This window comes from Manihot esculenta, chromosome 12 (genome assembly GCF_001659605.2).
Source record: "Manihot esculenta cultivar AM560-2 chromosome 12, M.esculenta_v8, whole genome shotgun sequence".
NCBI lineage: Eukaryota > Viridiplantae > Streptophyta > Magnoliopsida > Malpighiales > Euphorbiaceae > Manihot > Manihot esculenta.
In genome coordinates this window covers 2,748,931-2,860,732 of record NC_035172.2, presented here as the reverse complement: position 1 = coordinate 2,860,732, position 111,802 = coordinate 2,748,931, and the positions used below count along the sequence as shown (strand labels likewise).

Sequence of the window (111,802 nt, the reverse complement as noted above, 5' to 3'; positions counted from 1 at the left end):
TTATAACTCCTTATCTACCTAGACGATCCTACTATGTGTTTATAAGGGCTAAGATCTTAATTAAGATTGATACTTGATTTTGTGAACTTATTAGTGAGTGTTAATATGTTTGCATCTCTTACATGCACTAAGCTGTGGTAATTTATTATAAATAGAAAATGTGCAATAACGGAAAAAGAAGATGTTTTTATTCCGATTATCTGTATACGTGAACTTGTTTGCTCTATTTTGTTATTTGTTTGCTATCACCCACTGAGCATTAGCTCAGCGTGTTGGTTTTTACCTCACGCAGGTTGTAGATAAAATAGGGCAACAGAAGTTATCAGAGATCTACATCAGATATCAAGGCCATCATCATAGCTGGTTGTTTTGAGTCTCGGAGTCATAGTACAGTTTTATTTTAGCATGTACATATTAAATAGAGTGAGTTGTGAAGGTTATGTAAATCAAAGAATAGTAAGATATCAAGTGACAGTTGTTAGTGTTATTATAAGTGTGATGTTCATATGTATTACAGGTTAAAGTGCTAATAAAACAGAGAAAACTCTGCCGAAAATTTTGGTTTAAAAATCTCACGCTTATTTTAATCTTGATGAAAGTTACATGCATTACCTAAAAACTTGGTATTTACAGATAAAAGAAATTATTTAGTCCTGATATATCTAAAAAGGTATAGTTTGTGACATTCCTTGCTCTATCTACTCTTTGATAGGGTAAGGGGTGTTACATTGACAATACTTGTTAGGATTCCTCTGATCTGCTTCCGACTTCAAAGGTTTGGGCCACTGGAGAAACTCCTTATCCTGGACAGCCATGAGCACCTCGGCTCTGGACGCATTTAATGGAGTCGGTTTCTCCGGGACCCAAGGAGGGAGCACTCTTGGTTCGAGAACCCGAGGAGGAGGAGGCCTTTGATCCCTTCTTTCCCAGGCCTGCTTGTACGGCTCAGGCCTCTTTCCACGCTTCTTCTCGTGTTTCTCCGACCTCCCTTCCTCCGGGGCTTTCTCTTTTCCTTCCACCCCTTTGGCAAATCTACTTGTTACTAAGGCGTCATCCTGCCTTATATACTTTTCCGCCCTCTTCATCAACTCGGCTAGTGAGGTCGGAGGTTTCCTGCTCAGAGAACCAAAGAACTCGGCAGAGGTTGTTCCCTTTTGCATGGCCTCTACCGCCCTTCCTTCGTCAAGCTCGGGAATCTGCAGGGCCTCCGTATTGAAACGGGCGACATACTCTCTGAGGGATTCACCAGCTTTTTGTCTCACTGTTTCCAGATAGCTTGTCTTCCTATCTGCTGGCACCCCGGCTACGAACCGGCTAATGAAGCGGGTGGCCAGATCTCCGAAACTTTGAATGCTTCCGGCCTCCAGGCTGTTGAACCATGCCCTCGCTGGTCCCGAGAGCGTTGTTGGGAACACCTTGCACATCAGAGCATCTGACAGAGTTTGCAACTCCATGAAGGTCTTATAGTTCATGACATGCTCTCTCGGGTTACCAGCCCCATTATAGGCCGCCATCGGCGGCATCATAAACTTTTTGGGAACGGTCTCCTGCTGCATTAACTTTGAGAAGGGAGAAGAAGTAGGCAAGGAGGTTTGACTCTGATCTTTCTTACCTAGCTCGGCTAGGAGCTGCTCCTTCAACCTTTTCATCTTTTGGTTCATTTTCTCGTCTTCCGGGCTGGATCTTTTGCCCAAACTACATTCTTCCTCCTCTGTTTCAGTTCCCGTTTCCCTGGTTGTTTCAGCAGAATAGTCGTTCACCTCTTCATTTTCTATCAACTCTCTTGCCCTTCTCCCATGAATTCGGGCCTCCGGTTCTTCGTCTTCTCTGGCATAGTGGTTGTTAGTTTGGAGGCGGGCAGAGGTAGGTTGGGGTTCATCGGTTCTGGGTTCCTCCACTACTGGGAGTGTGTTTACTGGGGTGCTAAGTCCCCTTTGTTGCATTATCTGCCCCAACCAGTGAGCAGTGGTTTGTAGCTGGAGAGTCATGGTTTGTGATGATCTGAGATCCAATAGAATAGGGTTTTACAAGGGTTTTTCTATTACAGAATAAGGCTTAAGCTTTCTGAGGAGGGGACTCCTCTTTTATACATTGTCTTGCTTGCTGGTGACGTGTAAAGGTCTCTCCAGGATTGGGCCACGCGTCTCTGCCATGCGGATTCGGAGGTACTGGGGTATCAGCCGCCTGCTCCATGCATAACGGCCTCTGATTCTCCCCGTGCGTACGTTCGAGCGGATCTGCCAGGTTGTCTGGTGAATATTATTCCGGATCCTGGGCTGGGCTGAGAGTTGGGCCGGATGCTAAGCCTGAGTGGAGAGGGCCTGCTCCGTGCGGGCCGGGCCGGCTTGAGTGAGGAAGATGGGTCGAGCCCGGCCTTGAAGGTTGGATGAGCCAGGCTTGTTATGTATATCAGGTGTGTGGGCCTCTACGTCATGGGCCTTGGGCTGTGGTCAAGCCCCTGGTCCGGGGTGAAGGAATCCAGCGGTCATCAATTGCCCCTTCACCTTCTCGGCAGTTATTGCTCCAACTGCCGAGGGGGTGAATACCAAGAACTATTATGATCGCGTCTGTTCGGGTTCAGGTGCCTAAAAACATCCTTTCATATTTCAGTCGTTGCGCAGTTTCTGAATTCTATCTGCTCTTTCTGTAATACCCGGCTAGAATCCGGCACCGGAATTCCTATTGCCTGATGGAATCCGGGGTGTTGGGATTCTATATAAGGGTAGGAGTTACGCTTTCTCAGTAGTATGAGGTGTTTTATGGTTTTATAGTTCTTTAGTTTTGAGTTTTGAGTTGAAATGAACCAAGGCAGAGGAGCCAAGTTCGGCCGCCGAAGATAAGTTCGGCCGCCGAAAGTGCCCAATGTTCGGCTTCCGAAGTTCAGGTTCGGCCCCCGAATGTTGCATGGTTTTGCATGCGATTCGGCAGCCGAAGCTGTGTTGGTCAGCCAGCTTTTGAGCCATCCTTAGTCAGCATTGTGGACAGGTGTTATGTCCAACTTGTTGCCAGACGTTGGCCACGTCTCCCTTGGTTTATTTGCTGAGTTTGAGCAGCTCATGCAGGAGTTTGCTCGTTTACCAAGTTTTGAAGGTTGTGAAGCAAAAAGTGAGGTTGAGAGAGTTTGAGAGTGTGAGAGGAGGTGATCCATTTTCCCTTGTTCAGAGTGTGTAGCTTCTTACTACAGGAGGTAAGTGATGTTCTTGAATATGTTTTCTGAAGGTTTTAGGGGGATTTGTGGAAGGAGATGCATGTTTAGGTTCTTAATGATAGTTTTGATGAGTTATGCATGTATACATGTTTATGTGTTATGTTTGATTTGTTGTTTGGGGTTATTAGATAGTTTTGGACCCCTGTGATCATATACTTATGTATATGTGTGTTGAGGAGTTGGTATATGCGTGAATGGAGAGCTTGAAGGGAAGGAGGAGATGGTTTGCCGTTGAAGCTGAGTTCTGAATGAACTCAGGTTCGGTAGCCGAAGGATCATTCGGCCGCCGAACCTCTTGCATGGTAGCTTAGGCTGCCACAGCTTGCCCCCGCGAGTTGTGCATGTTCGGCTCTGTTTGGGGGATTCGGCCGCCGAAGGTGCCGCCGAAGGTGCTTGAGTTTCGTCTCTGGAGAGGACTTTCGGCCGCCGAACCTGCCGTCGAAAGTTTTCTGTCCAGCTTTCCTTTGCATGCTTTGCATGGATATTAGAGTGAGTGTTAGGGGATTCTTGGGAAGTTTAATAGAGTTGGTCATAAGCTTGTTTGGTCCCTCATTTGAGTCTTTATGTGCTTATACAGACCAGAGGAACCAGAGAGAGCAGCAGTGAGTACTGCTCCAGAGGTTCAGAACCTGCAGAGTCAGTCAGTCCAGACAGCCAGAGGTGAGTGGAACTAAAACTTAAGACTGATGATTTTTAATTGAACCACAAGCTGCTTTTAGCATATCTCATGCATCATGTTTATGCCATAGGTTGATTGCATTAGTATTCACGAATATGTTGCATTGCATTGTTATTTGGTGATGTGAGTGAATGCTGAATGATCCAATAGTCTCAGACAGGAAGTCCAGGAGCCTTTGACTACGCCCTGGCAATGATAGCAAAGTCCAGGAGCCTTTGACTACGCCCTGGCAGGTATAGCAAAGTCCAGGAGCCTTTGACTACGCCCTGGCAATGGTAAGTACAATGGTGTTATATACACATATACATATATGACAGGAAGTCCAGGAGCCTTTGACTATGCCCTGGCACAGAGTTACTGGGACTATGTGGTGACAGGTTTACTCTTGATGTGGCTTGTCTGTGATATGGTGCATTCCATGAGATCATATTTTACTGAGATGTTTTACTGTTCTACTCACTGGGCTATAGAGCTCATCCCACTCCCTTAACCCCAGTTTTGCAGGTTCAGTGTACAGTGTACAGGGATAGTCCAGCAGAGTACAGGAAAAGTGAAGAGATCTGTAATAGCTTAGAGTGGACATGTAATATTAAAGAGATGTAATAGTTGTTGCTTGACCTAGACCTAGTGATGTATGTTGTGTACATGATCTGTATATGTATATATGTTTTCCTGTATGTGAAAACCAGGCTTAACAGGTATGAGTTAACCCATCTAGAGCAAGCTCTAGCCAGGGATACAGAGTACAGAGTACATGAGTACAGAGTACAGAGATAGTGCATGCACAGGTTGAGCCTTGGTTCAGAAAAGAGTTTTATTTTCACAGAAAATGTATGATCATGTATGAGGTTTACAGGTACATAGAGAGTATAGCAGGCTTGCTACGGGTTCTGGCGGCCTTAAGCCGACCTGAATCCTAGCGCCGGTGACGGTCCATTTTGGGGTCGTTACAGATTGGTATCAGAGCCTTAGGTTCACATGATCGGACCTATAGAGACAGTGTTGGGCTCAGACAGGTTAGAAGTGGTCAAGCACAATAGGAAATCATGTCCACTAGGATAGGGTCTCGAGTCCTATCTGCTATGATATGCCATGAGTGTATGATTGCTATGTGATGTTTATGTGCTAAAATGGTATGTTATATGTTGTGTTTCCAGAGAGTAAAGATGCGAGGAACTCGTCGATCAGCTCGATTGACTGGAGTCTCACCAGAGAATGAGAGACCAGCTGCTCGTCCTCCTGCATTGCCAAGGGCAAGGTCTCAGAGATCTAGCAGGGAAGGTACGTCAATAGACCCTAGAAGGTCTGTAGACGAGAGCAGAAGAGGAGTAGTTAGAGGAGGAAGATCAGAGGAAGAGAGGGAGGCTATGGAGACTGATCCGTCTATGGATGAAGGTATGGGCGATTCCGAGGGAGGCGTTCAGGCCTCAGGTTATGGCTATCCATCCTTGTTTCAGGAGCCAGAGTATCTGATGGAGGGTATGTCGGAATACTCTCGTTTTGACCCATATCCTACATACATGCCATATATGCCATATCCTCACTACTATCCACCATATCCTATGTATCCATCTTCCCCTACCCGTCCAAGTGCAGCACACCTAGAGCTAAATGACCCAGTATTACCACCAGAACCAGTAGCCCCTGTTGTTGATAGACATGAACCTAGCTCATCTGGAGGTAAAGTCCAAATGACGGAGTACTTGAAATTGGATGCTCCTAAATACAACACGGGAGATGATCCATTTGATTACCTCAGAGCAGTTAGGATGATCACCAGTGAATTGGGAGCAAATGATAGGAGAGCCATTGAGATGGCAGGTTTCACATTAAAGTGCAGGAAAGCCAGAGAATGGTTTAAGCTTTATGTGGAGCCTAGAATGGACAGCATGTCATGGGGAGAGTTCGCTAATGAGTTTGCAGGGTGGGCTTTTCCTGATAGTTCGAGGGAGATGAAGATAATTGAGTTTGAACAGTTGAGACAAACAGATGAGATGAGTGTTGATGAATTCACAGATAAGTTCCTAGATCTGCTTCAGTACGTGGGTCAGGCCTATGATACTGATCAGAAGAAGGCGAGGAGATATACCATGAGACTTCATCCCAGGTATTCTTCTTTGATCCTTCCAGCAGAAAAGGAGAGTTTTCACTCTATTATAGATGCAGCCAGAAAAATGGAAGCTAGTGCCAATATTCAGAAACAGTCACAGGCACAGGCTTCGGGTGCTAAGGCCCCCAGTTCAGGTTCAACAGGCGGTAAGAGATGGGATAGAGCAAGAGGAACAAAGAGTAAGTTCTGGAATAAAGTCAAGTCAGGTCTGGGAATAGGTAGTGGCTCAAGCTCTGGCACAGCTCCAGTCTGCAGACGATGCGGAAAACCACATGGAGGAGTTTGTCGGTTGGGATCTACAGCTTGTTTTCGATGTGGACAAGAAGGGCATATTGCTCGGGATTGTCCGCATATGACTTTTGTACCATCCCAGCAGATGAGTTCAGGCAGTGTGGTACAGCCAGTTGTACGGCCAGCAGCTCCAGTCATGCCTCAGACTAGTGGCAGAGGTAGAGGGAGAGGGGTAGCCTCTACTTCAGCAGCAGGTTCCCGAGGTGGAAATCCGGTAGCCCCAGCACGGATTTTCACAGTGACACAGGAGGAGGCTAACACGTCGAACACAGTGGTGTCAGGTAATCTCATCATTGGGTGTTCAGATGTGTATGCTTTGATAGACCCCGGTGCTTCTCATTCCTTTATTACTTCGAGAGCCATAGAGAGGTTGGGTTTGATCAGTTCTGAGTTAGAGTATCCTCTCTGGGTCAGTGGACCTAGATGTGACCCATCAGTGGCAGTGTCAGTCTGTCGTTTCAGTCCAGTGTTTATAGAGGGTAGATGCCTTCCAGCTGACCTTGTGGTTCTAGATTTGACAGATTTTGATGTCATTCTAGGGATGGATTGGCTATCTGCATATAGTGCTACGTTGGACTGTCAAGAAAAGCTAGTGAGTCTCAGAGACCAGGATGGGTCAGAGTGTGTCTTCAGAGGAGACAGGAGAGGTACACCCAGAGGTATGATTTCAGCCCTTCAGGCTCGTCGTTTGCTTAGGAGGGGTTGTCAGGGGTTTCTAGCTCATGTGAGAGAGCTAGACAGTCAGGTGAGGGAACCAGCCACAGTACCAGTAGTCCGAGAGTTTCTCGATGTGTTCCCAGACGATTTGCCAGGACTACCACCTGATAGGGAGATAGGGTTTGACATTGAATTATTGCCAGGTACCAGACCTATCTCTATACCTCCCTACAGGATGGCGCCAGTTGAGTTAACAGAGTTGAAAGAACAGTTGCAGGACTTGGTAGATAAGGGTTTCATCCGCCCTAGTACCTCACCTTGGGGTGCTCCAGTGCTCTTTGTCAGAAAGAAGGATGGATCCCTCAGACTTTGTATCGACTACAGACAGTTGAACAAGGTCACTATCAAGAATAGGTATCCCTTACCTCGGATTGATGATCTATTTGACCAGCTAGCTGGAGCAGGTTGTTTCTCGAAAATAGATCTGAGATCTGGGTATCATCAGTTGAGAGTCAGAGAGGCAGATGTGCCTAAGACAGCTTTCCGGACCAGATATGGGCATTATGAGTTCTTAGTGATGCTGTTCGGGTTGACTAACGCCCCTGCAGCATTTATGGATCTCATGAACAGGGTATTCAGTGAGTTTCTGGATCACTTTGTCATTGTGTTTATCGATGATATCTTAGTGTATTCCAGAGATGCAGAGGAGCATGCCCAGCATCTGAGGATTGTTCTGCAGACACTGAGAGAGCATGGTTTATATGCCAAGTTCTCAAAGTGTGAGTTTTGGTTACGGAGCATTGCCTTCTTGGGACATGTGGTATCAGCAGAGGGTATTGAGGTAGACCCCAAGAAGATAGAGGCTGTAGCTAACTGGCCCAGACCCACGATAGTGACTGAGATTAAAAGCTTTTTGGGACTGGCAGGTTACTACAGGAGGTTCGTTCAGAACTTCTCAAAGATAGCAGCTCCTATGACCAAATTGACTCAGAAGAACCAGAAGTTTATCTGGTCAGACCAGTGTGAAGAGAGCTTTGAGGAGCTCAAGAGGCAATTGACAACAGCACCAGTGTTAGCTCTGCCTGTCAGTAATGAAGAGTTCACAGTGTTCTGTGATGCATCTCGAGTGGGATTGGGTTGTGTGTTGATGCAGAATGATAGAGTAATAGCTTATGCTTCTAGACAGTTGAAGAAGCACGAGTTGAATTACCCTACCCATGACCTAGAAATGGCAGCAGTTATCTTTGCACTTAAGATGTGGCGGCATTACCTCTATGGGGTTAAATGCGAGATCTTCACTGATCACAAGAGTTTACAGTACATCTTAAGTCAGAGAGAGCTGAATTTGCGGCAAAGAAGATGGGTTGAATTGCTCAGTGATTATGATTGTAAAATCCAGTATCATCCGGGTAAGGCGAATGTTGTCGCAGACGCCCTAAGCCGGAAGTCACTAGGCAGTTTGTCCCATATAGCAGCAGAGCGGAGACCAGTTGTGATGGAGCTTTATAAGCTCTTTGACGAGGGATTACAGCTAGAGTTGTCTGGTACAGGTGCGTTGATAGCACAGATGAGAGTGACACCTGTGTTTCTGGAGCAGATAGCTCAGAGACAGCATGAGGACCCTGAGTTGATGAAAATTGCCAGGACTGTTCAGTCAGGCAACAATGCAGAGTTCAGATTTGACAGCAAAGGGATCCTTCGCTATGGGAGTCGACTTTGTGTACCAGATAGGGGCAGTGTGAAGGAAGACATTATGAGGGAAGCTCATAATGCGAGGTACAGTGTTCACCCAGGAGCTACCAAGATGTATCAGGATCTGAAAAGGGTCTATTGGTGGCCAGCCATGAAAAAGGAAGTGGCGCAGTTCGTGACAGCCTGTGAGGTTTGTCAGAGGGTGAAATTAGAGCATCAGAAACCAGCCGGAATGCTTAACCCATTACCGATTCCAGAGTGGAAATGGGAGAACATAGCCATGGATTTTGTAGTGGGTTTACCAGTAGCGTCCAACAGGATAGACTCGATATGGGTGATTGTGGACAGACTCACGAAATCTGCTCATTTTCTTCCAGTACGGAGTAACTATTCTGTGGATAAGTTGGCACAGGTTTATCTGGATGAGATAGTAAGATTACATGGAGTTCCAGTGTCTATAGTTTCAGACAGAGGACCTCAGTTTACCTCTCGCTTTTGGCGGAGTCTGCAAAGTGCAATGGGCACGAGATTGGATTTTAGTACTGCTTTCCACCCACAGACTGATGGACAGTCAGAAAGGACCATCCAGACCATAGAGGATATGCTTCGACTATGTGTGTTAGACTTTGGCGGTTCTTGGAGGCAGCATCTACCTTTGGTGGAGTTTGCCTACAATAACAGTCATCATGCTAGCATTGGGATGGCTCCTTATGAAGCTTTGTATGGGAGGAAGTGCAGATCCCCTGTTTGCTGGGAAGAGGTAGGAGAGAAGGCTCTTGCAGGGCCAGAATTAGTAGACATTACCAGTAGAATGGTGCCCATGATCAGAGAGAGAATTAGAACAGCTCAGAGTAGACAGAAAAGTTATGCAGACGTTCGCAGAAAACAGTTAGAGTTTCAGGAGGGTAATTGGGTATTGCTGAAAGTGTCTCCAATGAAAGGAGTGGTTCGTTTTGGAAAGAAAGGTAAATTGGCTCCACGGTACATTGGACCCTTTGAGGTATTGCAGAGGATCGGAAATGTGTCGTATAAGCTAGATTTACCTGCTTCTATGGAGAGAATTCACCCGGTATTTCATGTTTCTATGCTACGACAGTTTGTGTCAGATCCGAATCAGGTTCTGAGTGAGCCTGAGGTGGAGATTCATACAGATCTCACCTATATAGAGCAGCCAGTGCGGATTCTGGACACGCAGATCAGACAGCTAAGGAACAAGGAGATTCCGATGGTGAAAGTGTTGTGGAACCACCATAACCTAGAAGAGTGCACGTGGGAGACGCGGGAGTCTATGCTTCAGCAGTATCCATATTTGTTTTGAGGTTAGTTTTCTCCGTTTCATGTGTTCATTGTGTGTTTTAGGAACATCCGAGGACGAATGTTCTTAAGGAGGGGAGAATGTAATACCCGGCTAGAATCCGGCACCGGAATTCCTATTGTCTGATGGAATCCGGGGTGTTGGAATTCTATATAAGGGTAGGAGTTACGCTTTCTCAGTAGTATGAGGTGTTTTATGGTTTTATAGTTCTTTAGTTTTGAGTTTTGAGTTGAAATGAACCAAGGCAGAGGAGCCAAGTTCGGCCGCCGAAGATAAGTTCAGCCGCCGAAAGTGCCCAATGTTCGGCTTCCGAAGTTCAGGTTCGGCCCCCGAATGTTGCATGGTTTTGCATGCGATTCGGCAGCCGAAGCTGTGTTGGTCAGCCAGCTTTTGAGCCATCCTTAGTCAGCATTGTGGACAGGTGTTATGTCCAACTTGTTGCCAGACGTTGGCCACGTCTCCCTTGGTTTATTTGCTGAGTTTGAGCAGCTCATGCAGGAGTTTGCTCGTTTACCAAGTTTTGAAGGTTGTGAAGCAAAAAGTGAGGTTGAGAGAGTTTGAGAGTGTGAGAGGAGGTGATCCATTTTCCCTTGTTCAGAGTGTGTAGCTTCTTACTACAGGAGGTAAGTGATGTTCTTGAATATGTTTTCTGAAGGTTTTAGGGGGATTTGTGGAAGGAGATGCATGTTTAGGTTCTTAATGATAGTTTTGATGAGTTATGCATGTATACATGTTTATGTGTTATGTTTGATTTGTTGTTTGGGGTTATTAGATAGTTTTGGACCCCTGTGATCATATACTTATGTATATGTGTGTTGAGGAGTTGGTATATGCGTGAATGGAGAGCTTGAAGGGAAGGAGGAGATGGTTTGCCGTTGAAGCTGAGTTCTGAATGAACTCAGGTTCGGCAGCCGAAGGATCATTCGGCCGCCGAACCTCTTGCATGGTAGCTTAGGCTGCCACAGCTTGCCCCCGCGAGTTGTGCATGTTCGGCTCTGTTTGGGGGATTCGGCCGCCGAAGGTGCCGCCGAAGGTGCTTGAGTTTCGTCTCTGGAGAGGACTTTCGGCCGCCGAACCTGCCGCCGAAAGTGTTCTGTCCAGCTTTCCTTTGCATGCTTTGCATGGATATTAGAGTGAGTGTTAGGGGATTCTTGGGAAGTTTAATAGAGTTGGTCATAAGCTTGTTTGGTCCCTCATTTGAGTCTTTATGTGCTTATACAGACCAGAGGAACCAGAGAGAGCAGCAGTGAGTACTGCTCCAGAGGTTCAGAACCTGCAGAGTCAGTCAGTCCAGACAGCCAGAGGTGAGTGGAACTAAAACTTAAGACTGATGATTTTTAATTGAACCACAAGCTGCTTTTAGCATATCTCATGCATCATGTTTATGCCATAGGTTGATTGCATTAGTATTCACGAATATGTTGCATTGCATTGTTATTTGGTGATGTGAGTGAATGCTGAATGATCCAATAGTCTCAGACAGGAAGTCCAGGAGCCTTTGACTACGCCCTGGCAATGATAGCAAAGTCCAGGAGCCTTTGACTACGCCCTGGCAGGTATAGCAAAGTCCAGGAGCCTTTGACTACGCCCTGGCAATGGTAAGTACAATGGTGTTATATACACATATACATATATGACAGGAAGTCCAGGAGCCTTTGACTACGCCCTGGCACAGAGTTACTGGGACTATGTGGTGACAGGTTTACTCTTGATGTGGCTTGTCTGTGATATGGTGCATTCCATGAGATCATATTTTACTGAGATGTTTTACTGTTCTACTCACTGGGCTATAGAGCTCATCCCACTCCCTTAACCCCAGTTTTGCAGGTTCAGTGTACAGTGTACAGGGACAGTCCAGCAGAGTACAGGAAAAGTGAAGAGATCTGTAATAGCTTAGAGTGGACATGTAATATTAAAGAGATGTAATAGTTGTTGCTTGACCTAGACCTAGTGATGTATGTTGTGTACATGATCTGTATATGTATATATATTTTCCTGTATGTGAAAACCAGGCTTAACAGGTATGAGTTAACCCATCTAGAGCAAGCTCTAGCCAGGGATACAGAGTACAGAGTACATGAGTACAGAGTACAGAGATAGTGCATGCACAGGTTGAGCCTTGGTTCAGAAAAGAGTTTTATTTTCACAGAAAATGTATGATCATGTATGAGGTTTACAGGTACATAGAGAGTATAGCAGGCTTGCTACGGGTTCTGGCGGCCTTAAGCCGACCTGAATCCTAGCGCCGGTGACGGTCCATTTTGGGGTCGTTACAGATTGGTATCAGAGCCCTAGGTTCACATGATCGGACCTATAGAGACAGTGTTGGGCTCAGACAGGTTAGAAGTGGTCAAGCACAATAGGAAATCATGTCCACTAGGATAGGGTCTCGAGTCCTATCTGCTATGATATGCCATGAGTGTATGATTGCTATGTGATGTTTATGTGCTAAAATGGTATGTTATATGTTGTGTTTCCAGAGAGTAAAGATGCGAGGAACTCGTCGATCAGCTCGATTGACTGGCAGTCGAAGGGTGGGACCATTCGGCAAGCTGCTGAAACTGCTTTACCCAGGTCGTCTGGCCGGCCTCCTCCTCTGCTTGTTGTCCGGACTCCAGAGAAGTTTTGGGCTGTTGAGGGGTTCGCTCTAACTTCGCCTTTTTCCGCAGAGAAACAAGGAATTTCCACGATGCCCCTGTTGTCCTCTTTTGATATAAATGGGAGTGGCGCCGGCGCTCAGCTTGTTGTTCTTTTTGATGTGAAGTACCAGTATTATTATTCCCTTTGGTGTGAAGTACCAGTATTACGTGAGACTGGGATCTGCTGCACTCAGTCAGGTCTCCAGCGATTTCTTCGAATGTGTACTTCGCGATCTCTTCGGGGCCGTAGCCTCGAAGACTTATGTTTTTCATGTGTGGTGCACGGCCGGCATACAATATCTGAGCTTGTTCGAATGTACCGTGCATCACACTCGGGTAACCGAACGTTTGCCCAGGGGGACAGTGAGAAATGCTTATGGGAATCAACTTGTTCAGTTCCCCTATAATAGCGGGACAGATCTTGGCCTTTTCTGCCAAACTCACATTCCGAGCTGTGAGAATTCCTCCGGGCTGAAGACCAGAGTAGTAGGATAGGTGATAACGATGTAATCGTAGATGATGATGTATGTGGTTATGTAAATCCTTTAAGGATAGTCTTTCATCCCGTAGTGTAGGCCTTTGTAACGTGTTGTAATGTACTTTTCTTTTAATGAAGTTCTTGTTCTGCTCTCATGCTTAAGCTGTTCTTCTTTTATCATGTGTGAAATACTTTAGATTGCTCGCCTTATAATTTTAACCAACTGAGCTCTGTCCTGCTTTTTCCCGAGCTGATCTAACCTATCTGCGAGCTCTGATGAGTTGAACTCCGGATCCACTTAGCCAACTGGGCTTTCAAGTTTCCGAACTGGACTGTCTGACCGACCTGTGAGCTCGGTCTTTACTTCGATGAATTGAGCTTTGAGTCTCCTTCATCCGACCGGGCTCTCAGGTCATGTTGTCCGAGCTGGACTGACCGACCCGAGAGTTCTGTCTTTGCTTAGTGAAATGAGCTCTGAGTTTCCTTTAGCTGGCCGAGCTCCCAAGTCATGCTGTCCGAGCTGGACTAATCCGACCTCTGAGCTCGGTTTCTGATGAGTTAAACTCTAAGCTCTCAGCTCAGTATGGATCCGAGGTATCCTTGTCGTCTCTTTCCGATCTCGTAACCCTTGTTTTAACAACAAGTCAAATCTTATATGTATTCTACGTGATGAGTAGGTCTAACCTTTATCTTGTTTTCATCTGCTTGCATCTTTGAGTTTTTCCTTCTATTTCCTTGATACTTACCACGGATGTGGTGAAGTGATGAATCTTGTGGGTTAAGTTGTCTTGGCTGGAAATCAGGTCCGAACAAGTTGGACTTGCCTGGCCTTTTAAGTGATGGGCTATCATTGTGGACCTGGCCCTTGATAGATGTAGACAAGCCCAGCGATCATCCTTTTGCCCCTTTACCTTCTCTCCAGTTATTACTTAACCGTTGAGAGGGTAAACTTCGAGAGCAATTAATGATCGCGCTGCTCCAAGACAAAACTGTTCAGATCAACGTTCCGTCTCATCATTGCCTTTCATTTCGAATTCTTTCTGTCTTCCGAAGAAATTAGCTCTCTTCTGCTCTCTGTCTCCCTGCAACTCCTTCTGCTTTTCTCACCTTATTGCATTTTCAAGTACGCTTCCTTGTTCTTCCATGGCAAGTTTAAAGCTTCCTGATGTTTTTGACCTTGAGTCGCATATTACACCTTCCAACATAACTAATCACATTTCCCGGAGGCTTTTAGATACTCCGTTGTATCTTATTCGAGCACCTCTTCCAAATGAGAGGATAGTTCTTCCTTACCCTCGCCCTCCTGGTTTGGTGGATCCCCAAGAGGTTCGTAGCATAGTGTTTTTCTTGAAGCAGAGAGAATTTGGTCTACCGTTGCCTTTTACCCCTTTCTTTGTTGAGGTCTTTGAATACTTTGGGGTAACTCCTCGAATGTTATCCCCAAATTCCATTTTATTCATGTCCTGTTTCGAGTCTATCTGTCTAGGTTGGGGTTTCGCACCTACGGCCTGTCTGTTTGTCACTTTTTTCCGCCTGGTTAGGGCGAAGCAAAACTTCTATTACTTTTCCCCCCATAATGGGCTGTCTCTTCTTACGGGCTACAAGGATTCTATAAAGGGATGGGTAGAGAATTTCCTTGTGGCCGAGTTAAAACTAGGGTCCTGCCGATCGTGGGATGTGGACCTAAGGTGGGGGGAGATCTATCCGGGCTGCAATGATCTGCCCGAATTGAGTCTTATTGAGCAGGTCGGGCTGCTTCGGCTGACTTCCGTTGAGAGGAAGTATGATGTCGAGAAGTGTATGTTTGCGTCCAACCTTAGGGATATCCGGGACACGGGTATAGTGCTTTGTCCGGCTATTTTGTTTTTTCTTTGCTCATAACATCAGGAAGTATGCTGACTCTTTATAACTTCGTGTTTCTTGTAGCTTCTGAGGTTAGAATGGATGGCATCAAATTCCCCAAGAATTTTGACCTGTCTCGGGAGAACATGCATGCAATTTTTGACGCCTTTGGGGATGGGCGTTCTGTAACTGAGATTGCTGCAGAGCTGGCTCAGGCCGCTTCCTCTAAGAAGGTCAGCCGACCTCCCGTCAAAGCTTCTTCTCGAACTTCCAAGCCGAGTTCTCGCAGCATCAAATCAGCTCGGCCATCTAGCCATGGTGGGTCGAGCTCAACCTCGACGCCTGCTGAAGGATCTAGATCCATTCCAGCCTCCTCAGAGGTCGTGGGGGGAACTTCCCTAGCTATTGTGGAGCAGACCCAAGCTACTGAACAAGTGGGGCAGGGTGCCGTCCATTCTACTGAGGGGGTGTTAGGGGGGAAATTTAAGTCCCCTGTTGAAGACAAGGAGACCTCTGGGACAGGGATGGAGATCATCCTCCTAGAGGACCAAAGCCCAGAGGTTTCTGGTGAAGGTGCCCCTGCCCCTGTGAGGACTGAGCCTGAGGGATCTGAGGGTGTCCCCTGAAAGACCGGGGGCAAGCGTCCGACCCCTTCTGGAACGCCTGTCCCATCTCCTGCTCGGAAGAAATCCAAGACTGCTGCGGGTCCTTCCCCACCTCTTTCTACCATTGGGAAAGGGAAGGGTGTTTCTTCTGTTCCTTCGTCGTCCCCTACTGACAACATTCTGGACCTGTCAGGCATTTCCTCTGAGTCTCCGGCCTCTGCTGTTGCCGCACTTCTCCGGGAGCGGATGTTCGGCGGGATAACAGAGGCTTCGGATCCTCGTCTTCTGGCCCTGACTGGTCACTTGGCCAGTTCTACCAAGGAGCAGGTGTCCTTCCAATCTCGCTCTCGTGAGGAGCTCGGATCTACGATTGGAGAAATGCTTCTGATGGTAAGTTATTTTGTCTTGCCACTTCTCTTTGAGTTTGCTTTGTTTCTTTTCTTGACAATTGTTCTTCCGTACTAGATGTTAGGCCTGGTTATGGAGGTGGATGCCCGTGACCTCTCTCTCCGGGAGTCCGTGGACCGCCGGATCGAAGAAGCGCGTCGCGATGAAAACCTGACTGCCACCAGCGACGCGAGGGGCCACCTGGCAGCCGCCCGGGAGCAGATCCAATCTCTCCAGGTGGAGTTACATTCTGCGCTGGAAGCCTCTAAAAGAGCTGAGGACAGAGCGGTTGAGGCGGCAGAGCATAGCAAATCCTTGGAATCAGAGCTGTCTCGTACTCGCAGGGTTCTCCAGGAGTCTGATGAGAGGGCAGCTGAAGTGGAAGCTCGTTGTGTAGAGGTTGTAAAACAGCTGTCCTCTATGACAACGGCCCTTCAGGAGAGGGATGAGGCTGTTGGCCAAAAAGCCGAGGTCCAGCGCCAACATGAGGCCTTAAAGGCTGATTTTGAGGGGCTTCAAGCGCACCTGAATGAGGTGAAGGCTCAGAGGGAAAGTGCCCTAGCCCGGGTGGAGGTCCTTGAGCAGGAATTGGGCACAAGTTCTGAACGTATCAAAGATCTGTCTTCATCGGCTGAAGAATTCAACCTTCGCCAACAACAGCTAAAAAATGAAGTCAGGGCTTTGGAACGTAAATGTTTAGCCCTGCTCGAGGTGGTAAAGTGTGCCGAAGGGAAGGCTCAGCTAAAGCGTGAACAGTATATAGCGGAGTATCAGGAGTCTGATGAGCTGAAGGTTAAAATTGATCAGGCCTGTGAAGCTCATCTTCAGGACTACAAAGACTCTTCTGAGTTTGAGGAATTTGTAGCCGAGGCTTGTGAAGAACATCTTGATGAGTATAAAGCTTCTAGTGAGATGAAACAGGCTATCATTGATAAGGCCTACCGCATGTATGTAACTGGCTACAATCGCGGTTTAAGAGAAGCTAGACAGGCTCCTGATATTCCTTTGGCCAAACTTCGTAGGCGCGAAGTGGACTCAGATGGCGAGTCAGTGCTATACGGGGAGGATGATTTCCCTTTGCCCCGAGGAGATTCTCGGAGGAACATAGACCGGCCAGCTGAGTCTTCTTCAGGGGAATCCGAGCTAGGGTCGGAGGAAGATGATCCTGATTCTGAGAAAGAAGGTCTCCTCCCTGGGTCAGAAGTGGCCCCTACCATTAATGTTGAGAGCTCTGGCCGAAGGGACATCGGGCTTCCTTCGGAGGTGACTGTAAATAGAGATAATGCAGGCGAGGGTGTTCTTACTGATGTAAGTCCTTTAAGGACTATTTATCCTCCCACCTCGCCGGAAAGATAATTTGTAACAGTCATTAATGAAATATCAGTTTCCTCTTTTTTTTCATATTTCTTGAAATTTATCTTTTGTATTTGCGATGTAAACTACATATTTTCATTCATAAGCTCTGAATTAATCTGATAGTCTGAGAGATCAAATCTTGTACCTTTTTAATGGCAACTATCATGTCAGTTTTTGGCTTTTAGTCCTTCTTTCTTGGTTGTGACTTCGTATATTTGTTTCAGATAAACTGATTTAGGCTTTGATTATAGCCTTTTTATCCTCCTAAGGATTTCTTCATTTATGAGTCCTTCTATGGAGGGAGCTCGGCCTTTCTCTTTGGCCTTCGTATCTTGATCCTTTAAGGATATGAGTCTATCCGAGCTGAGAGTTCGGTCTTGGGCCTTTGTGAATATCGGTCCGAGCTGGGAGCTCGACCTTGAGTTTTGTAAGAATATAAGTCTATCCGTGCTGGGAGCTCGACCTTTTTTTTTTTTTTTTATAAGTTGTTCCTGTGGAGAAATTTTTCATTTCGGGAGGCTCTTAAGTCCTTCACCGACCTATTTTTGATCCTAGGAGATCTTACGGGATCCTGGTTTTCTTTGGATTTCCGGGACGACCTCGGGGCCTCGCCGGTTGTTTTTGACTTCAGGAGATCTTACGGGATCCTGTTTTTCTTTGGATTTCCGGGACGACCTCGGGGCCTCGCCGGTTGTTTTTGATTTCAAGAGATCTTATGGGATCCTGTTTTTCTTTGAATTTCCGGGACGACCTCGGGGACTCACCGGTTGTTTTTTTGTTTCCAGGAGATCTTACGGGATCCTGTTTTTCTTTGGATTTTCGGGACGACCTCGGGGCCTCGCCGGTTGTTTTTTTGTTTCCAGGAGATCTTACGGGATCCTGTTTTTCTTTGGATTTCCGGGACGACCTCGGGACCTCGCTGGTTGTTTTTTGTTTCCAGGAGATCTTACGGGATCCTGTTTTTCTTTGAATTTCCGGGACGACCTCGGGGCCTCGCCTGTTGTTTTTGACTTCAGGAGATCTTACGGGATCCTGTTTTTCTTTGAATTTCCGGGACGACCTCGGGGCCTCGCCGGTTGTTTTGTTTCCAGGAGATCTTACGGGATCCTGTTTTTCTTTGAATTTCCGGGACGACCTCGGGGCCTCGCCGGTTGTTTTTTGTTTCCAGGAGATCTTACGGGATCCTATTTTTCTTTGAATTTCCGGGACGACCTCGGGGCCTCGCCGGTTGTTTGTACAAAATTCAGGCTCATTGGCCTTACTGTCGCTTCGTCATCTCAGCTGGTTTTGTGCCTAGCTGAGGCCTTGTTTCATGTAGAACGTTATTCATAAAGATAATCACATTGTATAAACAATTTTTATTTTCTCATGTCTGTCAAAATACAACGTTTTTCTTTACGAATATTTCAAGGAAAATACCTTTTTAGGTGCTGGATGTTCCAAGCGTGGGGCTCGGGGTTTCCTTGCATATCTTTGATTCGGTATACCCCGGGCTTAACCACTTTTGTCACCTTGAATGGACCTTCCCAGGTCGGTGCTAGCTTGCCTGCGGCTGCTCTTTTTCCTGTAGCTTCCAGGTTTCTTAAAGTCAGGTCTCCCACCTTCAAGCTTCTTTCTCTGACCTTTTGATTGTAATATCTTGCCGCTCGTTGTTGATAAGCAGCAGTTCGGACTTGGGCTTCTTCCCTAACTTCCTCAAGAGCGTCTAGGTTGCTCCTTAATTTGTCCCCATTAGCGTTCTCACTAACGAATTGAACTCGATGAGTGGAGATCTGCAACTCAACTGGGACTACAGCCTCTGTGCCATAAGCAAGTGCAAACGGGGTTTCTTGAGTGGGCGCTCTGGGAGTAGTTCGGAGTGCCCATAGAGTGCTATTGAGTTCTTCTGCCCAATTCTCCTTTGCGCCATCCAGCCGTTTCTTTAATCCTTGAAGGATAGCTCTATTAGTGACTTCCGTTTGGCCATTAGTCTGAGGGTGAGCCACGGAGGAGAACTTATGCCATATGCCCATGTTCGTCGTAAAGGCTCTGAAAGTGCTGCAGTCAAATTGTCTGCCGTTGTCTGAGATAAGTACTCTTGGTATGCCAAATCTGCAGATGATATGTCCCCATACGAAATCTATCATCTTGCGAGCTGTGATTGTGGCTATTGCTTCTGCCTCTGGCCATTTCGAGAAATATTCCACAGCTACCACTACGAATTTCCTTTGCCCCGTAGTCTTGGGGAAAGGTCCCAGGATGTCAATTCCCCATTGTGAGAAAGGCCATGGACTGGATATGCTTGCTTGAGGAGTGGCAGGGGTCCTGATGGCATTAGCAAATCTCTGACATACGTCACACCTCCGGACAAACTCCTCTGCTTCTTTTTTAACAGTGGGCTAGTAGTATCCTTGCCTGAATATTTTGTTAGCTAATGTCCCTGCTCCCTCGTGAGCCCCACATAGGCCTCTATGTATTTCCTCCATTACCTTTGCAGCTTCTTCCGGACTCACACACCGGAGCCATGGGCTGGACTTCCCTTTTCTGTATAAAGTTCCCCTTATTACTTGGTAATTGGCAGCTCGAGCTGCTATCTTTTTGGCTTCAACTGTATCTTCGGGGAGTTCGCCCTTTTCCAAGTATCTCAGGTATGGAGTCATCCAAGTTGGGCTCTGCTCCACCTGCAGTACTGTGTTTGTCTTCTTGAAAGCAGGTGTGCTGACATGCTGTATGTATACTTCATCAGGGAGCTGCTCTAACTCTTCTTTGGTCAGTCGACTAAGCAGGTCTGCCTCCTCATTTTCATCTCGAGGTATCCTCTGAAATCTCGTAATAACTCCTCGGCTCGTGAGGTCACCAGAACCTTCTTCACCCGAAAATTATGAATGACTGCTTCAATGACAAGCGCGTCATCATGGGGCATCTGAATGCCCTGTGCATCCTCCGAAGAGAAAGCGATGGTCATGGGAGAGTGTTCAACGATCTGCATAACCTCGCCATTGCTGGTCTCCCCTTCCCGGTTTCTCTTCTTTCCTCGACGGTTCATCCGTCCTCCAGTTCCTCCAACAATCATATTAATAGTCCCACTGGACCCATCATTCACTGGTCCAGCTCCAGTTCTCCTGGGCATCTGGGCTGCCGGACCGGGTTGAGGCCTCTGCCCCTCCGGTTTCTTCACAAAATTTTTGAGATGCCCCCTTTTTATCAATCTTTCAATCTCCGCGATTAACTGAAAACAGTTATTTGTATCGTGGCCATGCGTCCGGTGGTATTGACAATACTTGTCAGGATTCCTCTGATCTGCTTCCGACTTCAAAGGTTTGGGCCACTGGAGAAACTCCTTATCCTGGACAGCCATGAGCACCTCGGCTCTGGACGCATTTAATGGAGTCGGTTTCTCCGGGACCCAAGGAGGGAGCACTCTTAGTTCGAGAACCCGAGGAGGAGGAGGCCTTTGATCCCTTCTTTCCCAGGCCTGCTTGTACGGCTCAGGCCTCTTTCCACGCTTCTTCTCGTGTTTCTCCGACCTCCCTTCCTCCGGGGCTTTCTCTTTTCCTTCCACCCCTTTGGCAAATCTACTCGTTACTAAGGCGTCATCCTGCCTTATATACTTTTCCGCCCTCTTCATCAACTCGGCCAGTGAGGTCGGAGGTTTCCTGCTCAGAGAACCAAAGAACTCGGCAGAGGTTGTTCCCTTTTGCATGGCCTCTACCGCCCTTCCTTCGTCAAGCTCGGGAATCTGCAGGGCCTCCGTATTGAAACGGGCGACATACTCTCTGAGGGATTCACCAACTTTTTGTCTCACTGTTTCCAGATAGCTCGTCTTCCTATCTGCTGGCACCCCAGCTACGAACCGGCTAATGAAGCGGGTGGCCAGATCTCCGAAACTTTGAATGCTTCCGGCCTCCAGGCTGTTGAACCATGCCCTCGCTGGTCCCGAGAGCGTTGTTGGGAACACCTTGCACATCAAAGCATCTGACAGAGTTTGCAACTCCATGAAGGTCTTATAGTTCATGACATGCTCTCTCGGGTTACCAGCCCCATTATAGGCCGCCATCGGCGGCATCATAAACTTTTTGGGAACGGTCTCCTGCTGCATTAACTTTGAGAAGGGAGAAGAAGTAGGCAAGGAGGTTTGACTCTGATCTTTCTTACCTAGCTCGGTTAGGAGCTGCTCCTTCAACCTTTTCAGCTTTTGGTTCATTTTCTCGTCTTCCGGGCTGGATCTTTTGCCCAAACTACATTCTTCCTCCTCTGTTTCAGTTCCCGTTTCCCTGGTTGTTTCAGCAGAATAGCCGTTCACCTCTTCATTTTCTATCAACTCTCTTGCCCTTCTCCCATGAATTCGGGCCTTCGGTTCTTCGTCTTCTCTGGCATCGTGGTTGTTAGTTTGGAGGCGGGCAGAGGTAGGTTGGGGTTCATCGGTTCTGGGTTCCTCCACTACTGGGAGTGTGTTTACTGGGGTGCTAAGTCCCCTTTGTTGCATTATCTGCCCCAACCAGTGAGCAGTGGTTTGTAGCTGGAGAGCCATGGTTTGAATGTCTTGGTTAGACAGGATCATGGTGGGAGTATTCCCCGCCAGGCTTGGCGAGGGATTAAGAGAAATAGGTGTTTGGTTATTCAACGTTGTAGGGCTAGAAAAGGAGAACTGCTGCCCATCTTGGGCAGAGCTCAGGTCATTTGGAATATTAAGGTTACTTTCTTGGTGGTTTGCCATCGTGGATCTCAGTGGGTTTTGAAAGTGAAAACTCCGGTGATGAAAAGATCTCCTTCGTTTCCCACAGACGGCGCCAATTGATGATCTGAGATCCAATAGAATAGGGTTTTACAAGGGTTTTTCTATTACAGAATAAGGCTTAAGCTTTCTGAGGAGGGGACTCCTCTTTTATACATTGTCTTGCTTGCTGGTGACGTGTAAAGGTCTCTCCAGAATTGGGCCACGCGTCTCTGCCATGCGGATTCGGAGGTACTGGGGTATCAGCCGCCTGCTCCATGCGTAACGGCCTCTGATTCTCCCCGTGCGTACGTTCGAGCGGATCTGCCAGGTTGTCTGGTGAATATTATTCCGGATCCTGGGCTGGGCTGAGAGTTGGGCCGGATGCTAAGCCTGAGTGGAGAGGGCCTGCTCTGTGCGGGCCGGGTCGGCTTGAGTGAGGAAGATGGGTCGAGCCCGGCCTTGAAGGTTGGATGAGTCAGGCTTGTTATGTATATCAGGTGTGTGGGCCTCTACGTCATGGGCCTTGGGCTGTGGTCAAACCCCTGGTCCGGGGTGAAGGAATCCAGCGGTCATCAACTAGAAATAATTTTTTTTTTTAATTTTTAAATTAATAAATAAAAATTTTCAACGCATGGAGAGAGATCAGCTTAGTTTATTTGCAATGAAAGAATGACTCAAATGAATTTGAAAGCTTAACCCCTTGTAATAAAGATATTTATTATCCAAGAATTCAGGATAATATATTATTTATCATTTATCTCTAATTATAATTATTGATCCTTTCCCTGCTTTCAAAAAAAAAAAATTATTGATACTTTCCGACCAAGCTATTACAATAAAAAAACATAAATTTTATTACAATAAAAGAACAGAAATTTATTAATTAATAGTTGCCGATCTGGCGGTAATAAATTCTAAGTAAAGACGAGATTCAACGATGGAGGATCGGGAGTGCGCATAGCACAAACGAAGCAGATAAGGGAGTGGGCATAGCATAACTGTAATAATTGTTACCTAAAATGAAAAATGAAATAAAATAAATTGTAAAAAAAAACAGCTGCTCCGTTACATTCGGTCCGCTCTCTGTAGTCTCAAGTTCAACTCTCTGCTCCCTCTTAAAACACACACTACTCAAGATTCATCACAAAAAAAAGAAAAAAAAAACTCCCGCTAATTCGCTCACCCAGCAAAACCACTCTTTTGCACTGCAACCAGCGAAGAAATCAACTGTTCTACTCTGTCAAACCCTAGCTTCTTCATCCTTTTTGAATCTTCCCTCCAAAACATTTCGAACTCAAAACCCTAGCTCTCCATCTCTCTCTCCAAAATCATGCCCTCAATGATCTCCTCCGGCAAGATCCTCCAATTAGAGATGGAGAATTTCAAGTCTTACAAGGGTCTCCAAACAATTGGTCCTTTTAAGGACTTCACTGCCATAATTGGCCCCAATGGCGCTGGCAAGTCTAACTTAATGGATGCTATCAGCTTTGTCCTTGGTGTCCGTACGGGACAGCTCCGTGGGGCCCAGCTCAAGGACCTCATCTATGCTTATGACGACCGCGAGAAGGAGCAGAAAGGTCGAAGGGCTTTTGTGCGTTTGGTTTACTTGTTGGCTAATGGGTCGGAGCTTCACTTCACTCGCACCATTACTAGCTCCGGTGGTAGTGAGTACCGGATTGATGGGAAGGTTGTTAATTGGGATGAGTATAATGCGAGGTTAAGGTCTCTGGGGATTCTCGTTAAGGCCAGAAATTTTTTGGTCTTCCAGGTCATTTATTTTGAATGTCTTTGAACTCTTTACTGTTTTTAATTTTAGATAAAGTGTTATTATGGTGCTTTAAGTTGTGGCGGTTTTGACCAAGTTGATTTGGTTCTATACTCGCGGCGCTCTGCTTTCTTGCTCTTTTTTAATTTAATTTTATTTAGTCTTCTTAGTTCTGGGTTCGTCACATTAAATTTGCTATGTTTACTTGATCCTTAATTAGTTAGTGTCTTTTAAGCGGCTTTCTAGACTGCTGTCTTTCGAATGCCACTTCAGTTGATCACCAACTTCCTGTTCATTTTACGTGGGCTTTTTTTTTTTCTTCGTCTTATTCTTCTTCTCTTTTTATTCCTAACATAGTTTGCAGGCACTCTTGAAGTTGCTGTTGTTAATTTTTATTTGGGTACTCTTTGTGAGTATATCCTTTGCTCTTTGCAAATTGGGAGTTTCTTACGCTTTCCCCTATATTAGCGTTTTCAGCCAACTAATTTGTCAATGCAGAATGCTTTTGAGACTCGAATACTATGATCGTTGTCTTACATCTCTTTTCCACTAAAGTAAAAGAATTTAGCTGGTCTTATAACTTGGCCTGACAGAAGCAGTTGTTAAAATATTCATCTGGTAAAATTCAGTAGGTTGTTAACTTGATTTCAAGGTATACCTGAAGTCCTTTATTTAGGCAGGTTGGAGGCTACAATAGTCTAGTTTTCTCAAGTTGGAGCATACATCTGATGAGTACTTAAAATTTATGTAGGGCGATGTGGAGTCCATTGCATCTAAAAACCCCAAAGAATTAACTGCACTGCTTGAGCAGATCTCTGGGTCGGAGGAGCTCAAGAGAGAATATGAGGATCTGGAAGAGAAGAAAGCCAGTGCTGAGGAAAAATCAGCACTGGTTTATCAGAACAAGAGAACAGTAGTTATGGAGAGGAAACAGAAGAAAGAGCAGAAGGAAGAAGCGGAAAAACATCTTCGCTTGCAAGATCAGCTGGTATCCAATATGGAAATTTTCATTTCTTTGAGATCAGATGTCAACATGTCACTGTGAATTATGTTAATACTTAATAGCTTATTGGTCTTCTCATGGAAGTAATTGCTTTCATTTTCCTTGTTTTCTTTTTGTCCACAGAAAGCTTTGAAGAAAGAACACTTCTTATGGCAATTATTTATTATAGATAAGGACATTAAAAAGACAACTGATGACCTTGAAGCTGAAAGGAGAAACAGAGAAGGTGTCATGCAAGAACTAGAGAAGTTTGAACTTGAAGCAAGCAAGAAGAAGAAAGAACAAGTGAAATACTTGAAAGAGATAGCACAATGTGAAAAGAAGATTGCAGAGAAAAGTTCTAAACTTGACAAGAATGTGAGTTTTTCTGCCATTTTGTTGTCTCATAGTCAAGATTTGTTGTTTTTGAATTTCTCTAATGGTTAGGTCTTTAGAGCTTCACACATAGATTTTTCATTTCTGGGGCATGAAATGGACGGTCTTAATCAGGTTGGAAGTCACTTTTATATGAAACACGTGTACTAATTGTCCATGTTTAGACTTCATAAGTATGGAGATTCTCTTGAATGAAGTGGAATGGAGGTAGCTTAACCCAAGTGGGATTAGATTGTAGCTTTATTGAGTTGAATTGGGATTAACAAAAGTGGACTAATATTTGTGTTACCACAGACACAGAGATGAGGCACACACTGTCACATTGTGACAGTATATATATATATATATTTATTTATGTGGTTTGGCTGTAAGATTTATATGCACGAGCAAGACACAATATAAAGGTACCACTATGATGAAAATAGCAAGACATAATTACACAGAAATCTTAAATCCTAATCCCCAGTATGTTTTCCGAATTTTTCACAGTAATGTCGCAATATGCAGAAAATATAGTACTTATATTGGTCTCGGCCTATCAGCCCATGCCCTTTGCTACCACCACAGGCATTAGAAAATATTCCATTCAGGTCACAAAGCAGGACTTTTCTGGCTGAGTCACAATTCAGGTCCATGAAAATATATCCAACTTCAAGCCATCTAAAATAACATTTTTTTTATGGAATGTGAAAAATGATAAGTTTTACACTTGTGAATGTCCCCCAGCACCCAAGCTTTTGGCACTGATTTACTTATGAGTTATGATCGTTAACCCCTAAGAAAGAGGTTTGTCTGGAAGTTGTGGAGATTAGATATCTTGTTATGGAAGAGATTTGGATTACAAGAAACTTTGGGGCATATTTTTATGGAGCTGTTACTTCATCGGTTTTCTCACGTACATAATGGATTATTAAGGATATTTGTTTCTGATTGCTGAAGTTCTTGTTATTGTAATTCTAATCTCGTTACATCATTAATAGATTTGTTATTTAAAATGTCTGCAAGGGTCTAAATGTAATTTATAAAAAAACGTTGTATATATATCCAATATGATAGTCATGTCGTGAATATGGGTTTCTGAATTTGTAATAAATTTCAATGTATTTGTGAATTCTTTTGGGTATTCATATGACCATTATTATTTCTGAACTGTGATTCTCTAGTTCTATTCATTGATTATTTTGAGCCAATAAAAGCTAGTGGTTGGTTTACTTGTTCTGTTATTTTCCTCTTTACAGCAACCTGAACTTGTGAAACTAAATGGGGAAACGTCTCGTATAAATTCAAAAATTAAGAGCAGCCGTAAGGAGCTTGACAAGAAAAGAGAAGAAAGGAGGAAACATTCTGATGAGATAGATGAGCTGCAGAAGGGTATACAGGATCTGGCTGCAAAACTAGAAGATTTGCATGAAAAAAGCCGAGATGGTGGTGAAAAACTCCCCCTAGCTGACAGTCAACTAACTGAATATTTTCGGATGTAAATTTCTTTTAGTTTTAACTCAATGGCCAATGCTTTAACTCTCTGCATACATGTTGCTGGCATATGTTTTTTTCTTTCCTGCCCTTGCTGATCTTTCTCAAATTTGAGTTTTAAGGATTTGCAGACTGCCCTGGCTATTCCTTTGTTATGGAATTTGTGACGTATGGAATTAACATTAACTTGTGTATTAGGGGTAACTAAGAAGTAGCCATGTCTGATTATGTTTGTAAATGCTGTTGGAAGGATTATGTAATATGTATTTGATGCAGTCTGGCAGATTTTTAATGTAGGATTATGTTGATTTAGTTTTTCATTGTAAAATTAAGAAGTTTAGAGTTCTATTATTTATTATTTAGGAATATATCAAGAGTTCTGTTTGATTTAGTATTTTTCCTAGTTAGTGCTGGTTTATATTCTTAATCAGTGTGTTTTTACTTATTTTGGTATTCCAATTTCCAAATTTTACTACTACTAGAAGACTTGGGAAGGGGCCAGTTCTGAACCAGATTGATCCAACCTGGAACTGAATACTGAATCCAGTCAAAACTGGCCTTGAACTGGTCCACTGTATTGGAACCATCTGGTTTGGTTCAAAACTGGATTTTTCCACTTGCAGAACTTAAAAATTAAAAATATTCAATTGTTGGATAGCGTCTTGGCTTCTTGCCCTGTGAAACTTGCTTTTGCATCATAGTTTCCTCTGACCTCCTTCATCATTGGAATTCTAATGCTGCAGTAAGGAGGATGCTGGGATGAAAACTATCAAGCTAAGGGATGAAAAGGAGGTGCTGGACAGGCAACAGCATGCCGATATGGAAGCTCAAAAGAATTTGGAAGAAAACCTCCAACAGTTGATAAATCGAGAACATGAACTGGATGCCCAGGAGGCACAAATGCGAACAAGACAAAAAAAGATTCAAGATACTTCCACAAAGAACAAGAAGGAGCTGGCAGATCTGAAAAAGGAATTGCGAGAGATGCAAGATAAACATCGAGATTCTAGGTATGTAAATTATTTGTTTACTTTGAATGAGTTCATCTCATCTATGTTTGTGTATTGTCTTAGGCTTAGATGCATGTGCTTGTTTGCCATTTAGTTCTCATGTCTTCATCTGGTTAGATATATTTTATGAAACATTTCATTGCTTTTAATACATAAAATGAAAATGACCAGAAATTATTTATGTTATCAGGAATAAATATGAAAATCTGAAGTCTAGAATTGGTGAAGTTGAGATCCAACTACGTGAAGTGAAAGCAGATAGACATGAGAATGAGAGAGATGCTAAGTTGTCTCAAGCAGTTGAGACTCTCAAGCGCTTATTTCCAGGGGTTCATGGTCGGATGACTGGTCTTTGCAGACCTACCCAGAAGAAGTACAATCTTGCTGTTACTGTAGCTATGGGTAAATTCATGGATGCCGTAGTGGTTGAAGATGAAAATACAGGAAAAGAGTGCATTAAGGTAGCGTTTATCGGCTGTTAAATTGCTGCTTATGTTTTAGCATGGTTGTCAAACTTGAGTTAGTCATATCATGCACTTTATTGGTCAAGTTCTGCCATTGTTTTCCCAATTTGTAGCCATAATTTGACTTTTGTTTGTTATAAGGTTACAGCTTCATTGAGGGTATTACCACCATTAATCAAATTGTTTTCTGCAGTATTTGAAAGAGCAAAGGCTTCCTCCTCAGACATTTATACCCCTTCAGTCAGTTCGTGTAAAGCCAATTGTTGAACGTTTGCGTACATTAGGTGGTACTGCAAAGTTGGTGTTTGATGTGATCCAATATCCTTTATAAAATTTGGTTATGTTCATCTTTTAGTGTTGTTAAAATTTAAGTTACTGTGCTTATGCTGTATTATGGAATACTTTGTGCCAAAGTTTGTTTCTGGTGTTTCCTTTAATCTGATTCTCTGTTGTCTTAGTTTGATTAGATCTGAATATCCATCATGATGGTTTTAGATTAAACTTTAGCTCAGCTGGAAGCCTGGAACTACTGTAAGAACAAGTCTGATGTTGGTTCCCTATACCAATCTTAAAATTTTATGAATTTGCCTACAATATAAATTTTGGAAGGGGAAAGGGGAGAGGTTAGGGATTGAACTTCTAACTTTATGCACTATGAGATAGGCACGAGACCTTTGGGCTACTTACCCAGTGGCTGAATCTGCTTGCAGCAGTTGATAACTTGGCATGTGATAATATTGTTTTTTAGATAATTATTTCTAGCCATATATGTGGTCCTGTTGCAATCTTTTGATATGTAATTATCATTTTCTTAGGAAGTTGAAAAGCTAAAAAGTACACCCTCTCAGCTACGCCATAAAAAGTTAAGGAATTTCTTTTTTCCCCTCGCTTGTTCTGGGGAGGGAGTTCTTGTGCTTGAACCCATGAGCTGAGCTCCATATAGAATTACCTCTGGGAGTACCTATTGAATTGATTCCATTTGGTTATGAAACATAAATTTTATGATTTATGCTTCCTTGATACATGGTTGGTTTCTATTAATGGCGTCTACTGTATTTGTAACTTGTGCTTCATTTTTTGTTACAATGGCAAATACCCAAGCAAAGTAGCACTAGCAAAGGTACTTTACACAAAATTCTCTCTTAGTTTAGTCAATTTTGAAACTCATCCAAGTTGATAGGTTTTGATCTAAAAGTTGATAGACTTTAAGCTAAAAGGGATATTGAGATTTAAAACATCTTCTGATTCATATTGTCTTTGATATTGGAAGCATGTTCTCTGTTTTATTGGAGATGGACCAATTCATAGTTCTTTTGTTAATTGCCTAAGTCACACCAAACGAGAAGTTTGCACTCTGACATAATCTGCTTCATTGTTTCTGAGGATAAATTTGTCAATTGTCTTGGTTGGATTTCTGTTGCTCGTCTTTAGGTAAATTTGTTAATTGTCTTGGTTGGATTTGCTGTTGCTAGTCTGAGGTGGATACTATCTGTGAGACTTTGTAGTATATTCTGTTTGCCATGAACCTGTTATCGCTGCAAGGACCCAACTTGATAAGCTTTAAAAATGACCGTAGTTTTTGGTTGATTATGTATTGTTCTGGAAGCTGATATTCATTACTTAATGACTAGAACTATGAAGAAAGTCGAAATTTACATATAAAGTGAATGAAAAGAGGAATTGAAGTGAGAAATAAAAATCCTGCAATTTGTAGACTTAACAATTGCACATTTGATCCTGTCCTGGAGAAAGCAATTCTCTTTGCCGTTGGAAATACTCTAGTTTGCGACGACCTAGATGAAGCGAAGGTTCTTAGCTGGAGTGGGGAAAGGTTCAAAGGTAATTACTATGCTCCAGCTATAATTTGTCTTTTGATCTTGTAATGATTAAATGATATTGAGTTTTTCTATATTATTCTAGTTGTAACTGTTGATGGGATCCTACTCTCAAAGTCTGGCACTATGACTGGTGGTACAAGTGGTGGAATGGAAGCAAGGTCAAAACAATGGGATGATAAAAAGATTGAAGAATCTATTCTGAGTAAACTCTGCAACCTCTCTCTCTCTCTCTCAATCACTAGATTGCAATACTAATTGTTATTTCTCTTTAGAGCTAAAGAAGAAGAAAGAACAGCTTGAAAAAGAATTAGAAGAGCTTGGGTCAATTAGAGAGATGCATCTGAAAGAGTCTGAAGCATCAGGGAAAATTAGTGGACTTGAAAAGAAGATTCAGTATGCTGAGATTGAGAAGGTAGTTATTTTCTTGGTTCGTGTATTGATAACATTTTTCTTCTTCATACAGATAAACTGGTCTCAATCTTCTGGGCTGTTTAAATTGGTTTTAAAAATATACTTACTAAGCATCATTCCTTTTATGTAATCTAGGTTGCTTATTTATGCTTTTGATGATTTTGTTGCAGCGAAGCATTGAGGACAAACTTGAAAACCTGAAAAGGGAAAAGCATATTATTAAAGAGGAAATTGATCGATTGAAACCTGAACTTCAGAAGGTAATGATGGATCATAATTATGTGTCTCATCTTCTTTATTGTGCTGGACCTGCTAATACAACCTTTGATCCTGCTTGCAGGTAAAAGATGCTGTTGATAAGAGGGCCACTGTAATTAGTAAGCTGGAGAAGAGAATTAATGAGATTGTTGACCGAATATACAAAGATTTTAGTAAGACTGTTGGGGTAGCTAATATCCGTGAGTATGAAGAAAACCACGTCAAGGCTGCCCAACATATGGCTGAAGAAAGGCTTAGCTTGAGCAATCAGTTGGCAAAGTTGAAGTACCAGTATGTTCTTTCTTGTTGCCATACTTCATCTATAACCCTTGCAGATGCAGAGACTGTATTTTCTTAGCATGCATGATTATTCTATTATTCTAATAGCTCTTTTATATATATATATACAGACACACACACACACACATATACCGAGTCTACATTTTTGCATGTGTAATCTAGTTGTTTTTCCTTGGCTTATTGTCTCACTCTATACTTTTAGTATCCCAGCTGCCACCCTTAAAGAGTGTAAATGTCTTAATGATTCATCCATATAAAACTGCAGATCCACCATTCAGTTGACACTGATCTCCAAGCTCCCAATGCATCTTAGGGTGTCAATATTTTGACCTAGTTAACCCAATACTATATTTCCTGCCTTTTCTCTCTATCCATCTTAGAGTTGCAATTACCGTTGCTTATAAACTTGATAAATATGATCATGCATTGTATGTGAAATGATTTGCTTAGTTTTAAGCTGCTCTGGGATTTGTATCCATGCGTCATCTATTTATCTCTGTCCTATGAAGGGTAAGGTTCTAAGATTCAGATCAGGTCATGGATAAAGGTGTTTTTGGTTTCTTTCATGAACTGGAGCGAAATCTTGGAATTGCAGATGCCATCTTAAGATTTTAGGGATCCCCACTTATACACGTTGAGATTAAACTAGTTGTGCACCCAGTTGTCTTCTGTTAGTTTCTTCTTGGAGATATTTTCTTTTGGGCATTTGTCAGCAAATATGATGGTTTAGATGAGGCAGATTGTGTGTTATGAGCTAAGCTCTTCTTATCTGATTAAAAATGTATTAGATAAAACCATTTGCTTATGCATTTGTTCCTTGGTGTACACTATGAGCACTGTAACTATGAAGACGGGCAATGAAATGTTAACATCTATTCACACGTTTTAATTTACTTCTAGTGTTTCAGATATTACTTGTTTAGTGAAAATTACCTACAGACACACACATTGGAACATAAGCAAGAGAAAAGAAGCAAACACAAGAATTTATGTGGTTTTGCTAGTGTGACTGCAACCATGGTCCACCAATAACCATCTGCTTTTTCAAATCTGAGGAGAAATTATACAGTGCTATTTATAATAACCTAATTCTTGCGCTCTCAGGATTTCTAATACAAATGGGGTTTACATAATCAACCCCCATAATAAAAAAACCAAAGACTACCAACATTCTTAGGTGCTCCTCTCTTTTGCGGGTTCAGTGAACCAAAAATTTATATAACAAATATGAGCTATAATTCAATAGCACACAACTAACATAAAGTTTGGTTTAATTCCATTCTTCGTGATTATGTGGAATTCAATTAAATTCTAAATATAATTCATTTGAAATAAATTCCATCATTTGGTATGCTACAACTTAAAATGCAGAATTCAATTGAATTCCACCTAAGTCATGTTTGGTATAATTTTATAATTGAAATTCATTTTATTTTATTTCCTGAAGTACCCACAAGGTTAACATTAAAAATTTTAATAATCTACCATATCAAAAAGTTTTATATGTAATAAATTTATAACAATTAACAAACATATATACTTATTAACAATATATTAATAAATTTACAGGTCTTGGAGATTTATTCATAAAATAAATAGTGTTATTACTAAGAGCATAATAAGCTTAAATATTATGAATTAGGAGAAAGTAAAATATTTTATATAGTGGTCTAGATAATAGTATAAATAGAAAGCTAAATTATGGTTTTCATCTTCTTTAACCTATAGAGTTTAATTGAATATAAGAAGATGGATGATGCCATGATGGTGAGGAAATTGTCTGATATGCGCATTTTAGTCCAAACAATATTGTTATGTAAGTTTTGCAGAATTCATTTCAAATTCCATAAAAATTTGATAGGATTTGGTTTTAATTATAACTAGTTCCATGGAATTGAATTCCTAGAATTAAATTCTAATTTCTATTCAAACTAAACACAAAAAACATGGTAGTCAATTGAATTCTACAAAATTGTAAGAACTGAAATTGAACCAAATATAATGACAACACCTATTAAATTATGTAGCCTGTGGGAAATGGATCTTATCCTCTTAATCCCATTTCTGTGATCTTACTTCTTTTGGACATGTTCTTTCTAAATGCTACAAGTTGTTCTTCCAGCAGCTTTTACTGCTGCTTATGTGTTCATTTCAGTTACTATGTGCAAGCACTGGAGCATGATATGTATATTTTAGAATCTAAGGGTGCATAGTTCTCTTTTTCAAGTCTTAATTTCTTGTGCTTAAAGTGGAGGCTCTACACTGTTCTTGTTCTCATACCATATACCAATATGTCACATGATTCTTCAGGAAATTTTACTGGATTAACCGAATGTATGAGGACATTTCTCTTAACATTTTTTTTTTGCCATGTGATATTGGTAAAATGATGCTGAAAACTTGATGCATTATTCTACCTTTGAGATTGACCCTATCTTATTTATAGAACTTGAAAGAATGCCTTCATGCTACTTTACCATTTGTTCTGTATATAATGGTTCTTTCCACCTCCTTTTCTTTTATTTTCAGGTTGGAGTACGAGCAAAAGCGAGACATGGACTCACGAATTAAGAAATTGGAAAGCTCTATCGGTGCTTTAGAAAATGAACTAAAACAAATTCAAAATAAAGACGCTGAAGTCAAGTTAGCAACAGAGAAAGCTGCCGGTGACATAAATAAATGGAAGGAAGAAGTGCGAGGTACGATTTGGTGCTTCGTTTTTTTTTAACTTCCTGGTCTGTGGCTAACATTCAGGCCCATTTTGAAATTTTAAATGAATTTCGATAATTTGCATAAATTAGTTATTCTGATTAAGCAATGCACACTCTGCATTGGACATAGAACAATGAGCTAAAAAGTTCACCCTGTGTGCTCTATGGTTGTATGATAAATGTCTGTAATAATTTAATGGCATCAACATTATACATTTGGATTCCTCAGTTGACTAGAGTTTGTGTACCAAGTTGTTCTTTAGAATGCACAAGGATCAAGACTAGGAAAGAATTTTAGAAAATTATGGTTTGTAACTTGTATAGATATTCACAATAATTTCTGCATGATTTGGAATCAATAAGCATAGTATTAGCATGTCAAAATAAAAAATATGCATTAAATGCTCAAGGAGACAAGGGAGAATTCATTACAAGCAGTCGGAAGCAACAGAAAACAAATTCTCTATTGTTACATAAAAGATGCATAATATTTTTTTAAAAAATGCATCACTAGTCATGACCAATACCGTGATTTTTCCAAATGCATTTTTAAATGTGAAACAAAAGGGCCCCTAACATTGTTCTATATATTTTTATGAGTATCTTAGATATCCTTTCATTTCTTTTAGTTTTCCCTAATCATAAGCTATTTCTAAGAAACATTGGTGAATATACAAGCTAAATTAATGGTAAAAGTGTAAAATTTTTTGTCCAGTTTTAGCTAGAAGGGCATGTGGAAAATAGAAAGAAGAAAAAGGATTATCTACCCAACTGCAACTTCTTTGAAATTGTGTTAGAAACTTGATTCGTTTTACTTAAAGACAACTTTTGGAAATTTAAAAGAAGAAACATCTATTCTGAAAAGAACCCATGGGTGTTAAATAAGAAATTTGATTGTCCTTTCCCTCTCTCTCTCATTTTTTCTTTTGGGTTTCAGCATAGGTTTATTCAATCAAATCAGAGTAATTTGATTGTACATGATAGCTTCTGATTGAGTCTTGTGATAAATGAGAATCATGTAAAATTATTCCCAGATCAGTGAGAGACTGAGATTTCGCACTGGTATCTTGGGATGTCTCAGAATGTTCAATGTTATTTTTGTTCATTTTTTTCCTCGTATTTAAGTAGATAACTTTTCCTTCTATAGAGTGGAAATCCAAGTCAGAGGAGTGCGAGAAGGAGATGCTTGAATGGAAGAAGCAAGCTTCTGCAGCTGCAACAAGCATATCAAAACTTAACCGTCAAATAAACTCTAAGGTCTCAAAGTGGTTTCTTTCTTTTCTGAAATCTCCTTAGTGCAAGTTTCTACATGGGTGGCAAGGAAGAAAAGACAACTAAATTATAACCTACTGAATTAATGCTGACACTTTTTTTCCTTTGTTTTACAGGAGGGACAGATTGAGCAACTATTGTCTCGGAAGCAGGATATTGTGGAGAAGTGTGAATTAGAACACATAAGCCTTCCTACTATTTCAGACCCAATGGAAATTGACTCTGAGATCCCTGGCCCATATTTTGATTTTAGTGAGCTGAATAGATCTCTTATTCAGGACAGGAGACCTTCTGACCGAGAAAAAATCGAGGCAGATTTTAAGCAAAAAATGGATGCTATAATGTCAGAAATTGAAAAAACAGCGCCAAATTTGAAGGCTCTGGATCAGTATGAGGCTTTGCTAGAGAAGGAAAGAGCAGTGACCGAAGAATTTGAAGCAGCCAGAAAGGAGGAGAAGCAAGTAGCTGATGCTTACAATTCAGTTAAGCAGAGAAGGTACTAGTTAATATCATTCTGTTCTGCAACAAGTTACTGGATAAATATTAATGAAGGAAAATATTATTAAAAAAAAATGCAACTATTTTTCTGATTGACTAATTTTTGGGGAGTAAGATGTACATAACACTTGCCTCCTCCTCCCCCTCTCCCCCTCCACCCCAACCTAATAGCATCCATGAATCCTCATTGCTATCCATTTGGCACCATTGATGCTGTTTCTTTTTAAGGAGCTATTTTGTTCTCCTAGTAAATGAAAGATATCACTTACAAGTCGGAAAATATACCACTGTGTGCTTGTGTATTTTGATCTTTTCAGCACAAAAACAAAAGCATAACTGTGTTTCAACATTATGGAATTGGTGAATTATATGGGTCATCATGTGCTTTTTGTCTCTCTCTCACTCTCTATCTCTGTCTCTTTCCCCATTGTCGTGACCATCTGTATTGTTATTATTGTTGTCACCATGGGCCAGATATCTTTCGGTGCATTTACTGCAGGGAGTAGAGAGGAGTTTATTGATCTTGTTCTTGTTTTTCTTGCCCAGAAAGTTCTCTCTCTCTCTCTCCTATTGGGGTGATTCGTGGCCCAAAAGAAAATTGTCTAGGTAACTTGATGAAACGAGTACTTTGCTGGGATAAATACCTTCTTTATTGTGATCGGGCTAAAACTCCTTGGAATAGTTCAAATGCTTGTGGAGAATGTAGAAAGTGTTAAGTTTAAGAAGCCCTGGGATGCAATCCCTTTGGCTAATTCTTGGCCAATTAGTTAGGAGAGTGAGATTTAGGGCTTTTGAGAATGTAGAAACTCGGTCAATGGATGTAAGCAAAGAGAATTGGCTAACGGGCATAGAATCTTCATTTAGATAATCAAGAAATCTTTAGTAGAACATTTGGTTCTCACGTGCTTGATTCGTGTACTTCACTAAGAAGACAAGTATACACCTGTAACATTTAATTTAGATGCATGTCACACTTTCTGATGTATTAATATGCATGTATACATATTATATATGTATATTTTGCCACTGCATCCACCTGTTTGTGCATATTTATCTTTGTTCATTGTCTTGTTGGTCAGAATAACAAAATCAACTGGTAATGTTGTTTTATCATTGATGCTATGACTCATTTTGGTTTTTGCAGATACGAGTTGTTTATGGAAGCTTTTAACCACATATCAAATAACATTGACAAGATATATAAACAACTGACAAAGAGTAACACACATCCACTTGGTGGTACGGCATATCTGAACTTAGAAAATGAGGATGACCCCTTCTTACATGGCATCAAATACACTGCTATGCCCCCAACAAAGCGTTTCCGTGATATGGAACAGCTGTCTGGTGGGGAGAAGACTGTTGCAGCACTGGCATTGCTCTTTTCTATCCACAGGTATGTCCTCATGAGTAGAAGAACTGCTTGTTTAATGAGTTATGAGTTCTTCTAGGAAGCAGAACAAGGTTGTGCTAGATTTTGGCCCATCATGGAAATGTCAGTACCAGCTTTATATATTAGAGTCCGTGGGAACCATTTTGGAGAGATCATGGATTGAGGCCTAAATGAGGTCAATGTGCAAACTTCCTGGTAGCTAAAGCTGCAATGGGATTCACATACAAATGCACCATGGTCTCAAATATGAGACATTCAAATCAAGCAACACTTCCCTTTTAATGAAAACGTTTAATGATCCAAAGTCAATATTTAAACCCTATGCTCTAAACCGTACATGTCCACACTGTCATGTGGAGTCCTAGCTATGGGGTTACCACTATGTAATGCATCGGAGCTCAGCAGCTGCGACTTTTATATATTTTTAATAACCAGGATTTTATAATGACAGTTCATGTTCTTTTTTGTACTGCCTTTATTGCAAATGGTGATGGATTCTTTTTTATGCTTGTCATCATTTGGCCTCTTTCTAGTAATTAAAATTATATGCTACCACCATATTGTATTTGCAGGCAACAGTGTTCTTTGAACTCGTATATTACCTTCACAACCAACTTAATTTGATATATTCTCCTCGTTGCAAAGTCTAATTTTGTTTCTCCTGCTTTTTCTTGGCTTCAATTGCCACATGAGTTTTCTTCCACTGAGCTTAGTAGTCTTTGCCTGATCAAATGCACTTTGGTTTATATATGCATCCGTGTATTGCTAATATTTCTTAAATTAGATAATTTGAGACGCAGTCAATCTAGTTTGGGATCAGGAAGGATGGAAGTTTTTATTTGGAGGAAAAAAATTGTAGCGATTTTGATTTCCACTAATTGTTGCATTTTGTGAGTGGTTTCAGTTATAGACCGTCGCCGTTTTTCATCCTGGATGAAGTTGATGCTGCATTGGATAATTTAAATGTTGCAAAGGTTGCTGGATTTATTCGCTCAAAATCTTGTGATGGAGGCCGAAGTATTCAGGATGCTGAAGGTGGCAGCGGTTTTCAGAGCATTGTGATCTCTCTGAAGGACAGCTTCTACGACAAGGCTGAAGCTCTGGTTGGGGTTTACAGGGACTCCGAGCGGAGGTGAATAAATATTTTTCTCATATAATTCTTTTATTGCGTTTGGACATGCAGTTATATTATGCTGTCTTTTACAATATCAATATATGATAATTAATATTTCTTTTGCAGCTGCTCAAGAACTCTGACATTTGATTTGACTGGATACCGAGCATCTTGAGACTCTAATTGCAGATGACAGCTAGTTAATTTCTTTGTTCTGTGAATATCTTAGTGGCTAACATCCCTGCAATTAGAGCATGTAAATACGAAACGATTGTTGTATAAAGCATGTTACATGACTTTCTAGGCAGTCTGATAATTGTATTAGATAAACATATTCTCTCTCTCACTCTCTCTCTTACTTTGAACCCTGATTTCTTTTTTTTTTTTTGTTTTTTAATTTAGCTCAGATTGAGACTCAATATTGATACCTTATAATCGAACTAAAAGCTCGTGGGCGATGCGCTCTTTAATTATTGTGTATTGTCACAGCAGGATAAACAAATGCCACTGCTGCTAATTTCAATGGGTGAAAATTTGTCTATTGGGTTTCATTGGCCTGTACATACAGATTGGAAATTGTTGATGTATATGTAAATTAAAGTAGTAAATGATTAGGTAGGAGAATCCCAAGGTGAATCCGCGAAGGTCTCTCTTCTTTTTGTGCTGTGCCAGCAATAGAAAATTCTCAGATACAAGCAGCAAGTTGTCAGAAAGCAACTTAATTAATTAAGAGAAAAAACCTTAAACCAAAATAGGGTAATTACATTATTTCATTGCTTATTCAGAAAAGATTACATTTTTCTTTTTATTCCCACACGTAAGAGACTCAACTTCTCCTTGTAATCTCATTCTCTCGGACCTCTCATATTTTTCTTAAAACTACGTACTCGCCAAAAAAGGCTTCTGCCTGCCTCCTTACCCATTATTTTAGACTTTGTTTTTACTTATATTATGCCTTATGCATCAGCCCACCTTCCAGGTCGAGGCCTTACGCTTTTCAGGGTCGTCTCATGGGTCGCAAACTTGAGCCTCCGTGCGTCCTCCAGCGATAATCTGTATGCTGTGGCGATCACCTCCACTGGCAGTGCACTCATGGTCGATGCACGCCCTGCAAGGTCATTTGTCATGGCATTGTCGTTGGTCTTGAACGCTACATATTCGAATACATCCCTGTCCGTCCTTTTCACCACTGCAAAGTTCTGTGGCACCGTCAGTACCTGCCCCTCCCGGACGTTTCCGTCGAAGACAGCATTGCCGTTTTCATCCACCACCTGAACCTGCGCTTGACCTCTCACCGCGTATAGTAAGCTGTGGGCGTTCATGTGCAAGTGTGGTAACCTCACCGAATTCTGCCACCAATAATATATTTATCAAATTAATCATATATATTATTTGCCACCTGATACGTACTTAAGCTTTGTTGATCGGAAAATTCTTACATCGCGGAGAACCACATGGGAAGCGCTGAGTTGCATCCTCTCAAGAATAGGGAGGTTGTGGCTGTTTACTGTTCTTACATGACCAGCTTCTGGGACGAAGACATCGGCTCGTGTGGGATCACCGATGTTCTCTATAATTCTGGCGCTGCAGTAGGTCTCCTCCAGGCCATTGGGGCGTCTTCCAAATCCTCTCTCTCGCTGTAATTGCTCTTGTCTCTCTTGCTGTGTTCTTGGTGGCCTCACTAGCTGAAGGTTACCTTCCACTCTCACAATGTTGCCTCTGACGTCGTTCTCGTTCCTAAGCTTCCTAGCCAGTTGTTCATTGACGTTGAAAGCTTCGGCCAGGAACCTTGTGTCCATTCCACAGAAAAGATTGTTGCATTCACGCTGTGTTGGCTCCATGAACGGGCGGCGGGTTTCTCGTGGGCCTCGAGGATCACGGGTTTCATCGAATCGTTGCCGGAACATATCTTCTGGGTTACCAGCTACATAGAAGTGCTATGACACCCAATAAAACGTTATATATTAGCTATCCAACGACCTTAAATTTAGTGGGTATTTCGTATATAGAGAGAGGAATTTGATCATCTCTTACTCTAGGGTTCATGTCAAGCTGGTTGGCTCCGTTGTGGACGTCCAAGACAGAAACTGCAACAACGGGTTCATTGCCGTCGTTGTAGCACCAGTGAGGTACGCCGGCGGGAATAGCAATGATATCTCCCTGGCGGAAACGTCGAATCTTCTGGTGTTTGTCTTGGACTCTAGTGCTGACTCCTGGTTGTTGAGACTCCTGGAATGTTTCAGGGCATCCAGCGAAAGAGATCCCAGTCACACCTCTACCTGCATGAACGCAAAATCAATTCAATAATCTCATTACTCTCTGAAACATGAAGACACCAGCTTGAAGATAATTTAGAAAGTGAAATTAACCTCGGACAATGTAAACAAGTTGAGGAGCATTGCTGTAAGATGGCAGTAGAAGGCCTCTGGGCTCAATTGTCCACCTGACAACAGCGACTCCAGCACACTGGAACTGATCTTCATTTGGATTCCAAGAATCAATTACTCCGGCTTCGCATTCAACACGGTTATCTGGTTCAAGGGCATTGATCCTATCCACCTGGCACTCATCTCGCGGCTGCCGGAGAGAGAAGGAGCCATGAAAGAGAAGCAGTAGGGAAAGAGAAAGGATGAAAAAGCAATGAGGCGTAGCCATGTGTTTTAGAGGAGGGGGGCTTGCGTTGTATGGTTTGAAGTGAGAGTGGTATAGCTACAGAGGAGGCATGGTATTTAAGGAAGAAGGAGGATGGCAGGTGGTGACACATAACAGACGGCGGAAATGGTTTGTTTAGCCACTCTTCGCCTCTGCATGGCTACTTGGCCTTGATGTTTCACACCTCATTATGAGGTAGGCAGGTGTCTCATTGCTTCAGAGAAGAATCCAATTACCTTCTCTGGGGAGAAGAGAAAGACGATCTCTGTGTACTTGCATTGTACTTTCTTTTTATTAATTAGGTTTCTTTATAGTGTTTTATTTATTTATTTATCTTCCACCATTTCAAACCAACAAAAAAACAATGAATCTTCAAATTTTCGCTAAAAGCGTAGTCTGTAAACTGAGAATATCTTTGATTATATAAAAAAAAACCATGAATCTCATTTCTCCTCATTTATATATATAAAAACAATTGTAGTTGTAATTTTAGTATTTCATAGGGCTGAGTAGAATCCGGTTCAAACCGAAAAAACCGACCGAACCGAACCGATTTGAAAATTTGGTTCGGTTTTTTATACATTTCGGTTCGGTTCGGTTTTAAATTTCAGAAATTTCGGTTATTTCGGTTCGGTTCGGTTTTGATCAGAAAAAAACCGAAAAAACCAAACCGAACCGATTAGGGATAATAATATATTTTTTTCAATAATAATATAGAGAAATTAAATTATATTAAAATTAAAATATTTTAATTAAATTTTAAAATACTAAAAATAAAGAGTAAAAAATTAAAAAAATATTAAAAATCGAAACCGATCAAACCGAACCGAACCGAACCGAATCAGACCGATTTGGTTCGATTCGGTTTCTGACCAAAATCGATTCGGTTCGGTTTTCATAAAAACTAAAATTTCGGTTTTCGGTTTATTCGGTTCGGTTCGGTTTTGAACCGAACCGACCGAATGCTCACCCCTAATATTTCATGCATCTTAAATAAACCGTCGTTATAAATTTTTTTAGGGAAAATTACTTTTTAGTCCCTGAAGTTTAACGTAATTAACACTTCTATCCCTCTATTTTGGCGACCCAACACTTAAGTCCCTCACTTTCACTTCCATCCAAATTCGTAATCCTTCCGTCCAAAATAACCGTTTGGACACGTGAATTGACAAAATTAACCCTCTTCCTTCTTTGTGGACCACTCGAGGCGAAAATGAGTGCCGATCGCTAGCGGATGCATGACTGATCTGTCTGCAGCATGCTCGCCCGGTGATACTTGCCTGACTGCAACGGCCGCGACATGGACATGGAGCACGTCAGTCCCCACGTTCGTAGAGGTCGAGATCGAGATGGTCTCGGTTTGGGCTTTCGTCGTGAGCTGTCATCAACAAGGTGAGGTCCGAGTTGGCTCAGCGCCGACAGAGGCGCAATCGTTGCTCGATCCGCCGGTTTAGGGGCTGTCGACCGACATTGCACGGACGGCATACACAGTGGTAGCAGGATGAACCTAGCAGCCTCGACGTCGCCAGGGAGGAAGTTGCTGTGTGAATCGGCGATTTGAGGAAGACCGAAGCAACCTCTCGTGATCTATCGACGATGAAGGCAGCCAGAGATGGTTCGTAGCGCCGACGGTGGAGCAATCGTTGCACGAACTGCTGGAACTCGGGCTGGCGGCAGCATTTGGCGATCATCGGGCGTACGGCGTGAGAGGGGCAACGGCGAGAGCATCTTCTCAAGGTAGAAGATGGAGTCGCTAGCCAAATTTAATTTTATAATTTATTGTTAAAATTATTTTTTTAATATGATTAGAAATTTAAATAAAATTATTTTATTTATAAATTATTTTCATTTACACTTCTTCTTTCTTCTTCTTCCTTTTCCTTTTCTTCTTCTTCTGCAACTTTCTTCTTATTCTGCAACTGGAGAAATGCAATTGGAAAAAACATGAAAGAGAAAAACAAAAAGAAATTTCAGATTTAAGAGAAGGGTATTTCTGGAAAAAATTATCATCTCTCGCTTTTGACTCTTTGACCAAACGGATTAAATGGACGGAAGGACTACGAATTTGGACGGAAGAGAAAGTGAGGGACTTAAGTGTTGGGTCGCCAAAATAGAGGGACAGAAGTGTTAATTACGTTAAACCTCAGGGACTAAAAAGTAATTTTTCCATTTTTTTATAATAGACGTTATATTTTGAAATTTAAAAAATAAAATTTATAATAATTGTATAAGTTTAGATAGAGAAAGACATTCCTCCCTTTTATTTCTTTTTTTGGTCCGTTACTAATGTCTAATCATCTCTATGTTATAATACTACCTGTTATCTATTTCTGTCATTCAGATCTCTATCATTCAGATCTCTATCATTCAGATCTGTATGTACGAATGTGTCAAACACTATGCGGATGTGTCAGGTGCAAAGTGACCGAACCTATTCTCCTTCCTCTTTCTTTGATCATATCATCATGTTGGACTTCCTTCGAAAGGGCCTGCGTGCGAGGAGGTTGGTCCGGTCTAATTCTCTGACTGAACTGAGACACACAATGTAAATTAGTTCAAAATAAATGTGGTGGGCTTTGAGTCTGCTTTTTCATTAGAATATGGTCTTACTCAAATATAGAAAGTCTGACGATCATAAGAGTTAATTATATTTAAGAGAAATATTATATTTTAATTAATAAGAATGTTGAACAGGTAAAAATAACTGTGGCTAGCATTTATCTTATATTGTTGAAATGAAGACACAGAAATCCGAAGCTGCCATAAATTAACATGTTCTTCCAAAAAAAAAATCGTTTTGCTGTAGAAAGGAAAAAATGAAACTGTGTTTTTTTGTTATTTTGTTTTTACTTTTATTATTAGTTTTTGTGTGTGTGTGAGATAGCCTATTTCACATGTGAGAAGTGGGAGTATGTCAATGTGGCGGACGAACAGACGCTGTGCACGACTAGTTAGATTACTAGTAGATTTGTGCCCGGCTTCGATCGAATCAAATTAATTTTAAAATTTAATTTAATTTTTTATTAAATTTAATTTGATTTAATTTTTAATTTTAAAAATTTCAATTTGATTCAATTTTAATTAAAAAAATTAAAAAAATTAAATCAAACCGATTAATAATAATAATATATTATTTTTAATAATATAGAGAAATTAAATTATATTAAGATTAAAATATTTTAATATTTTAATTAAATTTTAAAATATTAAAAATAAAGTATAAAAAATAAAAATTTATTAAAAATTAAAACCGATCAAATCGATTCGATTCGATTTGATTTCTAATCAAAATCGGTTCGGTTCGATTTTTATAAATACTAAAATTTTAATTTTCAGTTTATTCAGTTTGATTTGATTTTGAATTAAACCGATCGAATGCCCACCCGGCAGAATTTTATTACATTTTTTTTAATTTAATAATTTTATATCTATCAATTATTTCTATACTCATTTAATACTTTATAAATAATACAGTACTTTATTATTTTAAACAATGTGTATTTTGTCATTTTTAGTGGTATATAATTTCCTGTTAAATATGGAAATATAATTATATATTTTCGCAGCTAATACTTTCTATCTTTTATCTTTTTCTGAGAGAGAGAATTTTTATTTTAATAGTTTAATGGTTTTGAAACTCTGACTGATATTTTTATAGATTAAACCTCAGGAGGAGTGAATAAGATTCTGGTGAAGCTCATTACCTTTACATATCACAATCTTTTTTTTTTTTAATATGAACTTGTCTTCAAATGACGTTTAGTTTTATTGATCTTTAAAGATTTTTATGTTAAAGATCTACTTTTCTTACCAGCATGATGCATGAGGTTTAAAGCCTTTTGCCTTCTATATGATAAAATGAGTGTGTTTGATGTTGGTGTCTACGACCAGTGCCTCTAGGTCGGCCTCCATGGTTTCTTGGTATCAAGGTGCTGAAGACAAGGATTTGTGCATTGAGTCAGCTTCTTGGGTCATGTAGCCCTTCAAGTAGGGTTTTAGTGGGTTTAGTTTCTTTTTCTTATTAGGCTTCTCCCATAATCTGATTGCTTCTGGGCCTAAAACCATTCATACATTGTCCATGCATTCTAATGAAATATTATTTTTGGTAAAAAAAATATAGGAATACAAATACAATTGAAATAAAATTATACATGTTTTCAGTAAATTTTTAATTAATTTATTTATGAATATAAGAACCGGAAATCAAATAAAAAATAATCAAAAGCTATTGTCAAGAAATATGGATTATTATTAAAATAATAAATTTATTAGGCGAATTGATTTTGGTGATTTTAATTTAGTTTCTTCTTAATCATACTAAATCTACTATTATTTCCAAGTGTATTCCCAATTCCCTTGAGGAGGATAATCATTAAAATTGTAAGAAGTGGAAGGAACTTCTCGTTGCTGCACTACTTCTTCGTCGGTACTGTGGCCGTGGATGTAAATATGACCTGAATTAGAGTTCAAGTTTGAATCAGATGATAAATGCAAACGCAAATCTTCAATCTCCTCATCCTCTTTGTTTTTGCCTTTATTATGAGTGCTATCTTCCCTAGAATGCAAAATCAATGTCGATGAGGACGAGATTTTAGATTTGTGCTTCGATTTTCGTCTCAAATGGTAATATCAAAGCAGAGACCCAGGAGACGAAGTAGCGGTCACGAGCTCCTTCATCAATAAATCTCTGAATTGCCTCACCAACATCCTTCGGCAAGTGAAAATACAAGACGTGAACAGCAGTAAGAGCATAGCGATGGTCAAATGCTGCCCTGATAAGTTATTTTCGCTCTCCGCAACGAGTTACCAACGAGAAATCATTCATCTTGGATTCTTCACAGTCCATATCATAATCGTAAAGGAATCAAACAAGAAGAAGTCCAAAAGAGTCGATGGAAAGAAAAAAGGTGTAGTTTTCACTGTGATGATATTGATTTGAACGTTTGAAAATACAAATTGAAAGGAAGAATAAAATTAAATAATTATATAAATATAATTTATAAATAAATCAATTATAAAAAAATGTAATTAGTTAATTAATTTTTTTATAAAAATAATAATTATTTTTATATAAATATTTATATTTTATTAACTTGGTATTTTACCATGTAACCGTTATAGATATATAAAACCACTTGCTTTATAATTTTTACATTCTGAGGCCCAACATATCAGACCCATTAGACATGCAAAGCGATTAACGATTATGGCAAAACCTTATCTCGCCATCTCTCAATCATGCGTCACGCACTTGCTTAGCTCTCCTTCATTTTCTTTATAAACCAACATCTTCCACTATCGATCTGCAAGCATTTTCACCTTGATGGCTAAGCTTCTCCTCATTTCTCTTTCTCTCTGCTTTCTTCTTCTCTTCCATGGCTCCCTCGCTCGCCAGCGGCAAGACCTGTGCCGACTTGATAGACTGCGGGCACTCGAACCTGATCAACGTATTCCCTGCGAAGCTGGCATGATCGAAACATGTAATCCCGATCATGAGCAGTTCCGATGCGCCGGGGTGGCCGTCGTTAAGCCCACTATTAGATCCTCTGGCCTTTTGTTGCCATTCTACACCAATGCTCCCCAACTCGTGTACATTGTCAAAGGTGTAAGAACATGGACCAGCAGCAGAAGCAGCAGGTAACTAGTTATCGTCGGGGCGATATCATTGCTTTGCCTGGCGGAGTACCCCATTGGCACTATAACAACGGCAATGAAGAGATTGTTGCCATTTCCGTCATTGGTACCGCAGACAATATTGTCAACCAACTTGACAACAACCCTAGGGTAAGAAACAAAAATTCTCCATTTTTAAAAAGTGAGTTTAGCCTAGGGTTGGCAAAATAATAGTGCATAATTTCTTGACTTGTTTACGTGTCACAGAACTTCTATCTAGCCGGTAACCCAGTGAATAAGTTCGCGAACCAATATGAACGCTTATTCGAGCATGGACAACAACAATATTTCCTTCGCACCCTTGGCCAGCAAGGCTCTTGCAATAACGTTTTCTGTGGAATGGGTGTGAATTTAACCTCTGAAGTTTTCAATATTGACCCCGAGTTGGCTAGTAAGCTTATTGCAGAGGATGATGAAAGGGGTCACATTGTGAGGGTGAATGGTAAGTTTGACATAGTCACTCCGATGTCCAATAGTCAAGGAGAGAATGAGCAATACCCGATAGGAGGAGACGAAAGCTTCTGCACATTAAAAATGAAAGCGAACATAGCTGATCCCTCAAGCACCGACGTGTATTACCCAGGAGTTGGCGGTGTAAGCAACGTGAACAGCCACAATCTACCTATTCTTGAGTTGCTCCAGCTCAGCGCTAGCCGTGTAGTTCTCCACAAAGTAAGTCAAACGAATGGAAACAAATTGTCCTTACAATATCCAATACTATTAATTTGTTATTATTAATGTTACTACTAGGATACTATGATGCTGCCCATCTGGAACACGAACGCCGACAGCATAATCTACGTGGAAAAGGGCGACGGACGGGTTCAGATAGTTGATCATGAAGGCAGAAGTGTGTTCGACAGCAAGGTGACGGAGGGGCAGGTACTGACAGTGCCACGAAGCTATGTAGCAAGTAGCCGGGCGCAGAGTGACATTCTCGAATATGTAGTCTTCAAAACCAACGGCAATGCCATTACCTACTCTCTCGCTGGCCGCACGTCGGTTTTCCGGGCATTGCCGGTGGATGTGATCACCAACGCATTCCAAATCTCGGAAAAGGATGCAAGGACGTTTAAGTTTAATAGGGTTGAACATTTGCTTATTAAAAAAAATGATTGATTAAGCTATCACACACATGGATTTAAATTACATAGAATTAAAAAAAAAATTAAAAAGTCTATGGACATATATATCCAAATTTGTTTTCTTTGGGTTAATTTGTGTTATAAAAATTTCTTATTTATTTTGATTTTGTCATTATATTTTTAATTTGGAAGAACTCAAATTTGATTTCTTTCAATAAAAATATGAATCTATATATTTATAAGAAATTCATTGTTGGTTGAAGAAGAGCAATACAAATACAAAATTAATAAAAGTTCCAAATATTTTTTTCGTCATCATCAGATCTTTCCGCTTTCTGTATGTTAAGCTAGCATTTTGTTTGGCCCCACCACTGCATCTCCTCCACAACCACCGACTGATATCCTAGCAGCCTGATTACTGCTAATCTGAGATAGATCAACAGCCATGAGAGATGAAATAGAAGCTGATGTGGTTGATGATAAGGAAGATGATGACAATAATAGATATTGATAATGAGATGGAGATTGGGGTCCAGTTGAAGACAAGCTTGGTGATGGAGGATAGTTGCTCTTTATAAGTTTCTTATTTAAAATAAAAAAATTACATTATTTTTTAAAAAAAATCATTTTAAGAAAAGTTAAAATCTTACATAATTTTAAAAATAATTTAATTTTAATTATTAAAATATTTATATTTATATTGAATCTTATTGAAACCGAAATTTAAATAATTTTTTAAGCATAATGTATTTAATCAAATATTTATCATATAATTTCACCACCACATTAATCAATTCTACTGGTATCAAAGGGGGTATTGTTTTGAAGATAACTTATGAACTCACGTTTTATTGCCGTATATGAACAAGAAATCGCATGGAGATATTACGATGGTTCTTTTAGTTGAGTAAAGCATTTTATTTAATGTCCTTGCTTTGGGCTAAGAGTTGGCGATTTCTCGTCACACAAGAAACGTGGGAATCTCACTGTCATATGTCAGCATCCAAACACACCAATAATTTGATGTACACTCGACTTCCATATCTTTTTTTATTAATGTTTTATAGTTTATTACAATAATAACGTTGAAATATAAAGTATAATTAGCTTGATCATAATATAATTTTTTAAAATTAAAACAAAAATTAATATTTTAATCGGAATTTCAAAAGATTGAATATTTGATAAAAATAAAAGTAATAAAAATTCACAATGTTAATAATTAAATTTTATCGATACTACTATATCGTTTTAAAAAAACTACGGTTTAATTGCATAGTTATTTTATATCACAAAAATTATTTTGCCACTATTAATTAAATATAATACTTTTTATAAAAAAATGATTTCTACTAATTTACTGATAAAGAGGAAAATTACAAATTCATTAGAGTTTTATTATCTTCCTAAAGATTTAATTTATTTAAAATTGTTAAAAAATAATTTTCCTTTCCATTTCTACTGGGAAATTAGTAGCACCAAATTTGAAATTTTCATACCATTCTAAGGAAATGTTAAGGGTAATATTGTCCAAAATGGTTCTATAAAAAAACAATTGTTTTCAAAACACGATGGCTCTTCTCCCAAAAAAGCACCTCCTTCCTAGTTCCTCCGCTTCTCTCTCTCTCTCTCTCTCTCTCTCTCTCTCTCTCTCTCTCTCTCTCCTGACATTTATGCCAACCTAGCAAGAAACCGAAGCAAACATCTCCATCTCTGGAGGAAGAAAAGTTTTTAAAATAAAATTCAAGATCCCAAATCCAAACCGCAAAAGGGAATGGAAGATTGATTACACTCGGAAACAAGCTACAAGATAGATGGAGAGTTCTTTTCTGTTGAGTCGACTACTCCTCATCACTCTCTTTCTTGCAGCTGCAACAGCAGCAGCAGCTTCAAGACCTGGGTTTCTCTTCACAAGAGCCAGAGGAAGATGCACTTCACAGTAAGATCTCTCACTCTTCCTATCAATATATATACATAAAAAATGCTGGGTTGAATCTGAGTTAACTCAGGAGGTATTAAAATGTGTTGATTTGTGTGTGTGATACAGGTACTGGAGCAGCAGGAGAGAGGCATGGCCGAAAATGGTTCCACAGACTTCGACGGTATCGAACGTGTTTGGTTCGAGAACATTTGAACGATACAGATCTGGATTGACGATGTTAGAATCAACGAGTAGGAACGATGACGAGAATGCGTTCGCTGGATTGTTAAAGCAGGGGAGTACAGCTCTTCTCAACTCTTATGCTAGAAAGGGGTTTCCTTATGCCGCTTGGGAAGTGAAGACTCTGTTTATAGAAGCATTGGTCTCGGAGGAAGCTGCAGCCAGACAAGCCAAGTTCTTCTCTATTGCTAATGAGGCTTGTAATTAATTAGCTTCTGGCTAGAAATCGACAATACAAATTCTAGTTTTGGGTTTTTCTGGGAAATTTATTTTCTACACATTTTCTATAACTCTGCATATGAGTTTGGCTATTGGCTGTTGCCATGGATTTCTATATATGAATTCTTCCAATCTTGCGTCAGGATGGGTAGGAGACTGGGAGTAGCTGGTTGATTTTGCTTTTCCCATTTTTGAATAGAAAAAGACTTGCGAGATAGACGAAAGGGCTTGGCCTGACGAAGAAGCTTAAATGGCCTGCGAAGCTCAAGCCCATTGAAACAAAAATTTGGCAGCTTGGAAATAGAAGTTAATAACCTGTAACGTCTCACGACGCTGAATCTGCCCTCGGCTCCCTGCGAAACAAAACTCTTTTTACCCGGCTGCGTAGCCCTAGGACCCATTTGGTTATGCATTAATCTCTAACCTGGATCAAAAATTGAATATTGCTAACCTGGGTTGGATCAGCCGACTCCTTAATTTAATTTGACTCTTCCTTTTTTTTTTTGGGTCTGAATAATATATTATTTATTTTTTAACCCCAAATAATTTACTCAATTATTTTTATAACTTCATAATTAATTATTATTCAATTTTTTGAAATTAATGAATTGCATATAGTTTATATTAATCTAAATTTATATTCCACTAAAACTCTTCAAAACTAAAACTAATTATTAGTTTGATGATTTTTAACGATATATAAATTTAAATAAATTAATAAATCAAATGTAATTCAACAGTTTAAAAAATTAACTAGCCATTTATAATTAAACACTAAAAATATTTTTATTAATCATATTATACTTGGTTATCTTGCCCACCACTATATGCAAGGCTTAGATGGTAGAAATTTTAAAATTGAAATTAAATTAATATTGATTTTAAATTCAGTTGGAATTATTTAATTGTAAGTCTCGTTTTGTTAATTTTTAAAAAAATTATAATTATGAAATTTAGTCAAATCAAAATTAAATCAATCGGAATAAAAGGAAATATAGAATTCTGATTTCCATTCCCTAAATTTTAAGTTATAATCGTCAATTTCGTACTTATCCATGAGGTTACAGGCTCCATGTATCCTTTATTATCCAGCACACAGTTATATACTTACATGCGACTGCGGATTTCCAAATCCCTATTCACGCATAAGCTTATCTAGCTAGCCAAACAAGACGCCTCGCTGATAGCTGCCTTCACTTTCAGGCTCTAGGTATGTATGCTAGGGCAATTAGTTCCCTATCTCTTGTTTGTTTGACACGAAAACTACACATTCTTCTTCCTTCTCTTGGAGGAAAATCTATGATATAATATAGCTACCAGATAAACACCTCCATTTCTCGGGAAAGTTTTGCTTTCTAATGGCGAGTAGGAAGCTGGTTCGAGATTTGTTCCTATATAGGCAGCCCCTTTTTCATCACCTAACGTCTCAGCAGGTTCTTCACTTAATCTCAACTGAGCAATAGAGGAAACTTGTCATTTTGTTATTATTATGACTATTAAAGTGCTTTCATTTCTTGGGTTTGTGTTTGCTGCGTTAGGGTTTAAGTACGAGATTACGGTTGCCACCAACAAATGGATACTCGGGTTGTCGTCAATTTGGTGTATTCAATGAATTTTCCAAGAAAATAAAAGGAGAGGCCAGTAGGTAATCTTCCTTTTAGGCTTTGGTTCTTTCTATGGATATATGCATATGTAGCTGGTATTTGTTATATTTGTGAACTTTAGGTCTTTGATTTTGGACCGGGGATAATGGTGTTTTTGTGCCTCCTAATGCTGAGCACGCTGCATTTTCTCGATTTAACTTATAGAGCAGTAGTTTATGTTAAACGAGCGTTCATTATCTGTTCTCTGGATATTTCCTGTCCCAAGCATACTGGTAAAAATCTGCACATGCTTCCTGTGATGCCAGCAAGAGGTATACAATTTTTTTGGTACTTACTAGGGGGATAAATTATATGTTTTCAGCTTCCTGCTGGTGGGAATGCTGGTTGAGCTTTTAAAAAGGATTTTCTTAACTTATATAAGCTTTACTCCCAAATTTATTGGGGGAGGTTATATTGATCCTTTTCCACCACACTTCAACTTAAAGCTTTATCCTTAGACACCTCAACATTATACATTTTTTTCAATTCATATCGTGGTTTATGATTAAGTTTGATGTTGATTCACATATCATAATCCTCCTTGCTGGTTTGGGAATGGCTTCATGATATCTAACTAAAGCTGTGCCCTTACCTGACTGAGCTGGATTTTGAAGAAAGGGGGAAAGAGAAAAAATAATAGTTGAAGTTGGAGATAATTTGTTCTGATATTGAGTTTCATTATGATTTCTTTTGTGTTTTGAGTTTCATTTTCTATTCCTTTGTTTAAGGGAAGTCTGGTTTTGAGATACAAGGCTTTTATGGCAGTAGCTTGAGTGAGCAAGTCTCCTTTAAGAATCCAAGTTCAATTTTCATGGCTTTGTTAAACTGGGTCCATTCCCCAGTACATTTATGTGTTTTTTTTTCCTTTGCTGTTTTCACTACTCTATTTGGTATTTCCTTCTCTATATTTACCTACAGAATTAATATGTTTGCTATTTTGTTGGATGCAGAAATCAAGAATTTCAAGAGTCAGTCAAGGAGCTGAAGGAGAAAGCAGAAGAACTGAAAGGGGTGAAAGATGACCTGAAAGTCAGGTAATTTATGGAAATATTATTTTCATGGCTTATGTAATTTTAGCTTTTATTAGTTAATAGGCTGAGACATACTTTTGTATGTCAAGGGAGGGCCTGAGATGGTGAAATGGCGAATGCAGAACAAAGCAGACAACTGAGGAGCTGTACAAGCGTGTGGATGGTGTTTGGACAGAGGCTGAAGCTACAGCAAAAAAGGTGTTTTTCAAATTGATCTTCAGATATTATATATTTTTCCATTGAGTTTTGATTAATTCATATTCATGTTTTATTTATTTTTTTCATTGAACATCAGGGAATGCGTTTCTTCTGTTTATCTTCAATATGCTCTTTTGTAGTATCCTAAATTATGGAACACAAAATTTAGACTAAAATGTTCAGAAAACAAATGCATTTTACCTGTATTTATGTTGATATGAATCATATGTGATATAAAAGATAGCACTTTAACAACTGCTTCTGCCAGCTGTCCTAATACTGTACTATAGCATGCTTGCCAATGTAATTTGTCATCTGGATTATTCTTGTTTCTATCATTAGTCATTGAAATTGCAAGTCTGTGATGCTGGTTTAGATTAAAGGCCAGGTAATTTTAGACTATGGTTCTTTTGTTAACTATTTATCATCCACATCCTGTTAAGGGCCTTTTCTTATCATTAAATAGCATATCCATTAGGAGAATATATTTATTGATATTTGTGGTGTTTGCAGGTTTCTGCCAATGTTAAAGAGAAGATTTCAGCTGCAAAAGACGAGGTTTGCTTGCTGTTTAGATTGATAGTCCTTTTAGGGATTTTCTGCTCCATGCTTTTAACTAATTTCCAGCATTAATTATTTATTGCACTGTTTGATTCAGGTCAAAGGTACTTTTAAAATTGGGAAGGAAGAATCTTCTGAGTCCACTGGCGCTTCAGATAAAGATGGTGCAGATGTAAAAGATGATAGCAAGGTCACATCTGATCAAGAGACAGACAAACAAACTGGGACTAGAGATAATGCTGAGACTATTTTTGGAAATTTTAAGTCAAGCATACCTTCCTCAAAGGTATCTTTGGCTTTCCAGAAATTGAAGGAAGCAAAGGTCACCGACTTTGTGAAGAAGGGGTATGATGTTGTGAAAGATGAATTATATGGTAATCCTAGCAAGAGAAAACACCTGGAGCGTACTCCTCCTCCTTCCTTCAAAGGTGAAACAAGCACAAGAACTGACATTGTTGTTCTACCCACAAAGCAGTCTCGGTGGAGTAAAAAGTGGGAGGCATTTAGAGGAAAGGCAAGTTTGTGTTTGATTGTTTATATGGCACTTGGTGTCATGAAAATTAATTATGAAAAGAAAAAAATATTTATTGTAATCATCTTGCTTCTTATAATGAATTTCTTCTTCTAAACCAGATGCAAGGTCATCCTTTATTCAAGCGTTTTGCTGGCTTTAGTGAGCCTGTTGTAACAAAGAGTCAAGAGGTGTGAATTATGATCCTCTCTCTCTATATATCTATACACACACACAGACACACATGTATATATGTGTATTTTCTTTCATTTGAGAGCATTCTCTGTGATAATGCATTAGTTCTTTCATTTGGCTGGTATTCATAGATTGCAGAGGACATGCGGGAAAGATGGGAGACCAGTGATAATCCTATAGTTCACAAAATTCAGGAGTATGTCTCTCTCTCTCTCTCTCTCTCTCTTTCTCATGTCACATGAATTCTCTAGAGTGTTGCACAGTTTGACATTTTCTTTTCATGACAGTGTTAGTGATACTATCTTTCAAGAAACAGATGCTGCTGCATCATTGAAGGAAATACGTCGTCGAGATCCGTATGTTTATATGACCTTTTCTGTTTTATTTTAGAATTTTAACAACCTATTAATGCTCTCTTGTTCTTCTTTTCCTCTTTTCTATTCATTTATCTGTTTGCATCAGATCATTCTCTTTGATGGATTTTGTGGCTGAAGTTCAGGAGGCTGTTAGACCTGTCCTTAATGCCTACATGAAGGTGAGTGCTTAGCTTATTTGTGATTGCCATGTTCTTCTTCTTCCTTTTTTCTCTTTTTTTTTCCATGCCTTTTCTTACTTAATACATGTTTTAATTTTTGTCATGGGGATATCATTCTGAGTGGTGCCGATCTGTGTTATTAACATTGTCTATTTGGGATATAAATGTTTTGTATATAGGGAGACTTGGAAACTTTGAAGAAGTACTGCAGCCCTGAAGTCATCACTCGGTGTGAGGCAGAGCACAAAGCTTTTCAGAGCCACGGTATATTTTTTGATAACAAGGTAAGAACTTTGCTTTACTTGTCCTTTGTGTTTGAGAAGATTCCAGTGCTCTAGCTATGTTATTATCGCAGTTGATCACTATTTCACAATCATTTGGGTATTCACTTAGTATCGATGAAATAAATGTTTGTTTTCTACCCTTTGTGATGGCTGCTAAATCAGTTAACATCAAAAGCATCTTCTACTTTTCCAGACAAAAGAAGTCTTTTATGTGTAGTTGAGGTTACATGTCATACAGGTCATAATCAACTTGTCTATGTTATTATATAATGAGAGCTATCCGTCTTGAAATTTCCTAATTATCCTAAAATCTGGAGGTATATGGGTTGATCCTTACTGCTAACAGATGTTTTGTCTTGGTGCAGATTCTACATATATCAGAGGTGGAAGTACGAGAGACCAAAATGATGGGAACCTCCCCGATAATTATTGTAGCTGTATGCATTCTATGTTTCTTCTCATTTGCTTTTTCTGATTACTTGATCGAAGGCATCAAAAAACTGTGGTAATTGATTTCTCGTTTCCTGGGATAATTACAGTTCCAGACTCAGCAAGTCCACTGTGTACGTGATCGTAATGGTGCAATAACAGAGGGAGGCAAGGTATAACCTTTTGAACCATCTCCTGAACAATTTCAACGCCTAACAATCACCATCTGCATAATTTCCAGGTGTAGAATTGAGTAGGTTAAATAGCTTCAGGAAAAATCTGCATGGCTATCATCTTAGCTTGCAGTGTTTTAACTCATCTTTGGGTAAATCTTACAAGATGGATAAACGGTTCACTAGATGGTATTTCTAACAATTTCACACGGGATTTTCCAGAATTGATTGCAAAATACAATTTAAGTTCTAATCTCTTATACAGTCGAGTGAACAGCAAGTGATACCTTGAAAAATCCCTTTTTTCCCTAGTAAGCCATTATTACTCGACTAGAGACCAATTAACTGAATAACCTTGTGCTGTAATTACCTTGTTACTTTGTAGGATGAATGTTAGTTTCTTATAGTGGCTTAAAATCTTGGTTTCATGCTTGCTCCTTTATTAATTCCATATGGGTTTTCAATAGGTTCTGAAAATTTTGTGTTTTGTAGGATACAATCCACACTGTTTACTATGCATGGGCTATGCAACAAGTTGATCCAGAAGAACTTGGAGAAGGTGCTATCTACCCAATATGGAAGCTAAGAGAGATGCAGCAACTTGGTATCCAAGCCCTCATCTAGACTTCGCTCTTACAATCTACTGATACATCATGTACGATTAGAAAATCCTCTTGCTATTTTCCTCCCTTATGATCTATCATTTCTTTTGTACTGCTGCTCTGGATTTTGTGGTTCCAGGGAAAGCTTTGGGCGATATTTCTTTTTAATTTTGATCAAATAAAGAAATTGGATACTTTGCCAATTTATATAGGGTTGATATTTGATTTTGCTTGCTAAATTGATGAATGCTTAAAGAGCTGCCTGCAAAAATTGTTTTTCTTAAAATCGGAGTATATGGGTCAAAGAAAATTATGCATGCACATGAAGGTATACCTCAGTCATTGCTGGAGCTTTGAAGATCTTGTTTATATATTTATATTCTCATTATCTTTCACGAGAGCAAGAAAAAACTGGGTGCAACAGTATCCCTAATGGCGGCAAACCTGGTCCTTCATCGGATCCTAAACCTACTTCGTGCCCCCCTCCGAAAAGGTTGTGGTTGTGGTGATTCCATTAGCTGGCATTGTGTTTTGGATAGGAAAAGGCATGAGAGATTGAGAGTTGTGTTTGATGTGGGAGAGGTGGAAATGTCTTCTGTGGTATAAACGCCAGTGTTTTGTGGCAAAGAAATGGGAATGGAAGAGGTGGGGAAGTGAAAGGGAAAGATGTCTGTGAGAAGAAACATGGCGAGAAACTGAAATTTGTCTAGTTTGATGATCAGGGAAAATATATCCTTTAGTGCTAGGCTTATATCTAAGAAAAATTACGTGCTCGAGGGTCAAATTTCAAAGGATGGGCAATGAGGTTGGAAACAAGCATAATGAACCAAACGCTTTCAGATTAAAGTGTTTTAAAATGGGATTGACAAAGAAAATATTTATAAATTCTATTCCATATTGTAAAAATTATCAATTCCTGAACCCTCACATTTGAGGAAAAATGAAATATTATATTGCTAATTGACACACTACATAACCATGTCATGAGCCTCATTCAACTCCTAAACTAATTCCTTCACTTTTATTTCCAAAAATAACTCTATATCACTTTTATAAAATATTAAATATTGATTGAAGAGTGAATTAAGAATTAAAATTTAAAAATTATTTTAAGAATTAATTGAGGCTAATATGATAGGATAGGGGTTATCTACCCAAAATTTTGTAAGTTTTAAACATTTGCAATTCTAACCTACAATATAAATTATAATTGAGACCTAAAGTTTTTAAGTCTCATCAATTTTAATTGTTATTTCGCTAATAAAGACACAATATTAAGTGTCACATAGTTATGTTATATCATATTCCCAACCAACTCCTAAAATAATTTTTTGAAGTTACATTTTCTAAAATGACCTCTAATTAATTTATCAACCAATATTCGAAATTTTATATAAGTGATTTAAAAATAATTTTTTTAAAAAAATAAAAAATTAATTTAAGAATTAACTAAAACTCATGTCATATAGTTATATGTTGTGACAATTAACTACGTAATGGTCTTCTTAGAAGTATGATAAAATTAATAGAGTTGAAAATTTTATGGTTTAATAGTCAATTTTTATAGTTAAAAATAGAATTAAGTGTTTTTTTATTACTATTATTCCTTTAAAATATAACTTTCTTCCCTCTATTTATAACAAGGGAAAGTAAATGTTACTTCTTTCATCCTTTAATTTTATATTCTTTTTTCAAGAAGAAACAATCATTTTCTCTCCATATTTTCCCGAATTTATCTTTTCCTCAACTTATTTTCCCTACATTCAAACAAATGGTAAGCATCAGGATTCTAGTCACTCAACAAAATTGTTTCGGTAGGAAAAATAAAAAGAGGAAAATTAGAGCGAGGAAAATGAGAAAAAGAAAAGCTAGGGATATAACATTGTATAATGCTAATTGATTCTCTATCTTTTCTCCTTGATTTTTTATGATTAATTTCTTCAAATTTAAGGATTTATTTGAAGTTAGTGTTTAATGTTTTAATTCAAATTTATTAAATATTTAGCCTGTTGACATGATAAAGAAACTATCTAGAGTAATTAACTAAATGAATTATAAAATTTTATTTTTTAATATTTAATTAATATTTTCTCCATCCCATAATATTTTTTTATTAACATTTATTTTTTTATTAATGTTGTAATTAAATCTATTTTAAAAATATTAAATTTTATTAAATATTAAAAAATATTTTTAATACTCATTTAAAAAAATTAACAATTAATAGTAAATTATTTAAAATTAAATAAAATTATAATAATCAATTTCTTTATTAAAGCTTGCTACAGTTTCATATTAATTACTCACAAATAACCCTATTACTTAAACTACGTATTTGAACTCGAGGAAGGGGATGCCCATTGTCATCTTAACAGTATGTTAGTTTAAACTTGCTGATTGGGAAGCAAAGGTAAAAGCAATTTTTTTAGTCGATGGTGATAATAAGAAACCCCACCGAGCTTGCAAATTTAAGACCTAACCATAGAGCTCCGAAGTTAATATATAATAAGAAGCGAACACATTTGCAGACATTCACATAGGAAAGTGAAAAGAACAATAAAAAAACATATTTACAAGACAATTCCTACTTTTGATACACACATTTAAAAAACATTCAGCATTTTTTCAGTTCTTGAACTCTTCGCTTAAAAGGGCAGACTGATCTTGATGCACTTGCAATAATATCTGGACTTCGATCGTTAGGGAGGTTTCTAGTTTATACATATGGAAGCTGGACAGCATAACTATCACGTAACTCTTTCCTGGGAGATATCACAAAGAATTAGTTCACAATAACCAGGCAGCGTTGCCTGAATAGACAAACATTCAAATCAACTCAAACAGACACACAGCTAGCTGTGCAAGGAACTAGAGCACAGCTAATTGTGCAAGTTGACAGAGTTATTCTACGTGGCACATACATCCAAACTTAGTGGAGGAAGTTCTTCATTGGATCATCGTGATGTATTTTTGTCATCCTATATGCCTCCATATCTTCGGGGGTAACCTGCAATTATTAAATATTTAAGTGAAAATGTCCTGTATAAATGCAATAGCCTTGAATTATGATATATCTAAAGATGGAGGCAAATAATAGTACCTCATCATTCCATGTAACATTGTACTTCCTTTTCCTTTCGTCTTTCTCTTCTTTCTTTCTCTCATTCTCCTGCAAAAAAGAAACATAACCATGCATTACTCGATGACATCAAATATGTAACGCAATTGAAACCTAAACATAATTTGGATCACTAATTCACTACTCTATCACATATCCCAGAATCAATCTCATGCACTATTTGTACAGAAAATACATAAATATATCATGAAAGTTCAGGGGGTAAATGGATCTAAACTGTAAACGCCATTCCTAGAGGATACTTCGTTCCAATTAACCAGGGGAAAAAGGTACAAAAGAAAACTTCAGGAAAAAGAAATTAGAACAAAGACCGTAGAAAAGGTTGTATCCAACTGTCACCTTTCTAAGAGCTTCAACAAGCAATTTCTCATCCAAAACCAAATCATCTGGAACCTCAGTTCCCCAGGTAGCAAGCCTTTTCTCCTCCACTGGTGCAGGCAACTCTGGTGCAGGTTTAAAATACACACAAGGACAACATATTATAAACGGTAATTATTTGAAAAAAAAAAGTCAGAAATCCTCATTTTATACAAGAAAAACAACTTGAGCAAAATATTGCTTCCACAGAATATGTATCTCTTAACTATTTCGCAAAAATAATTAGTCAAGAACATAAACCTTCAGTGGTCTCTTTGCGAGCAATATTAGCCTTCATGAGATCAGTTGCAGCCTCAGCAGCTTTAATTCCAGCAGCACCTGTACAATAGCTGTTCCGAATTGTCTGCTTGCAGCACTTGTAGCCCCATTGATGATCCTTCCACCATGAACCCCACACACTTGTGTGGTTGTTTATGTAAACATCTTCTTCATACTTGCTTTTTGGAAGCACAGTCTCCTATAGTGGTATTAAGAAGAGCAATTACACAACTGGGTACTCAAAAAGTTGGTATATAAAAATCTCTCTAACAACTCTTCATGTTTATGGCCTAAATCATAACTCGAACAAATCCAAAGGAACACACATACAAAGCCAACTATAACCAAATTATATCAAATTCCTAAACTGAATTTTGCAAGTTCATTTTATAGTTTGTGGAAATTTTTTCCAAAGAATGTATCATCACATAGAAACACTGGTTATACTATTGTAAATAACCGGTGAAGCAAATCTACCTGCCCCTTTATGATCCGTCCAGCACGATCATATTCAACTTGTCTTTCACTTTGTCCTAGCAAAAGCTCTCTTGGGAGTTCTTCTTCACTGGCAGCATTTCCATACTTCTCCATGATCATGTCCTTGGTTTGGGTCTTCAGTTTCTCCTTTATAACCTTATAGTTCTTATATAGTAACTCTGCTTGAGATGGAGCTGCTTGCATGTGGATATCTTGTCCCTTTTCAAATGCCTCCCAAGAGTGGATGTTCAGCTGCTTGAACTCCATCGCTTGACCACTATTTCTGTATTGGTTATCTCCCTGAAGAACATTATGAACAAAGTACTGTTAACCATAAGATATAAAATGAAGTTGAAGCACCAATGACATTGTATACTTTTAACTGTACTGACCCCATAGAACTTCTCATTTGGATCTGCATCTGGAAGAGGATCCTCACGCATTGACCGGGTTTTAGGGTCATAATGGGCAGAGTTAACATCAAGATTTAGAAGATATTTTGCTGTATCCTCCCGAATACGCAAATTCCTGCAACAAGGTTTTGCAATTTTAGCAAATATCCAAAGTGGAACTGAGAATATATGCAAAAGCAGCAACCAGATACATATTCTGAAAAGTTGCATGTCTTGAGAAATCATACAAACTCTGATGACAAATATTGTAGATTGTCCTAACCTGACAGTCCCTGTGCTCCCACCACCAGTTGTTCGTACACGCTTCTCTACCTTTGCAAAATCCATTTGTTTGCTCTCATCAACCTTGGCTTCATCCACCCGCAACTCATCTTCATAGTTCTCCTCATCACTAGCCACAGCCTCATCATTTTGTTTGCCATTTTTCTCTTCCAATTTCTTAAGCTGTTGTTCCTTCAGGAACTTACTTCGAGCTGCATCTCGGGCTTCATATCTCTCAACAACACGGGCATAATTTGATGTATCATATCCATTCCATCGGTCACGCTTGCCATCATAATCAAGCTCAAATGATTCTATTTTTTCATCTGGAGCAATGTGTTTATGAGTCCATTTTGCCCCCACTTTCCGAGGTCTTTCCATGCATGACTTTGCATCATGTGTCATGGCTCCACAGCTGTAGCAAACATGCAAGTGTAAATAACTGTATTCCTAATGGTACAAGTTAAAATAAATATCATAGACAATGAACGCAGAGTTGTAAATCCACAGGAGTTATTCAATGATAACAATTCAGCAATGGTAATAAAACAACAACTACTAATTCTTAATCTCAAGCTATTTGGGGTTCGACTACATGGATCCTTTTTTGCCATTCATCTCCATTTAGGAATTCAATAACAGTAATGTGAGGTATATATATTATGTGGTCCTCGAGATGCACGCACAAAAAAAATAATAATAAGGGATAACTCACTTTTCGCATGCACCCTTCCTGTATTTTTCAGCTTGATAAACCTTTGCACCTCTGTCATACCATGATTTTGAATAATTTGGATCTGACTTCCACTTCCTTTGATGTCTCAAGCTCTAAACAGACAATTAGTAAAAAAGAAAAAAAAGGAAAATGAGAAGTTAAGATTTAACCTTCATATGGAAGGTTGTGACTCGTGAGGGTTCAAAACACTGAGGGAAAATCAAAACGGAACTTACAGGTTTCTGAGAATTATCAAGATACCAAGGAGCAGAAGACATATACTGGGGAATATGAGGATTAATCTCCTTTCCATCCTCATCCACCTCAGCAGGCGCAAGCCCTGCTTTACGAGCTTCTTCCAATTCAATTTGCTTCCTATGATCCTCCCTAGACTTAAATGCAACTGCAAAGCAGCAATAAAGGCAGCAACTAGTTAGCTTTCCATACCTTGTCAACTCCGGGCAGATAAAACATAAATCACATTACTAACGGAAAAAAAAAAAAAAAGAAAAGGGAACATTGAGTTGAGCATGCTTTATGTCTTGTAGAAGTAACCAATAGTTTCCTGTAGGTACTACCATTTTTTCAAATCCCAACCCCCCACCCACAAAAAAAAAAAAAAAAAAAAAAACAAAAAAGGGGAAAAAAAGGAAGATAAATATAGTTGTTTCCCCTTTCTGATAATTTGAAAATCAGAAACATCACTGAAATAACGCCAAATAGATTGAAAACAATATGAAGGGGACAACAAAGTCTAAAAAGATGCCCAAGTTACATTCCCTGAATCATTTAAAAAAGAATTGACGCATTATCCGATCAAAACATAGCTAAAAGTGTGACCCAACAATGAGAACAAAAGTCCATCAAAACAAGTACTTCCTCTCTCACAATTACCACCACTTAATAATGAAAAACTCAAACGATATATGAATTCTGAAACCTACACGAACAATGTTTAAAGCTAAAAATAATCAGCCGATTGCAGAAACATATAATCCAAAAAATTCCAGTATACATTAAACAAAAAGCTGAATTGTACTCCGAGTCGCCAAACAGAAAAAGTAAATGCAAGATGTTGAAGAAGAAACTAAAAAAAACATACCTGATGCTGTTGCCATGTTGATCCTGTAGATGCGAGAGACTCAAACTCTATAGTTCCAGCAATAATAAGATAAATTGAAACTAATTACCGAGATGGAACCCTAGATTAAGAAACTCTGTAATGAAATTGAAGCCCCAGTGGGAGAGGAGAATCCTTAAAGCGATTGAAAAGAAAAAAATATATACGGGGGAGGATCGAATGCCGATTGTGCTTATCGCGGCTAAGTAAACGACCGCGTTTTGAGCAGACATTTTCCCGGGTGGATTGGTCCAACCCGGTTTCAGCCCATGGACCTTAAATTAGTTCAACAATAATTATTATTATTATATTTTTAAATAAAAATTAAAAATCAGAAAAGTATAATTTGAGATTTTTTAAATTTATTTAGATATATTTATTTTTAGATCCATTAAATTAAACAGTTATTATTATTATTATTATTATTATTATTTCAAATTTTATACACATCCATCGATGATGGGAACGCGATAAGGAAATTGCGGAGGTCCATACGTTTTTCCTTTTGAAAAAATTATCACATAATTTCTATATTAAAATTTTTTATTAATTGATGTTTTGATTTTTAAAAATATATTCAAATATTTTTAAAATTTTATTAATTAATTTTTTTAAATAATTATAACAGTTAAGTAATATATAAAAATTTAAAAAATCTTTAATACAAAAAAAAATTAAATAGTAAATATTTTTATAAAATAAAAAATTAATAAAAATTTTTTTATATTATAAAATTTAAAAAATAAAATATTTAATAATTAAATATTAATAAAATAATTAATTATTATATTTTTTAAAATTTAAAAATATTTTAATGTAATTTTTAAATCAATTAATAAATTTTTCCAACCCATTTCTCTTTGACCTTTAATAGTAAATAAAAAAAATTATATATAAATAAAACCCTTACATTATAGGAATTTTATATTATCTCTATCATTATATATAAAAATTATGAGTTTCAATAAAATTTAAATAAATATATAAAATTATGTATCTTCAAAATAAAATAAACCTTGAAAAACTAAATATTTTTTTTAAATAATTACATTTTAGTACATTTTAAATTTCTATAAATTTATCATTTAATAACATAAAATGCGCATTGATCAAAACGCTGGAAGACATGTGAAATAATAAAAAAACGCCAAGTTCAGAAATAAAAAACACGTGCTTTAATTTGGAAGGGTGGGTTTTCAAATTGATGTGACTCAATTTTAATTTCAACCCTAAAAACTCAATAGTTTTCGGACTTTGGAACCCATAAATCATCAAGTTCAATGAATTTTAGACGTCGTTTCTGTCGACCTGATTTTCGGGACCAGTGTTGATTTATTTATAAATTATAGGTAAAATATCAATTTTAACTTAAATTTATAATATATATAATTATGTGAAAGGAAAGATAACATTATAAAATTATTTAAATGTTTTTATTATAATTTAATTTAAATTTTATTATATAAAATAATTTTAGGATTCACTTAATTTTAAAGTTTTTAATTTTATTTATATTTATATTTTACTATAAATTTAAATAAATTTTATAGCAGAAAAAATGTAAAAATTATTTAGCATTTATTATTTTTATAGAATGTAATAAATATTTTTAATTTTATCTCTTATATTTAAAATATTTGTTCTATCTTATAAAACAATTAAAATAAATTTTAAAAAAATAATTTATAATTTTTAACATTTGAAAAAGAAATATAGATTTTATATATAAATAAATGAATTTCATTTAATTCTTATATAAAATTTATTATATTATTATATACTGAATTATATATATCTAATATTAGTTATAAAGCAATAAAATATAATATGAGATAAAATTGAATTAAAAGTGAAAGCTTACTTTTATTTTTGAATTTTGTTTTTTTAAATTCATGATTGAAAATTGAGGAGTAGAATCTAAGATCTCTCATATTTATTCAGATATATTTATTAACAGTTAACGAGTGCTTTATTTTTTAAAATTTAAAAGTTTTATTTAATTTTTCTTACAATTTAAAGTGTTTATCAAATATTGGCTTACGGTTTAATTTGTTCTTCAATTTTGAAAGGTCGACAAATTGGAGGCACTAATTCATAATTAATAATATCTAATATGGAGTGGGGAAAAAAAGTAAATCCAACCATGTTATTCAAATTTCTGGTAATTCTGGTGATTCCCCAGCTTTTGTGAAAAGGTTATACCAAAAATCCATGCTATCATAGCCATATTGGACTGCAGGTTCCATGGCATTTCCTACTGTAGAAAATGGAATTTGAAATTGTGCCGCCGCCGGAAAATTACTTCCCGAGCTTGAGTTGTCGCTCGACAATACCTCCGACCAGAAATTCTCATCCATTTCTGGAAAATCATCCGACTCTTCCACCTTCATGGAAGACATATTATTATGACTGGCATCATCACCTGTGATCACCGATGAGATTTCACTGGAAGAGCACTGCTGCGGCGAAATGGATCTATATTCTACGCCCTCAGGCGACTCAGGTCCTGGAAGATTTGATAAGGTTACCAACTCAGATTCTTGCTTGGATTCTTGAGCAACTCTGGAGATCATAGCAATGGAGGTTGTTTTTATTTCTGGGGTACCAGGATTTTGTTTCAGTCTTTTCTTCAGATGAGTGTGCCATACATTTTTTATTTCATTATCTGTCCGTCCCGGTAATCTCGCTGCAATCGCCGACCATCTGAAAAAAAAAAAAAGAATAAAAACGCTCATGTCAGCATATTCTTCACTAATCTTGGTGTTCACAATAAAAATAGCACATGGATGGTCACGACCAAGAATCTTTTCCAGTGTCGCCGAGATCAAGAAATAATAAAAATGGGGAGTTGATTGTGCATGATAATGTGTAGATTTGGCTCAGAATTCCATCATTTTTGGTTTTTTTAATGCTATTTCAGGCAATGTCTGTTGAAAACATTACCTGTTTCCTAGCATTTCATGCAATTTGATGATTGTATCCTCTTCTTCTCTGGTGAAATTTCCTCGTTTAATATCTGGTCTGAGGTAATTTATCCATCGGAGTCTGCAGCTCTTTCCACACCTCAATAAACCTGAAAGAAAATAAAAGATGTAAAACCAAGACAATCTCATCTGTTTTGTCAGTAGGAGTTAAAAGATAGATATATAAATACCAGCTTGTTTGGGAAGAGCCCTCCAGTTGCCATGGCCATATTGTTGAATGTAATTAACAAGGATCTGATCTTCTTCAGCAGTCCATGGACCTTTCTTCAGTCCCATCTTCTCACAGCAAGGAGCTCTCACCATTTTTTGTTATAGAACTCACTAAACCTAAAAAAGCCAACCTCAATACGAGTGCTCTCCTGTTCCGATTTCTTTAAAACCTTGTTTAGCACAGCAGAAACAGTTACGGATCTGCTCTTGCGCGGATAGAGTACCCTTTTAAGGTGGATTGGATTGGATTTTCCTCTGAGATGAGAGATGGGATGAAGAGTGAAAATGCGGGGAGGGGAGTGTTATATATATAGCCATAGAAAGGTAGAAATTTTGGCTTGGTATATGCATATAGGTCCAAAAAAATATGGCCATCCATAATTGTTATTATAATAACTATTCTTTGAAAAAAGTATATCCGTCCCGCAACCACGAGTCACAGCTGTTTCCTCTTCTTCGTGGCCCGTGGGGGGCAGTGATGTGATTACTTGGCTGGATTGCCAAATATAACGTTTAAAAAAAGGTTAAATTCTCTCTTGCTAAGTGTATGAACATGTTGTGGATAAGCATATGCATTGTGAACTTTACAGAAAAACGAATAAATGAATGAATCTCTATTTGAATTGACAAATCCTTTTCTCTCGTTTTCTTTATAATAATTAAAATGAAGACAAGAATTTTCTTGGTCAAAACTGAACGTATATATTTGAGTTATACAGAGAAATTAATATTAACAATGAATTTAATTATATATGAATTCATAGCTAAATTAAGTAATTATAAGATAAAAGAATATTATTTTTTTTATCAAATTATATTCAAAATTAATTAAGTCTAAGTTTGAATAAAGTTCATATGTCGCCATCCCAAGTTGGAAACTGATGCATGGAGGCTGGAAAATTTCAAATCAGTACAAACTTGAAGTTGAAAACAATCATATATACTGTACTGTACCACTAAAACACATTAAAAATTCAAAAATTAGAATAATGAAAAGGATAAGTAATTAAAATAAATATATTTGAATTTAATATATATTTCTTTTAAAAAATTGAAAAGTATTTGGCAAGCAGAGAGCAAATTCAAGTGTGATAAGAGTCAAAGAAAGAGGCTAGTAGTGCTTTAAAAGCAATCAGCAAAGAACAAAAACAGACCAATCAAGCAGAACCACGTCACTTGGTAAAATTGTAATCATTGGTTTTAATTGGTAATTAAGGTTCAGTTAGTCAACGCCATGGACAGACAAGTCAAAACTAACTGACTTTGCTATTCTTTTTCTTTAAAAAAAAAAAAACTTGTCACAGTTGTCGCGGAGTCGACATTGGACACTGACATCAATGTACACGTGATTTATTGTTTCGTAATTGGATTCTTTTTTTTTTTTAATTATAATTAAAATAACAATATGTAATTTTTTTTCCAGTTAATTAAATTCTGAAAATAATTAGATTTAATTAAAATAATTATTAATTAGAAATATGATTATTAATATATTGGTCAGTCAAAATGAAGGATGTTTTAGTTAAAACACGTAAATAGATAATATTATTATATATACAAATGTCAAATATTGTAGGAGGAATAATTTGATATGAATTGGCAAGTTGTTTAAAAAAAAAATTATTTGAAAAATACCTAAACTCCACTCATAGAGATTTTACCCAAAAGAAAATCATTATTACCAGATTTTTTTTATGTCAACATGGGAAATAAAGAAAATAAAATATGCTGAACTGTGAGGGAGAGACAGCTCTATACTCTTCTATGCACAAAATTTTAGCAATTTACATATATATAATTTTTTAAATAAATATATTTTATATTAGGTAAAAGATTTATTTTAGCCTTAAAATATTAGTTAAAATTTTCAGATTTTTATTATTTTTCTTAATTTAAATGGGTCATTTAAACGTTTTAATTTTTTTTAAATAAAGCAAAATATGCTTTAAAGAGAGATATATACTATTCAAATTTTTGTATAATAGTCGAAAATTAAATTATATTTATATTAATCAGTTCATTAAGACGCAAATATGAGTAATTTATTTTATATTTTCTTTAAAATTATTCAATTAAAATATTTTTAAATTATTTATATTGTTTAATTTTTATAATTTTAATTATATATTTTATAACTTTAAATACCATACTATTTAGTCTCTTTAGTTAAAACTATTAAAGTTATTTATATTATTTAGTTTATATAATTTTAATTATATATATTATTTAATCTTTAAAATTTTAAATACAATTTTATTTAATTTCTTTGACCAAAACAATAATTAATTAACAAAAATATTTGAAAGTTTAACTTTATAAAATATAAAAATATTTTAAGTAAATTATTTTAAAATAAAAATAAATTTAGAGATTTGATAACACTTTACCATTTAAATTAGTGGAAGATGACATCCTGTCAACCTAGCTTGATATTAAATGGATGAATCATGTTTTCGATAAAAAAAAAAGAAAAAGTAAATCACGTGCATATAAATCCATTCCTATTGGTTTTCCTCATTTTGTTATTTGATGGACTTTTGTAGTTGATGATGCTAAGTTAAGATTTTTTTAGCCCACTTTTATTAACTGTTATAGCTTTTACTTTGTGACAATCTGGAAAATACATAATAGATTAGATTTTGAAAATATATTTCTAGATTATGTAACTATGATTCGTTCTATTTCACTAGATTTTCCCCATTTGTATCAGTCGAGTATTTTTTAATGATTCTTCAAATTCGAGGCAATACTCATTATTTAGTTCTAGTGGCTCCACCTTCATATATTATTAAATTTAATTGTAATATTGCTTAAAAAGATCAGTTTTCTCCTGTTGTTGTTATTATTATTACGTGTCTAATGATGGCTCTCTTATTCATGGACTTGCCAAATAGGTGTGGTCATCTTCGGTTGTGACTAGTGAAGCTAAAGCCCTATAGAGGGTCTCAAATGGGCATTCTCCCTTAGTTTCCAGCATTTTAGTTCATACTGTTCATCAACCTTCTCAATTTTTACTATGGGATATTTCTGCGTATGTGACATCCATTCTTCATATAAATTTATGATTTTAAAAATTTTTGCTCAGAGTTATTTTTCGTTGGGTGAATATGTGTACTAATACAATGACTAAACTAACACTTAAAAACCAGTTATCGTCACAATAGATGACATAATTTTTACCTATGCTACTTAGACTTTTATAATCTGTTATTTTATTAATAAACTTATATTGTATCTTTATGTTGCTAAAAAAATTGTTAGAAATATTTGTTTATTGTCTTTATGATTTACACGCTTTTAATGTGTATAATAAATTCATATTATCTTTTTATTATTTTTCTTTTTTAAAAAAAAAACAAGTGGGATACAATCCCAATCATCAACCCCTCAATTTCCTTGTTGATTTTAAGTAGTTAGGTAAAAAGTAGCACGCAATTTGTCCCAACAAATGTCCTTTTTTTTTTCAAGCCATTCCCCATTTCGTCATATTTTCAACAATATTGACTCAATGAATAAGCACTTTTTTTTTTTCCCTTCTTGTTGTTCACCAAACTAGTGCAATGCTTTGTGTTAATGTCTCTTGTGAATTGTCTCAACCAATTACCTATGTGCTGACTCAATTACTCACTATTTATATCTTATCAAAATTTATAATAGTTGAATTTAAAATGAAAAAGAATATGTGAAATAGATTATAGACTATGGAAAGCAAGCTTTTATTATAAAAAAATTAAAAAATATAAATGAAAATATTATTTAAAGTTAAATTGATTTATATATATATATATTATTTTATTATTAAGTTGTTAATTTTTTGTCAGTGTGACCTAAACAATGTTGATCGAGTTAAAGTGTTTTTTTTTTTTTTATGTAAGTTTTATAATAGAATTTAGTCAAATATGTAATCCACAGCCTACCGACATTAGATATGCCTCGTCTGAAAGGAATATAATTAATTAATTAATTATAAATTTCCAAAGAGAAGATAGCAAATTTGTACTGAATTGGAGCATCATTAAATGTGATGAGCTGCGATTCAACAAGTTAGAATTAGGGCACGTGTGTGAGCTCCTCTTTGTTTTTTCTTTTCATATCTCTTCTTTTTCAATTTTTTAATAACGTATTATTTTTTTTTTTGAAATGAGGGATGGAGGATTCGAACATGAGATCTATCAGGTTTAACCGGATGCACTTACCATTAGGTTAAGTCTGGGAGTGCATTTAATAACGTATTATTATTATTATTATTATACAGAGTCATTCATATTTATTTATAAAAGTATTTTTTTTTATTTGATAACTATTTAATTCTTTTATGCATTTGTATAGGATTGATTTTGAATGTATAGAGATTTATAATCTGACCTATCAAATCGGATAAATAAATTTTTAATTTTTATTATATTAGATCATATTTATTAGTTTGAGATTCGAACCGCATTCAGAAAAATGAACCGGTATATACATAAAAAGATTCCCTCCCATAAACTTAGTAAATATCGGAATGTTTAATACTCAACTATATGTTTCAATAGTCCCGGATAATTTTATATATGATTAAATTATTAGATAATTCGAGATTACGAAGTACCTTCGCCTTTTACCGTGTATATTAAAAATTTCTTTTGCATGATTCACTTGATAAGAAAAAATGAATGTAAAATCATTAAAAAAGTCCATCCATTTCACATATTATCAATTACACTATACTTTTTTATTTAATCAATTAAATTTCATATTTTAATTTTTTATTAAAAACTAATAAAATTATAACATTATTTGATAGGTCATCCTTATATCATTTTATCATATCAGTTAAATTTAAAATATAATTAATTAAAATTTAAAATTTTTGAATTTAATTAAAATTTTTAAAAAAAATTAAAGTGTAACTATAATTTTTTTTAAAATTCGTTATTTTTTATCATTTATTTTAAAATTAAAATTTATAATATTAAAAAATAATTATATTATTATTATTATAAGTATTTTTAATTTTATCAATCCTATAATATACAAATTTATCTTAATTTAATTTTGAATTAATCTATTTTTAAAATTATTTTTTTAAAATCTATTAGTTATTATTGTAGTTTAAAATGTATGCGATCAATCATATATATAGATTATATTTCATAATTTGATATATAAAATTAATTTAAAATTATATTTTACATAAGAATCTAAAATAATAAAATTGTTTTAATTATTTTTTAAATATATTTTTGAAATAGCATTTTCAACCATATCATTCATTATGCACTTTTTTAAACTACAATAGCATGGATTTCATGAAAAATAATTTAAGAGGTGGATTAATGCATAATTAAATTAAAACAAATTAGTGTATTAAATTATTGATAAAACTAAAAAATTTATAATAATAATAATATAAATTATTTTTAATATTATAAATTTTAATTTTAAGAGAAATGACTAAAAAATTTACTTTTAAAAATTTACTATTACATCACTAACTTTAAAAATTCACCGATTAAATATTTAATTTTAATGGTTAAGTATTATAAAATAATTTAAAATGCACTTATATAAAATAATTAATTAATATATTTTTAGAGATTAATTAATAAATTTTTTTAAATTACAGAAATTAAATAATAAAAATAGTTAAAATTAATAAAAAAATAATTAATAAGTTTTTTAAAATATTAAAGATATTTTAATATATTTTTAAAAATTAAGAAATTAATTAATAAATTTTTCTGAAATTAAATAATCATTTTTTATAAATAATACTAAATTTAATTGGATTCACATATATGTATAATTTTCATTAATTTGTTATATACATATTGACTGGTGTTACCGTTATATTGATTGACCCACATCAGCCATGAGGATGATCTGCAGTTGATTTCCATGAGAAGTAATGAACACGTTGAATTCAATTTAACCTGGCTGCTAAATTCTGTTCTGTGCAATCTAAGAGTGGAGGAGGCAACTTTTTAAAGGCTGCTATATATCCAATTTCACTTTTTGCTATGACTTCCAGGAGAAGGTAATTAAAATAATCATTACAGGTAAGTTGAAAATTCCACTTCTTAATAATATAATAACAAAATAATTATCAAAATGGGAAACTTTTGTACCATTTTGTTCAGATCACAGTAACATTAATTAATTTAATTTGTTTGTTCAAGTCCAACAATGAACCTTCCATAATTGGCCTGTTTGAATTTGGTTGGAGTTTGATCTAACCCTTGTTATTTTCTCTCCACTCACTTGATAATTGATATCATGCGCTGGAGGAAAAGGGTTAGGAGGAGCCTAATTCCTGTCTGTTGACCTCACCCTTCATTGCCTTCAACGTTTCAATTGAGTGCGTACACGTAACACATCTCTCTCAGAAAATTGAACCCTAGGATAATTTTAATATGATCATTATAGGATTCAACGTTTCAATTGAGTGAATACATATCTCTCTCAGAAAATTGAACCCTAGGATAATTTTATCATTATATGATTCAACGTCGTCGTCTGGCGGAGCCTCATAATTTATCAGGAAGAAAAGAGTTCAACACTGGTCCAGTGCAAGATTTAGTCTATTCCGTCAATTTTCAACTCATGGGATTGCTCATCCTGTCGTTGTGTGGTTTAAGCGTGGATATTAATCCTCTTAACAGTAACACTTGGTTACATAACGACAATATTTGAAAAAATGCATAACATCAAAACTTTCACCTCCAACGTCAAGTACATATGCAAATGCAAAGGCAATTCGCCAAATTTTCATTATTATTTTACGCTAGGGATTCATATAATCCGATTTAGGCCTATTTCTTCCCAGTACATGCATATAGATTTGGAGCCCAATCTCAGACGATAATTGAAACATATTATCCATGTAAAATTTGAATGATTAATCCAGATATATAAAATTACATTGCAATTTCCAAGTAAACAACTGAATCCAATAATGCTGGTGTTCCACAAGTAATTTGGTCAGGCTCCTGGCTTCTTCCTTTCAGATTTACAATTACAAAAGCCCGAGCAGCAGTCAATAACTCATATGCAAAAGCCGGTTAGGACAATCATGAATTGACAAGGGTATGGAAAATAGTTCAACATAGTTGCACAATTCTACTTCCTGAATGAAAGGCAATTCTTTGGTGTAACCATCTTAACCTGCTGCCCTACTCATTTTTTTTTTAAACAAAGAACCTTCCTATCTTGAAGGAGTCGACTGACTATCATTCAAATCTAGAAAATGTTACCATGCAAAACGGCTACCTGTTCCATCCAAAAAGCGATCAGTATGCCACCCTTTGGCTTGCAGTTCAGACAAGAATGAATCAAATGAGCTATTCATTTTCAAGTAAGCATCTTGCAGGACAGCAGTGCTAGACCCATGAGAAGACTTATCCATGCTTGCAGCATATGCAGCAACCAACCATCCCCTCAATGCATCTTCGCCTGAAGCATTTTGCTCTAGAACCATATCAGTCCATTTATTTCCAACGTTCAAAAGAAACTTCTCTTCCTGGAATATATCTTTTACTTCACGAAGTTTTGAAGGCGTAAAAACTTTATGCAAAGCCCGTCCCACTTTCACATTGCCAGCATCTTCTATAAGTCTCCCAGGAAATAGGAGATCTTCATGGTATCTTAGATCAGCAGGACTTGATATCTTTCCACTCTGGATTGAATTGCAACTGTAAAAATTAAGCATGCGGAAGTAAAAAAGCATGTACAAACATACTATTGAGGGTTTAAAATAAACCTTCACAAAATCAGCCACAACCATTGCTGTCCTCTGAGGATTTAGTGTATTGACAGGGGTAGCTCGCATTTCTTCAATGACACTACAAACATGTACAATAGAAAGAAGAGGTCCAACAATCATCTGCAAGAAAATATTTACAACTAGAAGGTCAAAATTGATTAGAATTTTAATTAAATCAGGACATACATATTGTAAGCCCAAAATAAAAGATTATTCTTCCGTCCCTTTGCAGAAAACAAGCAAACAATTGACCAAATCTCATGGTATATACTAGTTAATCAAAATGAATTTTAACCTCCATTCAAATACGCCAGTTGAAGAGAGCATACAAGGTAAAACTAACGTCTCCTACACAAAAGAAACCATAGCTCTCTCAAAACCAAGTGCGACTTCATACCTTCCCCTGTATTGATGAACAAATCGTAGATGCTAATTGAATCCCTGCTCCCATTCCAACAACATTAAAAAGGGTTGAAATGGCCTCCCCTTTTGCAAAAAGATCACTTAGATTGCCTTCTTTAGCAAATGAAGAATATATAGGTAGCCTTGTTGCTCTTGCTGCAACTACTGCCATCCCCTATAAAATTTAAGGAAAGCAAAATCAAAATAGAGGAAAGGGTAAAAGGAAGGAGTACAGAGACATTGGAGAACGGAAAGCACATTCTCAGCAACCATGGAAGGATTAATCGCAGATATGAAGAATAAAAATAAGAACAAGAACAAGAAACCCAACAAATTCCTAAAAGCTAACCTAGCATTCTGATTTTAATCCAGATAAAGTCGTTAAAAGCCAAAAACAGACCTTTGCAAAATTACCGAGTCCAGCCACCTCAAGGAAAAGATGAGGACACAATGGAGAAAGCACTTCTAAGCCAGTTCCCAAGTCATAAAGCACATCAGCTGGAATAGAGACAACTCCATATAGTTAAAGACCTCATAAAATTAATACGTGACTTAAAAGGCCACTCCAGCTCACATTCAATAAAATGTGAAACTATAGCATAATATCAAGAGAAAGAGGGGGAGAGGGGAGTCCCCAACAACAAGAAACCTAGTATTCTCCAACGTTTTGGTTCTGAATCCATTCTAGCACCCAAATTGCTACATATTAGCTTTCCTACGTGCTGCATCCCATCCTTCAGTACCTGCTCATCAATATAAACAGAAAAAATCTCTAAAGAAATGCAATTAGGCTAAACATTTGTTGATCACTTGACCGATACAAAACTTACCCAGCTTACAGCTGTTGCTTGTGCAGGCGTAGGACGCAAGCCTGCAGCAAATAGCAGCGACTGCAAAGCAGTAAGAACATACAGAAATGATTCCCACAATGTATTTGTCACTTCTTTCGGAATATATATATGTAAACCTTGCTACATCTACATCTAAGAGACTAGAGACTGTGAAAAGGCAACTTATGAACAATTAATCAAGATGTTGGTATTCATAAAATGTATCTAGAGGAATAACTAATCTTGACAACTTCATCCAAAATATGGCAAAACACATCTCAAGTCCCCAAACTTTTCTTTTGTTCTTTTTTTTTTTTTTTTCATTCAAGTCCTTTACATTTGATCCTTCTTAAGGGAAGTTAGGAGAATGTAGCACAAGCGCTACTTAAGGCACACAAGGCAAGAAAATTACAATTAAAAAGTTAAAGGTCCTCTCTCTGACTCTCTCTGTCTATCTATTTGTTGAGATTGTTGGATCCTTTTCTTGCTAATTTTCAGTCGATAATGAAATGAAAATGCTGAAGCCTTGATGCAAAAAATGCAAAATTATAACTGTTGCTTTGTTAATTAATTAATTAATTTATTTATTAGTATTATTATTATCTTGCTTCAATTTGCTTGGTTCATTTTTGGGTCTCTTAACGTGGTTTATTGTTTCAGTTCGTTGCTTAGAGAGAGTGAGAGAGAGAGAATTTAAAGGAGGGGAAATTTTGTAGGAAATAAAATGGAGGGATTCCGGTTAGTAGAAGATACTGAGGTTTGCAGAGAAAGAAGTAGGACGAATATATATTTACACCCCTATATTAATTGAGATTAACCTATTGGACACCTTAACTAAAAATCATAACAATTAAACACAAATTAATTATATTATTGATAATTTATTAAAAAAAAAAGTAAAAGTTGATCACATATGTTGCTGACTGTACTTTAAATTTTGTTAACTATGCTATGAATTTTTATAAATTGAAAAAATTAGACTATGAAAATTTAAAGTCCAATCAACAAAATTTTGAGTACATTTAGCAATAAATTTAAAAAGAGAGAATCCCTTATATATATATAATTTTCAAAGGGTGCTAAGTCAATTTTTTTTTCTCTATTATATCCATTAGAAAAGAATACAATGTAAAAAAGGATATAAGTCTAGGAACTGATGGAAAAAAGAAATCCAAGAATGCAAATTGACCAAAAATAACTATGGGGACTCCATAATAAAAAGCGAGAGAGAAGAAAACTTTAGGGACTTGAAGATGCTTATTGCACTTTATTTTTCTCTATTTATTTAACAGTGTTAAGCCAATTTACAAATATTTTTTTAAAATACATTAGGAAGAAAAAGGAAACAATGTGCAAAACCATAAAATGTCAAAGGTCTAAGGATGCAAAGTGGCCAAATAAAACTATGGAGACTCAATAAAAATAAAAGTTCAGAGACCTAAAACTGTGGTTTGCCTATCATAAAAATGGAGTCTGGCTAAAATGATTTAGAATAGTATTCTGGTGATCTGTAGATGCTTTATAGATATTGGAATAAGACCTGAGTTGAAAGGACAGACAATGCTGCACTGGAGAAGTGCTGGAGCGCCCGAAATTGTGTGTATCTAAGGTATCCCTCATTCACGCTGCATTAGTTAAAAAACAGAAACTAAAGCTATCAAGCTTTTTGTGTTGCCAGGCTGCTGGCAAGCTTCTGCTTCCGGAGATTTAAAAAAAATAACTCACCTGTATGGATATCCAGAGGGAAAAAATTTATTCTGAAAGGAATCAATAATCCGATGAAGTATTGATCTTGAATCATCAACTACCTTCATCTATTATCACCACAGTTCCAACATGGAAGGGGTCAGAGAGAGAGAGATAGTGACTACGCATACAAACAAGTTAAGAAAGCATATTCAAAATTCAATGACAAACTTCTAGAAATATTGTAAAGTTTAAGCAGAGTATCAATTGAAAGATAATTGTGTAGTCAATTTTTGCAATCTATTATTAATTTGGGCTACCCATTCCATAAAAATATATGAGTAGCATTGAAACCTATCCCATTAAGGGTACAACATCACAAATTTGATAACCAAATATGGACAACTAGAAAATGGTTATGGCATCAGACAAGCATTAGAGACCACACAACTGGTGCTGACCACCTCTAGCCTAAAACTCAAAGGAGAGAATTAGGTAAAAATAAATTCCTGTCAAAAGAAAAGCAATAGATGGGCCATATTTATTCTCAGTTCATTACTTGCCTACTAAATGCTATATAATAAGTACATGAGCTAGGCTATAAAATAAAAATTCTCTTACTAATAAGATGATTCCTTGTCACTCATCTATCTTTGGGTTTCTTTAATCTCCTCTCAGAAGCAAAAATTCTTCCTTCGAGCATTCCTTACTTTCCCAATCAATTACTCACAGCCAACTAGTTCAAAAGTACAATCAAGAAGACCAAGCATAACCGAGCTAAGCAAATTAGAAGCAAACGCGACTTCCAAAAAAGCGAAGACCGACTCGACAATGCGATTATTTTTAAGTAAAAATTGGAGTAATTAACAATTTTATGTGTGTAACTATCAGGCATGCCACATGTTCGCAAAATTGTCAATGGAAAGAGATGATTTAAACAAGTAAAAGACTCACAGACAGTCGACCATCGGGCTGAAATGAGAAGTGGCGGGAGACAGAATCGGAGGCTTCAATCCAGTACACTGGCACTTCAGGCGGTGCCTTGTTTGGCTCCTCCTTCTGCATCTTAATTTTGTTCTAGTTTTGAATAGAAAGGGAGCAGGTTAAGCAGAAAGAAGCAAAAAGGAGTGGAAAGAAATTGCCATAATGGTGCATAAGATATACAAACCAATAAGTTCATGACAGCGAAAATGGAAGCAGCTGCAAGTAGAGAGCCAAAAGGGGATCTCGGAGGAAACAACGTCGCGTAAGGGCAATATAGAGAGATGAACGTCGTTTGGTTTGAACAGTCTCGTTCTTCGGCTGAAACTCAATCGAGTTTTGCGAGAAAGGGTAACCGCAACCATTTTAAATCGATTTTCAACGCTCTAAATTCGGTTAAGTAACAAGATTACATGGTTGAATTTGCTATTTAATTTTTATAATAGGAAAAATTTATTAATTAATTATTTAATTTTAAAAAATATATTGAAATTTTAAAAAATTTATTAATTAATTTTTTTATAATATAAAAAAAATTTATTATTTAACTCCTTAATTTTATAAAAATATCTTATTAATTAATTTTTCAGCATTTTAAATTTTTTATTATATTTAATAGTTAAATTAATTAATAAATTTTTAAAATTTCACGTGCATTTTTATATATTTTTTAAAATTAAATAATTAATTAATACATTTTTCTATATTTAGTAATTGTTTTCCTGGACATCAATTGTTTATTTATTTTACTTCAATTCTTCTGGACAAGGGTATTTTTGTCCAACCAATTACTCTGCAATAAAAAAGACTTGTACTGCACATCCCTCAATCGCGTACATCACTCAACATGATCACATAGAGTGCTATTTCTTGCAAGTTCACAGACAATATTGTTCTTGCTTAATCGTTTATGACATAGCATAGATGAGGCTGTGAAATTTTGTCATCCTTTACATTAAAAAATAATAAATAAATAAGAGAAAAGAAACAGTTGTAACAAAGAGGAGCAACTGATCCTTCCTCATGTAGCATTAACATCTAGCAGCATTGATAGAAGCTCTGTTTGCTTGAACCTCTTGATCATACAAAGGTCCGCCACCATAGCGTCCGGTCAGGGTGATTTCAGAATGTCAAATCAGGATCATCATCATAGTCAAAATCTGGATCAACTGAGGCTCTGATTCTCTTGGCTTCTCTTAGTCCACCTCTTCCCTTCTTTGGTTTTCCTCTGACGATAAATTAGACATATGTATGATTTATATTCTAGATAGTATGCTGATTACTTTTAAATTATGATATACTTACTGCCCATTTGCGTATATTCCTCCACCCTTAGGACGACCAACACCACAATCTGATCTCCCATCTACAATTTAAGCACAAAAGCAAATAAACATTAGAAAGAACTCCTATTGATGAAGAAAGTAGTCTATGCATCCTCATTTACAGACTTACCATCTCGTCCAGTTGCTAGCTCTTCGGCCTGACAAGGGGAAAAGAAGAGTGCAAGAGAATTGTGAATAACACATTAGACAACTTCGTAGCGGATCAAAATTTGGGAAGAAAAGTTGAATAAAATTTTCAGCACTCCTTTATGTAATATATAGATGTTACTATGATTGTGGTCGAGCATAAAAACAGGTTACCAACATAATGCCTCTGGTTACAAGAGACATTGATATAGCTATGCACCAGAAATTGAATAAAAATGAGACTAATTTGAAGACAATGTTATTTGGCATGAACTGATAGACAAATCCAGCAGGTTCTTTTCTTTTCTCTCATCTCAGTTATAAAAAAATTAAATGCTCATATAACCATTTGTTCCCTTAACTATACCAGAATTGAAGATGAAAGGAGAAGAGGGAAAACAAAAACACTGGAAGTGCTACTAGTGCAACATTTAAGATACAGAGTACATACTGCAGGCGAGGAGACGGAAGATAATGAAAAGAGCCTATCTTCAGGCTGGAACTTCCTAGACCGCTTCAAGCTGCAGTTTTTGAAGAAACTCATGTCAGCTGTAGAGAATAACACCATAATCCAACTGAATCCAACACTGAGAATTTTGTATCACATTCTTACTCTATCACATACATAACATCCTGTATAGCTGAAATTAATTATTTCAATTGAAATATGCCATCTACCCTATAATTCGTTTAACATCTATGATCCACCAGTCTATAAGTGATTTGCACGTAAAAGCTTTAGTATTTGCACACGTAACCAAGATGTTTCCTTTCAAGCAATAGGTGACTAATTAATATACATAGGTTCTTTTGTCTTCCCTAGATTCAACATGAACAAATGTAAGGAAGAATAACTTAACCACAGATTTGACAGATGGAATTATCCCCTTTCTCAAGCCAAACAACAAATAATTCAAAGGAAAATGTTCCGTCATGACTAATAATAAACTTGAACATAGGAACTCTCTAATAGATTCTTTTTTTTTCACTAAAACTAAGACGGATTAAAAACCTACATAAGCTTATTTAATTACATGGCATGGGAGAAATAATGGTACTAACTCCAATTTTCATGACATATTCCTGTATTGAAATGCAAAGGAACATGCAATGAGTTGATTTAATTATTGAAGGAAGATCTACAACCTAAGATGATGCCCTCGGCAGGGGAAGAAAACCTATATTCTATGATGCTAAAATTTTATAATGCAGAACATTTTAGCAGAATATCAATGTGTTAAACCACACAACATGAAAGAGTAAATGCTTTGTAGAAACCAGACTTTTGGTCCCTCTCCAGATAAGAATACTACATAGTGGAAGCAATACCACTAACCTATAAAGTTAAACACAGAAATGCAGAACATGGGGATTTTAGTGTAAGAAGATATTTGTCAAGCAATAACTGATAAAGCACTCAATAACCTAAGTTTGCAAATCATGTATTTTATAGCTAGATAAAATTCTTAGCATAAATTCCTATTTCAGTATACCAATTTATGGAATAAGGCAAGTCTGATTATAATTCAACACAGACAAATAATAAACCACCAATTCCCATCAAAGAGGGTAAATATTTAAATAGCCGCTCCATACAGTGCAGTATTCTTAGATGAAGATAGGAACCCTTCAAAACCTTTCAATACATTGCCACACTGGCTTGGATCCTGTAAATAATTTGTCTCCATATCATAGACCTGAAATTAAGAGGAAAAAAAATTAGCCACTTGTGGAGCAAGGAAGAGAATGGAGATGGGAAGGAGCATGCCATCTTGTTTACAAGTACACAAAAAAGTAGAATACATACTTTAGCTATTAAATTATTGTAATCTCAAGTTTGTTCAGTCACTACAAATAATTTTTCAGACAGTTTTACATCTACCAAATGGAAAAGAGCATAATACTTAGCTAATGTCCACCAGGTTTCAATCAATTAGCAAGAAGCCAAACAAAAAGTCCATGATTAAACAACAAAAAACTAAGGTACACAACATGTCTCTTCTTGAAAGTTGACCATTGACATCCTAATCCCCAGGTTCCTAAATCTCCAGCCGGGTAAAACTTCGATTCTTAGCAGCATTCCTTAGGTCAAATTGTGTCCCAAATGATAATTCGAGTTTAAAAAGAAAATCAAGATGAAATTTTATACATATAACTGAAAGAACAAAAAAAATTTAGCCATGATGGCTAAAACTTCAAAGTGATTAAAGTAGTTCACAAGGATGGATACAAAATCTCCAACACCCATAAACGTAACAGAAAAGTATACACACATTCAAACATAAAAGTAGCTAACGATCATATAAAGGAAAAAGGCTATATTGAGCCAAAAAAAATCGCAACCGGAACAATGGCAATTAGGATCTCAGCAACCCCTAATAAAGCAAAAAAACCTGTTTTTCAATCTTTCGAAGCTCCTTTTGAAGCTTGGCTCTCTTGCTAAGGAGAGAAGTGAGCATTGCAGAGGGGTTTGAAGAACCTCGTTGCCCTATTATTGATCAAATAAAAAAGAAAGTGCTTATGACAAGAGAAAAAAAAAAAAAAGAAGGGAGAGAGAGAGAGAGAGAGAGTGGAAAATTTTACCTTCATGATCCATTTTTCGCGCGAAAATTTGAAGAAGTTGTGATTGAAGAGCTATTCAAACCCTAAAATCCCAAACTAGATTAAAGTGAAACCAGCCAATTAAATTTAATCTCACCCTGCTTAACTTCCTAGATCCTCAACTCTCAAATATTCATGAAGTTAAACCTTTCATCTAATATAAATTAAAAATTGGTCATTCCTAACAAAAGTTAATTCTTTTAAAACATTCATGATATAAAATTTTAGCCCTCTTATTTGCAATATTCAAACAAAATCTACTCGCAATTAAAATCCATTTAAAAAGAATTTAGTGAAACGAGATGACTATGGAGCTTACAAAAAGAATAAATACTAATAAAAAAGAATTTTAAAAGATAATAAAAAGATGGAAAAATTTAAAAAAAATTTAAATTTATTTAAATATATTTACTATTAAATTAAATATCTAATTGAAATCTTAAAATATTATTAGCAGCATTTTATCGACAAATTGACGTGACGCTATATTTTTAAAAATGGCACTGAGTGGTGTTCTCTGAAATATCCACTCAATGACAATACTCTCTGAAAACGTAATTCAGAGTGGTATTTACAGTATTATAGAGCGGCACAAAATAAATTTTATAGGTTATTTCTTATAAATTTTTTTAACGATATATTTTAATATTTATTTAAAAAAATTAATTATTATTGCTCTTTTATTTAATAATTGAATATAAATACTATGTTTATTTTCATAAATAATGATAATAATTATAATATAAATAAATTAATATCATTATCGTATCATGCATATTGTCTGAAATATGTAGCTTAAATACTTAAATTTCGAACATTCTCTTACAAGATCAAATTCTTATTATTTTTTGTAATTCCACTTTTATTGTATTTATGAAATACATTATAATCATAATATTATTTTAAAAATTAATTTTTTTTATATAATTTTTTTACTTAATTTTTTATATAAAAATTATTTTTTTTTTTAAAATGGAAAGTAGGAGATTCAAACCTGATTTCTCATACTTACTCGGATGCACTTATCCACAGCACGAATATAAAAATTTTAAAACACTAATCATGTTTATACGCATGTAAATGTTTAAATTGCCAAAAAAATAATTGAGCGGCAATAAATGTGTTTATGTTATATCTATCATTCACACCATTGAATATTCTCTTGCTAATGAATATTCTCTTGCTAATTTAAAAAAAAAAAAGGAATATTTTCTTACTCTTTTGCTTCAAAGAATATACTCTTACAGGTTATCGGTGTATGTATATGACTTTTTTTTATTATTATTATTTGCTCTTATTTAGTGCTCTTTAAGCCTAATAGAGTTATTATTTCATCTTTGAAATATAAAAATTTAATTTAATTTAATTATTTTTTTGTCAATATTCTTATTTAAAATAAAAGAATTCATTTATTATTTAATTTATAAAATTTTTAATTATCCAACAATTTGGAATTTTTTTTAATTAATTAAATTCTATTTTTAAATAATTAACTTGCAAAAGATTCTCTATTCATTTGAAAAATGAACACAAGATTGTGAACTTGCACATTGCACCAAATGATGAACAAGCCACGGTGAATAACACTTACAACAATTCCACCAGAAAATTACTACACTAGATACAATTTAAGGAAAGAGTTGGGAAGAAACTGCTACTACATAAGAAAAATCAAGAAGCCCTGTAGAGGATTATTCCGACAGAATTTGGCTTCTAAACTGGAACTGTCCTGTCATTATAAGAACTCTGCTCTTCAGGTTGATCATCTTCCTCGTTCTCACCAGACAACTCTTCCAATGATTTTCCCTTCGATTCAGGGACTAAGAAAGTAAATATCATTCCTAAGAAATTTATTACACCCAACACAAGGAGTGAATTTCTCACGCCAATGCCTGCAGGGTACCCTGCATCAGCCTTGGCCTTGTCCTTGTTCTGAGCCAAGTACAAGAACCCAAATGCACCAACTATAGCACCAAGCTTTCCAGACGCAGCAGATATGCCATGGCAAGTAGACCTTAACCTTGCCGGGAAAATCTCGGCTGGCACGACGAATGTGGTGGCATTAGGTCCAAAGTTTGCAAAAAAGAAGGTTAATGAGTACATCGCCACGAATCCGATTCGGTTTTCTTTATGTGTCCAGTGATTGTAAGGAATTGCTAATGCAAACATGAATACTGTCATGAAGAAGAATCCCATCAATTGGATGGCAAATCTTCCCATTCTGTCAATGAAAGCCACTGTGAACCAGTAACCTGGAACTGTACTGCACAATGCAATAAGCGTTTGTGCTCTTGCAATTTTGTAAACTTCCTCAAGAGCATTCATAGTCTTGGCAGGAGGAATCCACCCAATTGCGCTAAAGATATCTTTTTGGAATAGATTTTGGCTGTAGAATGCAATGTCAAGCAAGAACCAAGTGGTGGTTGTTCCAAGCAAGTGAAGTCCATGGCGACGAAGAAATTCTTTAGATAACAAACCAAATGAGTTGGTTTCATCCTGAGCTAGCTGCTGAACCTTTTGCTCCTCAGCTTCAATATCAACTTGCAGAACTTTGGACATATCAGAAGCAGCCTGTTTCGCGTTCTTGGCGACGAGGGCTGTGTAACGAGCAGTTTCAGGCATCTTCATCCTCCAATAATATGTAAGAGCAGCAGGAAGTGCACCAACCATTAGAATTATTCGCCAGACGAAGTCTGCCTGTGGGACGGTTGAGGCAAGTGCATCAACTTCATAAGCTGGAGCACTAAACCTGTCCCGAAATGCAGATGATATAATTATGGCAAATATACCTCCTGCTAAAATTCCAAAACCTTGCATAGCAAATACAGCAGCAATGAAGGCTCCTCGAGTCTTCTTGTTAGCATATTCAGACATGATCGTCGCGGAAAGTGGGTAGTCGCCACCAATGCCAAAACCAAGCCAGAACCGAAAGAAGCAAAGAGTTGACATCACAGCTTTAGCATTGTGACCAAAAGAGAGACCTGAGGCAACTGAGCATATCACCATGAGCATAAGAGTCATGCCATAGACTTTTTTTCGCCCCATCTTGTCACCGAGCCAACCGAAAAAGAGTTGCCCCGCAAGAGTTCCACAAAATGCTACACCATTAACAGCAGCTGATACATTAGGAGGCAAAGTTCCAGGCTTCTCTGCACCATCAACATGGTAGTATATGCGGCCGAGCAGTTTCGTGACGAGAGAGATGCAGAAGAGATCATAAGCATCTGTGAAAAAGCCCATTCCAGCAATGATAATTGCAGTGAAATGGTACCATTGTGTTTTAGCCACATCAAGAGCATTAAGAACTTGTAAGTCCTTAGCCATGGCTAGTTCAAGCAGAAGCTCTTCTTTCTTTTTTTTATTTTATCTGCGAAAATTAAAGAAAAATAACTATAATGAATAAATTCTTACTAAAAACAATCAAGAAAATAATCCTAATATTTGTTTTCTAAATGATACACTTGGCCAAATTTAGAGAGTGAACACAACATTAGTTCTCTACACGGCTTTGCAGAAAGAGCTGAAAATGGTAGGTCCAACGGCTCCACTATTTTCTCTATCACTTTTGAAAATCTATGAGGCTACTTAGCTTCCTAATCTGCTATGAGGAGACTTATGAGCAAACTGGTTGAAACAAAAAAAGAAATCTAAAAATTATAATCTTGTTTTCATATGAAAATAGCTTAAAGTAGCTGCACCAAAAAGAAAAATTGGATGGAAACAGCAACCTTTATGAAATTTCTCAGTCGCAGACAAATTTCTCAGTAAGAATAAAAAGTTGAGATAATCTTCTAGAAAAGCGAATCCTGAAAATTGGAGTAAAAGACACAGGAAATATCCTAGAAACGACCCACATTAACAGACAACAATGGTACCTACTTTCTTTGACCTTGATAACTGTAAGAGTAAAAGGGCGTAAAAAAAAATCATTAACTTAGACAAGTTCATGCACAGAAAGCCAGCCATACTCTTCACAACTCAGTGATACTGCTAATTCAAAATCCAAATTACAAGATCATTTGAACATGATAAGGATGAAAATTTTCTTTTTTTAAGAAGAAAATTAGAAGAAGGTTATTTGTACGAAGTAATTCTATTTTAGTTGGTTTGGATTATTAATGGTGGTAAAGAAAATGGGAAAAAAATCTCTTAAATTATCCTCCATAAATATTTACCAAATAAAGGTTGAAATAAATGGAGAAATGGGTTTATTTCTTTTTTCTTTTTTTCCAATGGCAAGTCTGCCTAATGCGAAATAGCTTTACTAGTTACTATAGCAAGAAAGAAAATTTCAGGACTCAAGAGAGAAAAGCAGAGAAGGGTGCAGAAATATCTATTTATGAGAGATGAAACATTGAAAAACCATAAAAATGGATTCAGATATTTATTGGGTAACCAAGTATTGATTTTATTTTAATAGAAAATTTATTTGGATAGAGATTAGAATGAACAGAAATGAGATCCTAGAATCAGGGGGAGAGTTCTATATTTTTTCTGAAATGAAGAAATTCAAGACAAGATCGCTGATGATGGCATTCTTTACGGGTGAGGATCTACAGACTACATGTGAACTTTGATTTCCATTATTCAATCTTCATTAAGAAACTATGACCTTTATCAACAAACAGCCAAATTAAATCATTAAAAAAAATATATAAGAACTTTTTTAACTAAAAGAAAGAAAGAAAATTTCCCATTTCTTTAATAGTAAATTCAAAACTGTCAGCTTCGGAGTCTACAAAGAGTTAAAAAAGCGAAAAGAAGCACGAAATAAAGAAGAAACCCATTAAAAAAATTGTGTTTATTGTCTTGTTTTGCATGAAAGAAGGAACTTATAAACAAGAACGATCAAATCAGAACAGAAAATGTACTATACAAACAGAGAAGTTTCTGACACTAACCTCTTGTTTTTTTCTCGTCGTTACGGAGAAACAGAGAAAGAGAAAGAAGGGAGAAATCCAGAAGGAAAGAGGAGAAATCCAGAAGGAAAGGAAACGAGGGAGAGCTTGTGAGATTTAGAACATGGTGGGAGGACTTGTTTGTTTGGGTATTTATATGCAGCGACTTCACAGTTCACACCAACTATCAAAAATATTTGTGGACCCTTAAAAAAAAAAAAGAACACGAGTAATGGAAAATATTCCACCGGTATATTCCCCCTCCTCATTCGCTTTCCCTCCGTAACGTTCCTTCCCTCTAACTTCCCAGGTCCCATTACCGCCCGCTTTTTTTCTTCCGCCCTAAGACTACTAGAATTTATTTAAATTAAATTAATTTAGGAATGATTAAAAAAAAATTATATAATTTATTTTTAAATACTTTCACGCATTAAACTGATGTTTTTCTTTTAATAATGTTAAATATTAATGATAAATTATAATTTATTTTTTAATATTTAGTAAAAATTATATTTTAATTTTTATATTTTTAATTAAAATTAATGATTATATTTTTACAAATTAATCTCTAAATATTATAATTTAGTTATTCATAGTGACAATTTATAATTAATAATAAATAAATGTATATTAAATATATTTAAAATTTTAACAAATATAATATTAATTCTACAATTTAAAGCTTTTTAAAACGTTCTTAATAATTTAAAAATGTTTTAAATATTTATTAAACAAAACATGTCAAAATAAACTTAAATTTGTATAAAAATGGATTTGATAACAATTAGATTAAATATTTTATATATAAATTATATATTTATTATAAATTTAATTAATTATACACATATTTTAATATAGATCTGATATTCAGAAAATAAAATTTTATAATAAATTCTGTAAAAATTGAAAAAAGTCTCCCCTAGAGAAGAATATTTCTCCTTTTATATGTTTCCTTAGTAATGTGTAACAGAACGTGTGTCGTTGGGTCACCTGTTTCTGCCATGTTGATACGGATGTACGAGAGAATCAGATCTCTGCCCCATGCGTAACGGCCCCTGATTCTTCCCGGACGCGCATGCGGATGATCTCACAAGGCGAATGGGCTGAATTTCTTCATGATTCTGAACTGAGCCAGAAAATAAAATTAAGACTAGGCATAAAGAGAATCTATTCATTGGGCCGGAAGAGTTAGGTCGGCCTGTTTGAAAAAATTGATTGGAGACCGGTCTTTAAACTGAGTGGGCTAGACCTGGTTCTTGAAGAGGGCTTAGAAGCCTTAAGATTATGAACTGTCCTAATGGCCTGACCTTAGACCGAGACGAAAAAACTTAACGATCATCACTAATTATTAAATTTATTTTTATATACGTTTCAATATATATTAAATTTATTTTTTAATATTTAATAAAATTTAGTTTTTTAAAAATAAGTATAATTAAAAAATTAATAAAAAATTATTTTTATCAATATATATAAAAAATAAAATGGACAGAGATAAGTATAATTGTTTTGCTAATTATATGCAGACCAGGGCCCACGCGATACAACTGTCAAAGTCGTGGACGGTTGGTGTCATGAGTTATGTATAGTAAATGAAGTCCAAGTGTGAAACTATAAGCCCAATTTTCCATACTAACCATTTTTTATTCCTGTTGGGGTTTCCTTTCCCAAGGTTCGGTCAACGCCCCTTACCCGCATTATTTGTGATTAAGATTTATTTTTTGGGTAATTTACGATTTAGTTCCTGAATATTATCATTATTAACAAGTCAATCCCTGTATTTTCAGAAACCTATTAAAACGTCCTTATGTTTTCTCTCCGTCAACGAAATAGTCCTTCTATCTATTTTTGCCGTTAAAAATATAGTAAAAGACTAAATTACCCCCAATTATTTTTCTCCTCCTCCTCCTTCATTTTCTTCTTCATCAATTCTTCTTCCTTTTGCTTCTTCTTCTTCAGCTTCTTCTTCTTCTTCTGTTTTTTCTCCTTCTTCTTCTGCTTCTTCTCCTTTTTCTTCTTTTGCTTCTTTTTCTTCTTTTTCTTCTTTATCTTCTTCTTCTTCTTCTCATTCTTCTCCTTCTTCTTCTTCTTTTTCTTCTTTTTCTTCTTTCTCTCCTCCTTCTTCTTCTTCTTCTTCTCCTTCTTCTTCTTTTTCTTCTTTTTCTTCTTCTTCTTCTTCTTCTTCTTCTTCTTCTTCTTCTTTTTCGGAGGAGGAGGAGGAGGAGAGGAGGAGGAAAGAAAATATAGGGACTATTTTGTTGATAAAAAGAAACAATAAGGATATTTTAATAGATCTGAGAAAAGATAGAGATTATTTTGTTGATAAAAAGAAACAATAAGGACGTTTTAATATATTTCTAAAAATATAGGGAGAGACGATTTCGTTGACAGAAAGAAACGATGAGGAGGGACTATTTCGTTGACTTAAATAAACGATGAGGATGTTTTAATAGATGTGATAAAAGATAGAGATTATTTCATTGATGGAAAAAAATAATAAGAACGTATTAATAGATATGAAAAAAGATAAAAATATTTTAATAGATTTTTAAAAATGTAAGGACTAACTTGTTAATAATTACAATATATAAGGACTAAATAAATGGTTTTATTTGAGGGTAAAATTAGATTTTAAAAATTTTCTCTCTCCTCCTTTATCTAATTTTAACGGAAAATAGGACGGAAGGACTATTTCGTTGATGAAAATAAAACATAAGGACATTTTAATAGATTTCTAAAAATACAGGGACTGACTTGTTAATAATGGCAATATTCAGGGACTAAATCGTAAATTACCCTTGATTTTTTTAAAAACAATTTATGGAAGTACCATACGCGAAAAAATTTTAAAAATATTTTAAAAATATTACATATATCTATAAATTCTCATTTATAAATTTAATTTAATAATAAATATATTTAATTAAATATGATATTAATTTATAAATTTAATTTAATAATAAATATATCTGACTAAATAGAAAAGATTTTAATTTTATTATTTTGATTTTTAATTTTTAAATTAAAAAAATATATGTATAAATATAAAATTATTTTTAAAATATAAATAATGTATTTTATATATACACAAATAATTTATTATAATATTTAATTAAACACTATTAAATAATTATTTATTATTAAAATAACTCGAGTTTTATGATTTTAATTTTTAAAAGAAAGTAAAAATAGTATTTATTTAATTATGAATAATTTTATTGAAAAATAAATGCAGTGACACGTATAAAACGTCATCATATGATAAGCTTAATTTATGAATTGAAAGAAGCATTTGTGATAGAATTGGGCTGAAAGGATAAGAAAGAGATGAGAGGTGAGACCAAAAAACCATTTTGTCAAAGTAAGTGAGCTTCCTTAATTGACGAACGACCATTCCCTATTCATGAGACGCATGATTAATAATAATAAGGACGAAGTGGTCCCTTGCCTTGCATCCTTAACCTTAAATGTCAATGCCTGACTTCCATGTCCAGCCCATGCTTTTTGAGTTTTGAAGTCAGTTCCTTAGACTCCTCATTTTTTTACTCACTTTTTAGCTGCCTCTCCAACTGCTCATTTTGGATTGGATATCTTTTGTTGACTTCAACTCCTTTGCTTTCGTTTACATGTATTATTTCTCTCCCTTCTTTTCTTGACCCATCCTGAGTTTGCAATTTTTTTGCTTAAATTTACTTTTTAATTCATGAATTAATTTAAAATTATTATATATATTACTTTTAAAATTCAATAATTAATTTAATGTACTATAAGGATAAAAAAATATATTAAATTATATTTTTTTATTTTAACTTTGTCGAATCTTTAGGTGTTGAGTAATGATATTAAATAAATAAATAAATAATTTTCTTTAGCGAATCAATTAAGGATTTTTAAAAACCAACGGTCGAATTTTTGGAGGCACCAGTTTTCTTATGTTATCTTTATGACTTGTTTGGCATTATTTTAATTCCTAATTAGCTTCCTCGTAAAGAACTCGATTTTAGCTTACTGGAGAAAATTCTTAGGGGAGAAGGCAAAGGAATAGCCCGAGCAATAATGAAAATTGCAAATTGCTCCCTTAAATTCCCTTATTAATTCATTTAAACCCTTTTGTATTTTGACATGGATGGATAAATATATAACAATATTCCATATAGGTTAGTGTATACGGGTAGCTAGGTATCACCAAGTTTAGCCTATTTTTCTTGGTTATTCATATTATAAGATCATAAATATTTAATTTAGACTTTTAATTTCAATTGTAGAAAATTTGTTAGTAATTTTTTTAAAAAAAGAAAATGACAGAAGTAGAATAATCAATTACCAGTAGTCAAATTTCTAACAATTTCAGGTTTCCACGAAATTATAGTCAAACTTAGTTAGCAACCTTAACTTTTAAAAAAAAAAAAAAAACAGAAGAAAAGAAATGCTCCACTTATGAGAAGAATTAAGTAGATGAAATAATTAAAAAAACGGCGCAATGGCAACAAAAGAACGGCTGTCTTTTTTCTGTCTCAGGCGGCATCGTCTTCTCTTCATAATTTAAACCTATTTACAGCTATTATTACAATTTGCCAACTTGACTTGCTCTAATGTAAGAATAGTTTTTTTTTTTTTTTTTTTTTTTAATTCCATAATGGAAAGAACTTGAGAAGCGGAGATCATTACGGCGTGCATGCAGTGAAGAAAAATAATCATAAAAATCAGAACAAGTTCATCCTCACCCTCCACTAAGAAGTGCGCAATCGATATCGCACCACGTGGATTTAGAAATGAAATGACTACATTTGCATTAAAAATTAAAATGTGGAAGTCCATTCTCTAGGGCCGTAAATTAAAGTTCATTCTTCCATTATCATTTTTCTTCAATAATAATGTAAACCTCAGGTCTCCCACTTCCATGCATTAATATAATAAAATTTTTAATATCAATTATAAATACATTTAAGAAAATACAAATAAATAAAAAGTTAAATAAAAAATGGAGTTTTCAAAAACTAATTAAGCATTTTTTATATAAATAATTTTGAATAAAATCATTTTTTTTATAAAATCTTAATAATTTTGATAAAATTTACTTTTAGTTTAAAATAAATTTTCACAATAATTTAAAATAATTGAATTTTTACATTTTTAATTTTATTAAACACAAAAATTAAAAAAAATTCATTTAAATTCTCTCTAAATTATCATGTAAAATAAGGGTAAAAAAAATCCTCAAAATCACCAATGGATTTAATCTAAAATTACTAATAAATTTTAAAATCCTTTTTAATTTATCAATCCGTTGGTAATTTTAAAATAAAAATTTCCACTTTTCTATTGAAAAGTCCACAATTTGTTTACTAACAATACATTTCCATATTTTATCAACAAATTTTAAATTCTTTGCTAGATTTGTTAATAATTTACGTCATTATATTTATAAATATTAACTTTCCTTTTAATCATTTTACTAACTCTATTGTTTTCTTTTCTTTTCTTTTTTTCATTTTCTTCACTTCTACTTTTTTTTATTTATTTTTTCCCTTTTCTCTTTTTTTTTTCTTTCTCACCACCTTTTATTTTTTATTTTCCATCATTCTCTTCGCTATTCCTTTGTTGTTTTTCCTTTTCCATCATCTTCTTACGTTTTCCATTATTTTCTATCCTTTTTCCACAATTTTCCCCTTTCTATCGTTTTCTTCCTTTTCCATCACTTTTTTCATTTTCCATTAATTTTTTTTCCTTTTCCATCATTTTACTTCTTTCCCATAACTTCCTTTTTTTCCCTTTTCATTATTTTCTTTTATTTTCTCTCATATTTTTTTTCTCTAATTTCTTTCATTTGCATTTGCTATTTGCTCTTTTCTCTCTCTCTTTTTTTTTTCATTTTGAAATATCGATTTTCCACTCATTATATCATATTTTCTAATAATGGTTACACATATAATAAAGCACATTTTTAATAAGAAAATTTAAATTAAAAAATTGTTAATTTTCAATATATATATAATTTTTAAAACTATCAAATGAATTTATAATGAATTTTTGTAATGATTATTATTATAATAATAAAAGAAAATTTTATTTATACTGAAATCTAGATGGATCCAATGCATTAATATGTACATATAAAAATCCTAAAAATTTTCTATATATTTATAAATGTTTGTTCATATAAATTCAGTCGATGCAAGAATTTCCCGGTGTAAAGCCCCTGACCAGACTTTGGCATGGTAGCGGCCCATAAATTCTCTGGTTGTGGCCGAAGTGACGGTGGTGTATCGATTGGCAGTGAATTGCAACTACATGGTTCGGATGACAATGTTTGGGTTGGACTTCTTTTGGGTTGATTTTGCATGTTTCTTTATTTTTAGGCTAAATTTTCCTGTTGAAATTTGAGTTGGATATTTTATTATTTGAACTTGTATTTCTCTCCGGTCTATCGGTTCAGTAAGAAAATTGCATGTTATAAAAAAAAAATTTTTAAAATAGAAACCGGATATTAAAAAATAGAATCTAATATCTTTCATATTTATTTAAATACACTTACCATCAGATTAACGTTTTGAATATAAAAAATAAAATAAAAAATTTAAAAGTAATTACATAAACCAACAATATCTATCATGATATAATCTAAACAGTTTAAATCTTTATTCAAAATTATTATTAATTTTAGTAATAATATTAAAATTTTTTAAAAAGTAAAACTATTTTATTTTTATATTTGTTATATTATATTTATTAAAAATATTAAAAAATTAAATTTAACAAGTCAATAAAAAATCTTTAAAATAATATATTTTTTTTCAATCACACGTAAAGGAAATACTTTTTTGAGTTTTATAAACTCTAAATATTAGATTTTTCCAATCCATTGGTATATTATATATTACTAAATATTAATATTATAAATGAGAATTAAATTTCATATAATTAATAAATAATAATATTTAAACTAATGCAACTCTTTATACCTACTTAGAAATATATATTCTGATAATTAGTCATCTCTTTCGCATTATGAGGTATTAAAAGATTAGCATTAAATTATGAAATATTACCATGTAATATATGCAATTATAGTATAATAATATATAATAAAATATTAAATTTATTTTTTGAATGTAAATTTAAATTAATAAATTATTTAATTATTAAAATAAAATCTCGATTAGAACATGTGTATTTAATATTGAAAACAAAATTAAGGATAATTGTGATATTTTTATTAAATTAATAGTAGTTTAGATGGTCAACAACAAGGAAGGATCGACTAATATATTCAATAAAAATAAAAATTAAATTATTTGATTTTAAAAATATGAGGGTTGCACTTATAGGATTATCTCAAATTCAAGAATTATATTATAATTTTTTTAGATTTTTCAAATTTAATTTAGTATTTTTTGCTACAATGGCGTTAAATTAAAAATATAAAATTTTATTATACATAATTAAAGAATTATTTATAATTGTGAATTTATTTAGATTTTTAGTTATGAATTAAAGGAAAATAAAAAAAAAGATATAATTACTCTCGCATAAACTAATTTTAAAAAATACATAATTTTTTAATTTAAAAAATATATATATTTTCATATAAGCATTCCATTAAATGAAAAAGGTAACAAAAAAAGACAATTTTTTCTTTAAATTTAAAAATAAAAATCTTTGTAAATATTAAAGATACTAAATTTTTTAACTATATATATTATTTAATATAACAATTGAGTAAATTATTTCAAATATTTGTTTGAAATTAATACTTTTATTTTAAATTTAAATTATTTTATCTAACAAAATATAATTAATAAAAAAATAAGTGGGGCTATATACTACTAACAATTTTAAGAATTTTTATATAAAAGCTTTTGTTGATATTATTTTATAAGTTATAATAGTTAATACGCATGAAATTAAAGTATTTAATATTTATTTTTAATTTATTTATGATTTATTATATTTATTTAGAATAGAATATATTTATAATATAAATAAAAGTGAGATAAATATATATATATTTTTAAATATTTTTTTAATTATGATAATAAATTATTGAATTTAAATGAATACTAATATTTAAAAATTTTAATTCGACTATTATTTAGTAATAATAATAAATTTAATAATTTTAAAATTACCTTTTATTATCATGAAAAGTATTTTAAAAATATAATTTCAATAAAAATAAAAAATCATTCAAATGATAAATTATAAGTTAATATAAACTAGATTAAAATAATTATATTTATATTGATTTTTATTTTGATAAATGGGTGAGATAAGTATATAAATTTAAAAATTGACATTAAAAATATTTTAAAAATGTTTAAATAAATATTTATCAAAATTAAAATCCAACATTAATAATTTAATGATATATATTTTTAAAAATAAAGTATTTAATAGTTTAGTTTCTCATTTTCAATTATCTGATGAGCTCTCTACTTGCTAACATGTACTATCTCTTAATTTAGATTATTTATATATTATTAATTCTAATAAAAATTTCAATTTTAAATTAAAATTTAAATTATTATGAAAAAATATAAATAATTTGATAATATAAAATTATTAGATAATGAATTGTTTTTTTAATTATCAATAATTATATTTAAATATTAAATTAAAAATTAATATTTATTATAAATAAATATTTAAATTTTAGTTATATACATTAATTATCGAAATAAATTTAACTTTGATAATATTAAATTATTAAATAAAAATTTTAAATTAAAAAAATGATTATAGGATAATAGATGATAATATATAATAATTCAAATTTTTAATGAAAATATTAAATATTATTATAATTTTAATTATTTAATAAATTGTTTAAATTAAACTAAGAACTAATAAAAGTAATTTAAGTGCAATAAAATTCATTATCTATTTTTATAGACAATTAAGAAATTCACTATATTAATTTTAAATTTTAATTTTATAATATTATAAAATAAAATAATGAAATGTAATATTTATTAAAAGATAATAATAAAATATTAAATAATTTAAATAATAAATTTATTTAATTCATAAAAATATATTAAATGTTAAATTATTAAGATAATATTAAAATATCACATAATAAATTTAAATTTTAAAATTTTTATTATTTTTTATCCTTAAATTGTTAGCATAAAAATTTAATAAATTATATCATTTTTCAAATTTATGTGAATTTTTTTGAGAAATTTATATGAATTAGACTTTTATTTTATATTAATTTAATCGTATTACATTGTTGAATTTTGTTTCTATGCAGTTTTTACGTTCTCAGTTCACCATACCCTCTCCCTCTCTCTCTCCCTCCCCCCGGTCTATGGCGACACGCAAAATTCGATTCACAATTTCCTGAATCAAACAAAACCCATTTTTCTATACCCTTTTTCAGCTAAACCCTATACACGGAAATGGATGAAAAGATCGACAAACAAGGATGGAAGCATCAAATCGCTTGCAGGTACTCATGCTATTGAAGTTTTCATATGTGATTATAATGTTTTATCAGTTTATTTATTTCTTTGTTTCTTTAAATTCCTATATCATCCCTAATTAATCTCAGAGGACAATAAACAAGATGGTAGCTTAGCTGTGCTATATGAATGTGACCAGTCTGTTTGTTTCACCAGTAGAAAGAATTTAAAGAATTGAGCTGCTCAAATATGGCTTGCGATCTTTATTTATAGAAGTATCTACTTTGTTTATCTTCAGATGTTTTCTTGACATTTATCTGATGATGTGATGAAGTGAAACCAAACTTCTTATGCTTCTGTTCCATGTGAATCATGATAATCCGATACTATTATGGCAATCGTGATGTTGTATGATGTTTAGTCAGACTGCATGTGAATATATGTGTGAATTATCCCTGATCAAATCAAAATCTGTAAACATGGAACCAAATTATGTAATACTATTATAAGTCTGTGTGTTTCAGCATGTGGGTTTGAAGGGTTGTATAAGGACTGATCCTTAAATCAAGATTCATTATTTACGATTTTGTTTTTTTAGCTTTGTTTGAGGATCACTTATGCCTTTTGAGAACAATAGCATTTATTTGTATGAAGCAGTTGCTGATATGTGCGCCCACTGGCAATGTATTCATCAGAAATTAAGAATGTGTTGGCCGGGTTGCTCCTGATATTTTGCGAAGCTTTTTCTTTTTGCTTATTTTCTTCCTTACACTGACACGCTATATTGCTGCTTGTGTCCAGAACACGTTTCAAGGACTTGTATAAAGCAATAGATTTGCCACGCATGATTCTTCAGGTACGTATTGTATTGTGATATCTTACTCCATCCATATAGCATTTTCTTTCTTTGCTGTATATTTGCACTGCATGATAATGTATACAATAGGTTTTAACTTAATTTTATCTGGCTTTTCTGCTTTGTGACCAAATTCCATCAGTCATCTACTAACTTGTTTGATGTTGTGGTTGTTGACTTTTGAGGAATCTAACAGCATAAACGCTCTAAACATTGTTTAAGAGGCTGACAAAATGTGAAGTTTTGATTCTATTAAAATAATGCTACACTTCCATCTAATTTGACGTGGATGGTTCCATTGTTTGCTGCATTAGGATGTGTCAATCAAATCGTCAAATGTGAATTATTTTTCCCACATTTTGTATAAATGCATGCACCAACAATTTGAATGTAACTAGAATCACATACATTTGCTCTCTTGTTACAGATATCATTGTTTTCAGGAATTTTCTGCGTAATCTTTGCAAAAGAAAATACAATGATTGATTGTTTATTGAAATGTTCCATCTCTTTATCCATGAATCATTGAAGAACTAAGATTTCAAGTGAAATATAGATCTAAAAAGTTTAAAAATGTGCGACAAATTGCCATAAAGTATAAACTGAATGAAAGTTTGAAGGATCATTGAAGATAGAATAGATATTCTGTTGACATATGGTTCATATATGAGCTGTTGTATTTTTTTTTTTTCCGGAATTTGTAAGTTCTCTTAATCAACAGATTGTTGCTGCTACAGATGGAGATGCTATTATTGTTAGTGTGAGGCATCCCAGGTTTTGCATTTGTCGTTTCCTTACCTTCCCCCCACCTACCTTCTTTTCTTTATTGTGGTTGGATTTGGGTGTTCAATTTGTGAAGCACTGTTATGTTTTATGCATTACATTCACCAATTTCACTTTTATATCTTGTGTATATGCAGAGCCACAATAGGAAGGTTCAGTTTCGGGATGAACATACATTTACTTGTTGGATTCTTTTTCTTTGCTTCAGAGATATTTTACATTTTGATCCTCAATGAGCACTTGGACCCAGAGAATAGGACATTACTGATTCTCTTTCTCATTTCTGGGTACATGATGTATTTTCTTATGCTTGAGTTGTCCCTTAGAATTCCCAGGAGACTGCCACAACATGAACGGAGACGGGCACATCTAATTGGATGGCTTCAGGAAGGCCTGATGATTCTTGTACTTGTTCCCATTGTGTGTTGGATGCTTCAGGAACCAGTGGTAACATTGATGCCTACTCCTACATAATTATGGTAAACTTTTTGCTAGGTTATTTTCCTTTATTTAATAAAAGACTTTTAGTCTCATAGACTGTTCAAGCTTGCATTATGATATAGTTTGTACTATTATGCATGCCCCCAAGTTTCTTCATCTAAATGATTACTCTTTTGCCTTCACATTGGATGTAAATATGAAGTTTTTAATTTAATACCTCCCTCAAGACTGATTTTGTAATTGTCTGTACCTTAGTATTCTCAAGATCTAAAAAGAAGCTAAAAATTGTGTCCAAATTCGAGCTATTTTTTATTTTTTCTCCTAACATGTTCATCCTTGCATCTAAAAATGTTCATCGTAGGTAGTTCAATATGATGTCCATCAATTTCTGAGTTACAGGGTTATTGAGATTGCAAAAATTAGAGACAAAGTGCTTTTGTTCAAGGTAATCCAAGTTTCGACTTTGGAGTATTGGTTTCACTAGCAATTAATATGAGTTGGTCATTAAATGTATAGAAGAGGTGTATATTTTTTCTTTATTGGTCAGTAGCAGGACAACTGTGAATTCTTATCAAATGCGGTCCAGAGCTTTGAGAAAGTGAAGGATCTGCTCAATGGTGGTACCCTTCATAACTGTGATATACTATATTTGCTGTTATTCTGTCCAGTTACGGTCTTTCTGTGGTATTTCTCAATAAGGATTCCGTTGTCCTTGGATGAATCAAAATCATGTAATTATGTTTTCAAACTGAATCAATAACTTACTATTAAGGGAGTGTTCTCAACATAGTTCCTATCAGAAAGGGAAAATTCCACATCTTAGAGAGCAGTTTCTATTAACAAATTCCTTGTTTTTCTGATTATATATGCATATGCATATGCATGTGCATGTTTCTGTATATTACGTATGAATGTACAATAATTTGATTTGCTAGATGCCACTGCTTTCTCAGCCTCGAAACTCTACTGGGATTCCTTCTCTTCCTTAGGTAATTGCCTGCAGAAAAATGATACACTAGGCAATGATGTTTGACATTATACCTGTCATGTAAGGAAGCTATGGCATTGAATGCAAATGATAAAACCAATGGCGTGCTCCTGTATGGCAGTTTGGCATGCGCCTTCGTACAAAGTGGCAGCAACTTTTGCATTGTAATAGTTCTGTTATCAGTTTGGCAAATGAGGCTAAACAAATAGAAAAAGAACGAGAGAATGATTGAAGGAAAAGGAGGCATATGTTTGCTAGTGTGTCAATAAACTGTTCATGATCTTTTAATTCAACGAAAATTTTAAGGTTTTGTTCGTTGTTGAAATTAGATAGGGTGCTATTTTTCATTTTGGCTTCCCATTTTATTGGTTACTTATGGTTTTAGCAACAGCTTGAGATTCAGCCATTTTTGCAGCAGTTTTGAGATTCACCCAACAACTCTCCCATCATCAGCTCCACCTCACCTTTGCTGGATTTTTATTGTGTAGGTGAGTAGGATTCGCAGAAATCTTTATAAAACCAATGAGCTTTAGTTGGATGATACCTAACTCGACTGTAGGATTGTGAAACCTTCTATTCGAGTACAAGTTGGAGCTAACTGAACAAGGGAAAAAAAAGAAGGAAATCTTTGTAAAATTCCAAATTAGATATTTATATATTTTCTACTTGAAATTATTTATTTTGGAAGAAAAAATTTCAAATAAATTTTTGTAAAATTTCAAAGAGATGCATATTTATATACTAATTAATTGTTATATTTATTTTTATGATTGAGTATAAAATAATAATGTATTTAATTTTTTTAGGATAAATATAAAATATAATTAAAATTACAATTTTATTTTACATAAAATAATTTATTTTTAAAGCATATTATTATATATTAAAAATATAATTTTTAAATAATTTTAAAATACTATTAAATTATTATTTAAAATTTTTCTAGTATAAAGATGGGAATGAATAATTTAAATTCATCCTTTTCTAGTATATCAAGAATAAATATTTGACACTCTTTCCATCTGATGAAGATTGTCTTATTTTAAAAGTATTCAAACTACAAGATTTTCTTTTACTTGTCCCTATCCTTTTTTTTTTCTCCCCCAAAAAGTAATAATAAAAAAAAACTTTGGACCATGAATTTTGATAACCTTGAAGTTTGAATTTGTAGGGTTCCTATGAAATTGCAGGTCCATTGTGGAAAGTTAATTTCCAATTTCATTGCACAGGATAATATCAATCTATATGCGACAACGACATACACTAAACGACAAATCTATGGCGGCCGCTAATGTCCAAATTTCCTCTTGTCAATTTTTTCTTTTTTGGCTTCTTGAAAATAACTAGAGCGGAAACCCTAATTAACCTGCCAAATATTAGAGACTGTTGAGTTTATTGAGGTTTAATTTTCTTTTTTAATTTTAAATTATAAAATAATTTGAAAGTGCGAAATCAAATTTATTTACTTATATAATCCGAATGTCTTCGAATTGTTTAATTTTACATTCGAAATTTGTAAAATAAAAGAGTGTTTTGGATAAATCATTAATTTCAAATTTACATACTTTTCAATTAAAATAAAAAAATCAGTTCACAGTTGTATTTCAAAAGTTCCTGCTTATCCACGATTTTTTAAGATTCCGAAAGATTGAACAAAGTTTGAAAATCAAACATTCAAGAATGGAAATGAAGAAAACATCATCGCGGATAAGCGTATAGATTTGTTTTTTGAACAAGAAAAATATCATCTTCACCGGCGAAGATGAAGATGATGAATACTTACTTGGGGAGAGAAGGAAAAAGCAGCCGCCCATTTTCACACATTTTCCTTAAACTTAGGAAGGGGAATCTCTATATGTATTATTTTGTTTTTCCAATTGTTAAGCAACATCGAGCATCAACGGAAAATTTTTTAGTGTTCAACGGCAAAACTCACATTCGATAAATTTCTGGCCACCGCTAGAGTTCAAATAGGAATATTATAAATGAATTAGATTTTAAAATTTAAAAATGCGAATATGAGACTCACCGTTATCGATATATAATTTATATAATAAAATATAATAATTTTTATTTATTTATAAATAATAAAAATTATATAATGAATCATCATTAAAATATAATTTTAACTAGTAACGTAAAATAAGAAATATATAATTTTTTTTAAAAACATGTACTTTCATGGGTATATTACACCTATGCATGAGTGATTTAGTGGGTCACAATCAGTAATTTTGTTTTACTTGTTTGAATTAGAAATTTTATAAAAATTTAATTCAACTTATTTGTTTTTTTAATTCATTTATTTGAAATAAAAAACTAATTTTAATGGTTTCTTATAAAATTAAAAGAGAATTGAAATCCAACTGTAGGATCTCTTGATTTAGTTATCAAATCTAATGTTATCTTAATTATAATGAAATTTCAGTGATGTTCTGAAATTCAAAATTAGTGTTTATAATAGTTGAGTGAGTTTGATCGAGAAGAGGGTCATCTTCTCCTTTTATTTACTTTCTTTTGTTTGCTAGTGACGCCTAGCAGCTTTTTCACTACAGTAATGCCCTTTTTTGTTAGATAGGTCCGTCCATGCAGAAATATCAATTTTCTCATCTACATCAAACGGTAGAATTCGGTCGATTCATTTATCATCATGCCGGGTCTTTGAACTCAAATGCGGTTCGACCCGCTGACCATTTGGTGGCCCACGTCTAGACTGACGGGTAGTCTTATCTAGGATCGTCTTGAAATTTGGGGCTGATCTATTCTTATGGGCTCTGACTCGGTTCAGAAAAGGGTGAGAGAGCCAACGGTTATCATTCAGTAACTAAATTTTCTTAATATTTAAATAATTTAATAAGAAACTATTGTAAAATATTTTGGAATTAATAATTATTTTAAAATTATTCTCAAATCTTAATCAGTCTCTCTTTGAATCAAACAAAGTTTCACTTGGTCATTAATTAGTCACTTTAAGAATAATAAGGGATAAGACTCTTTATTTATTGTTGAAAACAGTAATTTATTTATTATTTTAAGATTTTTATAACTATAATTATTTTTAAAATAATTAATTAATATTTTTTAAATATTTTTTTTTCAAATTCAAATCGTATTATTAAATAAATTCTATCAATGACCGAATCGAAATATCAACTCAAATTTAAAAATTAAATAATTATGCTTAATATTTTAAAACTAAACTTTTATAAAAAAATATAATAAAAAAATTTATTATTTTTATTAATGATATAACATAATATTTGCGTACAGTGTGTCATTTATTGTAATTATATGGCAATTTATTATAATCGTACGACCAGATTATATGATAAAATTTTAAAAATTTATGACTCTCAATCACTCAAATTGCATTCAATCGGTATATAATAGTCGGTGCTTAAATAATAAAAAGTTCGCTCATGTATTTAGTAGAATATCTCATAATATTTGAATATTATTAAAGAATATTATACAGCAGATCTCATTGCATCTACAATCACAACATCTCTTATTTTGAGTAATTTATAATTACACTTGCTGTCTTTAATAAATTTAATGATTTAAACATCAAAATGACTACTTATAAATATCAATTACATCACAATTTTTTTTATTAACCGACGATAATTATTTTATTTTTCATTACATCAATTAACATAAAATATAATAATATTTTTTTATTAATAAAAAAAATAAATGTCGATTCTTTGTAAATTAATTTTTTCTATGCTTACTCAAAAAATTTTCTCCTCCACGTTTATTGCCAAGCCTTAAATTCTCATTCGTTGTGGCTTGTGGCCACTCCAATTTATAGCCTGTGATCAGGTTGCTATACAATTTCTATTAAAATCTAAATTATATAATGATTATAATAAAACAAATATTTTTAATTTAATAATTAGATTTTAAATTAAAGTTTATATATAGTTATATAATTTTATTCCGTCGTAAGAATAATATACTTGGGTGATTTTTAAATCTACAATTTTTTGAATTTAATATTTTATTTATTTGTAGAAAATCATTTATTTTTAAAAAATATTTGTGGTAGAAAATATTTTTCATATAAAATATTTTTAAAAATTATTTTATATTGTACAGTTTTAATTTAAAAAATAAAATATTTTATTAAATTTATATATAATTATGTTATAAAATTTTTAAAATATAAAAAATGCCTTTTTTTTAAATGAAGCTATTTTTTTAAAATAATTTGTCTAAATTGATAAATTAATTATATATCATTAAGTAGCTAATTATTTCATGATGAATTTGTATTAAAAAGTAACCTTTATTAATTTTATAAATAATAATAATAATAAAGTGTATAAATAGGAAATATATTAAAAAGATAATATAAATTTATTATTTAATTTTATTAAGTATATTTCATTAATTTAATAAACACTATATTTATGAAATAGAGAAAATAGTTAAATTTATTAATAAAAAGAAGTTTCAAACATCTAATCCATCAAGGGAGTTTCATTCTTTTATACTTCCCTTTTTTTTTCTCTCTCTTTAAAATTTCATTTATTTATAGAAAATAATTTATATTTAAAAAATATTTTTTATAAAAAATAATTTATATCGAAAATATTTTCTGTAAAAATATTTTTTAATAAAATAATTTTTTTATTATTTAAATTTAATTTTAAAAATAAAATATATTAGCAAGATTTTTAAATTCCAAAAACTGACTCTCTTTTTATTTTTTAAAAAAAGTAATTTATTTTTTAAGTAATAAAATAATTTTTATTAATTAATTTTTTTAAATATCTTAAATATTAAAAAATATAAAAATATTTTGTTTGAAAAAAAATTGAAAAAATACTAAATTATCATTAAAAAAATAACAAAAGAAGGGAGAAAATTTATTTTAATTTTCTTTCGACCATGAACTTTGAATTTGTAGGGTTCCCATGAACTTGCAGGTCAATTATGGAAAGTTAATTTCCATTTTCCTTAGAAGGGATAATATTAATTTATCGCAAAAACGACATTCACTAAACGACAAATCTATGGCGGCCACTAATGTCCAAAATTCCTCTATACATTTTCCTCTTTTGCTTCTTCAAGATAATTGGATCAGATATTTCAGGAAACCCTAATTAACCGGCCAGAGGCAAAAATTAGAGACTCTAGAATTAAGCGAGGTTTTAATTTTCATAACTATAATTCAATTCAATTTGTTTTTTTAATATTTCTAATTTAAAATGAAAAATTTTAATTATTTTTAATTTAAATAATTCTCATTATAAAATAAATTAAAATTTTATACTTTTATAAAAAAATATTTAATTTATTTTTGAGAAATTATATGTACTCTTAATTATAATACAAAATTCTGTTCTATTTATGAGAAAATATTTAACTTTCACAGTTAATTTCTTTATATATTATTAATTTTTATTCTTTGGAAAATAAAAAATCAACCAAAAAAGAAAATATTCTAATTAAGAATCCAAAGATTTAGGGTTAGAATTTAATTTTTAATAAGCATTACCCAAAAAAAGGCAAATTCAATCTAAAACTAATAACCCTAAATCAGTCAGTCAAGTATTAAAGAAAAGAACATATTTGAATTTCCGAGTCAAAGTGATTATAGATCATAGATCTATATTTTCATGAATGGGGAAATATCAGAAGTCATTCACCAAAATGAATTCTTCTTCTTCTTCTTCTCCCTTACCTTTATTTTAAAATTCCTGCTTACCCAAGATGTCTAAACATGGAAGATTGAACAGTATTTGAAAAATCAAAAGATTGAATGAAGAAAATGATCATTTACTCAAGTTGTCAGCAGGAGAGAAGAACGAGTCTAAGCAGTTGAGTTTCCATCTGCTAGGAATCAGAAAATTTATATAGAGAGGGAGAGAACATGAAGATGATGAATACTTACTTGGGGAGAGAAGGAAAAAAAGAAAAACTCTTCATATTATTTAATGCAACTTGAAAGGAAGAGTAGTTCATCACCCCATTTTCACAGCTTTAATTTCCTTCAACTATGGAGAAGAATCTTGCTACATGTATATATTTTGTATATTCAATTGTTATGCTGTCATGCATCAATGGAAAATTTTGTACTTTCTAATGTTAGAAACCATATATGACAAATTTGTGGCGGCTGCGTAAAAGTATAAATTCATATATTTAAATCCTATCTTATTTTAAAAGTCAAATATGCGAATATGTGACTCACAGTTATCGATATATATATAATTAATCGTAAAATGCGGATTAATATTTTTTATTTAAAATAATATATTTTATATAATGAATCATGATTAAAATATACTTATATTTAATGGCTCGCAATTAATAATTTTAATTTAAAATTTTAAAAATTTGAAATTCAAATATCGGATTGTCTCAATTTAGATATTAAATCTAATGTAATTCTAATTCTAATCCAATTTAGTGATTTTTTTTTGAAAAAAATAAAATTGATTTTAACCTAAAAGTAAATCAATCAATTCTAATTGACTTAACTATTTTGGGGTCTGCATTTACTCATAGAGAACATATTTTTATTATATGAACTGTGGTCTCATAGGAAAAGGAGGTGACATAATTTCATAAACAAATTGAAAGTCACATTCAATAGATTTAGCAAACAGATATGATTAAGACAAGCACAATTTTTCTTAATCTGTAAAATAATTTAATAAGCAAAATTTTTATTTGTAAAATATTTTGGAATTTTAAAATTATTGTCAAACCTTAATTAATCTCCCTTTGAATCTAACCAAGTTTCAGTTGGCCATTAATTAGTTGTCGCTAGTCCGCTAATAATGGATGAATTATATATGATTATTTTTCTCTGTGATTAAATTAATCTAATTAACTAATCTAAGATGCTAATTTGATTTAATCGTTGAAACAGTAATTTAATTTGGTATTTTTAAATTTTATAATTAAAATTAATGTTCAAATTAAAACTCACTAATTAATATTTTTAAATTTTTTTATACTAAATTCAATGGTTAAATATATAGATACTTTAAATTACTCTATTGAACAATTAAATTAAAATCATTACATACTAAACATATGAAATAATAAAAATTGATGATCGCTGAATCACTGGCAATTTAAGACATAGTCGAACTTTTCTATGATAGTCAGGTTCAAAATTCATCAAAATTTATTACACAAGCGGATCTATTAGCGCGTGATCCCATCCCCCGATCAAGTAGGCTGCACCGATGGAAGTCCAGAATTTATCTTAGGGGATTCAATTTATTTGACGTGGTGAAAATATGAGAACAAATCTAGTTATACCACGACCCTATCAATATGAGCGCCGAAAAAAAATTAAATGGTCGCTTGACAATAATGAAAAAATAAACTCTATATAACAATGACATGTGATACTATAATAGAGTAGCGATTATATATACGTCATTAGAAAATAAAAGGAATAACACGTCAACCATTCATAAACTAATCTGAAAAATTATACAATGCAAATTAATTATATCATTTATAATTTATAAGAAAGCAAAAAAAAATTGTATTCTTTAATTTTAATAATATATCAATAAAAATATCACATATACGTACTTTCTATTTCTTTTATTTCATGTTTTACTTTCTAATTTTTTAATAAATTATTTTTTCAAGAAAAAAAATTTACTTTCAAAATTTTGTCCCGATTAGTTTTCGTAATTTCAATAATTAGTATGAATTTAAGTGCAAATGTACTTTGAACACGATTTTAATTTCTAAATAAATGATATATTTTTAGATATTAAATCAAATTAAATTAGATATTTTCATTAAAATTAATCCGTTCATTAAAATAAAGAAAATAAAAATCTCTTGATATTATTCACATTTCCTGTTCTAAAAGTATAAAATATTAAAATTATATATAATAATTAATACGAAACTATTAAATAATTTGAATTAATCATTTTAAGTAAAGTGAAAAAATAAGTTTAAAAGTTATTTAGATCAATTTATATCGGGTTATTTTAATATATAAATATGATTATAGGATTGCATATCATATCAAATTCTTTTTTTTTAAAAAAATCCATTTTAAGAAAATGTTATGATCAAATTTAACTTCTTGTAATTATGTATAATGTTTTTCCTGGATATTTAACTTGTAAAAAATTATATTTATCTACAAAGAACAAAGGAAATTTAACTTGTTGTCTAAGAAAATGTTATGATCAAATTTTATTTAACTTATAATAAAATTCTCCTTTATCAAATAAAAAAAAAATTGTCCGTACTTGTGAAATCGCATATTGTATGCACATTATTCATATTAAATAAATAAATAAATTTATTTATCTTATTCTCCTTAAGGTTTTTTTAAATATATCATCTGATTAAATTGAATTTAAATATATCACAAAATTAAAAAAAAATTAATATATCAAAATTGTCACTATAAAATATCTAAAATTTTATTATTATTCTTATTTTAAAAAAAAAATTATCCCACTAATTTATTAAAACTTTAATTATTATATTATAATACTAATATTTTCACTTTTATTGAACTTAATAAATTAAAAATCATTCTAGCTTATTATTCATTTTTACACATACAATATAATTTATTTTACCTATATATCTAGCTTATAAATAAAAAAATTTTTGTCCAATTGAAATTAAATCCCAGATCTCCTGGGTATGTAGAGTATTAAAAATTTTTATTTGACATGATTAATTTATTTTATAAAATAATTTAATTTTTTAATTAAAAAATATTTAAATATTTTTATTTCAAATAAAAAAATTGTTAAAAAAATCTATTAAATTTGGTAAATAATTACAACATAAGAGAAAAGAGAATGAACTCTGAATTTAACGTTATTCAACCGTTTAACCCTCCACTGTAAGGATCACAATTGGATTTATGAAAAAAAAAACCTAAAATTTAAGTGATAATTATCAACAATTATGATAATTTTTCTATTTAGATATAACATTGTTTTTGCTTCTCATCAAAATATTTATATAAATAGTTGTGTTTGGATAGAATTGAAGTTACCATGAACGTGGAGTGATGAATTCTACATGAAGGAGACAGCTACTGTTCTGTCCAGAAGAGAAAAAAAATGATAGATAATAATTAACACAAACTATATGTTTCATAATTCAATTATTATTCTTGTTTCTTTGCTTTGCTTTGCTTTCATAATTGCTAACGAGACATGTTATGCAAGAGTGGGACAATCACCCATAAGTTAAGGCCAAAACCCTATTCCTCCCTTTTCGTTAAACTATAGAAAATACAAATCAGACATGACATGACTTTCAAAATTCATGTTTTTTCTTACTCAAATTCTATAAATTTAATTAAGAGAAAACAGTAATATAAGATATTATGATGTTGACATGACGCAAAAGAATTACTGAGGTAAAAAAATAAGCCAGTTGTGCTGTTAGCATCATTCAGTTGTTTAATCTCCCACTTGTGTCTGAATCTTCAAAAGTTGAAGATGGTTATGAATGTAAATTTCAGATTGCGATTTGAGTTTTTTGGCTTAGTCGTTGGGTACAATAATTGATATAAAGAAGATAAAGCCATTGCCTTTTTTTAATAATTTTTTTTTCAAATAAACATATCCATTCTTTTTCCACTTTACAAATTCAGATCAAAATAACAAGGATTGACAGAGAAAGCTGGAAACCACAGATGAAAGAGAAAAGAAAATCAAGAAGAAGAAAATAATGGGTAAAAGAATTAGATTCACCATGGATTTGGACTTCCTTCACATGATGAGCTCAAAAGCTCTTCTAAATACTCAGCTCCTAAATCCTCTAATACCACCACATTCTTTGGCTTAATGTTTAACTCTTTCCCTTTACTTTTCTTGCTCGTCGATTTTCGTCTCATCGAGTGCTTTCTCTTTAACGCCACCACCGGCGAACACCCATCTTCACACCGATACTTAATGTCTTGAAGTGACTGTCTCACCGTCTCCACCGGAAAATTCAGTATAGCCATTGAACCTCGCATGGAAAATGCTGCTTGATCATAAGCTAAAGCGGCTGCCTCTGCACTGTCAAAGGTGCCTAACCAAACTCTGATGCCATTTCTGGTGGAGTCTCTGATCTCGGCGGCATATTTTCCCCATGGTCGCTTTCGTACTCCTCTGTAAGATTTCTCTTTCTTGATTGTGGAAACTGAAACTTCTTCTTGGGAAGTGAGATCTTCTTCTTTAGTTGCGGTGGTGGAATTGGATTCTGAAGATTCTTTCTGGTGTCCTTGAGCTACAACATCGAAGAGAAGCATATCTCCGGAGTCATTAGCTTCGAAAGGGAGAAAATTTGAGTGGTAAGGAAAAGATTCTTCCCAAGAAAGTGATGGAAAATAATCAAAAGAGAGGTCTGGTTTCAGGTATTGGTGGAAGAAAGAAGGCTCCTCCATCTGGGTTTTAATGGATTTTTCTTGATTTTTGAAGCTTGATGAGTTGCTATGATGTCGTGATGAGTGGCGTTCTTGACAAATTTTCATTACCTAACTCACCCTTTATATATAAGGAAAACTGGGGGCTACGGATATTGCCAATAAATTAAAAATAATTAAAATACTCAGAGTTTATATAACGATGGTCACCTGCCTTCTTGCACTTGGGTGAAGTAAAATTTTAAAAAAGAATAAAATTCAAAATTCATCGGGTTATTTTTCAGCAAATAGATCTAATATCGTAAATTCTAATTCGAGTACAAGATGCAGACCAGATCAATCATGAGCGCAGACTTAATAGAAGATAATTCAGCCCGATGATATGACGAGAGAGAAATAGCGGTTTCAGTCACTTCACAGTTTTATCAGACATGCAGACCGAAAAAAATTAAATGGCCGTTTGACATGGGGTGATTTGATGCTGTACGTATGAATCTGAATAACAAAAATAGATGATATTATAATAGAGATGCGATTAGACATGCTAACAGATAAAAAAATAAAAGGATAAAAAAAACTTTTCTTATCAATCTTACATATTTATTATAAATTTTATTTTTAAAATTTTAAAATATCGTATATCTTATAATAAGAAGAATAACTAAGAAAAATCATATTATATATTATGTTTAATGGCCTAAAGCATTATGTTTAATTTTGCTATTTCAAATTTTAAGATAATTGCTCTATTTAAATTTTAAATATTATGTATAATAATATTTCTAATTATAGAAATTTGAAAAAATATAGTTGATATTGAAATTCAACTTATTTTGTAATAAAATCTGCTAGTATTATAATTTGTAAATTTTTATATAAATAATAACCATATGTTATTTTATATTTTAACATGTTTCACTGTATAATTACTCTTGATGATTACAACTTTATAGAGGCAAAAAAATTTAGGTGTTCCTCTGTGGGTGGGGGCCACATTTGCTCACGTGAGTCAAATGACGCACGGCGGCGAGGTTGGACCCAAAAAATTGCTTTATTTTCGCTTCATCATCTTGCCTGAATGGGTATTTAATTCCTTTTTTATCCACGTGGCGCCACAAGCTGCACACGGTGGCATGATCTTCATTGTAAGCTTCTAGACAGTTAGCTTGACAGTTGAAAGTGGAACCGCACAGTCAGACATAGCAAAAAATTATTAAAAAAAATATATATATAACTTTTAATTATCATTAATGAAAATAGAAAGAAAAGGTGATGATTGAGTGAAAAGGTTATATAAAAATATTTTTATAGTAATATTTAAAACTTTTAAATATTATATTTATTTTTAGAAAAGTAATAAAATTATAAATTATGACTAATTATGAAAAGAAATTAATTATAGATTTTGAAGAGAGAAATTAATGAGTATGAAAAGGACATAGAGAAGGTGACGTATGAGAGCAGAGGTGTGAAATTCAGATACAGCTCCCTTCTCCTATGTTTTTAACTTGTTCAAACCGTTCAAGGTCTTTGGAATCATAGAAAGTCTTCCAAAAATAAAGGGTTTCGACAGTGCCTTTGATCACGACTGCTCTTTAATTACCTTTCACTTCTGCCACAATGATTTTAGCACTGTTTCGCATAAACTAATTCTCTTCTTCCATCTTATGAATTCATCAGTGCTTGATTGTGAGAAAAAATTTACAAAATTTTAAAAAATAATTAAAAAATTTTTTCATAAAAAAACTTTTCAACGATTAAGATAGATTTGTGAACGGGGTACTTTCCTGTTATAAAGAGAAAATAATTAAAAAAAAGAAAGCTGGAAAAAAAAATTAATGCAGACTATTAATGTCTTATTTAAAGATAGTCTAATAAAGGAATATAATTTTTGAGTAAAAAATTATTATTTTCATTTTGAATGACTAAAAAACTTTATACAAAATGGATATTTCAAAAGCTTGTTGCATTTATAGCTCTTAAAAGAATTTTTATTGCTATATATTAATGAAGAAATAATTAAATCATACTACGTACCAGCATTCATTATGAAAAATCATTGTTAAAATTAAATATTTTAAAAGAATTTCACCATTTTCTTTTATAATAAAACTTTTATTTTCTAATAATTTTCCATTATATGACAAAAAATATTATAGTATTTTTATAATTAAAATTAAATAATTATTTTAAAATATTTAGTTTATTATAAAATAAATTATTAGTACTTAAAGTATTTTATTATTATTTTAAATTAATTATTTATTATTATAAAATATATTATTTTTCATAAAAAATGAAAACTTTCAATTAATTTAGAAGCTTCTAAATAAAATGCAAAAAAAGGGAAAAGAAAAAGAAAAAGGAAAAAGGAGGGTGTCACGTGACAGAAACGATGGCTGCGGTGGTCCACCTACAAAGAAAGTGGGGCCCAGAAGGATAATCTGGTGAGAGTCATCAGTAATTTGACAAAAATTAGTAGCCATGCACTGCCTAACGATTCATAGCACATAGTCACTTCCAACGTTGTTAAAAAATTAATTAAAAAAATTATCATACTTAATTATTTTAATCTTAATTAAGCTTTCCAC

At 34.4% G+C, this 111,802-nt stretch overlaps 12 protein-coding genes across 22 annotated transcripts; 5 read left to right on the top strand and 7 right to left on the bottom strand.

The window, feature by feature from the left end:
* Nucleotides 1–23,011: 23,011 nt before the first annotated feature.
* Nucleotides 23,012–38,183, top strand: LOC110627312 (structural maintenance of chromosomes protein 1). Its single transcript, XM_021773577.2, has 18 exons — nt 23,012–23,723; nt 24,472–24,708; nt 24,847–25,080; nt 26,337–26,575; nt 27,315–27,581; nt 27,772–28,042; nt 28,239–28,363; nt 29,775–29,884; nt 29,966–30,085; nt 30,156–30,295; nt 30,465–30,554; nt 30,635–30,843; nt 33,382–33,551; nt 34,711–34,820; nt 34,952–35,331; nt 36,478–36,729; nt 37,631–37,858; nt 37,967–38,183. Exons 1-18 carry the CDS (start codon nt 23,286–23,288, stop codon nt 38,013–38,015), a joined length of 3,669 nt encoding a protein of 1,222 aa, XP_021629269.1. The 5' UTR covers nt 23,012–23,285; the 3' UTR covers nt 38,016–38,183.
* A 613-nt stretch (nt 38,184–38,796) lies between these two features.
* LOC110628912 (11S globulin seed storage protein Ana o 2.0101) lies at nt 38,797–40,742 on the bottom strand. The gene is made up of 4 exons (XM_043948951.1): nt 40,210–40,742; nt 39,812–40,119; nt 39,280–39,777; nt 38,797–39,189 (listed from the first exon to the last, which is right to left on the bottom strand). Exons 1-4 carry the CDS (start codon nt 40,493–40,495, stop codon nt 38,797–38,799), a joined length of 1,485 nt encoding a protein of 494 aa, XP_043804886.1. The 5' UTR covers nt 40,496–40,742.
* Nucleotides 40,743–46,105: 5,363 nt separating this feature from the next.
* Nucleotides 46,106–47,284, top strand: LOC110628385 (11S globulin seed storage protein 1). Its single transcript, XM_021775029.1, has 3 exons — nt 46,106–46,276; nt 46,373–46,837; nt 46,916–47,284. The coding sequence occupies exons 1-3, from the start codon at nt 46,106–46,108 to the stop codon at nt 47,282–47,284; spliced, it is 1,005 nt and encodes a 334-aa protein (XP_021630721.1).
* Nucleotides 47,285–48,822: 1,538 nt separating this feature from the next.
* Nucleotides 48,823–49,772, top strand: LOC110627930 (protodermal factor 1). The gene is made up of 2 exons (XM_021774335.1): nt 48,823–49,189; nt 49,298–49,772. The coding sequence occupies exons 1-2, from the start codon at nt 49,065–49,067 to the stop codon at nt 49,617–49,619; spliced, it is 447 nt and encodes a 148-aa protein (XP_021630027.1). The 5' UTR covers nt 48,823–49,064; the 3' UTR covers nt 49,620–49,772.
* A 991-nt stretch (nt 49,773–50,763) lies between these two features.
* LOC110628807 (mitochondrial import inner membrane translocase subunit TIM44-2) lies at nt 50,764–55,995 on the top strand. 4 transcript variants are annotated; one of them, XM_021775611.2, is made up of 14 exons: nt 50,764–51,063; nt 51,169–51,275; nt 52,224–52,307; nt 52,427–52,502; nt 53,016–53,060; nt 53,161–53,577; nt 53,697–53,765; nt 53,901–53,965; nt 54,057–54,125; nt 54,232–54,304; nt 54,484–54,588; nt 54,954–55,025; nt 55,128–55,190; nt 55,683–55,995. In XM_021775611.2, the coding sequence occupies exons 1-14, from the start codon at nt 50,989–50,991 to the stop codon at nt 55,812–55,814; spliced, it is 1,452 nt and encodes a 483-aa protein (XP_021631303.1). In that variant the 5' UTR covers nt 50,764–50,988; the 3' UTR covers nt 55,815–55,995. The 4 variants fall into 4 exon arrangements, with proteins under 4 accessions (XP_021631303.1, XP_021631305.1, XP_021631306.1 ...); XM_021775613.2 differs by having other exon boundaries at nt 51,013–51,063; nt 52,394–52,501; nt 53,014–53,060; XM_021775614.2 differs by lacking the exon at nt 50,764–51,063 and having other exon boundaries at nt 51,163–51,271; nt 52,394–52,501; nt 53,014–53,060.
* Nucleotides 55,996–58,276: 2,281 nt separating this feature from the next.
* Nucleotides 58,277–62,701, bottom strand: LOC110627468 (pre-mRNA-splicing factor SLU7). Of its 2 annotated transcripts, XM_021773792.2 has the most exons (11): nt 62,536–62,701; nt 61,670–61,836; nt 61,434–61,546; nt 60,720–61,133; nt 60,437–60,572; nt 60,045–60,344; nt 59,550–59,766; nt 59,271–59,374; nt 58,893–58,961; nt 58,714–58,799; nt 58,277–58,554 (listed from the first exon to the last, which is right to left on the bottom strand). In XM_021773792.2, exons 1-10 carry the CDS (start codon nt 62,549–62,551, stop codon nt 58,722–58,724), a joined length of 1,614 nt encoding a protein of 537 aa, XP_021629484.2. In that variant the 5' UTR covers nt 62,552–62,701; the 3' UTR covers nt 58,277–58,554; nt 58,714–58,721. The 2 variants fall into 2 exon arrangements, with proteins under 2 accessions (XP_021629484.2, XP_043805039.1); XM_043949104.1 differs by having other exon boundaries at nt 58,277–58,799.
* A 1,966-nt stretch (nt 62,702–64,667) lies between these two features.
* On the bottom strand, nt 64,668–66,039 carry LOC110627470 (transcription factor MYB30). The gene is made up of 3 exons (XM_021773798.2): nt 65,708–66,039; nt 65,497–65,626; nt 64,668–65,256 (listed from the first exon to the last, which is right to left on the bottom strand). Exons 1-3 carry the CDS (start codon nt 65,838–65,840, stop codon nt 64,704–64,706), a joined length of 816 nt encoding a protein of 271 aa, XP_021629490.1. The 5' UTR covers nt 65,841–66,039; the 3' UTR covers nt 64,668–64,703.
* A 6,546-nt stretch (nt 66,040–72,585) lies between these two features.
* On the bottom strand, nt 72,586–77,764 carry LOC110627469 (protein root UVB sensitive 2, chloroplastic). 4 transcript variants are annotated; one of them, XM_021773794.2, is made up of 10 exons: nt 77,578–77,764; nt 77,364–77,486; nt 76,449–76,537; nt 76,264–76,348; nt 74,724–74,783; nt 74,543–74,636; nt 74,294–74,391; nt 73,889–74,068; nt 73,489–73,611; nt 72,586–73,404 (listed from the first exon to the last, which is right to left on the bottom strand). In XM_021773794.2, exons 1-10 carry the CDS (start codon nt 77,587–77,589, stop codon nt 72,979–72,981), a joined length of 1,290 nt encoding a protein of 429 aa, XP_021629486.1. In that variant the 5' UTR covers nt 77,590–77,764; the 3' UTR covers nt 72,586–72,978. The 4 variants fall into 4 exon arrangements, with proteins under 4 accessions (XP_021629486.1, XP_043805083.1, XP_021629488.1 ...); XM_043949148.1 differs by having other exon boundaries at nt 77,031–77,486; nt 77,578–77,603; XM_021773796.2 differs by lacking the exons at nt 76,264–76,348; nt 76,449–76,537.
* A 417-nt stretch (nt 77,765–78,181) lies between these two features.
* Nucleotides 78,182–81,708, bottom strand: LOC110627923 (chromatin modification-related protein eaf6). The gene is made up of 7 exons (XM_021774323.2): nt 81,446–81,708; nt 81,256–81,350; nt 80,459–80,559; nt 79,314–79,383; nt 78,846–78,873; nt 78,696–78,756; nt 78,182–78,618 (listed from the first exon to the last, which is right to left on the bottom strand). Exons 1-7 carry the CDS (start codon nt 81,456–81,458, stop codon nt 78,513–78,515), a joined length of 474 nt encoding a protein of 157 aa, XP_021630015.1. The 5' UTR covers nt 81,459–81,708; the 3' UTR covers nt 78,182–78,512.
* Nucleotides 81,709–82,952: 1,244 nt separating this feature from the next.
* Nucleotides 82,953–86,538, bottom strand: LOC110628575 (inorganic phosphate transporter 1-4). Its single transcript, XM_021775321.1, has 2 exons — nt 86,365–86,538; nt 82,953–84,830 (listed from the first exon to the last, which is right to left on the bottom strand). The coding sequence occupies exon 2, from the start codon at nt 84,785–84,787 to the stop codon at nt 83,177–83,179; it is 1,611 nt and encodes a 536-aa protein (XP_021631013.1). The 5' UTR covers nt 84,788–84,830; nt 86,365–86,538; the 3' UTR covers nt 82,953–83,176.
* A 9,078-nt stretch (nt 86,539–95,616) lies between these two features.
* On the top strand, nt 95,617–99,427 carry LOC110628034. Of its 4 annotated transcripts, none has more exons than XM_021774475.2 (5): nt 95,617–95,815; nt 96,570–96,624; nt 97,346–97,398; nt 97,545–97,886; nt 98,248–99,426. In XM_021774475.2, exons 1-4 carry the CDS (start codon nt 95,766–95,768, stop codon nt 97,879–97,881), a joined length of 495 nt encoding a protein of 164 aa, XP_021630167.1. In that variant the 5' UTR covers nt 95,617–95,765; the 3' UTR covers nt 97,882–97,886; nt 98,248–99,426. The 4 variants fall into 4 exon arrangements, with proteins under 4 accessions (XP_021630167.1, XP_043804606.1, XP_043804607.1 ...); XM_043948671.1 differs by having other exon boundaries at nt 98,838–99,424; XM_043948672.1 differs by having other exon boundaries at nt 97,346–97,384; nt 97,545–99,427.
* An 8,945-nt stretch (nt 99,428–108,372) lies between these two features.
* LOC110628619 (ethylene-response factor C3) lies at nt 108,373–109,341 on the bottom strand. Its single transcript, XM_021775391.2, has one exon. It carries the CDS (start codon nt 109,317–109,319, stop codon nt 108,552–108,554), a length of 768 nt encoding a protein of 255 aa, XP_021631083.1. The 5' UTR covers nt 109,320–109,341; the 3' UTR covers nt 108,373–108,551.
* Nucleotides 109,342–111,802: the final 2,461 nt, after the last annotated feature.

What these genes read in the sequence shown, in the direction of transcription:
- LOC110627312 (XM_021773577.2), top strand. Translation starts at nt 23,286, where the DNA reads ATGCCCTCAATGATCTCCTCCGGCAAGATCCTCCAATTAGAGATGGAG. An exon ending in CAGGAAAAGAGTGCATTAAG is followed by an intron (nt 28,043 to 28,238) that starts GTAGCGTTTATC and finishes TGTTTTCTGCAG; the next exon opens with TATTTGAAAGAGCAAAGGCT. An exon ending in TTGCTCTTTTCTATCCACAG is followed by an intron (nt 36,730 to 37,630) that starts GTATGTCCTCAT and finishes GAGTGGTTTCAG; the next exon opens with TTATAGACCGTCGCCGTTTT.
- LOC110628912 (XM_043948951.1), bottom strand. Translation starts at nt 40,495, where the DNA reads ATGGCTACGCCTCATTGCTTTTTCATCCTTTCTCTTTCCCTACTGCTT. An exon ending in ACTTGTTTACATTGTCCGAG is followed by an intron (nt 40,120 to 40,209) that starts GTTAATTTCACT and finishes GCGTTCATGCAG; the next exon opens with GTAGAGGTGTGACTGGGATC. An exon ending in CCCATGTGGTTCTCCGCGAT is followed by an intron (nt 39,190 to 39,279) that starts GTAAGAATTTTC and finishes TATTGGTGGCAG; the next exon opens with AATTCGGTGAGGTTACCACA.
- LOC110628385 (XM_021775029.1), top strand. Translation starts at nt 46,106, where the DNA reads ATGGACCAGCAGCAGAAGCAGCAGGTAACTAGTTATCGTCGGGGCGAT. An exon ending in AACTTGACAACAACCCTAGG is followed by an intron (nt 46,277 to 46,372) that starts GTAAGAAACAAA and finishes TACGTGTCACAG; the next exon opens with AACTTCTATCTAGCCGGTAA. An exon ending in GCCGTGTAGTTCTCCACAAA is followed by an intron (nt 46,838 to 46,915) that starts GTAAGTCAAACG and finishes TGTTACTACTAG; the next exon opens with GATACTATGATGCTGCCCAT.
- LOC110627930 (XM_021774335.1), top strand. Translation starts at nt 49,065, where the DNA reads ATGGAGAGTTCTTTTCTGTTGAGTCGACTACTCCTCATCACTCTCTTT. An exon ending in AGAGGAAGATGCACTTCACA is followed by an intron (nt 49,190 to 49,297) that starts GTAAGATCTCTC and finishes TGTGTGATACAG; the next exon opens with GTACTGGAGCAGCAGGAGAG.
- LOC110628807 (XM_021775611.2), top strand. Translation starts at nt 50,989, where the DNA reads ATGGCGAGTAGGAAGCTGGTTCGAGATTTGTTCCTATATAGGCAGCCC. An exon ending in AAAGATGACCTGAAAGTCAG is followed by an intron (nt 52,308 to 52,426) that starts GTAATTTATGGA and finishes TGGCGAATGCAG; the next exon opens with AACAAAGCAGACAACTGAGG. An exon ending in TCCTTAATGCCTACATGAAG is followed by an intron (nt 54,305 to 54,483) that starts GTGAGTGCTTAG and finishes TTTTGTATATAG; the next exon opens with GGAGACTTGGAAACTTTGAA.
- LOC110627468 (XM_043949104.1), bottom strand. An exon ending in TCGCAAAGAGACCACTGAAG is followed by an intron (nt 59,375 to 59,549) that starts GTTTATGTTCTT and finishes AACCTGCACCAG; the next exon opens with AGTTGCCTGCACCAGTGGAG. An exon ending in TTGTTGAAGCTCTTAGAAAG is followed by an intron (nt 58,962 to 59,270) that starts GTGACAGTTGGA and finishes TCTTTTTTGCAG; the next exon opens with GAGAATGAGAGAAAGAAAGA.
- LOC110627470 (XM_021773798.2), bottom strand. Translation starts at nt 65,840, where the DNA reads ATGGTGAGAGCTCCTTGCTGTGAGAAGATGGGACTGAAGAAAGGTCCA. An exon ending in GGCTCTTCCCAAACAAGCTG is followed by an intron (nt 65,627 to 65,707) that starts GTATTTATATAT and finishes ATTTTCTTTCAG; the next exon opens with GTTTATTGAGGTGTGGAAAG. An exon ending in CATGAAATGCTAGGAAACAG is followed by an intron (nt 65,257 to 65,496) that starts GTAATGTTTTCA and finishes TTTTTTTTTCAG; the next exon opens with ATGGTCGGCGATTGCAGCGA.
- LOC110627469 (XM_021773794.2), bottom strand. An exon ending in AGCCCGATGGTCGACTGTCT is followed by an intron (nt 76,538 to 77,363) that starts GTGAGTCTTTTA and finishes TGGTGATAATAG; the next exon opens with ATGAAGGTAGTTGATGATTC. An exon ending in TTGTGGCTGATTTTGTGAAG is followed by an intron (nt 73,405 to 73,488) that starts GTTTATTTTAAA and finishes AATTCAATCCAG; the next exon opens with AGTGGAAAGATATCAAGTCC.
- LOC110627923 (XM_021774323.2), bottom strand. An exon ending in TCATCTAAGAATACTGCACT is followed by an intron (nt 79,384 to 80,458) that starts GTATGGAGCGGC and finishes CAAAAACTGCAG; the next exon opens with CTTGAAGCGGTCTAGGAAGT. An exon ending in GCTAGCAACTGGACGAGATG is followed by an intron (nt 78,757 to 78,845) that starts GTAAGTCTGTAA and finishes CTTAAATTGTAG; the next exon opens with ATGGGAGATCAGATTGTGGT.
- LOC110628575 (XM_021775321.1), bottom strand. Translation starts at nt 84,787, where the DNA reads ATGGCTAAGGACTTACAAGTTCTTAATGCTCTTGATGTGGCTAAAACA.
- LOC110628034 (XM_021774475.2), top strand. Translation starts at nt 95,766, where the DNA reads ATGGATGAAAAGATCGACAAACAAGGATGGAAGCATCAAATCGCTTGC. An exon ending in AAGCATCAAATCGCTTGCAG is followed by an intron (nt 95,816 to 96,569) that starts GTACTCATGCTA and finishes GCTTGTGTCCAG; the next exon opens with AACACGTTTCAAGGACTTGT. An exon ending in GTTAGTGTGAGGCATCCCAG is followed by an intron (nt 97,399 to 97,544) that starts GTTTTGCATTTG and finishes GTGTATATGCAG; the next exon opens with AGCCACAATAGGAAGGTTCA.
- LOC110628619 (XM_021775391.2), bottom strand. Translation starts at nt 109,319, where the DNA reads ATGAAAATTTGTCAAGAACGCCACTCATCACGACATCATAGCAACTCA.